General features: G+C 37.2%; 2 protein-coding genes and 1 pseudogene across 3 annotated transcripts; 1 reads left to right on the top strand and 2 right to left on the bottom strand.

Moving 5' to 3' along the window:
- Positions 1–783: 783 nt before the first annotated feature.
- Positions 784–79,497, bottom strand: SMC6 (structural maintenance of chromosomes 6). The gene is made up of 27 exons (XM_053891136.1): positions 79,300–79,497; positions 71,268–71,410; positions 68,991–69,108; positions 66,712–66,817; positions 60,557–60,693; positions 59,867–59,928; positions 56,398–56,478; positions 55,069–55,170; positions 52,101–52,220; positions 51,900–51,998; positions 48,968–49,114; positions 48,608–48,696; positions 48,263–48,427; positions 47,752–47,930; positions 46,202–46,406; positions 42,776–42,890; positions 40,731–40,891; positions 34,829–34,964; positions 33,278–33,358; positions 31,240–31,410; positions 17,254–17,391; positions 16,114–16,259; positions 12,415–12,540; positions 8,805–8,910; positions 5,937–6,089; positions 2,140–2,237; positions 784–1,292 (listed from the first exon to the last, which is right to left on the bottom strand). The coding sequence occupies exons 2-27, from the start codon at positions 71,403–71,405 to the stop codon at positions 1,178–1,180; spliced, it is 3,294 nt and encodes a 1,097-aa protein (XP_053747111.1). The 5' UTR covers positions 71,406–71,410; positions 79,300–79,497; the 3' UTR covers positions 784–1,177.
- LOC109268222 (RAD51-associated protein 1-like) lies at positions 19,125–21,592 on the bottom strand (annotated as a pseudogene).
- Positions 79,498–79,575: 78 nt separating the features above from the next.
- Positions 79,576–111,323, top strand: GEN1 (GEN1 Holliday junction 5' flap endonuclease). Of its 2 annotated transcripts, XM_019451349.2 has the most exons (14): positions 79,576–80,059; positions 87,419–87,621; positions 88,302–88,488; positions 92,329–92,505; positions 93,890–94,000; positions 96,773–96,846; positions 99,069–99,160; positions 101,075–101,225; positions 101,528–101,564; positions 101,656–101,736; positions 103,121–103,251; positions 104,603–104,664; positions 106,031–106,171; positions 106,933–111,323. In XM_019451349.2, the coding sequence occupies exons 2-14, from the start codon at positions 87,461–87,463 to the stop codon at positions 108,246–108,248; spliced, it is 2,721 nt and encodes a 906-aa protein (XP_019306894.2). In that variant the 5' UTR covers positions 79,576–80,059; positions 87,419–87,460; the 3' UTR covers positions 108,249–111,323. The 2 variants fall into 2 exon arrangements, with proteins under 2 accessions (XP_019306894.2, XP_019306903.2); XM_019451358.2 differs by lacking the exon at positions 79,576–80,059 and having other exon boundaries at positions 87,165–87,621.
- Positions 111,324–121,968: the final 10,645 nt, after the last annotated feature.

Below are 121,968 nucleotides of genomic sequence, written 5' to 3'. Positions count from 1 at the left end.
GGCAATACAGGAAGTGCTTCTTGAATACCCATGTCTGTCTTAAAACTTTAGCACTTACCCTAGTATCAAACACAGAGAATCCAGGCAGAAGTCCTATTCATGCCTTCTTAAAAAAGATTAAAAAAAAAAAAAAAAAAAAGCTGATAAATACCATTTCCTACAATATGCTAGATTTTATCATTCCAAGGCCAGCTCTAAAATCAGGAGAGGTCTTTGATAGCACTGATGTCAGTTCCCATTAACAGGCTGGCCTTTGGCTCCGGGCTGCTTTCCTGCTCCACAGGGGCCCCCAGTTCTCCCAGACCTTCTTCCCAGCCTGGGTCCTCTCAGCTGAGCCAGAGCCCAGGAGCCCCAGACAGCGGACTGAGGGGTCGTAAACCAGGCAAACAGGCTGCAGGTCAGGGTGCAGTGCTGTGTCACAATCCCGTTGTGACATGGGTTAGACGCTTAGCTGGGTGGACGACAGGGGACTCTGAAAGGCACTGTGTCAGAGCTTGTGGTGTTCCAGGGCTCCTTCAAAGTGCCATACAGACAGAGGGCATCCTCAGTTTGAACGAGATATAGTAATTAAAAGTACAGCTCAAATCTATAGCTGTATCTCTAATGATACAAAGTGACCTGTACAGGGATTCTGACCAAAGCTTTATACTCCTGTGCAGGCCCCTCATCATTAATAAGCACAGACAGACAATAAATCCACTGTAAACTGGTCCCCGTCCCCAGACCACCTGCGCACCACCTGCGATGAGAATGTGATATTCGGGAAAACAAAACTAAATATAATCAGGTGCTCAAACTTTTATTTTAATTCTTACAAAATACCATAGAAATGAACCCAAACTAAACAGATATGTACATGTACATATGTACAAAATTTTACTTCTGAAAAACAATCTATAAAAGTAGATGGTTAAAAAAAAAACTTAAAAAAAAAAAGATTTAAAACCAGTACTATGAAATTAATTTTCTCAAAGTAAAGTAACAGTAATTTTAAATTGCTGGTTGTAGTAGGCTTTCTAGATTTATTTACATACTTTATTCGGGCCGGATGTATAAAGGAGCTTCTCTTATTTCGGAATATCTTCAGTTTCATTTTATTTCATCACAGACTCCTGAACTGTTTCCCTTTACAAATCTTCCACGTGACGATGCAGCCCGTGGCACCAGCAGCTACAGATCAGCTCCGGTCTTCTTCCTCCTCATGCGTCACAGGTCGGAAAGGCAACGTAGTCTGTCCTCTTTCAGGGTCAGACATCCGAAGAATTCTAATCAGTTTACTAGATGGAAGTGAACTAGAGGAAGTAAAATTAATTATTCAAAACGTCTAGGAAATTTTTTTCACATTAAAACAAATTCTACTCCTACCTCATGAAAACACAAATCTACCCTATCTGCTAATGTGGGATATGTTGAATATCAGGAGTTCTAGGAGAAATATAATTTGCAATCAAGAAATAATTTGTTTTCATTTTTAAAAATTAACTTCCTGCTAAATGCCAGGGGCTTTCAGTTTAGAAGAAAAAGAAAATGAGATTTATATACCAGCTCTTTCTAACTCTTGTTCTTCTTGTCTTGCCAGGAAATTCTGTCTACCTGAAAATTCCCAGTCACAAACTTAAATCTTGTCTACCTGAAAATTCCCAATCACAAACTTAAATCTCCCTAGGACCAAGTGACCGCTTTAGAGGCAGAGTATCAACTCTAAGCGACACCATGCCGACTGCCAGCAGGGGAGAGCTCCTTATTTAGAAAGACTGGTAGCCGTAAGTCACCGGGAAAAGAGCCAAGACTAGGGAAATCCTGAATCGTGTCTTTAGTCTAAACAGAATTAGTAAAATTAAATTACTTTATTAGTTGGTCATGATAATCACAAAGGAACAGAGTCAAAATGGAAATAATAACAAGTCAGTACTCATATTTCAATCAACTTGGTTTTGTTATGGAAGGGAGATAATAAAAACACAATTTTAAGTACCTAAAAAGGAAAAATTATCTTAGATCTCCTGACATAGGAACTGATTTATTTCTTAATATTGGTGATTTGTGTGTTTGCACTTTAAAAATTTAGATTATAAGAGATTTATTTTCCCCTTTTATATCTTGCTGTATATATTCACAGAAGAATTTTTGAGAAGTTACCTCATGCTTTGAGGGGTAAGCAAGATGAACTGTCTGAAACGCTGGGAGTCCGCCATCTTGAGTATCATATCCATTGCAATTCTCCGGTTAACCATGTCCTAGGGAAGAAAGTTAGGGTCCCTGCTGCATTAATCACGTTCCTGCAAAAGCAGCATTCTGCTGGCTGATACCAACTCCTGCATTTTTATCCAGGGATCATCTACTACCTTATTGATGATGCCAAACTATTCTTACAGGGAAAGATAATATCCAAAACTATGAGTGGAAAATAACAATACCTGTCTCTTCCAGGCAATTTCTATAGTCAGATTGTTTTAGTAAATATAGCTCCCTCCCTCAAATATATTTAGCAATTAAAATAATCAACAAATATCCCAAAGACACAACTAAATGTTACAAAATGAATCTAATTTGTACAGTAATAATAATTAATACCTCAGGAGAACAACATAAAAAATGACCAGCTATGAAGTTACTAATTCTGTCAAAATGTCCCTCAATGATTAAGGTGTTTTAAAACCTCTGACCCTGCCCCACCACCTTCTACAATGTGTACAATTTGAACCAATGTAAATTTACAAACCAATTCCTCCATTCAATCTTTAAGTTAAATAGCATACCAGTGTATAGAAAAATAATGCTTCATTATAACAGGGCTTTTTTAATTAATTAATTTTTTTTCATTATAACAGGTTTTGAAACTAAATTAAACTGTGTGCTTACATTTTCTGAGTTCAATTATCAGAGAAAGAAAAAAATCAAAGTACTGCTCCCTACCTTGAAAATTCCTGAAAAGTTGAAAACATAAACAAATGTTATTATAGGCATATATTTTTAACGGTCTATTTGAAAATTTATGTGGCAGTACAGCATGGTGGTTAAGAACACACTGTTTGGGGAGCGCCTGGGGGGGCGGTTAAGTGTTTGACTTTGGCTCGGGTCACGATCTTGCGGTTTGTGGGTTCGAGCCCCGCGTCAGCCTCAGTGCTGATAGCTCAGAGCCTGGAGCCTGCTTTGGATTCTTTGTCTCCCTCTCTCTCTGCCCGTCCCCTGCTTGTGTTCTGTGTCTCTCACTCTTTTCAAAAATAAATAAACATTAAAAAATAATTTAAAAAAAAGAACACACTGTTTTGGAGGCAGACAGGTTACTAACATCCTGGTTGCATAGCTCAATGGCTTGTATTATATAAATTCTTCCCTCAGGCATATCTGTAAAGCAACCTAACTTAAAGTTAACAAAAATAACGAGAGCTTGTTCAAGTAGAATGCTTTCCTTTCAAAACACTGCCCTGCGGAGGCCTATCATTTGATAACAAAGCCGCCAAACCACCAAAATGTATGCATTTGCTTCTAATTGGTTTTCAGGACTTAGGTACATTTTTCTGAATAGGTCCAATGGGGCAAAATGCCATTTTGATTAAGAACCTCTAAGTTTCCAGGGGCGCCTGGGTGGCTCAGTTAGTTAAGCGTCTGGCTTTGGCTCAGGTCATGATCTCACAGTTCATGGGTTCAAGCCCCACGTAGGGCTCTGTGCTGACAACTCAGAGCCTGGAGCCTGGAGCCTGCTTTGGATTCTGTGCCTCCATCTCTCTCTCTGCCCCTCCCCTGTTTGTGCTCTGTCTCTTTCTCTCTCTCAAGAATAAATAAACACTAAAAATTTTTTTAAAAAAGAACCACTAAGTTTCTAAAAGAGAAAGAACAGAATTAAATTTGACAAATAAGATAAGACATAAGGCTGCAAAATGGCATTTTGGACAAAATCACTGCATGGAAAGAACACTCATCTTCTGCGATTTGTGACTTAGCTCTGAAGCCAATTCTCAGAAGAATTTCTAAGCAATCGCAGCAATGTTATCACGGGGGAAAAAATGACACTGAAGGATTAAACAGGATTAAAATGCTCCATGAATGAGCATTTCTAAATACTTATGGGCCAGGCATCAGACAGGTAGAAATATGATCAAGCCATAGTTGGTAACTTCCAAAAAAGGTATAATTTGGTAGAAGATTCAGACATGAGAATAGGAGATGGCAACAGAATGAAAATGTATAAAAATCTATGTAATAGTAAATGTATATAGTACAAATTACATAATAATATATTCTATAATATAAAAAATAAAAATAACAGTGTGAATTGGTGTAGGGTGGTGGCAAAGGAGTTCTGAGAGGTTCCTAATTCTGCCTGGTGTTCACAAAGGTGACATAAAGGTGACATCCAAACCAAGCCTTGAAAGGTGAGTAGACAAAGGGGGGCACAACACGCAGAGGCGCAGTGTTTAAAAATCGTAAGTAGTTAGGAAAGCCACAAAGTGGGTAGATACTCCATCAGGAAGGGTCTCACAGATACCCAAAGAACTAAACCTTTATCCCAGATAATTCACCACCAGAGTTCCAAACAAGTGAGTGACCATGATCGGATTCATTTTAGAAATATAAACCTGGCAAAACAGTGAGGGAGGAACCAAGGAAGAAGCAAGATTAAAGTCTGGGCGTCTGTACAGGAGGCAGTTATGACAGGCAGGGGGTGAGGAGACAGGGACAAGTAACAGGAAGGAGCAGAGACTCGAAAGGTCAGATGTGACTGTGACGGGCAAATGAAAAGGAAGGGAGGATCACAGATACATCAAAGGTATCCTAGCAAGGTGACTGGGCGGGTAATGGCTATTGGCCACCAATCAAGGTAGGGGATTCAGGAAAAGGAAGAGGCTCTGAGTGGAAGACTTGCTGAGTGTGAGGCGTGGTCATGCCAGATGACATCGAAACTGTTGGGCATATGGGTCTGGAGTGCGAGAGAGGGGCCAGGATGAGACACTCAGATTTGCTGGTATCCAAATGTAAGTGGTAGTGTTGGTGGCAGTTAGAGTGTGTTTGTGTGTGTGTGGGGGGGGGGGGGGATTGGGGGGGGATGTAGCGTGAAGACGTACGCAGGGTATGGTATCCAGGAAAATCAACAACAGTATCAAAAACAGACAAAGAGGACCTCACACATTTCAGGAGAACAGCAGCTTGGAACACACCAGAACCAGGAAAGAGGAGAGCAGAAGCTGGCCAGAATGCACATTATAAGAGATGCAGGATAGGTCTGTGGTGTCAACTCCTTCAAAGAATTAAAATAATACTAAAAGTTCATTTGTGATCTTTGCTAAACAAGTTTTGCTAGAGTACTGTAGTCTAAACCCAGATTATAGTGGGTTTAGAGAGAATGAGCCAGGAACCATACAGAGGCCGGTTAACAGCCGGTTTGGGAGGGCCTACTCCGTGCCTCCACCTTTGTAAGTGCATTTGCACGGAAGACCTCACTGGAGTCTCACCATAACCCTCTGAGGTAGGAAAGATGAGTAATATCATTTTATACATGAAGAAATTGAGACCCCCCAAAAGGATAAATAGTTTGCCTCAAGTCCTTCGGGTAAGTTAAGTCTTAATCCTAGGTTTTTAATTTCGAAGTCAAATGTTCCTGCCCCTTGTGTTATATCTATTGCTCTTCCAAAAAGTGTAGCTGTGAAGAAAGGGAGAAAATCAGCAGTGGCTGCCGTTCGTCCAAACAAGGAATTGCTTGTAACTCTGTGTTAAAACGGAAGATGGAAATAAACTAGGGAAGACGCTGACGGCCTGGATGGGGTCTCTAGGGCAGCAGGGAGAACACTAAAACTCTTTGTTCCTTCCTACCACCTATCACGGACTGAAGTGTCAGGCAGGATCCCTTCTGTGGGTAAAACTAAACAAAACATTGCTTCCTTTCACAATACACATTTCCAACAACAAAGATTACAGAATTCAAAATTTCACACTACCATATAGACATCAAATTCATCCAAGCATCTGAAAGGAGACTCAGCAATGGACCACAGAGAAAGAATGAAGCAAACTGTGGAAAAAGAACGTTCTCCTCCAGATAAGGCTCTCATGTCATTGAAAGCAGCCCTGTTTCCCTCTCCAGGCTGAACCTGCCAAGAATTAACAAAGAAACAAAGTACAGCAAAAGTCAACTAAAGTCTTTACAAAAAACATTGGCTAGAATTAGAAAGAATGAATTTATAGTAAAAAAAAAGAAAAAGAAAAAAAGAATAAAATCATTTAGTGATGTGACATCTACTTAACAATATTAATTCTGATCCATGACTGTGGGATACCTTCCCACTTATTAGTGTCTTCTTCAATTTCCTTCATCAATGTCTTGTAGTTTTCAGTGTATAGATCTTTCACTTCCTTAAATTTATTCCTAAATATTTTATTGTTATCGGTCTTGTGAATGAGATTGTTTTCTTTATTTCTTTTTTCCAACATTTCTAAGTGCCAAGATAATCTTACATTACTTGAATTACAGTGACATCTAGTGGTTAAGCCTCTTTAAAAGTAATTACTGAATGTCAGAAAGGCAACAGGACCAACTTAGAGGCTCACACTGGCCAAAGAAGAAAAGCAGCAATGATTGAAACATAAAATCTCTTCCAAAAGAGATTCAAATGGGGACAATAAAAAAAGCAATTAATAAAATTAAAAACAAACTCTTTTACACAGTACGCTGGGAAGACAGTATAAAATAACATTAGAGGGGTGCCTGGGTGGCTCAGTTGGTTAAGCAGCCGACTTCACCTCAGGTCATGATCTCACTGTTTGTGGGTTCGAGCCCTGCGTCGGGCTCTCTGCTGCAGCTCAGAGCCTGGAGCCTGCTTCAGATTCTATGTCTCCCTCTCTCTCTGACCCTCCCTGGCTTGCACTGTCTCAATCTCTCTCAAAAATAAACATTAAAAAAAAAGTTAGAAGGAATTCTATTTTCATTTGGATAGAATTCCAGACATACATATATACCATACCCACAAGGTAAAAAAGCAGAGCACCATCAGGTTTTCTATCATAAAGTTTTATCATGTGCTTTAGCAGACCTGTAGCTTCACATACTTTCTCTTCCACTGTTTGAAAAATCACCTCTCAAGTAGCATTCCTATCAAAGGGTTATAAAAACATTCTGAAGTTACACACACTGACATTTCACATTTATTATCCATAAGTCTGAATCTGTAAAAATCCAAATGAAAAAGCAACTAAGTAGTAAAAAACCAAACCCACCCAACCAAACAAAATACCCCACATAAAAGCAAGAAGTAAGTAACTAGATACTGTCTTTTGCTCCCAAACTGCATTTTACATCAATCTAATAAACGAAGCCCTAGACTAATTGTGGAGATCTAAATTTTACCCCTGATCCATTACTAATTAGGTTTTAGTTTCCTTATTTATAAAATGAAGACTAGAGAATTTAAGGATTCTTAAAACAGTAATATTCTTTTGAATAACAGGGATGATGATGCAGAAGGAATAGCTTCAGTTGTCCTGCACAATTAGCTCTGGGGATAAATTATCCAAACACTCCTAATATTTTCTCTTTTTCATTTTTATTAGAGTCTAATTCATATACAGTAAGGAACATAAAGCTTAAGTTTTCTGCTCAATTACCTGCGTCATTACTCAGATCAAGACCTAGAGCATTTCTACCTTCTCAGCAGATCCCCGGTGCTCTCTCCCAGGCACTATGAAATCCAAAAGGTAACAACTATTCTGACTTTAATCATCACCATTCAATCAGACGAAGTTTATCAGTTTTAGAAGAGTTCTGACGAGTGGAATTGCTTTCACAGACACTGTGAGACAGGTTTCCAAATTAGTTCTATCAAATTATACTCCCACTAGCCAGGCATGAGGGTTCCAAGCCCACAGTCTCACCAACACAATATATGATCGGCGTTGAGTTTTAGTCGCACTGCTAGCAGCAGGACAGTCATTGTTTATGATATCAATTTGTATTTTTCTGATGAAAAACTATATTGGACACTTTTTCATGTACTTATTCACCATTTGGATACTCTATGAAGCTTCTATTTAAGCCTTTTGACCATTTTTAAATGCACAGTCATTCTTTCTCTTAATTATTATTATTCTTTAAAAATTTAGATGAGTCTTATATACATGTACTGTAAATTATTATTTATCCTAAGTATAAAATGAAGTATAATTTTTTTTAAAAATGAAGTACAAATTTATGGCAACTAAGAGCAGTAAGCAATTACTTAAAAATTTTGCCCCAATTATTTGGTTGCTCTTGACTTGGCCACACAATTTTTAATGCAATATCCCATACTTCCTCTTTCAATGCGTGCAACTATGAAGGATCCACAAACACAGACCCCACAAAGTTGAATACGGTGGCTTTGCTTATCCAACTGAGGCTAGATCTACGGACGCATTCAGAAATAAGTAAGTGCAGACAATTACATGGGGTAGAACATTCTTCTGAGAAATCCTTTCTTGGATTCCTTATAGTGGCTTCCAGAGAATATGGACTTTCTATAATATCCCACATAATTTAAAATGCTGTATGAGTTTTAAAAAGAAACCTGTGGAGTGGAAAGAGGGTAAACCTTTGTCACTGAAAATAAATTTCCTAATTATCTTCATAGTGGTTTTCAGGGGGGATGTACCTAACGCTACAATGGCAGCATTAGCTAGTGATCAGTTTAATTTTCAACACTCTGGCAAACACCAGCCTTAAAAGTAAGTTCTTTTGTTTTCCAAAGATAATAGATTAAAACTATTAATGTATTATCAAAAGAAATGCAGCAGCTAATTCTAACGATTAGCATACAAAGAGTTAAGATACTTACTGATATGCTAAGAGTTTCATTCTTATGGTCAAAATTCATTTTCCCGCAATAGGCCCGCTGAGATAGTAAGTTGTCAAAGTATAATTTGCATCGTAAAGTCAAACATCTTGGAATAAAGAAATGGGGCACATTAAAAAGAATATAAAGATATAAAAACTGTATATTCAGCATGATCTTTAAACTAGCATGTAAGACCAGAGAGGGATATGCCGAAATGTTAACACTGGATGCCCATTTAATAGGTAGGATTCTAAGATTTTTCCCCCCCATCTTTATGTTTTATTTGTGTCTCCACATTTTTACCACTTCATTTCCTTTTACAATAAACAAACATCATAAAATGAATAAAGATGTTATCCCACATTTAATATAGGTCAGCGAGTCCATATGAATATATCAATCATTCAAGCAATTTACATGAGATATCACCCTAATACAGAAGACATGAATCTTGCCCTCGAGAGATTAAACTCTAGTAGTGTTAAGATAATAAATAAATGGCCTATCCATGTGCTTATCTCCTCTTAACTTTATGGTGACAAAAAAAGGGCTCAATCATTCTGTACCTATAATACTTTACCCACAGCCTGGCACAATGCAGACTCCATTAATCACATGACATTCCACTGTAAGGAAAACTTTTCCCTTCTTTCTCAATTATTTATTTACTTATTCACTTTTCCATTCATCGGGATGGAGTCACAGATTCTTATTTTATTCTCTGGATTACCATATTCTTGCCCTCAAACAGGCAGGCCCAGGTTTCGCCAGTGGGAGCCTCTTCAGGCTGCTTCCTACATTCTTTTATCATGACTCTATGTTTCTTCCAAGCACCTCCTTACTTTCTGGCGTAGCAAGAGGCTCACGTTTACCTTCCCTGCCCAGCTCTGGAATCAGCCATTTCTCCAAGGAGGGAATGGTATTTAGAAAATAAGATCTAGATGAAAGGAAACTTGGTATTTTTCTTAACAACTCTGCTCCTTAATGAGTCTAAGGCTTGCTTCTTCAGAGTAACTATCAGTTTATTATTATCTCTCCTAATTCCCTTCCTAAACTACATTAAATCTCCATCCCAGAAAATACCGATAGCTTGAGTTTTCTTTTGTGACACAGCAATGACTGCTAGCTGGTTTTCAGAATGTTGTGTTGACATTTCTTTCTTTCACTACTGATATTCATCATGGGATGTCTAAGAGAGATTGTCCTCATAAAATGGCAAGGTTCTTGCCATTTGGTGCCATTTTGGTGGTGAGGAAACATATCAAGGTAATAGACTGTAAGACGAATACTTTTACAGAAAATATTTTATTTTATTTTTTAAATGTTTATTTATTTTTGAGAGGAGAGACAGAACGTGAGTGGGGGAGGGGCAGAGAGAGCGGGAGACACAGAAGCCGAAGCAGGCTCCAGGCTCTGAGCTACTGGCACAGAGCCTGACACGGGGCTTGAACTCACGAACTGCGAGATCACGACCTGAGCCAAGGTCGGACACTCAATCGATTGAGCCACCCAGGCGCCCCCCAGAAAATATTTTAAATACAACACAAAAACAAATCCTACTGCTACCGGAAAAGAGGCAGAAGTAGGCACTGGATTTACTTAGCCTGAAACAACCAAAACATTGTACAAAATAAATGAAATAAGTCTTCAGACTGGACATCAGATAGTGCAGGCAATTCCAGTCAAAATGATGTCTAAAATATGGGAAGCAAATGAATTGGGCCTTCTAGATGTCCCAAGTCACTACTTACAGAAAGAGTGAAGGGGGGCGGAAACCTAGGCGGAGCCCAGAGCTTTCCCTGTTTGAGAAGATGGAGCTGGGAGTCTGGGGAGGCCAAGGCACTCGGGTTCTTAAAGCCTAGAGAGTGCAGCACAGGGAGAACTGCAGAGGCTAGACACAGGGTGGACAGAGGGCGCACTAGTGTCAAGCTGACAACTCTCCCTACGTATGTGAGGTTGGAGCAAGCAACACCCCAAAGCAGCAGAAGTGATCCCCGCAGACTGCCCAGAGCCAGAACAGTTCACGCTCCCACAGGCAGAAGCTTCCTTCCTCACAAGGTACGCTGCAGTGGAGGACTCCGAAGGGCGCTGCCTCACGGGTAGGAAAGAGCTGGCCCTCGACTAAAGGCTGCTCTGGTCCCACTCAATGGAACTTACAAGCAGCCTCACAAAGATAAAGATAAATCCTACAGAATTGAAGTCCTAATAACATGCTTACAAAACTGAAGCACACATCTCAGGGGCGCCTGGGTGGCTCAGTCGGTTAAGCGTCTGACTTCGGCTCAGGTCACGATCTCTCGGTTGGTGAGTTCAAGCCCCGCGTCGGGCTCTGTGCTGACAGCTCAGAGTCCGCAGCCTGCTTTGGATTCTGTGTCTCCCTCTCTCTCTGCCCCTCCTCCACTCACGCTCTGACTCTCTCTCTCTCTTTCTCTCTCTCAAAAATAAACATTAAAAAAAATATAAAAAAAAAAACCTGAAGCACACATTTCAAAAACTAACCTACAGTTTAGTTAAGGAACACGGGCCAAACGTGCAAAGCCTATTTCTCTTTATGGAATTATCTGAGTTTCCTCATATGCACTAGAACTAGATGTATTTCTTTAATTCTATAGTCTCATGGGGCTGGCTGGGTGGCTCTGCCAGTTGAGCATCTGACTCTTGATTTCGGCCCCGGTCATGGTCTTGTGGCTCATGAAATCGAGCCCTGCGTCGGGCTCTGTGATGACAGTGCAGACCCTGCTTGGGATTCTCTCTCTCCCTCTCTCTGCTGCTCTTTCTCTCTTTCTCCCAAAATAAAGAAATAAACTTAAAAAACAAAAAAAGCACTCTGTTAATTCTATAGTCTCAGGATTATGGAGTTTGGGTATAAAGACTGGTAAAAAGCAGGTCACTGAGGGAATACCATTGGGGAAAACAGAGGTTAAGTGGAAAAAGACTAGGACTGCCTTGGATACCAGTAGGTCAAGAGCCATCCCTTCCTACAACCTATCCTCTGATTTATTTCTGTTGTTTTTGAATTTTTTTTTGGGGGGGGGGGCAATCTATCCCTGAGAGTATGAATATTTCTAGGTAGTACATACATTTCTCTGATCCTGTGTTCATTCTTTGAACCAATATGTTATCAACTTCCTATTATATTTCAGGCACAGTAGTAGGTCCTGGAGACACAGCAGTAAACAAAACAGATTCTACATCCATGGAGCCACATCATTCAATCAGATCGTAAACTGAGATACTGCCTCAACAGGTCCCATCAAAACTTGTATCCCTTAAGAACATACAGTGTCCAAAAGTAAAAGAGGCTGTTTCAAAGCCAGTGAGCTCCTATTCAAAGGACCTACGTAAGCAGTGACTGAACAAGCCATCTCGAGTTATCTAGTAAAGGGATCTAATAGTGGAAAAAGTGGATAAGCCCACCACGCAAATCCCTTCTAAGCCAGAATTCTGATTAAATCATAAGACCCTATGTATCAATCAATACAGGAAGCACTGCAGTTTCTTCTTTAACTGGATTGTATAAAGTTCTTTCAACTGAATTTTATTTATAAAGGACAATGTGAAAATGAAAGTACAAAATTATATACGTGGTAATATTTTTAAATGCACCTACCGTCTAAATTGTTGATATGTTTTGTATCTATGAGTCATTATTTCTTCCAGCAATTTAATAAATCTTTTTAAAGTCCTTACTTTATTATCCAGATCAAGATAGGTTTCTCTTGCTTCTTGGTACAGCCTATTTTATGAACAAAATATTAAGTCAATAAATGCCATTCAAAGAATCACAAAGAAAAGTAAAAATCTCAGATATATTTAATGGGAGGAAGGGAGAGTGCAGGGATGCCCAGGGGATCAGCGATTGCAGGTATCCCGTCTCCAGGCACAATACACCCCCAGAATGAGCATGTGCTGCCCTAAAGTGGAAGAGCTGTTAGCAGGGCTGGGCAGGAGAAAAGTCCAGGCCTTGCAGAAAGCAGAGGAAGTAAGTGAGGGAAGTGCCCAGCTGGGGCCCAGAGTGGCAGATCTTAGAAAATGCCAGCAAATATACACCTTCTAAAAGTGAAGTGATCACACTGGAAGGCAAGAAATGTTTCCCTTAGTGACAGATGGCAGTGCAGGAACAGAGAACACAGGGTGAGTGTTAGCATCTGCCAAGCCCAGTCTGAATAAGACAAGGTCAAAGAGGCAGAGAAGGCATGGCCACTCAGCAGTGCTATCACAGAGCGTGCCCGCTCACTGCTACAGCAGGGGAGGGACGGGTCCTGACCAAGTCTGAAAGGCCTGGCCAAGGCTCCACAGCTACCCACCCCACGTTCGTTCAGATGCTCAGTCCAGGAAAATCCAAGTAAAAAATGACTAACAAAAAAGGCACAAGCACAGAATCCACATGCAGATATTTATAGAAAAAAGGCTTGGGAAAGAGCAGAGGACACTCCCAACAAAGAAAGCACATTAGTACAACGTGGTTACAAAGCAGACAAAAGCTATAATCGAAAATCATGAATTAAAACAAAACAGAATATGAGGTAAGTGCTACCAGGAAGGGATGCCCCAAAGCAGAAATAAAAGAACTGCAATAGACAAATCACTCAGAGAACAGACAGGTAAACAAAAGAAGGTGATAAGCGGGTTAAGAGGAGGCGGTAAGCAGGAACCTGCAGAAGCCACGATGGGGCAGGGGACATGAAGACAAAGTGAGAAGATGCCACACGGAGACAAGAGACAAGAGACAAATGCAGAAAACACTGACAGACACAGAGATCGGGAAAGAGAAAAGCAAAAAACTGGGGAAAAAAGATAACATGGTCAGACAAAATAACTAGAGAAGACAAAGGACATGCAACACCTGTGCAACAAAGGCCTAAACAAAGACAAGTAAACAAGAGAACAGAAACTATTTAAAAGTAAAATACAAACTAAGAAATTTTAAGAAATAAGATAAACCTACAGATTAAAAAAACCACAGCGTACACCAAGAAAAGGATCACGGACTCTGACTCATCAGAAACAGATACTCAGGAGAAAAAGAATTTTCTATCAGGCTGAACTATCCTTCAAATTCAAAAGCTACAGACAAACAGTTCTGAACATGCAAAAACCAAACATTACTCCACATGGCCATTCTTAAGGAAGCAATTATAAGAGAAACAGAATTTCAAACGGCTACACAGCCCTTCAGAAAGAGGTAAAATACAATCTTCACACCAAAAAAAAATCACAGAAAAATGAAAATACATAAAAAGTTCACAGAAAAAGATATAAATAAATGGTCCTTAAGACATAAATAGATGTTCAGACTCAATATAAGTGAAATGGAAATTAAAATTACATTGAGCTATATTCTTTTCTTAAGGAAATCTACCTGTCAGCAAAAAGAACCAAAGGTTGTCACACACTGTTTACGCTGAGGGGAAACCAGCCTCAGATACACCGCCAATGCCAATGGCCGATGGAAGTGCAAACACGCACAGTCCAGGGGGCGGGTGTGGGGGGGTGGAATCTTCCAACATGGAGTTAATCCTGTTAAAACATCCTGACTACACAATAAGACACATGTGTGCCACCATTTATAACAGCAGATTAGACTTCAACTACCCATCAGGAGATGATTAAATACCATGTAATTATAAAAAGCAATAAGAAAATGCCTATGTACTGATAAAAAAAAAGTCTCCAAAACATACATTAAAGAAAGCAATTTGTAAAACAGTTTGTTTATTTAGTGTGCTACCTCTTCTATCTGGCAAGAATGAAAATAACATACACCACTTTGCACTTCCGTAAACAACGAAAGCATATTTAATACATTAATTTATCAAGATAAAAAGAGAGAAAAGTGCTGCAGATGATGAGACCAGAGAGGAAGTCAACACCTATCATGGCCTCTCCTTTACACTGTACTTAAAACATGCGAGGTAACACTCTCTCAAGTCCAAGGCTTCCAAGATGAGCAAGAGGAGAAGGACTTAATCATGGTCATGTCACACAGGGCCGCGGCTGCCTGCTACCTATCTGCTGCACCCTGGGACAAGGCCAGGAAGAAGGTGGTTACTCAGAACAAAGCAGGGGCCACTGCCATCGGGGACATTTCCGAAGCCAGTGTCTTGGACGCCTGCATGCTTCGTGAGCGGTGTGTGAAACCGCGTCCTGCGGGAGCTGGGCCATTCACAGCAAGGGAGCCTGGCGCCGTTCTCCTGAGGCCCCTCAGGGCTGAGCACCCCCACCCCGATTTGGGCCCGCGGGTACTGCCCCACGACCTCCCGCACGGCCCACATGAGGAGCCAAGTACTTAAGGACTGAAGAGAAACTGTTTTCTGGAAAAAACTAAACTGGAGATTATACTTTAAAAACCAAACATGTGAGGTACTATTTTAAAGAAAAACTTCCATTTTTGTGTTTCTTCCCATTGTTTCCCACTGTTTTTGAAAACAGGATTGAGATCACTCCTGTTCCTGAACTACTGTATTAGGAAAAGCTCTTCATAAAGTGTAATAGCTGTAATTTTCTCCATAATTCAATCAGCATCCTATAGTTGTACACAACTCCTAATTTTTCAGCTTTATAAATGACGCTACAATAAACATACCTCAGCACAAAATGCTTTTCTGATTTTGGATTATAACAAAATTACTTGGCCAAATTGAAATTTTTGAAGGTATCTGACAAACTGCCTTAACACTTTTCAGAAAAACTTTAATCATAATCACATCTAACATTTTAGGAACCCTACATATTGTTTTATCATGGACTAACTCATTTAATCTTTATAGCAACCCTATAACTGTAAGTACACATACGTTACACATTACAGATGAGAAAATGAAGATTCAGAGAGATTAGGTAATTTACAAAAGTAACATACGTAGGTAGTAGAATTACAGTTCAGACCAAGGTACTCTTGCTTGAGAAACTGTGCTTTAACTATAGTAGAGCCTCCATTCTTACCAGTAATATGAAAATATCTATTTCACTGAAATCTCCCTGACATGAGACTATTTTTATCATCCTGACATATATGAAAATGGCTTCTAATAGTTTTGATTTGCATTTCTTTTAATTGCTTGTGAAACTGAACATTTTTGTCTATATGAATCTTAAAGGTATAAAACGGCATTTATGTTAAAATATCACTCCATAATGAGTTTTGTTTCGACCCAGAAGAAAAAAAGTTTATTATTAATGACACATATGAAAAACTAGTTTGACCTGTAGCTATATCCCATAGCAATACTATGTTTATAAACATAGATTTTTTTATGTCTTAATAATATGTATGAGTAATAAAGTAGAAAAGCTACCAACCACGTACCTCATTATTTCCTCTCGATCTCCATGACTAGCATGTTCAGCTTGTATCTTTTGTCTTAATCTATTAATTTCTTTGTCCAGAATTGATGCAGATTTTTTTACTTCAATCCGTTCTGGGCAGATTTGTCTCGCTTGTGACATTTTCTCCTAAGGTAACAGATGTTTAGTATCTTTAAAACTTGTCTTTGACATAATTCATTGTACTACTTGTGTCCACAAACACAAAGTAAAGTTCTGAACTTAGAATCAGAATTTTAGATGTGTTTTAGTTACATTTAGTATCAATGTTATTTCTTTACACCTTATATTGAGACTAGTCTAGACTCATTATAAATCTTTAACAGAAAATTGCATTACTATACATGACTTTAATAATTTATAAGAGCTCCATATGTTCCTAGGGAAACAAATTTCAAGTAACAGTAATGTAAAGTTTGGCATTTTTATGAGTGAGGTCAGACAGCTTTCTGTATGTTTTAGGATGGCCTCTGAACACCAAATAGTAGTGAAAACACAAAGAAAAAGATCTTTGTATTCATAAATAAAAAACCCAAAGCACTTTTACACATAGTAGTTTATATTCATAACATTCCATATAATAAGTCATAAACAAATAAGATAATAGATCAGAATTTAAGCGTTCTCCTAAGAAAAGTTAGAATTTATCTCTTCTAGTTAGAGCAACAGTGCCCTCAGCTTCTCTAAAAGCAGAACAGGGCTGCTGCTGACAGCTGTTAACAAGGGTATGTAGTAAGTAGGGGCTGAATTCCAGCCCAGCCCACACCCAAAGGAAGAGGTGCCTTTTTCTGACATAAAGCTGCTAACCACTTGCCAAGCTGGGCATTTAAGGAGCTATGTTAGCTGAGTGCGAGTCATTTTCCAAATCACTCAAGAGGCAGGAGATCAGCCTTGCAGACCAAGCCAAAGTCCTCTTTGTGGTAGGTGGTCTGTTTCAGTGTCCACACCCTGAGAGTTTCCAAGACTATTCCTTTCCTTGATTCACTGAAGCACCTGTTATGCTACATGAAGTGGACAGTCATCGGACTGCTGGTCTATGTTTGGAAATCTGACATTAAGGAAAACACCTGAACAGCTGTGACTAAGGTTATAAACAAAACATAAAAGAAAAATGATGGATAACCTCCAGTTCTTTTTCTTTCATATCCAGTTCTCGTTTCTTTTTATTTAAAGTATCCAAGTGCTCCTTCTGCTTTTCTTCATAATGCCGCTTCCCTCGTTTTTGATTATCCACTTCAGAATCAGCAAGGTTTAATTCATCCTGTTTGAATAAAGCCAAAATAATCTATAAAGAAAAGACTGTTTTGAAAAAACTGCCAGCATAGGTATAAAACTAACTGACAACTCAACAAAGTGGACAGGGTTATATTGCTTGCAGAGCCAAGTGTCAGAGCTCATATCCAAGTGTATGAATAGAAGTGAGGGGTTTCCCTAAATTAAGAAGTCACATTATTATATTCAAATCCTAACATGAAGCCTCCATATGTTACGGTGCTTTCGACCTTTTTTTAGTAAACAAGGTAGTTTTGTGGAAAGCCACATTAAGCCTGAACCTAAAACAAAGAAGTGTTGGATATTTACAGAGGTAGACTGGGTTTTAAAAAGGTGAGTCAGGGTGGAAGAGAAAAGGATGCAAAGAGATTTACCACTAAATTATTTAGTCATCATTCTGGAAATATAACCTCACAATTTTGGCACAAAATTTAACTGTAAAGAAACTATCTCAAGATCACCTTAAAAATAAAGAGTAGTGGACTATGAAAAGGTAAAAGATGCATATTATAATGCACAGTAACCACTGGAAAAGAAAAGAGTTATGGCTAAAAAACTACTAGAAGAGATTTAAAAAAAGGAACACTAAAAATCACTTGGCTAATTCCAAAAGAAAAAAAAAGAGAGGAAATAGGAACCAGGACAATTAAAACATAAATAGCAGCTAACCATTACTTTCAAGATTAAATGCTTTCTTTTTAAGATCAAGTACAAGACAAGGATGTCTAGTTCCATTGCTTCTATTCAACACTATATTGTAGGCTCTGGCTAATTCGATTAAAAGTTAAAAGAGAAATAAAAAGCAGTGAAGATCAGAAAGGAAGGGTAAAACCACAGTTAAAAAGAGACATTATTTATGAAGAAATTTCAAAGGAAAAGTTTTTAAATTAATAAGTTTAGAAAACTCACTCGATACAAAGCCAAAATAAAAATCAGTAATATTTCTACGTTTGGAACACTTTAAACATTAAAATCTATAACATTCACTACAGCACCAAAAACATCAAATATATCCCTGGAATACATACAAAACTCTTAAAACTCAGTAAGAAAGGCGTACAATGCAAGTGAACAAAGGGCAAAGATTTGATCAGACATTTCTCCAAAGAAGATATATAAATGAGCAATAAAAACATGAGAATTTGCTCAACAGTATTAGACATAAGGAAAATGCAAATCAAAACCACAACAAGAACATTTCACATTTAACAGCATGGTTAAAATAGAAACAGCATACAATAGCAAGCAGTGGTTGGCAAGGATGTTGAGAAGCTGGGACACTCAAATGTTGATGGTGGGAACATAAAGTGGTGCACTTTTGAGAATAGTTTCAGAGTTTCTCAAAACATAGGATAAGTGTGTAGCCTAGCAATTCTACTCCTAGGTATCTATCCAAAAGAAAATCATGTACATGAATGGTCATAGCAGCAGTGCCCAAATGGCTGTCAACTGATGAATAAGTAAATTAAATGTGATATATGATTGTGTTTCATTAGACAATACAAAGGCACAAACTACTGATAACATGTTAGAACAGGAATGAACGCTGAAAACATTATACTAAGTGAAAGAGGCCAGTCACAAAAGACCACATATTGTATGATTTTATTGACATAAAATGTCTAGAATAGGCAAATCTATAGAAGCAGAAATAGTGGTTGCCAAGTTGTTGTATAGGACACAAGTCAAATCATCTCTTTTGAGGAACTGTGAATGGCGTTGTTTTAATTTCAGCCTCCATGTATTCATTGCTAGTGTATAAAAATGCAATTGATTTTTGCATGTTTATCTTGTATTCTGATACCTTGCTGACCTTATTTATTAGTTCCAAGAGTTTTCTTATAGTCTCCTTGAGGTTTTCTAAGTAGAGAATCATGGCATGTCAAATGGAGACAGTTTTATTTCTGTTTAATCTTATTTATAATCTGTTTAATCTTATTTCCTTTTCTTGCCATATTGCATTGGCTAGAACTTCCAATATTAACTACATTCAGTAAGTGTGGTGAGACAATCATTTTTACTTTCTTCATGTTAACTAGGTTTGTTGATGGTCTTTAATCTGTTGAAGAAATTCTTTATTTCTATCTTTTTGAGACTTTTAAAAAATCATGAATGGGTGAATATTATCAAATACTTTTCCTGCACTGATTGATATATGATTTTCCTTCTTTAGCCTATTAATATGATGGAAAGAGTCTTGCATCTCCAAAATAAGCCCCATGTGGACACTGTGAATAATACATAAAAAGGATATGTATATTATAATTTGTTTTGTTTGGTTTTGCAATGAATTCATTTAATCATGAAATGTAGACAATCAGAGACACATGGATGTAATGGTATCAAGGAAAAAAGCCTATCAAAATCTTTTCACTTTTATTAAAGGCTCTGACAACAACAGCTTCATAAAATGTTATGAAACTCTATTTGCTATACAATGAACATCTATTTCTGAGGAGACATATGTCATATAAGCAATGATTTAATGTGTAAAATAATCCTGAATTCTTACTATAAAAATATTTGGCTAAAACATGAAATATCTTTGCAATAAAAATGACAATGTAGCTTAAGTGAGACTTCAGAAATGTCTCCTGGAAAAAGTGGGAATGTTTCCTTTTGCCAGGCAAACTCTGAACAGTTAAGGTTAAGGTGCCATAAATTAGACAAAGCTAGAAAGGAACACCATGTTTCTAGAAAAGAACAGCATGCAACGTGAACTTCTTCCAGGTCAAACTGGCAACCACTTAACAACTTATCATACATAGGAAAAATACAATACGCTCATCAGAAGGAAATGGTATTACAAGATATAAACAAAACTCTTACTGAAGTCTTGAATAGCTTCAGAGAACATCATCACAGACTAGGTAGAGGCAATTTTTATGACATTAAAGGATTCCTTTATATTATGATAACTTCCTTAAATATAAATACAAGTCAAACAGACCTGTAACTCTGTGATCCTCTTAATCAAATATTTGTTTACAACCACACTCAGCTACTAGAGACTTTTGGATGTAAAGGTTTAACTCATACTAATCTGGACAAGCCAAGGCAGAGATTCTGATTTGGAGCCAGTGGGCTCCTGCTACTGTTGCTGCTGCTGCTTCCAGGTATCACTGGTGGGATCCACGTAGGTTTTCAGCTTTCAGTTGATGGATTACGTATTTGGAATGGTTTCCCAGTGGCCTCTAAAGACAAAGAAACCTTTTTGGATGAAGGCTGAGATTCTGATTTCACAGACCTGGAGCTGAGTCTCCTGAAGTCACTTACAAAGAATTATATTTGGATTTACGTTTCTTCTTCAACTGAGGATTTAACCTTTACTTCTTTTTTTCTTAATTTCTTTCACTTTATTTTCCCCCTGGTGAAGACTTCATCATTATCTTCCCTCTCACTAAAATCAGACTCTTCACCATTTGCAAAAGTCTGGTTCAGAGTCATTAGCACTATCGCCATTACAGCCTTCCAACCCAACCATCTTCCTCTATTGTATCACTGCCTTTGATGTTGCTTTTCTTTTCCCTTGAACACCATGAAAATCATCTTCCCCAGTAACTTAATCCAAATCTAAATAATCACTGGCTACACTGCAACTGGAGATACACAGGGACTTACTCGTTGCTTCAGTTTTGCCACTGCCACATTTTTCAATGCTTTTATCGCCTTGTCCGCATCAACGGTGACTGTTGGAAGTTCCTTCACTGACTTCTAAGTCTCACTGGTAGAGCTTGTCATCTAAAGTCATCCTTTTTTTAAGAGATTTTCTTTTGTAGTGGAATATCTTCTTTCTGGAGATTCTTCAGGTTTGGTTTCCTTGTTTCTAGTTTTAACTCCTTTGGTGTTGTTCTGGGTTTCTTATTTAAAGGTGTGGTTGCAAAGCCCTCAAACTGAGTAATTGACCGGTTATTTATGTATCACAGGCAGCGCCATAGCCCCCTCCAAAGCTGAAAACGTGCAGCTTTGAATTTCTTGTTCGCAGCAGTCTGTATATTGTTTTTCTAATGAATTGTTTAGTGTCATAAATTTCCTTCTCAGCAATGCTGTATTTATCCATAAATTTTGATAAATCATCTTCATTTCATTTGGTTCAAAATATTTTAAAATTTCTCTCAACACTTTCTCTTTGGACCATGGGTTATGTAAAAGGATGTTAGTTTCTTTTTTTTTTAATTTTTTTTTTTAACATTTATCATTGAGAGACAGAGCGTGAGCAGGGGAGGGGCAGAGAGAGAGGGAGATGCAGAATCTGAAGCAGGCTCCAGACTCCGAGCTGTCAGCACAGAGACTGACGCGGGGCTCGAACTCACGGACCGCGAGATCATGACCTGAGCCAAAGTCAGACGCTTAACCAACTGAACCACCCAGGTACCCCAAAAGGATGTTAGTTTCACATGTTTGGAGATTATCTTTCTATTAAAAGATCTTTAATTGAGGATCTATTAAAGATTTCTAGTATGACTGCATTATGATTAGGAAACACACTATATAATTTCAATTCTTTTAAATTGTTGGGATTTTTGGTTTGTTTTGTTTTGTTTTTAATGGTCCAGGAGATGATCTATCTTGGTATACATGAAACAGGCACTTGAAAATAAGGTGTATTCTACTGTTGTTGGTAGTCTTCTCTAAGCATTGATTAGGTCCTGTGGTTTGATGGTGCTGTTCAGTTTTCTAAATCCTTATTGATTTTCTGCCCTATCAATTGTTGAGGGAATTCTGTCACATGTTGCAGCTCATCTGGTTGGTGCAGCTCTGCTGTTTGGTGCATACATTTAGGATTGCTATGTATTCTTGGTGGATTAACCCTTTTGTCATTATATGATGTCCTTCTCTACCTCTAGTAATTTTATTTTGAAGTGTACCTTATCAGATTTTAATATAGGTGTTCCTACTTTCATTTGATTATCATTTGCAAGATATATAAACTTCCATTTATTTATTTTCAACCTGTCTATAGGTTACATTTGAATGGACTGATAGTCTGGTCATGTTTTTGACCTAATCTGCCCATATGTGTATTTCAACGATTTATTTAGGCCATTTACATTTAGTGTAATTATTCATACATCAGGGTTTAAATCTGTGATTTCATTTTTTTTAACTTCTTTTTCCTGCCTCATGTGGGTTACTTAAACATTTTTTAGAATCCTGCTTTGATTTGTCTTTAGTACGTTTGAGTGTATCTCTGTGTACAGCTTTTTTAGTGGTTGTTCCAGGTATTATATATTTATATTATATATATTCCACAACATAGTCTACAAGTCATAATTTTACCAGTTTGATAAATCTTCCTTTCCAGCTTTTCAGGCTTCCTTATTTTAATATAATTGTCTTAAATATTTCCTCTACATATTTTATTTTATTTATTTTTATTTTTATTATTATTTTTTAACGTTTATTTACCTTTGAGATAGAGAGAGACAGAGCATGAACGGGGGAGGGTCAGAGAGAGGGAGACACAGAATCTGAAACAGGCTCCAGGCTCTGAGCTGTCGGCACAGAGCCCGACGCGGGGCTTGAACTCACAGACCATGAGATCACAACCTAAGCCGAAGTCGGACGCTTAACCAACTGAGCCACCCAGGCGCCCCTTTCCTCTACATATTTTAAAATCATCTCAGATATTATAATTTCATTTGCTTTCTGAACATTTTAAAAATTCAAGAAAAGAAGAAGAAGGCTACTGAATTTGGCTGTATGTTTAACTTGTTTTTCTTCTTTCTTGGTGTTCCAAAATTCCTTCTTTTATTGTTTTCTCTCTATTTAGAGAACTTTGAGCCATTCTGTTAAAACAAGTCTGCTGGCAACAAATTCTCTAAGTTACCCTTCATCTGAAAATGTTTCAATTTTTCTTTAACTGCTGGAAGATATTTATGCTGGACTTAGATTTTGGGTTGGCTGGTGTCTTCATTCAATACTTGAAAATGTGCTACTTCCATATGGTCTCTATGGTTTCTGTTGAGAAATCGGCTATCATTCAAATAGTGTTTTTTCCCATATAGGTGATGTTTCTCTCTTGCTGCTTTTAAGACTTTTTTTTTTGTCTTTAGTTTTCAGAAGTTTGACTATTATGTGTTTTATGGTGGATTATTTTGGGTTTATCTTGTTTGGAGTTCACTCACTTTCTTAATCTGTAAATTCAGACTTTTTGCCAAATTTGAGAGGAGTGTGGTTATTCTTTCTTGGAGTACTTTTTCAGCCCTGTCCTCTTTGCCCTCTCATTCTGGGACTCCAATGATACAAATGTCAGATATCTTTTTTATATAATTTCACAGGTCTTTAAAGCATTATTTATTTTTCAATCTTTTTTTTTTTTTTTTTGGTTTAGTCTATTTTCTCTCTGTTGTTCAGATTTATAAAGGACAAAAAGGAAAAATTATGAACTACATGTTCAATACATGTGATAAATGTCAATGAAACAATATAGTCCCTAAGTAGAAAACTTAAATAGCTCAGTATCAACTAAGGAAATTGAATTCATAAAGAAACTACTGTCCACAAAGAAAATTACAGGCCAAGATAGCTTTGCTGGTAAATTCTATTAGACATGTGAAAAAGAAGTAATTCCAAATCTACAAAAACTTTCAGAAGAGGGAAGGGGAACACTTCTAAACTCACTCAATAAGGCCACTTATAGGGGAACCAGGGTCACTCAGTTGGGCATCCAACTTTGGCTCAGGTCATGATTTCAGTTTGTGAGTTAAAGCCCTGTATCAGGCTTTGTGTTGACAGTGCAGAATCTGCTTTGGACTCTGTCTCCCTCTCTCTCTGCCCCTCCCCCACTCATGCTCGCTTGCTTGCTCTCTCTCTCAAAAATAAACATTAAAAAAATTAATAAGGCCAATATAGCCATAATAAAAAAAGTCAAACATATCACAGAGAATCAAAGACTAATGAATAAACATGGGTCAAAACTCTTCAAGAGGCTGTGAGATATTTTTACGTATATGTATATACATACATATATGCATATACAGTGGACTAATGGACTATTATTAATCATAAAAAAGGAATGAAATCCTGCTATTTGCAATGACAAGGATGGAGCTAGACAGTATTATTATGATAAGTGAAATAAGTCAGAGAAATACAAATACCATATGATTTCACTCATATGTGGAATTTAAGAAACAAAACAAATGAGCAAAGGTGGGGTGGGGGGAGAGGGAAATCAAGAAACAGCCTCTTAATTACAGAGAACAACTTATGGTTACCAGAAGGGTGGGAGGTGGGTGGGGGATGGATTATAGGTGTTAAAGGAGTGCACTTGTCATGATGAGCACCAGGTGTTGTATGGAAGTGTTGAATCACTATACTATATACCTCAAACTAATATTACACTCTATGTTAACTGGGATTTAAGTAAAAACTTTAAAAAAAATCTTCACTAAATTTTTGGCAAATAGAATTGAATCATTTATAAAAAGGAAAATAATGATGATCATGTAGGGTTTGCCAAGCTTTGTTTAATAGCTGGCAAAATAAAATCAATATTATTCTCCGTATTAATGAAAAAAGAAAAAGAAAAACTAGATGATTATGGCTTTTAACAGCAATCCCACACCTAGGTATTTAACCAAGAGAAATGAAAACTTCATTTCACATAAAAACCTACACTTGAAGGTTTATAGCAGCTTTCTTCATAACCATCAAAACTGGAACCATCCAAATGTCCTTTAAGAGGTGAATGGATAAGCAAGCTGTGGTACATCCATATACATTTCAAATACACTACATTACATGAAAGAAGCCAGGCTCAAAAGATCACAGACCATATGATTCCATTTATATGATGTTATGTAAAAGGTAAATCAATAACGATGGAGAACATGACTGCCAGAGGTTAAGGGTGGGGGAGGTTTAACTAGAAAGGGGCAAAAGAAGGGAATTTTGAGGAGGACGACAGAACTGTTCTATATCTTGAGGTGTTAGGTACACAATTCTGGATTGTCAAAATATGTTAAGTGTACGCCCAAAGAGTGAGTTTTACTGTTTGTAAGTTAAAAGACTCATTTTCAAAAGTATTATTTGTAAAATAATACAGATGAAAGAGGAGATCAGGAGCTCTAGAAAATGTGTTACTCAACTACTGTAATTACTCAAAATATAGCTCTGTCATGATAAAGATGTCAAGGTTGAGGACACATGTGAAAAGTTACATAAAAGTAGTTCATGAAATGTGAACACAAACCAAGCAGTATTTCTAGTATTTCTAAACATTAAATATAACACTTACGTGATTCTGAATTCACGTATAGCTAAAAGTTAATAAACTGATTGTCATTAAGTTTGCATTTACTTACTCCCCCTCATAATTCATGTGAATGGTGGCCAAAACACATTCTCCCTGGTTATTGTGAAAATGGAAACGTGCCTTATATTAGGGGATGCCTTATATGCCTTATACATATAACATGCAATTTCTTCAGAGAATGTGTAGATTGGTGAAAGATTTTAGAAGATGATATATGCACATAGCCATTAATTATGGCAGCTCTCTTAACAGATTACATTCTAGTCAATTTGGACATTTTAAAAAATACACAGATTTCCAGAACTCACCTCTGGAGATTTTATTTTAGTTGGCCTGGAATCCATGAATCTCAATTTTTAAAATGGCTCTTGATTTAAGAACCACCAAAAGAAAGTTCAGACTGGCAGACAGTGTTTTCATTTAGTTTGATATACAAAGACTTCTACACTATTCCTCATTGTAATAGCTCCCAAACTGGACACCCATATGGTCCATCAATAAGTAAATGAATAAAAAATGATATATCAAATACAATGGAATACTACTCAGCAATACAAAGGAGTGAATTACTGATTCAAGTAAAATACGAATATCATAGTCAAAAAGAATAATTTTTATTTTATTCACTTTCAAACCATAGTATAGACATTATGTGCTAGACAGTGTGTTATGTTCTGAAAAAGGTCAAACCCCCCAAAAATTAAGAATACATAATGTGTGATTCCCTTATATATAATTCTACAAAATGTGTAGAATTACACAGAAATTATACAGAAATAGTAAGCAGATTGGTAATTGGGACAAGGGGGACGGGTAAGGAGAGAGAGATGACAAATGGACATGGGGAAACTTGTGAGTGTGAAGGACACGTTCCTTTCTCTAATTGTGTGGCTTCACAGATTATACACGTCAAAACTTATCAAACTGTACACTTACATGTGTATTTACTATACATCAATTATATCTCAATAAAATGTTGTTGTTTTTTTTTTAATATCCTGATTTTAAGAACCACCAAATTAAACTCCACTCAGTTGTTGGTTTGATTTTTGGGCCCAGCATTGGTCATACACACTGTGATTATCATGGTCAGCCTCAAGAGTGACAGTTATAAACAGAGAAAAAACACAAACTAAGACAGCAATAACAGCATCATGAAAGACAGAATATGTGGAAGTATCCCAAAAAGGAAAAGAACTTGTGAAATATCTTAAAAATTGAAAACATTTGCCCCATATAATGCAGGATTTAGGCTACCCTCCATCATAAGAGCACAATTTACTGCATCTTGTTCACACTGCTGAATAACTATCACCCATGGTAGATGTCTGATTATAAGAGTTCTAGTAAAACTTCCACGGAGGATGGAGATAAGCTGTTCATTTACTTCAAGCAGTTTATTTGAATTTTTATGTTTTATGTAGTAGGAGACATTACAATTAGAAAATAGAGTAACTTATGAAAGAGGATGGTTGAATGCTAAGTTTTCTAATCATTTGTGGTAGGAACTTTGAAACAGTCCCCATATTTGCTTCAGGGAGCCAGAGGGGTAAAATGACCATGAGATCAAAGTGACCTGAGCTAAAGTCGGACGCTTAACCAACTGAGCCACCCAGGCGCCCGTAATTTTTTTTTTAATGTTTTATTTATTTTTGAGAGAAAGAGCACAAGTCGGGGAGGGACAGAGAGAGAGGGGGACAGAAGATCTGAAGCAGGCTCTGCACTAAAAGCAACAAGCCTGATGTGGGGTTCAAACTCACCAACTGCAAGATCATGACTTGAGCCAAAGTCAGACACTCAACCAACTGAGCCACCCAGGAGCCCCTTATCTTGGAATTTTTAAAAGCAGAATCACCCTTGATCCAAACAAACTCTCTATATCAGGCCACGTTTGTGCTGGTTAATCTTCCCTCCTGGCAACTGTGGAAAGTTACACACTTAACTCATAAAACAGGATGAAAAGAAACTCATACGATGTTACTCTCCCTTTCTCCACACTTATCATAACAGACTTCTCTTATGTACTTAATAAATTTATGTCCTAGGTACCATCACATTTAAAACTAAAAGGGAAGCAAGAGAGTATTTTATTTCATTTCATCTTATTGATGACATGAAGATCAAGAGATTTGAACAGTCAGTTAACATTCACCCTGGGTTAGATGAGAACTAGGAGGGATTAGGTCTAAAATTAAAGGCTGATGTAGCCCTAAACCTATAGCATTTCTAAGCTTTAAGAAGTTACAGCCTTTTAAAAATAGGCTGGGGTGATAGAAGGAACATAATCCTCAAAAAATGTCATTCTCTTGGATGTCTAAGTAACCAGTTTTATTCGGCAACATTGGACAAACTGCTACAGCATTATTACTGCCACTTGCTTCATATAAATCTATATTAATTATGAGGTTTTAAAAACCTATGAAATATTATCTTATAATTTTTAAATTTTATTTGTTTTTTTTTAAATATGTATTTTTCAGAGAGAGAGAGAGAGAGAGAAAGAGCATGAGTAGGGGAGCAGCAGAGAAAGAGGGAGACACAGAACCCTAAGCAGCTTCCAGGTTCTAAGTCAGCACAGAGCCCGACACGGGTTTCCAAACTCACAAACTGTGAGATCAAAGTGACCTGAGCTGAAGTGGGATGCTTAACCGACTAGCCCACCCAGGTGGAATTTTTTGGTAATGTTTTATTTATTTTTGAGAGAAAGAGTACGAGTGGGGGAGGGACAGAGAGAGAGGGGGACAGAAGATCTGAAGCAGGCTCTGTGCTGAGAGCAACAAGCCTGATGTGGGGCTCCAAGACACGAACTGCGAGATCATGACCTGAGCCGCAGTCAGACACTCAACCAACTGAGCTATCCGGGTGCCTCTTACTTTGGAATATTTAAAAGTACAGTCACCCTTGATCCAAATAAACTCCCTATATCGGAAACCGAGAGCCTCCTACTCCAATAATGCAGACCATCTACCTTTGTAGGCTCGATGTGGGCCACACTCCTTGTCTGACAAATTTAACTTGCAACTAAAACTGAAGCATCAAATTCGCAGTGTAAATCAAAACAGACTGTTTAAAGTGAGAAAAATATTCCTTATACCAAAATTTCATGACTATATATCTAAACAGTGTACTTTACCCCCACCACCCTTGACACAAAATGAACAACTGTCCTACAAGCAAGCAGATGACATCTCGAAGCTGCTAATATATCACGATGGCAGTGTCTCAGGAATTAAATTATTTTGTTAGCCATATCCTGTTGGTCCTGCCGTTATGGATGGCTAATGTGACATGATACTGAGGAGGAAAAGCCTCCTGGCTACCAGCTGACTGCATGCAAGTTCACCGAAGGACTCGCCTCCTGGCTTTGTTATTTGCAGCCAGGGCAAAGAGCTAAGATCAAGAATCTTTACTGCGTTCTGCCCATATTTTCTGCTCTTAGACTTATTCAAACTCCCAATCCCAGGAGTTGCATTAGCCTAGAGATAGATACCTACAAGAACAGAATACAGCTTACTCTTCTTAATTTCTTGCTTTGAATTTTAAGTTGTCTGGGATGAATAATTTAGGTGCAATTTTACTTTTTCTAGATTAACATATTTCATCATTTTGATTTTAAGTCACCTTGTTCAATCCCTTACCCATTTAAAATATTTTTTTAATCTTACTTTTGTTGTAACTTCATTGTTCTAATTCCTGAATTCTGAATTCTACCTAGTCTATTCTTGATGATTTTAATATTTATCTTACTCCTTCTTATCATTTTCTTTTAAAAACTAATTTTGTCTTTTTTTATCCTTTTGCCTTTTTCTTATTTCCTGTATGTAGCAAATGCTTTCTTAATTATTTTTCTCAATATTATCTTTAATACATTTCTCTTCCTCACAATTTTAATATTTAAACTTTATATTCTTCTTCATCAGTTAACTTATCAGTCTGTTTTCCGATTTTTCATTCGTATCGCAAACAGAAAAGAGTTAAGCCACCCTGGGTTACAGAGGCAGGCAGGACCCCAGCTCCTGGGCAGCATCTCCAGAGAGACCACCGCAAACAGGGTGTTTGCAGGCAGCACATGCTGCACCTTCCTTTAATATTCTCCCAACTCTAAGTGAGGTCTTCCAAAATTTTCAACGGAGACAAGTAGAGTAAACCTTACATGCACAATTCTTTTAAACTATTAAAATACCTAAATCCATTTTGATTCAGCATACCCCCTTCAGATTCTTTTTTTTTAAGCTTATTTATTTTGAAAAGGAGAGAGAGAGCCTGAGCAGGAAAGGGGCAGAGAGAGAGGGAGAAAAATCCCAAGCACGTTCTGTGCTCTCAGCTCACAGTTCGTGAGATCATGACCTGAGCAGAAACCAAGAGTTGGACACTTAATCAACTGGCCCACCCAGGCACCCAAGATGCCTCGGCCTCTTAAAATATGCTATTCCTTCTTCTCAGACTCTTATAAATAACATTTAAAGTTCTGAGAACAATTGAGCTATTTGTAAAAATGATAATGACAATAATCTATTGATAACTAAGCTAAACAGGGAAAGGTATACTATTTAATTGTTAAATAATTTTATTTCCCTAAATTTGGTTTCAAAGAGCATGTGTTTAAAAAAAAAAAAAAAAGTTTTTTTTAAAAAAGACCAGTTTAATTCAGCCTGGAACATAATAGAAACATGTCAATAAACAAGAATTTAGTAGCATGCCATTTCAAGTTGGCTTTTAAATCTAATCTACAACTTTAAAAAAAAAAATTTTTTTTAGCATTTATTTATTATTGAGACATGAGAGAGACAGAGCATGAGCATGGGAGGGACAGAGAGAGGGGGAGACACAGAATCTGCAGCAGGCTCCAGGCTCTGAGCTGTCAGCACAGAGCCCAACACGGGGCTCGAATTAACTCATGAACTGTGAGATCATGACCTGAGCTGAAGTCTGACACTTAACCAACTGAGCCACCCAGGTACCACTTTAAAAAAATAATAATGTTTATTTTTGAGAGAGAGAGAGATAGCGTGAGTGGGGAGGGGCAGAGAGAGAAGGAGACACAGAATCTGAAGCAGGCTCCAGGCTCTGAGCTGTCAGGCCAGAGCCCAATGCGGGGCTCGAACTCACAACCTGTGAGATCATGACCTGAGCCGAAGTCAGACACTCAACCGACTGAGCCACCCAGGCGCCCCCAATCTGTAACTATTTTTATACAACTAATCCTTGAATTACTGAAGGAAAGCCAAGAGAGACAACAGAGTAGGTGAGCACAGAAGCAGGGTGGATGGACAAGATATATCCCTGCTTCTGGTTCTAAACAAGGAAGAAAAAAAAAAATCATCACAAAATAAAGAGGAAACAAAAGCTGTAATCTAGGAGAAACAGAAATTTTTAGCAACTTATTTTCCTAAAGACATGAACAGAAGTGTTTAATTCTAATTGGCCTACTGATGAAAATTTGGTTTGTATCCCATTTTATTTGGTTGCATTTACATTTAACCATAAATTCTGTTAGGGCGGTATCTAGCAAGTACAGTGTGGATACACTGCTGAAACATAAAATACACATATAACAACAGAGTAACAGTAACATACCTTAAGTGGTTCTGCTAGGTCTGATAGCTGGTTAATTTTCTGTTTAATCGCATCATACTTGTTTTCTGCTTCTATTTTCAGATTTTTAAGATGTTCCATATTTTCTTTTTGTTGTTCCATATTTTTCTCAACCATTTTCATTTTGATTTTATTTTCTTGAGCTTCATCTTCCTGGTCACATTTATAGAACATAAGGAGTTAATTAAAATACTTAAGTATGAAACAGAAAAACAGTGCAAATGATTCTGAGAGAAGAGAAACTACAGGCTCCAGGCGATCCAGTGAAAGACAAATACAAAGAGCACTAGCAAATTTTCATACCCTTGGTGGTAAATCAGAAAGTAGAAAATGATTCAACAGTAAGAAAGACTACATATGGGAGACAAGTGAAACTATACTGTGCTTGAGGTCATAATCATAAGTAAGATTTATTTTATCTAGTTACTTTTTCTTTCAAAACGCAGTGTGCATACATATTTATCATGTGCTATTTATCATGTGCTAGACAGTATGTTAGATACTGAGTAAACAAAAATAAGACATAGCCCATACCTTTAAGAAACCTAAGGAATTAAAGCAGAAAAATAAAAAATGGAGAATAAGATCACTAATAAAAAACGAAGACAAATAACTCATTAGCTTAAAGCTCCATCAGTGCCAGGACTTTATCTGTCTGGTTCACTGCTATATCCCCCAGCACTTAATATGGTGCCTGGTGCAGAGTGGACATTCAATAAACATTTATTCATTTTTTTTTAATTTTTTTTAATTTTTTTTACTTTTTTATTTAAAAAAAATTTTTTTTTTCAACGTTTATTTATTTTTGGGACAGAGAGAGACAGAGCATGAACGGGGGAGGGACAGAGAGAGAGGGAGACACAGAATCGGAAACAGGCTCCAGGCTCTGAGCCATCGGCCCAGAGCCTGACGCGGGGCTCGAACTCACAGACCGCGAGATCGTGACCTGGCTGAAGTCGGACGCTTAACCGACTGCGCCACCCAGGCGCCCCTTATTTTTATTTTTTTAACGTTTATTTATTTTTGACACAGAGAGAGACAGAGCATGAACGGGGGAGGGTCAGAGAGAGGGAGACACAGAATTGAAACAGGCTCCAGGCTCTGAGCTGTCAGCACAGAGCCCGACGCGGGGCTCGAACTCACAGACCGCGAGATCATGACCTGAGCCGAAGTCGGCCGCTTAACCGACTGAGCCACCCAGGCGCCCCAAACATTTATTCATTTTAACAAGACGGTAATCTATCTACTGCACTGCTTACTGTAACTTAGAGAAGCTAAGCTGAATGTAATAAACAGTTGTCTGAAAAATAAAAGACTAACAAATGTGTGATAAAATGAGAACCAATTTCTTAGGGGAAAAAACCTCAACAATGAAGATACCAACTGCAACTGACTAAAAGATATCCATTAATATTAATACTGATTAACTCTGAACAAAACTATGCTAGGCAGTCTGGTTTGAAAGGCCACTGTTTAGAAGCATGCTGTTCAAGTTTTGATAGCTTTATTACATGTAGTAGAAGACAAAATCAATTATCATGCATGCAAGTTGCACATACAAAACATTAAGGAACCTGAATGCTACAAGCCAGGTAGTGTTGACCTTATTTGGAAATAAAGATAGCAATTATAAAAGGTAGCATAATATAAAGGATTTTAAAAAAAGCTTAGAGTAGATGTTATTAACCTAAATGACAGCTTTGTATTTCATTTTATTTTTAATTTTTTTAACATTTTTTATTTATTTTTGAGAGACAGACAGAGAGAGAGAGAGAGAGAGAGAGAGAGAGAGAGAGAGACAGTGTGAGCGGGGGAGGGGCAGAGACAGAGGGAGACATGGAATATGAAGCAGGCTCCAGGCTCTGAGCTCTCAGCACGGAGCCCAATGTGGGGCTCGAACCCACGAACCACGAGATCATGACCTGAGCCGAAGTCGGACGCTTAACCAACGGAGCCACCCAGGCGCCCCTGACAGTTTTGTATTTTAACATTACATGTAAATCAAGGAAAAGAATCTTACCAACGTTGCGATATCTACAGACTGGTGTTCTTCTATATTCTCAAGCTCCCGAATTTCAGAAATACTTTCTGTTATTTTTACCTGAAAGAAAAGTATTTCGATTTTAGTAATATAAAATAAATGAAACAGGCATCTGGCTGGCTCAGTTGGTAGAGCACACGACTCCAGATCACAGGGCTGTGAGTTCGAGCCCCCACATTGGGTGTAGACAAAGGAAGGAAGGAAGGAAGGAAGGAAGGGCCCCCCAGAAAGGATGTATTAATCCACAAAGTCCTTACTCTGCTTTTGTTACAGAGGATTTTGTGGCAAATGACAGAGACACATTAGTATTGAATGAACAAAAGGAAGTTGCGTATAAAGTCTGTCACGATCATCCTTATTGCTAATCCAGTCCCATGAAAAAAGGATATAAACACTCCTCCTTAGCGTTAAAATGATGACAGTGTTGACCCTATTGAGAAAACCCTTTTCTGAAAGGTGGAGGTTATGGCAAGATTACTTCAATACGCTGCTTCACAAAGTACAATCCAAGCATGCCCCGGTGCTTCTGAGATTCTTTCAAGGGGTCATGAGGTCAAAACTATTTTCACAAAAACACTACATTATTCACCCTTACTATCACTTTCTCACGAGTGTGCAAAAGGTTTACAACTATATGATGGGTAATTATGCAAGAGACTGACTGCAGAAACTGATGTGATGATTCAGTTGAGTTTTATCAAGCCAGATATTAGAGGTTTACAAAAATATAAAAATGTCAAGTTTCTCACTATTTTTGGTTTTGGAAAAATATAGCTATTCTCCATCAAAACATTATTTTTGTGAACACATAGTTGTTTTTTTTTTTTTAAAGTTTATTTATTTATTTATTTTGGAAGAGAGTGAGAATGCACAGGAGGAGCAGAAAGGGTGGGGGGGTGGGGGGGTGGACAGAGAATCCCTAGCAGTGCTGACAGCTGTCAGCACAGAGCCCAACGCAGGCTCAAACTCACGAACCATGAGATCACAACCTAAGCCAAAATCAAGAGTTGGACGCTTGACCAACTGAGCCACTGAGGCACCCCATAATGAGTTTTGGGTTTTTTTTGTGTGTGTCTGAACCGAAAAATATTCTTAAAGTTTGTTTTAATTTTTAATAATTAGGTAAAACCCATATAAATGAAAGCTTTTTTAGGGCTGTAAAGGGGCTTGAGGCCAAAAAGTTTGTGAACTGCTCCTCTAACTAAATAAATGGTAGGCTCTTAAAAATAACTTGGAAGTCATTTAAAAAAAAGGGGGGGGGGGTGTCTGGGTGGCTCAGTCCGTTGAGCGTCTGACTTTGGCTCAGGTCATGATCTCATGGCTCATGAGTTCAAGCCCCGCATCAGGCTCTGTGCTGACAGCTCAGAGCCTGGAGCTGCTCTGGATTCTGTGTCTCTCTCTCTCTCTGTCCCACCCTTGCTCATGCTCTGTCTCTCTCTCTCTCTCTCTCAAGAATAAGTAAAACATTAAAAAAAAACCCCAAAACTTGGAAGTAAGTTGAGCAAAACAAAAGGACATTTTTTTCCTTACCTTTAACTCTCTATAATGTATTTGGCGCCTTCTAAGAAATTCTTCATTGCGTTTAATGTCCTTTTCAAGGGTAGACAAATGTTGCTGAAGATTTAGTATCTGAGCCTTCTTATTTTCAACTTCATTCTCCAAGTCACTAGACACAAACAAGAGGATAAAAAAACACCTCACATCTGTTTCTGAATATTACAAATACTTTAGATCTTTACAAAGGAGAGCTTATTTGTGATAGTTTATTTGCAAAACTCTATCCAGTTAAACCAGTTCTATATTCCTACCAAGTTATTAATAACATGAAAATACAGAGATTTCAAAAGACATCTAAACTAGTCATATTTCTCTTACTTCATTAAGAAATATTTTTGACATGATTTGTGTGGCACACATCATGCACAGTGACAGGCAGAAGTGGAAACAGAATTTTGATGTGAAGGAATCAAACTAAAAGGAAAGAAAAATCAGGAAATAAGCTGTAACGTTAAAATGTGAACAGGACACTTTACATCCACAGAACTATGGAAACAGAGGAGTGAGTCTGGGAGACAACTGAACTGTGTTCTCTAAAGCTTTCCTCAGTTGGACCAACTAGGAGAGAAGACAGAAGGACAGACACAGAAGCACAGAGCAGTGAAACATAAACCCAACAGCTCAACCTTTACTGCTGGTAGATGAATGCTCTGAATGTGTGAGAGTGAGAGGGATGGAGAGAAGACAATGAAAAGGGATGGAGGGAAAAGCAAGTAGAGGCCAAAGCTATAAAGCGTCTTAAAGCGTCTCCGTGACAGCGGTCACTGTCTTCAGAAGTCACCTCTTCCTGCCTCACTGACCCAAGCACCTATCTCCCAAAATCGTGTGCCTGGTGGGAGAGAACCACCTTTGCAGTTAAAAACTGGTCTCGAATTGATAAGATGCATATGTTTCCCACATTTTAGCATCTCCGAAATCACCTTCCATTCCATGGTTGACATAACAGCACTTTTTCTTTTTTAATAACAGAGCAGCTTAAATTTGATGAAATATTCTGGGGTGCCTGGGTGGCTCAGTTGGTTAAGCGTCCGACTTCGGCTCAGGTCACGATCTCGCAGTCCGTGGGTTCGAGCCCCACGTCGGGCTCTGTGCTGACAGCTCAGAGCCTGGAGCCCGTTTCAGATTCTGTGTCTCCCTCTCTCTGACCCTCCCCTGTTCATGCTCTGTCTCTCCCTGTCTCAAAAATAAATAAACGTTAAAAAAAAAAAATTTGATGAAATATTCTAACTGCACTACCTTGCCAGAATCCTCAAAATTAGAAAACAACTCAATAAATGTTAGCCGAATGAATGATGAAAATGAAGAAAGAAGGAAAATAATGATGGTATTCCTGGTAAAAATGGGGCCAGATACAAAAACTTAAGATGGTTCCTCAAGATTAGTAAGAAATATTTGTTTTATCATATATAAATCTAGACCTTTATTAACAGTAACTTTGCTAAAAAACCAAAATATTTACCAAGTAAACAAACTCTGAAACCTAGAGTCTAAAACAAAAATAAAAACCGATGAAATAAGCACCGATGAAATAACAATAATATTGTTATTAAACAATTTCCTGCATATTTAGAATAAACTTAAGCAATCAACATAATTTATATGAACAAATCGGCTAAATTATACAACTTTTTTTTGCAGGGGAGGGCGAATTCTGTTACATACTTTCATACAGTGTTCCTCCTTAGTTTTTAATTAATTTTTCCACGGAGCGGAAAACCTGTGCTACTAAATGAAATGTGCGAGCACGTGCACGTGGTTTGTGTGGGATACACACACACCCCGGAACCGCCAAAGTAGTACACTCCTCGGTCTGCAGCCCTCACTCTGCTGTGTTTGTCTCCATAGCACTTGGCCTAGTTACAGTCTTCATCTAGTCTATCTCCCCCTTCCTAATATTAAGCTCCAGGATGGGGAATTTCTTGTTCTTTATTTTGTGCCATGTCTTGTGCCTCGATCAGGGCCTGGCACAGTAAGTATACATGAGATATCTGTTTTAAAGAACAAAGGAAAGAATAAATTTGAAAAATAAACTTTGGAAAATTATATTTAAGCTGTTAAAATACTTTGAAAATTCAAAAACCTACAGGTACATTTTTTTTTTAATGATCTTGTATGTAAGCAGTTACTGCAATGGAATTATTCTGAGAGTTAATTTACAATTTCTTTTGCTCCTTGCTTTGTACTTTCATCATGGGAAACCACACGGGGGTAATCAAACCAAGTCAGTACCTGTACTTAAAACTTAAAACCCTTTCCCTTCTTAACAGAAGCCACTCTGTTCATTATGAAACTGTGAAATAAATTATAATCTCTTCACTTAAATTCCAGAGCCATTTTTCATCAACAGGAATCTGTCAGTGATGAGCTGACGAGGGTATAGAGAAGCACCCTTCATATATTCCTAATATGATGGGAAACTGGAGAATCTTTCTGGAGTCATCTAGCAATCACTATTAAATGGTCAACTTACATAAAAATAAAATGAAAGTGTTGAATTATCTATTTTAATAACTATTAGAGCTCACTTAATATTGTACATATTAAAAATATTAGTATTGCTTAATATTATTAAATATTTAAAATCAAAGCATTACTTGTATAGTAATACATCCATTACAGTCATTTGGCAACAGCTATTAACTAACTTAAAAATTCACATATCTTTTTACTTAGCTATTAAGAATTTAAGCTATACACTTTCAAAACTATGCCAAGATCCATGTATGTGTGTTCTCACTGCAGCACTGTTAGAAGAGAAAATGGCAAATAACTCTCATGTCCATCAACGGGGAACTGGTTAACTACTGGGGAACTACCAAGAGGTAGTTCTAAATGTGCTGACATGGAAAGACTGCCCAGATTTAACACTGAGTAGAAAAAAAGCAAGATACAGAAACCATATGCATACTTACACACAGCTCACACTTAAGTGGAAGAAGCCAGACACAAGAAGTTGCACAGTGTATGTTTCCATTTATATGAAACATCCAGAACAGACTAATTCATAAAGACAAACCCAAAAGTGGATTAGTGGTTGCCAGGGGGTTTGGGATTGGGGGAATAACGGCTCATGGGTATGGGTTTTCCTTCTGGTGTAAAGAAAATGTTCAGGAATTAGCTTACACTGATGGTTGCACAACCTTATGAATATAATAAAAATCTCTAAACTGTATGCTTTAAAATACAGTGAATTTTATAGTATGTGAATTATGTCTAATTTAAGTCACCGTACAAGGATTCAAACTATTTTGGGAACACATATAAGAAAACACGTGTAAGAAACTGCTAAACTGTTACCCTACTTTTGAAAGAGAGATGAGAATGGTCTCACTTTGTATACTTTTCTGCACTGTTTGGACTACCTCACCATATGCACAGATTCCTTCCTTTTTCTTTCTTTCTTTCTTTCTTTTTCTTTCTTTCTTTCTTTCTTTCTTTCTTGGACTATCTCACCATATGCACAGATTTCTTCCTTCCTTCCTTCCTATCTATCTATCTATCTATCTATCTATCTATCTATCTATCTATTTTTGAGAGAGAGAGAGAGCGAGCAAGCGAGCATACATGTGAGCAGAGGGCAGGGGTGGGCAGGGGAGGGAAAGAGAGAGAAAGAGAATCCTAAGCAGACTCCATGCTGAGCGTGGGGTTCAATCCCAGGACCCTGGGATCATGACCTGAGTCGAAATCAAGAGTCAGACGCTCAAATGACTGCGCCACCCAGGTGACCCTCTTCTAATTATTTTTTAAAATATCAATAAGGACTATGGAGAAACAGGATCATGAGCTACTTTTGTTTCCCAATTTATACTTTTCTATATTTAAAAAACACTAATGAATTTTTTTAAACTTGCAAATATACTGGTTTGGGTCAAAACAGATGACACAAAAGTCATCTAAATATCATTAGAACTTGGTATATTCTCCTTCTGTCTTTTTTTTTTTTTTAAGCTTGGCTTTTTTAAGCTATTAGCTGTTCTTTCTCTTTTTGTAAATTGAGGTGTAGTTTACATGCAATATTACATTAGTTTCAGGTGTACCACAAAGTGATTTAATATTTATATACATTATAAAGTGACCTCCACAAAATCTAGCAGCCATCTGTTACCAAAGTTAACATATTAATATTAATATACTATACATCTCTATGACTTACTTTCCCACTAGAAGTCTGTACCTTTTAATCCCTTTCCTCTATTTCACCCAACCCCTCATCCCTCTGCAGAGACACTGTTCAACCACCAGATTGTTCTCCATATCTATGCATCAGTTTGTTTTCTTTTGTTTGCTTGTTTGTTTTGTTTTTAAGATTCCACATGTAAGTGAAATCATACAGTATTTGTCTTTCTCTGTATGATTTATTTAAATGAACATCATACGCAGAACTTCGCATATTTACAATGAATAGTTTATTGATTCCCATATTATTTAATAGGGGAAACGATTTTTGAAAACCCAGTTCACCTGACTTTTAAAACAAATGATGTGTCCACTACACATTAGTACAAATACCATTAGCTAAAAATTGAAGCCAAATATCAACTCGAAACCTTTATTACTAAAATATCGGAATACACAAAAGCAAAAAAAATAAAATAAAATAAATAAACTGCTGGAATCAGAGATCCCAATTTGCTGCTGAGGCATACTTACAATCTTTTCCAAAAATGTCATCCTTTTTTTTTTTTTTCTTTAACACTTGGGACATAAATACATGAGGCAATTTTTATTGAAAGAAAAGTGTGAGCCATACAGAGTAACATCACTATGGTATTTTTATATATTTTACACTCGTGTCTGTTGAATACCATATAATTTAGTCTTACCCAGTTAAGAATCAGGAAAGCTTGATTTAAATGTCATGGCACAATGGACAAAAACTTACCACTTTACAGGTCACGTTTATACTGGCACATTCCCACATCTATCCCGTCAGAAAGACTTGGTGTCAATACAAAATGTGCGTTCAGTGCCATGACACCAAGTTGCTGGTCATTCAACTTTTCTCTGTTGCTAAGAAAGAAGTTTTACCAAATGTTCTGGTATCTATTATAGCTATTTTTCTTTATGCTGCTCTCATGACATAAAAATGACTAATATTATTTGAAAACAAGACCTATTTTGACGAAACTCTCATTTCCCCTACATATATAAATTACTTAGAATACTTTCACTTTTACTCAATTTTCTTAGATATTTATTTTACTTAAGTTTTTAGTTCTTCTACTGAAGGTTTTCCAGGTCACTAATTCAGTTCCAAAACCCATCAATTCATCAACTGAATTAGTTTGGAAAATCATGGCTTTTTGGTACCAAAAATCCTTTCTGCATGCTTGTGCATCTCATTGAATACACTTACTAGCTTGTCATTCAACTTCTCACTTAGTCTCTTCTGGAAGCTCTGTTTTCCTAGATGTATGTTCTAATTCTGCCGACTGATCCTTTTAGAACAGTGCAACTCAAAATACAGTAAGAGATGTTAACAGGGAACTTGAGCCAGAATGTAAACCAGCACACCTATACGCTCACTGAGCAGAGTCAGAGCTGAACGCCAGAACAGTGGTGTAGCTGACGGACACTCTGGGTTCAGCTCTCATCTCCATGCAGACAGGCAGTAAACGATGTGCAGACCAGCTGGTCAAGGGAACACACTTGTGTTCTCCGTCCAAAATACTGTTGTCGAAGTGATGATGGGACACAACCATCAACCCAGAATTCTACATCCAGCTAAATGATCTTCGAAGCCCGAAAATATTCACAATCCTTCCCTGAAATAACTGTTGCTAGAGTAATATGAAAGGAAGCACACTGCAGGGCGCAGACAGAATACCACAGGGAGCAGTCAGAATACCACAGTAAAGCTTGCACTGACACTAACCTTATCTCAGAATCCACATCTTTGCTTAGGAATTTAGGTCTTGTATTTTCAGATGAATAGTAACGTCCTGCAAAGACCTGATCGCCATCAGCAGTAAACGCTTCTCTACAATTCTTGGGTGGCTTTTGAGACTGCATTACTGCACGAGCTACAGAATTACTCTAAAAAAATAGAGGGATAAATACATTTTTCAAATTATGCCATAGCCTTTCTGATGCACAATTTCAAAATGCTACCTATCATTATAAGATTCAAGTATTTTTATTTAAAAATAAATAAAATCATTCCAGAAAGTTAAAAAAAAGAATTTCAAAAACAACTCAAGATTCAAAGAATTAAAACTACTGAGAGTCTTTAGAACACCATAGTAGGGGTGCCTGGGTGACTCAGTCAGTTGGGAGACCAACTTCAGTTTAGGTCATGATCTCACAGTTTGTGAGTTTGAACCCCACATCAGGCTTTGTGCTGCTGACAGGGTGGAACCTGCTTCAGATTCCGTCTCCCTCTCTCTCTGCCCTCCCCTGCTCAAACATGCCTGCTCTATCTCTCAAAAATAAACAAACTTTAAAAAAAAAAAAGAGGGGCGCCTGGGTGGCTCAGTCGGTTCAGCGTCCGACTTCGGCTCAGGTCATGATCTCGCGGTTCATGACTTCAAGCCCCGCATCAGGCTCTGTGCTGATGGCTCAGAGCCTGGAGCCTGTTTCAGATTCTGTGTCTCCCTCTCTCTCTGACCCTCCCCTGTTCATGCTCTGTCTGTCTCAAAAATAAATAAATGTTAAAAAAAAATTAAAAAAAAAAAAGAACACCATAGTGCATTGTAAACAATGCTTTATGACAAACTAAGTTCTAATCCGTTTAAAATTAAAAATTATTTTATGTACATTTTCATGTGGGAATATTCATTTTAGATCAGTTCATACAAATCTTTTTCTTTTCTAAATGACTTTTACAGCCTGGAAAGATGTGAGTGAACAGCAAATTACAGTAAAAGATTGGTATACTGAATTACGTGGGGAAGCTTAGAAATATTTAAGCCCTAGAGAGAAGTAAAAAAGGGATTAGACTTAATGGAGGCCTAGCCAACCTCTAGTGACAGACAAGAGGACTTCATTATTTTCTTTCAAGTATCCTTTTCTTTTTTTTTTTTTAAGTTTATTTATTTATTTTAAGAGAGACAGAAACAGCATGAGTGGGGGAGGGGCAGAGAAAGAGGGAGAGAGAGAGAATCCTAAGCAGGCTCCTCACTGCCAGCCCGAGCCCCACGTGGGGCTTAAAATCACGAAACTACGAGATCATGGCTTGAGTGGAAACCAAGAGAGGGATGCTTACCTGACTGAGCCACCCAGGCGCCCCTCAAGTATCCTTCTAAAATATGAGGGAGCCAAGCCCACAAATAATTACAATATTACTTTGCAACATATATACTATATATACATTTAAATTACTGACACCATTACTTCTCAATTTCCAATAATGAGAAAAACAAACTCTACTATGCTTATTTTGGTTAGATCTCTGTTTTGAATTTCCTTGTTCCTTCTCAGCAAATTTATGTCAATAGATGAAACACAGTTTGGTGATTTAATCCAACAAGTACATAAAAATACATACATAAATGAAAAATATTGACTTATTTTACGATACTTTCAAAATTTTAAGAAAAAGAACTCATGAAATATCAAATAGACTATTTGTTTAAAAAACAGAATAATAACATACTTATCTGTAAAGGTAAATAAAAAACGGATCTGGCAACCAAATCGAGAAAGAAAGAAACAAAAACAAAATTATAGCATCATTCACCAAAATAATATGTATTTGTGAAATGATTTACTGAAGAATAGCCAAAAGTTAAAAAAGTTCTCAGGCAGAAAACGCACAAACCACCCAGTTCTATGTTATTCTATAGTGTTCTATGAGGTAAAAGCACATGGTAAAACATATTAATAACTCCAGAATACAGAAGGGGAACAGGAATTTATATAACCAATTTCAATTCTGGAAACTGAAAAATAATACAAAATACAGCAACCATCTTATCTTACTTTGATCAGAAGCACCGTCTCTATGCTTCTCATGTCAATCAGGCTGTTTGCAACAACTGCATTATCTATTTCTAAAGCAGTCAAGACTGTTGGAAAGTCTGGATGATAAGCAGCTCTAGAACACAAAAGTATAGAAATATCAACTTATCAAACTTTACTTTTATACATATATATATATTTTTGAGAGATGAGAGAGAGTGAGCGCATGAGTGTACGCGTGGGGGAAGGGCAGAGGGAGAGGCAGAGAGAGAATCCTAAGCAGGCTCCATGCCCAGCACACAGCCCGATGATGCAGGGCTCCATCCTGGGACGCTGGGATCATGACTTGAGATGTAATCAAGAATTGGACTCTGAATGGACTGAGCTACCCAGGCGCCCCTTATGTATATGCCTTTTTAATGTGTGACTCTAGATAACAATGGAAAATATCTGATAACATTTGAGAACATTTGTAATAGGTTTATTTTATTTAAACAGCAAACGTTTATATTATGTGCTAGGCATTCTAAGAATATTATAAATATTAGCTCACTTAAATCCTCAGAGTAACTATATGAGATTGATAATATTACTCTCTCCCTTTAAAGGAATTTTTTTTCTTTAAGTTTATTTATTTATTTTGAAGGAGTGTACGAGCAGGGGGGAGGGGTGGAGAGAGAGCCACTACTGTCAGTGCAGAGCCCTACATGGGGCTTGACTCTGTGAACTGTAAGTTCATGACCTGAACCAAGATCAAGAGTCAGGTACTCAACCGACTGAGTCACCCTGGTGCCCCAGTGAGTTTGCTCTTAAGATGGAGGAGGAAAACCACTGACCTAAGATGTTTAAAGGGGAGAGAAGTCAGTGGAGTAGGAACATTTAAAGTTCAGGAGAGAGTTGAAGTAATGAAAAGAAATGGTTCACAAATCAGGGAAGAAAGCATGTAATTCAGAGCCTACGGGGATTAATAAACAGCTTTAGAGAGAAAGAGCATCTCCTCCTGTTGAGTGGGAGAAGACGTACAGACGCAGACCAGGTTGTGGGTGGTTAGCATGCTAAGCAGTTCCATATCCTCTATTTCCTCTGAAAAGAGGGAACAAGGCCATCTGCAAAGGAAAGGAAACTACTCCGAGTATCTCCTGGGAAGCTATGCACTTTCCCGGGGAATCTCTGTTGAGGTTCCTCAATATGAGCCTAATATTCCTTATTCATTCTAATATTCCAATAGTGTTTCACTGTTCTTTTCTGCATTAAAATAACACGGACAATTTTAAAATTTAGCATTTGAACCACAATATATACTGATAAAGTTCTTCACAAGAAAATCATCCCTCCAAAACATCTGTAAGGCAGCTAAAGTTGAGAGAATATTACATGTACCCAACTTGTCAATACTCTGTCAACACCTAAAAGTAACATCCAACTTCCTCTAGTACCCCACCAACTTGAACTTCAACATAATACCCAACTACTCCGAAAGGCAAACACGGACTCTGTCATACTCTGGAGCCACTCTATTACTCTAACTTCCCACTGTTACCACGAGCTACAGCCTTCCTGGCTGACCATGCCTGTCAAATCTGCTAACTTCCTGCGGCCCACCTACAGGTTTTCTCCCAGGCCTCACTTGCTTCCTTCTCCAGCCAAAGCCGCATGGCCAGTCATGAACTACTTTCCCAGCAGCACTCTCAACTGCTTCTCTCTTCTCCTGCAACACCTACCCACTCTAAAAAATTCTAATGCAGTATTAATCCAACAGTACACATTCTCTCTACTCAAACCTATTAAAAAATAAAAAATCCTGCAGCTACCACAGGTGTCTGAATCCTGAGTAGACTTTGGTTCAGCTTCCTCTCTCACTCTCCCAAACCTACCCAACTGGTGAGGTCCTCATTCTCAGCACATGGATTCACCTACTTCTGAGAAGTGACCTCCGGCTCCACAAACGTAGCTCTCACTCTGCACCACCTCCCAGGATGTGCTATGCTGCTAGGAGCCTGGAGCCACAATCCCCGGGGAATCTCTGGGGACACAGCATGCCAGTAGGGCAGCACCAGGCTTTCCTACTCATGGCAGTCCTCACAGCAGCTCATGGAGCCATCCCGACAGTTCAGGACCCAAGGTCCTGGTCCCCAAATGACAGTGCCAGTGAAAGAGGATATTCCTCACAGAAGTCAATCTCTCATAGCCATCCCCCAGGGGCAGTTTCCAAGGTCCCCGTAGGGAAATGCCCAATTACGAGTCACCACGCTGGAAGACCAGGTGTTCAGAGTTCTCCCGCTTCAGATGCAACTAACCTGTCAGGGGTCATTTTTTACCATAAGCAATGCTGTCTGGTAGCACATTGGAAATTTCACTTTTATCAGGTCTTAGAAATCAGGAATCAAAGCTAGAAACTAATGTAGGGTCAAATTTTTCTGCAGATTGAGAAAACACTTCACCTCCAACTCCCAAATCCTTATACCTAGCCTAAAAGCTCCAAATGGACAGTTCCAAAACAGGACTTATCCTCTTTTGACAAATCCACTTTTTCCTTGTACTTCTCCTGAAGCACACACCTGCTAGGCACTCACTCCAGCCAGAGACCTGGAAGGCATCCTCAATTCTTTTGTTTTCTTACATTCAAGTGACAGGGTTTATTGATTTTGTCCTAAATAACACTTTTAATCTGTCCCTTACTATCCATAATGCACACGCTATTTTTTTGCAGAATAATTTATGATGCCGTGCCACCATACGTTTTGCACATAGAATTCTATTTGCCCACAAAGCAATTAACCCTTGTCTGTCACTAGACAAACTCATCAGTTCAGGAGACTAATCCTGTGTCCTCTTTTCTCGAATTTCTTCCCTAATCTAGCTACTAACATCTAACGTGTAATTACTTTCTCATCTGAACTACATCTGCATTTTGTGATCTAATTTTATCAAAGCTGAAGATTAAATTAGAAAATATGTTATTATATTTAAAAGTAAAGTGAGTAGCTAGTCAGCAGTTAGCAAAGAGGCCAGTTTGGGTACTGGGCCCTTGAGGTTTATTACGGTCATCAAAGAAAACAACCACGGTTCTTTAAGGGATCTGCAAAGCACCTTGAGAGTTGAACCGTGAGTAATGAGTGTCAAAGCTCTTTGTTAGTACACCCCCCACATACCCCTTAATTTGCCTAGGTCTGTATCACTTCCCTCAGCATTGGTTCTATGCCACACTGCATCTCTCTCCCTGTTCTGGCTCCCACAACACACCTCGTGTAAGGAGCTCAAGGCCAGGGAGCAGGTCTTATTTACCTATGCATCTCCAGTGCCTACGCTGAAATTAAAGAAGCGGCTTGATGAAATTTCATTAAGTCAGTACTACATATTTGGTCAACATAAAATTTTTTTAATTCTTTCTGATCTTGGACATGATTAAGCAATTCCAGAAATGGCACTTAACTAGTGATACCTTACCTGTGTCTTACATCGTACATCTCATTCCGAAACTCAGAAACTATTATCTGTGGCCGTGAGGTCCCTCGTGAATAAAACTTTTCCATCAGTGCCTGAAGGACTCTTTCATCAGCATGGTTATGGCAACAATAGGCTTGCAGAAGTCCCTTTAAGCAAGATTCGATAGCCAAAGCAAGCTCAGGGTCCCGAAGATGAATGCAAGCTCCTAAAAGTGAGAAAATTATTAAAAGGCCCATAAATCCTTACTTTGAAATATTAATGTAACTATCTTTTTATAACAGTTTATAATTGACTTCAAAATATTTTCATATAAAGTATAGATGACATTACAGATCTTCTGTTAACTAAATGGGAAATCCCCACTTATCCGTTGGATACACTGGAAAGACAACTCATCAAATCCTATGAAAAGAACTGTCCCACTCATTCCAATGTAAATCAGCAGAGGCCTTTCTATGTAATCGGATACTATTCCAGCCTCTGAATGGCATTTTGAATATCAAACCAAAAGGTTTACATACAGATCCTTTATTATTTTCTGTAAAACTGATTAACATTGGGATTTAAAAACACAGAAGAGGGGCGCCTGGGTGGCTCAGTCGGTTAAGCCTCCGACTTCGGCTCAGGTCATGATCTCACAGTTCGTGAGTTCGAGCCCCACGTCGGGCTCTGTGCTGACAGCTCAGAGCCTGGAGCCTGTTTCAGATTCTGTGTCTCCCTCTCTCTCTCTGACCCTCCCCTGTTCATGCTCTGTCTCTCTCTGTCTCAAAAGTAAATAAACGTTAAAAAAAATTTAAAAAAAAAATAAAAAATAAAAAATAAAAAAATAAATAAAAACAGAGAAGAAATGCCTCATCCATTGAAACAGATCCTGGTACAGAGGTACATATCATTTACATGAAGAGACATCACCATAATATAGTATGTAATGCCACATTTCCACAGTAAATATATTTAGTAATAAAATATATATATTTATCTTTACAGCATCATTTTCCCCTAATGATATTACAGAATTAGAGATAATTTCTCAGGAGAACTCAAAAGACATGTATATATTTTTAATCTTCTGTATATATGGGGATAATGAAATAAACCCAGGTTTTCCAGTTGAAAAAGGACTTAGAAACAATCCTAAATAGAAACTAAGAAAAGATAAGTCATTTTATAAAAGTTACACAAAACTCAGGTGGTGAGAATTCTTCTATCTTGATGTCACTGGATTTTCCAACTAATCAATTATATTCAAATTAGTTAACTCATTTATTCATTCATTCAGGAAAAAATCTGAATCAGATTATTCAACTCTATAGTTACTTATCCTAAGTTATCTTGCTTTTGGCTATTTTATGCTTTAAAGATACAAAAGGAAAATTATAAAGTTTAAAGTGATTTTTGTTATTATTTCTTAAAATATATACAATTAAAATCTACATATAATTACACAGCCCTTTGATAACACTTTTAAAACTAGATTCAAGAGAACCTTTCCTGAAAATAAAACCTTATTTCTAATGTTCCTTGTGTCCTGACCAAATGGTGACAAATACCTAAAGGGCCTATGGGTTTACAGGTAAAACGCCCACGCCTATAGGCGTCATCTATTGCTTCAAGAAGAGCTGGTACATGAGGCCCAAATCTTTTCAGTCGATCGGTTTTACTATCTTTCAGTTCTTTCAGTTGCCTCTGATTATAGCTCAGTGTATGCTTCACATCTAGTTCTTCCCGCCTACAAAATAAAAGCAAAAAACCAGAAGAAATATGTGCTACAATTATACAGGAATATCCAGCCTTTCCCCCCTAACACCTGCCTACCAGTGAATGACCCAGCTACCCAAAAGACTAAAGGCAGATTTATTTGAAAATGATTGCGTTACTGGAGAAAAATCATCACAAGTCGTCAAAACTTCACACACACACACACACACACACACACACACACACACACACCTTATTCAGTACATGAACCAACAATGAAACATGTTTTCTGTCTTCATAAACACCAAACTACATGATTTTCAAGTGATTAAAAATAATCATCCTAAGGATATTGAAACTTACTTAATTCTCACCCGTTCTTCTTTGTCCTTTTCTATGGCTTGCTGAAACTGTTCAATCTCTTGATTGATTGAACTTTCCTGATCCTGCAAGGCCTTTACTCTCTCTTTTAACCAAGATATTTTTTTTTGCCTTTCCAATCGTTCAGGTTCCAAAGATTGATCGGTACTAACAGTAAATAATCCGAAATAGAAAATGTTATATGAAAACTTGAATGTTTAGAAAACCACAAAGCAATGTAATAAAATTCCTTTAGAAATAGTATGGAAAAATCTGATACTCCATTTCACTGAGGGCACTGTTGTATAAAATGAGGTAATCATGCGCAATGCAAAGTAACCATCTTACCTTTTCTTTAGTTCTTCAATTCTTTTGCAAAGCTGTTCATCATCTTTCATTAATGCTCTATACTCATTTAGAGAACGGTTATATAAAACCTAAAAAAAATAAGACATAGTTTGATAAAATAAATATATATATCCTATTCAAATTCACTTTTGCCAAATCTTCAAATCAGAGGCTAAATATATGCAGAAATATATTTTTAAAACAAAGTACATAAATGGCCACATGAAACTTACATTTTTTAAAATCTGTAAGCAACACAGATCTTACTTAATTATAAAACCCCTCCTTTTAGAAGTAAGTGGACAGTATTTGTATTTGATACATAGTATTCAATATTTCAGGCTGGAAAATTTCTCTCACCTCAGCTTCATTATAGGTCCTTTTCTTAGCCGTAACATCTGTTTTCAGTGCCATACATTCTGGTGCCCGTGCATTAGTCTCTTGACTAATCTTTTCTAGTTTATCTTGAATATCTTTGTATTTTTTTTCTGCCTCATTAAGTCTAACCTTTAAGAAAATAACATTTTGGAGTGTATTTTAATTTTCTTCACTAAACAGAAACAAATTTTAAGTTATATATAGTTCACATCCAATAATAAACTTGGTTTCACTCTGACTAAATAATCTCAAGACATCAGGTAAGCAAACATAATTATATAAAATACTAGAATATAATTTTTTTATTTGAGAGAGAGAGAGAGAGCGTGTGAGAGGAGGAGAGGGTCAGAGGAAGACAGAGAGATCTAATGCTCAGCATGGAACTTGACACGGGGCTTGATCCCACAATCAGAGTCAAAAGCAAGAGTTGGATCCTCAACCAACTGAGCCACCCAGGTGCCCTCTAAAATATAATTTTAATTCCACATTTCTTTATCCAACAAAAGTACTATCTTCTGGGGATACAAAGATACAGTAACAATGGTCTTCAGGTAACACAATAAGTGGGAGAGAGGCACAATTTATCAGAGAACAGATATGGAAATTGATCATACAATTTGGACGCAATAAAGCTTAAGTAGGCTATATCTATTTAGAACTGTGGAAGCACAGAGAAAGAACCTAGAGGTCTGCCAAAAAAGTCAAGAATGCCTTCAAAGCAGAAGTAGCATTTGAGCTGAGACTTGAAAGATTAATCAAAATGTCCCTGGAGAAAAGTTGGGGAAAGGTGTTAGAGGCAGATGGAAAAGCATGTAGAAAGGCACTAGTCCTACTTTGGGAAATGAAAATATTTAAACTAAGAACGTAGTGGTGAGAGCTGAGCCTCAACAGTCAAAGAGTGTGAATTCCTAACGATCAGCTTACAACTTAACCCTCCAGACAACAGGGACAGAGGACATTAACCAAATCTGTATGTTAGATCACTTTGAAAGCACATGCAGGGTGAAGGGAAAATTACAGGAAACAACATCAGTAAGGAGTTAATATTCCAATGCAAAAAGGAATGAGAAACCAAAGCAGGGCACTGACAAAAGGAATGGATTAGAAGGGACAAATAAGAGAACTATTAGATCAGGGATCAGCAAACTTTTTCCAGCAAGAGCCAGATAGTATAGTAGACACTATTTCTTTGCAATCCTTCCATTCAATAGTTATTCTATAATCTATGACCATGCATACACTACACGAGAGGTTTTGTGTAAGACATGATGGGAAGGATACAATCATAAAATAAGATTGTTCTTACCCTCCAGAAAGTGCCCAAATGCTTAAGTGGGGCAAACGCCTATAGAACTGAAATATAATGAAGCCTCAAGATCCTCCTTTTCCCATTTGAAAAAAGGTGAACATCTATTACTCAGACTAGATTCCATTTTTATTTTATTATTTTTACTTTTATTTCTTTAAAGATTTTATTTTGAAGTAATCTCTACACCCAATGTGGGGCTCAAACTTGCAACCCCGAGATTAAGAGCTGCATGCTCTACCTACCGAACCAGCCAGGCACCCTTGGATTCCATTTTCAGATTGGAGATTATCTAAAGAGAAAAGTAACCTAAAGTCCTCCACTATGATAAGCTAAGAAGTGAGGCTGAGGAAAATCTGGTAAAATAAACAATTCTAGAATATTCTTGCAGAAATGAAAATCCAAGGTAAGAAAAGTAGGTGGGTTGAACTTCCATTTACTACCTGAAGAGGGAGTACGAAATTCAGCTTATTTCTGTTATTTTTACATATCTATCTCTGTTTTGATGGATTAATGTCATAATTCTTAAAACGAAAAAACATATCTGCATACCTGGAGGAGAGACAGGAAAAAGCAAGGTGGAGGATATTACGTCCTATACTACAAACTAAGCTTGGGGGCCAAAAATTTGTAAGTAGAACAAAATACTATGAGGTTAGGCCAGCCACACTGAGCAGATGGGGCATCTATAAAAAAGAAAAGGCTAGGACTTCTACTTCTGGCATGACAATGTGAGGAATTCTGCACTGCTGGCTACATACCCTTGGGAACATACTAAGAAACCACTCAAGCGTAAATTTTTAATGTGTGAATTGTATGGTATATAAATTATATCTTAATAAAGCTGTTAAAAAAAAAAAGAACGAAAATACAAGTATAAAGAGTGGATCTGCTATATGGTAAAAAGGTCTACATGCACACCCCCAACAGAGAATTACTGCTTTTATTTACCATTCAACCAACTTCTACCTCTAGGCCCAAGTGGAAGACTTGTGGTTTTTCTTGAATCTTACATAAATAGCATAGTTTCCACTTGGGCTCTTAGATCTCGGCTTGAAATTAACTTTATAGACCTAACAACCTGTCCCACATGTGTTCTACCTACATGGAATCTTCTGATGGTTCTGGGCCCTAAACTTCAGTTCCCTGTAAGTTATGGTAGCAGTCTCTGGGTATTGTGTTCAGTTTTGAATTGTTACACTTCATGATACTTAACTTTAATGCTATTCTAATTCACTATTATCCTAGCACCTCAAGACTTCTTACGTTGCCACTGCTAATGAACCCAGAGTAAAAGCTTCAGGCTGTAGCATCTCTAGTTGGTAACAAAGTACCATTGTCTGCAAGCACGAGTTCAGAGTGCGACATCACTGGGCTCAACTGGCTGATCATGTTCAAATACAACACTCTTTTAAAAAAGAGAGTTGCCACAATAGTCCTTGAACAAAAGTTTAGGTCAGATTCACCTAATAAATTAGGTAATAAATTCACACACAGACAGATATATAGGTTGACACTTCTACTTTTGTTAAGTCTTTTAAAATAGTCTAATATGAGTAATCTCGTATGATTAAACTACCAAATCTGTAGTAGAAAAACTACAATTACCTGCTGTTCTTCCATCTTCCTGTCAAGTCTAGCAGCACGATCTTCTCCGATTTTGATATTATCTCTGATAGCATTCAATTGCTTTTCAATTTCATTGACCTACAAAGAAATTACACAGTAAATCATGTAGAAGACTAACTGTAACCAAATATATTCTGCATATTAAAAGTATAAGTGAATAAGTAATTAAGTAAAAATTACCACTGCCCAAGCCATTTCATGTTTCAAATATTCTAAATTAGTCTTCATTGTACTTAAGCCAGCAATACTCTGAAAACGTTCTTCTTTTTCCAAACACTGGCGTTTTAGTTCAATAAGTCGCTTAAAAAAAGAAAAAAAGGAAATATTTCTTACTGACATTAGAAAGACACGACATTTTACAAATGTATTTCTTTTAAGTGTACTGCCTTAATGGTATTAAAAAAGATATGCAAAGAAATGTCTTCTTTTAAGATGAAAATAAAAATACTTTTGGTTCTTTGATATGCTTTGACTAGGTACAACTATTTTCTTAATTTCTGCAGTATAAAAATGGCCAAATACTATTCTAATGATGATCAAAGGAACAAAGGATTTAAGACCTCACAAGTGCAGACAAATCACAAAACTCAGTTTCCCGCTTCTCTTGACACCATATCTGAGAGACAGAATGGTCTGTTCTTCTGGGCAAAGTATACCCAGCACCCTTTCCAAAGATAATGGAAGATGTAGAAGACATTTATTCCTAAAAGCTAAGTAAGCTACAATTTTTAAAACCTAAGTTCTCGCTTAACAGTAAATAAAATCATTAAATATCAGACAGAGTGACATTAGAACAGCTTCTGAAGTAGCTCCTAGACTTCATATTCTGTACACCAGGGTAGATAGATGGCCTCTCCCGTTCACTGGTGCTGACCATCTTCAACCAGGGCCTCACACTGTAGATCTACAAGGGTGTCCCTACAAGTCACTTTCCCAATTTCCAGGATTATTTCAATCCATTATCACTCTCTTCACACCTCACACACATGCCCCTGTGCTAATCCTCACTGATTCTCCCTGCCTCCTACCTCAGGGAATTTAGTGGCCATCAGATGGAAACTCCAACTTCCAATAGCCTTATCTACAAACCTAACGCAGTCACAGCTTCCTTACACTGAAGAGGAGGGGCCTTCATTACACTGAGTCCAGTCCCCATCTACCTATACCTTTTGCAGTCAAATGCTCTACCCCTGAGCTACACCCCCTATCTATACCTTTTGGATGCGACCACTTGCTTCTGCCTTCTTGGGAGGTCTAAATTACTTCATTTCTCATCCCATCTTTTCATCTTTGTTTCCACTTTATCCTCTTCACTGACTCCCTTCCACTATCATTTTTATTTCTTGGAGAATGCTTCCCTCCTCTCACCATCCCTCTCCTGGCACTGTTCATCCTTCATTTCTCATCTTAGACATAAGCCTTAACAAATCCACCCTTTCCGAGTCCCTACACCCCAGCACTAATACCCTATTAAGTGCTTTTGCACAAACCCAGTCACAAATAAGTCCTTTAGTAGTGACCACCATACTCAGTTATTTACCATCTGGTTCCTGCTGAGTAGTTAGGTCTATGACCCCACGAGCCCTCAAGCCCTGGTATATATTGGCTGTTTATGGCCACGGACAAAGCACAATGCCAGGAGGCACACAGTGGAACTTATTATTTGTTGGCCGAATGCTTTCTAGTTTCTAACCTTCACATACTGTTTCCTATGGATTTAGTTATTCAAATTCGGAGTTTATTTTGAGAATATAAAGTTCTTCCTATAGATTTAGCTATTTAAATCCAGAGTTTAAGAATACAGGATATTTAATTAATATTTAATTAATTAATTAGAAAAAAGTTCTTATTAAGTGCACATTATACATACGGAACTCTGCTACATGATATAGGGAAGTGCTTCTTTAACTTCATAATTAAAATATCTTTACTAGTTGATAACAAAGTATACCATGGAGAGAGTGGGTGTTTAACCCCCCCCCACTGTCTAAAGCAAACAAATTTCTTCAAAGTCCTGACTTATTATTTTAAAAATAATAAATGTAACATATACTTTTACTTTTTTCTGAATATGCAAATATTTCCTTTCCCCAATAACACTGATACTCCAAGAAAGTGTGCTGTATTAATTCTGTGGTTTACAGTGCCTCCTTGTACACTACCACATACCTGCGGTTTAAAGGGACAATGTGGGGAATAAAAATAAATATACCCATCCTTGCTTTTTAAGTTTTCATACAGCCACAGACCTAATTTTACATATGCAATCCTGAAAACTTGAAGTAAAAGGGCCAGTGTGACACCTAACTAAAGGTGACCTGGAGCAATCATTAGTACAATTCTGTGTCAAAAGCACAAGCTAAGAAACAGCTGAAAGCTGAACTGGTTGTATGAAACTGACTAACAAAAGAATAAGATACAGAATCACACAAAAATTGGTGGACTTAATGTACTGGACGAAAGGCTCAAACGTAAGCCTTATGACTTTGAGGTCTCTGATTATCAGACAGAAGGTTGGATCTTCAGGAATCTGAAGAAGAAAGTATAAAAACAAAATACAGCAGATGTAAAAACAAATTTAAGTAAGTCATGCTGGCTTGAGTAATTTCAAATTCACACAGATATGCACAGCTGCTAACCTGGCAAGTACAGATGTGACAGTTGCCACCAAGCTATCAGTGCTTAATGAATGTTAACAATTTACCATTGTGATGAAATACTTATCTACCATATATAATTACATGTGCATTTAATACGTTTAATATCAGCTTGAGGCTTGTGCTTCTTTTGCCATCATAAGAAATACTACCGTTTTCAAACGACTTATAGTGAGAATTAGTGATACCTTATTGTAGAACCAGTAAGTCATATATCCAGGCATAAGTATGTAAAATATTGCCCTGTCCTCTAGTTTATAACTTAACAGAGGAAAATGTGTACATGCCCATTATTACATAACAAAGTAAAGGCTAATAAAATACCCTGAATATAAAAACCACCCTTCGTATATTTCATAGAGTACCATGAAAGTTATTAGTTTTCTATAGCTACGTATTTATATATAAGTATGTAATTTTACAGTACCATTTATCTTATAGGTACTATAGCAATTTGACCTCAAAAATATTTGCATCAAGTGTTTACAAACCTCTTCTCCTTGATTTATCTGCTCCTTTGTTCTTTCTTTTGTTTCCATAATGTACGAATAATCTTCCTTCATCTGCTCAAGTTGGGTTGCTTTCATAAAGAACTGTATCAATAAGGAAAACACAATTAGGAGTCTGTAAACTTCCATGAACTGCAAAAAAAAAATTGTGGACTAATTATGTAAAAAGACACTAAAAACAATCTTGAGCAAGTACACATATACACAAAAGAACATGTTTTCAGACCCCAAATTTATTTCACTTACTCTGTTCACATCTACACATTTACTTGAAAGAACTCTTAAAAGCCTATGTAAGAAAACACTTTTGGTGTGATAATAATACCATCTTAAAAACTCACGTTCACTATTCTTTCATTCTTTAAGCAAGTATGAAAAAAAGAGAAAACATCCATATCCTTGATCTTTACACATCTTAAATTTTTAGAAAAGGAAATAGTGAAATCCATTCAAAAGTTACAGCATAAGTTTTAGTAGAAGTCAAATACTTGGCTAGCTTTATAATTTAAGGTTTAAAGGTTGTTATGCATGACCAATCATTCCTCTTAATTTTCTTAAAGATTAATTTTAGAATAATCCGTTCTCTCTCAGAATTCAGAGCCAAAGAGTGAAAGCAAGAATTTACCATGAAAATTACATTTCTATCATACCTACTTAGAACTTTCCTAAATTAGCCCTACACTATTACTATAAATCAATGGCTTTAAAAAAAAAAAAAAAACAAAACCTCAAGGGACCCTTAGGTGGCTCAGTCGGTTAAGCTTCTGACTCTGGATTTCCTCTCAGGCCATGATCTCATGGCTCTTGGGTTCGAGCTCTGCACCAGGCTCTGCACTGACAGTGCTAGGCCTGCTTGGAATATTCTCTCTTTCTCTCTCTCTCTCTCTCTCTCTCTCTCTCCCCCCCCCCCCCCCACCCCTGATCATTCTCTTTCTCTCTCAGAATAAATAAACATTTTTTGGGGCGCCTGGGTGGCTCAGTCGGTTAAGCGTCCGACTTCAGCTCAGGTCACGATCTCGCGGTCTGTGAGTTCGAGCCCCACGTCGGGCTCTGGGCTGATGGCTCAGAGCCTGGAGCCTGTTTCAGATTCTGTGTCTCCCTCTCTCTCCGACCCTCCCCCGTTCATGCTCTGTCTCTGTCTGTCTCAAAAATAAATAAACGTTAAAAAAAATTAAAAAAAAAAAAAAAAGAATAAACATTTTTTAAAAACTCAGTATTTATAACATGAGCAAAAGTTATATTCAGTATATATGCTTAATCTAGAAATATATTCTTTTTTGATAAATTCATATTTATTTTGGTGTTCCTTACTTTGTATTTGTCTCCCTCATTTTTAGACTGCAAGAACTGCTTGCTCATCTCTTGTGTTAAAACAGAAACTGGATTATCCACCTGAAATAAATAAGAAAGATTATTTCTGATTATTTCATTTTGACGACTTAAGATAAACCGACTGAAATACAGAATACAATTCACCCATGGCGTCATCAAGAAGGCTAAGGTTAGGGTATTAGGGTAAATACACAAAGAAAAAATGTTAGTTATTAATGTAGGGAAAATATTTCAATATTTCATGATACTAAAATAAATAGCATAGTCAAAATTTTTCTGCCACTATATGAGGGCACAAGAAATCTCTGAAGAAGTATTTTTATTAGAAAGTTGTTACTTCTTTCACCTGTTTTATAGAATATCACTCCTATGCTACTGGTTAAAATCAGACAACAGTGAATAAAGCTCTCAGCTGACTTGGGTTCTTGTCTCTCACCCCCTGTGTTGCCCTGGGCAAGTTAGTTTCTCCAACTAAATACAAAAGGTCCAACTTTGTTATTTCTTAATGTTTATTTTGAGAGAGAGAGAGAGCAAGAACACAGTGGGAGAGGCAGGGAGAGAGGAGAGAGAGAGAATCCCAAGTAGCAAGAGAATCTCAAGTATAATACAGAACCTGACACAGGGCTCAATCTCACAAACGGTGAGATCATGACCTGAGCCAAGAGCTGGCTGCTTAACCGACTGAGCCACCCAGGCAGCTCCCAACTTGGTTATTTCTAATAGGAATTATGATGACAAGTAGTGATTATTTTTCTTTCAGATTTGTTATTTCTTCATGAAGATATTATAAAATAAATCGAAATGCTGGAGTTACTTCTACCTTTTGGAGGAGGAGTCATTTAAAATAAGCTATTGCTTGAATTAAACTATCTGTAACTAGCAAGTTAAAGTACAGTTAAAGTAACAGTAAAGTACAGTAACTCATCAAAGTACCGGTGAAAAAGTTTAAAAAACATATAACTTGCTTCAGAAAAATTCAAGGTCATTACTCATTTATGTCTTTGGCATTAATAAGAAAATAATTTACATACTAGAAAATAATACGGTTTGAAAGTTATGGAATATGCAGGACCAGTATAAATGAAAAAAAATTTAAACTCCTTCATTTTACCATCTGTAAAATGTGGGGTCTTCTAAGATAACAAAACCATTTATGCAGTTATAAAGAAACCTCTACAAGGGTGCCTGGGTGGCTCAGTTGGTTAAGTGTCTGACTCTTGATTTCAGCCAAAGTCATGATCTCAGGGTGGTGAGATTGAGCCCCGCATTGGGCTCCACACAGGGCATGAAGCCTGCTTAAGATTCTCTCTCTTCTTCTGCCCTTTCTCCACTTTTTCTCTCAAATTAAAAAAACAAAAACCAAACTTCTACATGCCACTTTTTATTATTTTTATCACTACTATTATATAGGTAGGCCACACAGACTGCCACATATTTTTCACAAAGTTTGCCCTATATCTTCATTTCACATTCCATTTGACTTCTTAAAAACAAGACCTAATGTTCTAGTCTTTAATGACGACATTTTAACCAACTTTGAATCAGTTAACTTCACCAAAACTTACATTCTTTTGTCTACAACTTTTTGATTGTTTTTGAAATAGGATTCCTAGTTCCTACCCTACTCTAGGGATTATGTAAGAACCTTGTAGCTTTACCTGTCGAGACTCTAGAACAAGCAAAAGGCAAGCACAAACGGGTAAACTTCAGAGAAAGGATAAGAAGAATAGGCACAGGGGACAAAATAATCAGGTACTTAAAGACATTAAATATTCTCCTCCCACTTGGTTATTCTAGGCCACCAATGTCTAATAGATACATAATGCAAATCACACAGATAATTTTAAATTTGCTAGTGGCGATATTAATAAACAGGGAAAATCAATTTTAATATATTTCTAGTCTAAAATATCAATTAACATATAACCTATATAAAAATTGAATTATTCCTTTGCAGTAACTCTTCAAAATCTCATATGTCTCTCACACTATAGTACATCACAATTTGGACTACCTACATTTCAAGTGCTTAATACCCACACGTAGCTATGGTTATTATACAGGTAAGTGCAGCTCTAGACCTTCTATATTTTGATAAATGAACCTTTAGCAACTGCATCATACTAGAAGAGGACTAGAAGAGTTGTAACAATCTTTACATATTTCAAAAGAAATAAACATGTTTTTACATTCCCCAAGGAAGCGGGAACTTAGAGAACAGGCTTAATTCAACTTTCCCATAATTTTTCTTTCTGATAAATAGAGTTGTTCACAGAAGGAATCAGAAGCCTCAGGCAGAAGTGATTCCTCCATCACAATCCACTTAGAAGTAGTTGCTGAAGAGTGAAGGATTCCACACAGGGTAAGTACGGAGTGTGAGAAATCTACTGGATGCCCTCCAAGATCCTCCCAAACATCTATGATTCCATATACGTTTGGTTTTCCTGATTTTGCTTTAAAATTGTCCTGCATTCTAGCCTCAAATTTATTTGATGTGTCTGCTTTTCTTCAGATTTTAATAAGTATTTTTCTAAATTTCTGTTGCCTGACATGGAAGCCACTACCCACATGGAGCTTTTTACACTTAAGTAAATTAAATAAAATCAAACACTCAATTTCTCAGTCGCACATTTCAGGTGCTCAAGAGCAAGATGCGAGTGGCTACCCCACTGAATAGCATACTACAGAATATTTCTACCATCACAGAAAGTTTTTCTGGATAGCTTTGTTCTGAACCAAACTGGCAAAGATACCTAGACTTGTAATTGTTCTTTTCCCTTGGTGACTAGTCTTGGTGTTCTTCGTCCCGGAATAAGGCAGGGTAGTACATCAGAATGTAACAGGGATGCCTGGATCCCAATCCGGGCTCTACCAGCAAGCATGCCTAGACGACTGTAGGTGTACATTTACTTTTTCTAGCTCCTTCCTCACCTACAAAATATAGGTGAATCAGATGACCACCCAGGACAATTCCAGTGCTCACATCATAAGACTACATGCTCTATTTCTAATTACTCAAAGTTATCTTAGCAGAAAGGACTTGACACACCTCCTGCAGTTATGATCAAGAACTCCAAAATACATAAAGAAATGCTTTATTTTTTTGGAATAAATTTCCTTTCTATAATGACTTAGCAACTGAGCTTAGGGAGCCTAGGGCAACAGAAAGCAAAGAAACTGTATAGCTTTTATGAACATCAGTTCTATCCCATACTGGTGCAGACTACATGTTCTTGACTGCTCTGTCAAAATACGAGTGTGATATTAGGCACTGAAAACTCCTGCTGAATTAGCAAATTTTAAGCAATGTCACTAACAGTAGTTGTACATGTTCCTCCTGTGGTCAATTTACTCATATGAGCCCATCTGAATTCTTTCGACGTTGCAAATGACAGCTTATGAAAAAGTGACCAGTTGCATCAATCAGGAATGCAGATTTAGCAATTACCTGTATGTTAAAATGATCAAGAATTGCAATCAGCTCTTCTTTTCTAGTAGAAACCACGGTGCCTGGTTAAGAGAAACACATACAAATGACCAGACTGTTTTTAGGGCAAAAATACAGAGAAAAATGAAGCAATTATTTACCAATATAAGCATTACTATTTTTGTGATGTCATCAAGAATACGCACGCATCTGAGAGAGCTGGCCACTACGGTAATCATGACCCAAGCACGCAGAGGAAGAAGCGTGGACACCATGATGGTGCTTCTCTTCTTCCCATTAGCTAAACGCTTGCTCTTCCTTCTCACCTACCTCTTTGCCTCCTCTTCCTTTTGCGAACCTTTTCCCCACCTTTTGCGAACCACATCTTTCCACATGTGCTAGCAACTACAGGGGTGAAAGGAGGTCTGCGGGTGAGGACGAAATGGCACAGCCTGTTTCAAGTGGACCCAAACTCTGATAATCATGGTTCTGCTGTCCAATGTCCTGGGATGAAACAACTCTGTGTATATATGTACGTACATAAACATGTGCATGTACACATACATGCAACCAACCCATGATCTGACATGAGAAAGGTTTCAAGAGATTAGGAAGAAATGCCCTTTTGATGAATACCTGAGCAATCACTTCACTGTTTAACTGAACATTTACTAATATTTTATATGAAATGAAAAGACATTCATAACAAACCTGTTTCACTTTTTAGTTTATAAGATCGACTTCCATCCATGCTGATGTGTTGTTGCACAACTATAGAGTTACCGTACACGTTTGCTCTATAGGCATCATCTCCTCTGTTCCTTAATGTTATTGAGATATCTGCTGAGCTAAAGCAAGAAGGTTAAGGTAAGTCACATGAAGGTACAGTGCAATTTCAATACTAGGTTACTAGAATTTTCAAAACCTCCAAAATAATTTGCCTAATTCATTTGAAAACTAGCTTTATACCAGTAACTGATGGCTGATAGGCTACTACAGAATAATGCTGAATATACCACGCCTAATAAAAAAAAAAGAGAGAATAAGAGTTGTGGAAATACTGACTATTCTATCCATAACAGAAATACCACGGTCACATAAAACCCGTTAAAATTTTGGTTGTTTCAAATCATGCAGATAAATTATACACCTTTTATAGGCAACATGGAATACTACACTGTCTGACTATAAAATAAAGCATCATGCTGACAGCAATCCCTTAAGAATGATGAAGTAACAATTATGGGGAAATAATAACATCTTCCAAGAACATTAGAATCAAATGAAGCAACTTTCATCTTTCAAATGTATGGCAATAAAAAAATGAAAGTATTTGATACCAAGAAATGTAAACAGAAGCTCAGAATTTCTTGAAATTCTATTGATATTATAAAGGAATTATTTTTAAAGTTTTAAACAAGTTTAGAGCATTTATAGCCATGCACATTTTTATACAGGAAAAAAAAATCAATCTTTATTTTTCTACTTTTTTTTTAAAAAATAAGACTTGGTAGAAAAACAAAAAGTGTTAAGGAAGTATATTACTATATACACACTCATAATTTCCTTAAACGTAAAAGCAATCAATATTTTTTTCTGATTCAGGTGAACATCTCCCAAAATGCTAAAGCCCTTTAACGCAAAACTGCTTTAACTAGTAATTAAATGAAATCTTTAATAGAACTTGTTTTCATGAATTTATAATCAGATTCCCAAACTGTTCCCATCTGCAGGAAATGCAGAAAAAAATACTCAAGATAAACTTCACTGTAAACTGATATTACAGTAGACATACTGAAGGGTTTTGTTACCTCCTGCTCCAGTCACCCTCTTCTTCACCAGAGCCTGAGCAGAAAGACAGGGCTTAGTAGCCTGATCAGTCCTCACCCTGCCCTCCAGGGATGGAGCTAAATATAGAAATCTGATTCGAACTCAGAAAGAGTAACCTTAGTTACTTGAGATGTCAACATTAAGGGAAATTAGATGAAGGGTATAAAGGAAAGTGTACTATCTTTACAACACTTCCATAAATCTAAATTATTTCACAATGAAGTTTTAAAAACAAACTCAAATGAAGGCACAACCACGTTAAGAGCTGGTGATTCCCCGAAGCCTCTGAGGACTAGAGAAACCAATTTGGGGCTTTATACTCGGATGAGCAAGCAGAACATGTGCAGAGGCTACAGAGAGAAGCAAGAGCACACAACAGATAACCTCTTAGAAAACCACCTAGACCAAGTGAAAGAGACACACCCACAGATATTGGCAGTAAATCAGACACAGAGAATGTACACAGCCCCAAAGACTAAGACAGTTAGACGTGGATGACTGGATGACTGCACAAACAAAGACACAGAGTAATGAAGACTTGGCTAAGTTGTAAGGTAGAGAACACACACTCCTCACAAACCCACACACCTGTCATAAGGAGACAGAGGGAAGGGAGCACAATACGGTACAGCCCATTATACAAGGGGGTGAGGGAGGTGGAACAGAAGGGTTGCCGCATGGACCCAAAGGAAGGGAGAGGCAGACAGAGGCCTAGAGACAAAAATACAGAGAAAAAGCCATAGACATAGAAAAGAAAGGCCCAGAGACAAAAGATCCTTGGTTCTGAGGTCTCTGAGTACCAGTTACTCATGAGACCTAACTATACTTCTTCGCTCCTGCATCTTCTAATATACAAATCCCTGAATTTTTACAATAAATCTCCCTTTTTTTTTAAAAAAATGTTTATTTATTTATTTTCAGAGAGAGCTAGAGAGCAGAGAATAGGGGCAGAGAGAGAGGAAGAGAAATCCTAAACAGGCTCTGTGCTGTCAGTGCAGAGCCTTATGCAGGACTTGAACTCAAACCGTGAAATCTTGACCAGAGCCGAAATCAAGAGTCGAACGCTTAGCTGACTAAGCCACCCAGGCACCCCTAAATCTCATTTTCTAAAGCTACCCTAAGTGGGCTGGGGTGTGTGTATTTTGTTGTTTTTTTTTTTAAAGAGAGAGAGAAGGCGTGCGTGCACAAGCGCACATGAGCGGGAGAGGGGCAGAGACAGAGAGAGAGAGAGAGAGAGAGAGAGAGAGAGAGAATCTTAAGCAGACTCTACATCCAGCACCCACGCGGGGCTGGATCTCATGACCATGAGATCATGACCTGAGTCGAAATCAAGAGTTGGATGCTTAACCAACTGAGCCGCCCAGGCACCCCTGTGTGCTGTGTGTGTGTGTGTGTGTGTGTGTGTGTGTGTGTGTGTGTGTGTTTAAATCAGAAATACCCAATTAGGACAGATATACTCCAGACAAGTTGTAATTAATGGGAGGTTTTTTTTTAATTTAACATTTATTATTGAGAGACAGAGACAGAGCATGAGCAGGGGAGAGGTAGAGACGGGGAGACAGAGAATCTGAAGCAGGCTCCAGGCTCTGAGCTGTCAGCACAGAGCCCGACATGGAGCTCGAACTTGTAAACCATGAGATCATGACCTGAGCCAAAGTCAGACATTTAACCTACTGAGCTACCTAGGTGCCCCAATTAATGGAATTTTAAAAGCTCTCCAGTTGATTCTAATGAACAGTCAAAGTTGAAAACCGTTAACTAAAGTGTAATAGGGGAAGGGCAGCTGCCCACAATACGGAATAAAATATTTTTTTTCATTAACTCGTATGTTTACCTATATTAAGTGAATGTACTTCATGAAAACATTTTAAAAATAAAGTGATTATATATGTTTCCTCTCTGAATCATCAAACATCTCTCTTGATTAGCAAACGTATATTTTATTATTTTCATTCCTAGCTACTCTGTGTATTTAATAGCTACCTGTAGTATTGTGAGAACTTCGGAGGCACTGGTATTCTGTTGCGATGTGAACTGAATAAAGAAAAGCAAGTTTTTCAAAAAATTAAGGTTTAAGAGAAAAGCCTCCTAGTAACTGTACCAGGAGACAGGGACACCTTTGCTCGGCACTAACTGCTGTCTCCTCGGCTACTAATGTGGCTAATTCTCAATTTGGGTCAAGAGCCAGGGAGCCCAATGTCTGTAAATACAGGAAATCCTTAAGTGAAGAGTTCTTTTAGAATGACATCACAAACAAGCAGTGCCACAGAAAGAATTTGGCTTCTTTCTCAACCCTGGAAAAGTCTATCTGCACAGAGGTATCTGGCAGTAGCACGAACATAGGCACGAACAAGGCACGAACCATACAAAAATATGATGCATCTGCTCTGTCTCTGAATAGCCAGCTCATCTGCAGTTAAGTTCTGTAGCCTTGACTAAATACATCAGCAATGTACAGCAGGAGTAAGAGTTTTTGTCCCTCCATAACTCACTCCCAATGCTGCAGCTGTCAGATGCCAAGGCAACCAGGGCTAGTATTAGAAAGCCAAGGGAGAGAACAGTGAACTAAATATGTTCAAAAAGAACCTGAATAGTGAGGGCCATGAGACCTTGGGGCACTGACAGAGGTTTCCATGGGAGAAGTTGTATTAGGTGAATTAATTCACCACCACTGTAAAGAGCTGGTAGCCGACAGAGAGGTGACCCCCAGGCAGAGTGTCTCAGGGCAGGGTTCTCTGGCTTCTCCAAATCTCACTAGGCGAGACTGCTACAGAGAGCTAAAACCCCAAACAAGACAGGACTGAGCCCAGGTGCTACCAACGGGGAGTGTAATGTTTGACATGGAGGGAAGGAGAGTCCCGAGGACTCTCCCAAACCTGTGCCAGACAGACTTCCTTCAGGGAAAATGGAGCAGACACGCAAATCTTAGATGTAGAACTGACTTAAGACTAGAACTGCAAAGCTCCATGAGGTGAATCTGTAAAAAATGATGACAGAATCAGAGATTATAAAATATGAAGAGATTCACAGATATCAAATATTTTAAACAGAAGGGGATGACTAGGGAAATAGTAGTGGGTTTGGAAAAGCTGTTTTTAAGCTACTTTTTCAGTCAAGGTCTGTAAAAAGGAGACTGAGCTCAGGTTAAGGCTTTTAACTGTTATTAACTATTTAAAATACATTAATTTCCTCTAGGCAGCTGTGTCCTTAAAAGTTGGTGATCTGTGTAAGCTGGCCTTTTCCTTTCTTTTTAAAAATGGTATTCTGAAGACAAGTCTCAGAAAGAAGTTTCTGCTTTGGTCCAGATACTTCTCAAATGGAAAAAAACAAAACAAAACAAAAAAAACAAAAAATTATTTATTGAGATATAAAACAATTAGGGCTACAGAAAAAAATTATTTCTTTTCCTGAAGCTTCTATCTGAAAGATCAATGTGTTATCTGACTAGGTAGACTAGGTGACTGTTTAGACAACTAAGAAATGTATAGTTAAGTGTAATGAATTGAAACAGAGCTGGAGCCATTAAAAAGGTTGGAATAGCTAATTTTTGATTTCAAAAATCGGTTGCGGACTATGGAAGGGGGAGAAGACCTTGCTGAGCTGCAGCCCAAATAAGATAAGGAGAGACAGAAAATATGCTGGAGAATTGTTACCGAATAGTTATTTTCCACGGCCATACAGCATGGGGAATGTTTTCCGTGTATCTTTACCTCCCTTCTCCTGAGTCCACTTGGAACCCCGGCTTGGGTTAATATTCTTACAGCTTTCTGAGAAATACATGAGAAAACTGCAATCCTGGTTCACATCCCGTCCCTATTCTGTTTTTTAGTAATAAAATTGAAGTTAAACAGAAAGAACATTGAGCAGAAGGAAAGTCTGTTATATGAGAAAAAAGATCTCACTGCTAATTATCAAAGTTCCAGAAGTTCTGGGCATGGGGTGTGCAAAGGAGCACTGAGCAATGGGAGCAGCCTCACTCTGCGAGCCAGCAGAACAGTTTGGGACTTCTAGTTTTTAGGAGACGCAAGGACCCCTTCGGAGTTATTCGAGGCAGTAATAAGAATAAGGAGACCGGCCTGAAGAGTGCTCCTAATGGGCAAAAGGCCCTAAGTCTATAATGATCCAAATTGGGCAATTTATATGAAGTTACATGAAGGCAAGTTATATCAAGAAGAAATACAGGTGTAGAGTGAATGAAGGCAGTTTTATGACCATTTTCCAAGAGTCAAGATGGACCACAAACAGACGTGTGGGTGTAGTCCTCAAATCAAATCCACTTGCAAACCACCTGAGTAAAGGACAGAAAATCAAAGACACCAGAATACTTTTTTGGAATTCTTAGTGAACTGGAGGCAGAAATTTTGTGCGGGGACCCCTGGCTGGTTGCTGACTCTGCTTTTGCCTGTAACACACCAACATGAACTTATTCAGGCTGGGTTTGGATCAAGAGCAAGGAAAGTCCAATGTTTATAAATATCTCTTTAAGTAGAAGTACATAGTGGGGCGCCTGGGTGGCTCAGCTGGTTAAGTGTCCAACTCTCGATTTCAGCTCAGGTCATGATCTCATGGTTGAGACTGAGCCCCATGTCAGGCTCTGCATTGACAGCATGGAGCCTGCTTGGGATTCTCTCTCCCCCCTCTCTGCCCCTCCCCAGCTTGTGCGTGCAACTGTGTGCACTTCCTCTCTCCCTCAAAATAAAAGAGTAAACATTAAAAAAATAAAATAAAATAAAATAAACAGAAGTACATAGATTCATCATTGCTTGTTCTTTCCTCCAAAAAGGTAATAGAAACAAGAGTGTAAGAGGGCAGGCACATGGCAGTACTTTACGCGAGCTTTCCTTCTGGAGAGCTGAACAGGCAACAGTGGGCCATACTGGCAACAGGGAGAAAAGAAAGGAATGGAAAGATGGGACTCTTCCGTTTCAGTTCTGGGAAGCCAATTCACTTCCTATCATGTTTACATGAACTGGGAATCTAAAGCAGCCGCTTCTTACTGAGGAACTGGAAAATACATGTAGAAAGCAAACACTTACTTCTGTCCGTCTTTCACAAAACCTTTTAAAGAAGAGCCTCTATTGGTAGCGACTGCTTTTCCGCCAAGACCAACTATGAGAGCTGTGAGCACTGCACTCTTCCCACCTACGGAAACAGGTGTTGATGAAATCACATTCATTAAGGAGAGAGAAAAGAAGAGGCTGACTCCCACAATTTGACGTAAAAAGATTTCTGAATGAAAATGTAAATTAGTTCTAACCCTGAAATGAAGTGTTACACTTCGATTACCATTTTCTTTCAGCAATCTTAAAAAAAGAATTGTAGATATCATGAAATATTTAGCTGTTGCAATTAGAAAAAAAATTAGTATAATTCAGGACTCAAATTTTTGCCACTAATAAGAAAATTAAAAAAAAAAAAAAGGTTGATATCTTTCCAACCTAAAATGCTCATTGTTTCATCTTGGTCCATCAGCCTATTAAATGAGGTTATCTTTTTAATTACACATAGATACTGAATTTATCTAATCTTTATCATAATTTATAATTTATAATAAATTTAATAATAAATTAAATTAAATTAATTTTATAATAAAATTATCATTTTATTCTAATTTAGGTATGATTTACTTTTCCACAAATTCACAGAAGCCAGAAACTATTTTTAACAACCGCTGAATGCAAGCAAGCTCCACAGGGACAGGACGTTGTCTGTTTTATTCAACGTGATACAGCCAATAGTGGCCCATAATACGCACTCTGGTATTTATTGAATGAATAAATGAACTTCAATATGAAAAAAAATCATCAGTCATACAGATAAATGTTTCTATGTAATATTTTGACAACTCTTATTCCTAATTTGATTATTCATTTGCTAACTTTCTGAAAAGTATACTTCTTTTGACTCTAACATATAAAATAACACAAGCTGAAATTTCAATATCTAAACAATTACCCAGAATATGCAATCATTTTCTGAACTCCACAATCAACCAATTCAATCAACTCTTACCAGCCCATCATTTCCCACAACATACCCTAAATTAACCAAAATTCACCACTGGCTAACCTGATTTAGTTACTCGAATGCCTTTCAAATCTCTGTTCTAAATCTCTCCTTCGTTTCCAAATTCACTGCCTCCACTATTTGCATTATTTCTTCTTCTCTAAGTTTTAGTAATAAAATAACTATTTCAAAAGTTAAAAAAGAAGAAAAGACCTAATTGCAGAACCCACAAGTTTTTCCTTACTTCTTGTCCTGTGGGACCTCCCAGTAGCACTAATCCCTCTGTCCATTCTCTCCTTCTGAAAACACTTTCCTCTGGACTGAATACACAGCAGGGGAAACAAAGAACAACTAAGCAGAATGTGGAGCTGCATTCACCTACTATCCTGTTCTAGCACCGTCACCAGCCATAGACTCTGGCAAGCTTCCTCTCCATGTACTGGTCAGTCAAGCTGTCGACAGCTCATGCCTGGCTGGTCCATCACAAAAGCTGCATAACTGGTCTTTCTAACCTCCATGCCTCTCCCCTTCTAATCCATTCTCCACAATGTGGCCACTTTGTTTCACAAATCTTGACCATGTCATCCCTTACTGACAAACTGTAATTGGTTCTCCACTGACTTCTGAATAAAACACCAAAATCTTTATCGTGGCATTCAAGATCCTCACCAGTATCACCTACGACAGGCCCCTCCAGCATCAGCTTCTGCCCCTCCCTACCACGTAGGATATGATAAAGCCATATGAGGCTGTTCACCATCATCCATGCACATCTATTTCTGCCCCTCCAAACCTCTGCTAATAAGCAATCTTCGCCTGGAACATCTCAGCCTCCTCTTCCCCAATGAGGCCTAAAGAATCTATAATTTTCATTCAAGTGCCACCATAAATACCACCTCCTCCTTAAGCTTTCATTGGCCACAGTGAGAAATAGTTTCTTTCTTGTCTGGATTCCCATGGCACTATATTTGTGCTCTATTATAACACTTAATAGATGTAAGACACAGGGCTGCCTTAATCACAATGAGGCTAGCTTGTCCACTCTTCTATGGTATGAACACCAAGGTAGAAGGAGTCAAAACAATAAGTAGGAAATGTTTATTCCTACTACATAAATAATGAACCTAGAGTTAACTTATTATTTTCTTAAAGTACAGAATAGCAGCAAATACTGAAAATATTCATGACCACAGTTTATAGATCCCAAACTTAGATTTATCAGCATGCACAATCACCTACTTTAAAAAGTTAGTGCATTCTAACTTCAAAATACTACTCAAAGTAAAGTAAGGAGGGCAAAAGCACTTACTTCCATTGTTGCCAACAACAAAGTTGACGTTAGAACCAAACTTAAAGGGTCCGAGCATTGAATGACACATGAAGTTTCTTAGCTGAATACTCTCAATTATTCCAACTTCTGCTGCAGTCTATTAACCAAAAAAAAAAAAAGAGAGAGAGAGAGAGAGCAAGAGACAGAGGGAGAAAACAATTAATTATTAATCTGTCTAATAAACTCATTATACTCATCCAAGCATTTGGAGAAAGATCAGCAGTGTTACTAAAGAAAACAGTTATATAATAAGTGAATAATCTTAACTTCAATGAGTAAGATGAAATTAAATGGGAACCTTCAATGAATAACTACTCATTCTCAAGTCCTTGAAGAATCTAATAATTGTATTACATAGTTTCTTAATATGGACGATACTAACCTTTTGAGTCAGGTAATTTTTTGTTGGAGGGGGGCTGCTTTGCGATTTTGAGAATTTTAACAACATCCCTAGCCTCTGCCTAGTAGATGCTAGAAGCACACATCTACCTAAGTTGTGCCAATCAAAAATATATCCAGACACTGTCCCCCAGGGGACATTTAAAAACTCTTAAAAAAAATAAAGTCTTGGGGCGCCTGGGTGGCTCAGTCGGTTCAGAGTCCAACTTCAGTCCAGGTCATGATCTCACGGTCCGTGGGTTCGAGCCCCGCGTCGGGCTCTGTGCTGACAGCTCGGTGCCCGGAGCCTGTTTCAGATTCTGTGTCTCCCTCTCTCTCTGACCTTCCCCTGTTCATGCTCTGTCTCTCTCTGTCTCAAAAATAAATAAACATAAAAAATTTTAAAAAAATAAATAAATAAAAAATAAAGTCTTTAAAAACTCCCTGGCTGTCTTCTTTTGGATGCCATCTTATTAAAAACCAGAAACATTTATATCCTTTTATAAGTAGAATATCAGAAATTATGGTTGAAGGTTTTTTAAAATAAACTTTTATTTTGATCTAATTGTAGATACAGTTGTAAGAAATAATACAGAGAGATCCTATGAATTCTTTATTCAGTTTCTGCCCATGGTAGTATCTTAAAAACTGTGGTACAAAATCACAACCAGGATACTGACACTGATACAGTCAAGATACAGAACATTTCCATCACCACAAGGATCCCTTAGGTCACCTTTTATAGCTGATCCACATCCCACCCAATCCACTCCCACCTGAACCCCCAGTCTACTAATCTGTTCTCCATTTCTAGAACACTGTCATTTCACAAATGTTATAGAAATGTCTATGGGGTACCTCGGTGGTTCAGTCGGTTAAGCGTCTGACTTTGGCTCAGGTCATATCTCACAGTTCATGGATTCAAGCCCCGCATCAGGCTCTGTGCAGACAGCTCAGAGCCTGGAGCCTGCTTCGGATTCTGTGTCTCCCTCTTTCTCTATCCCTCCCCTGCTCCTGCTCTGTCTCTCTCTCCCACACACTCTCTGTCTCTCAAAAATAAATAAACATTAAAAAAATAAAAATTGAAAAAAAAAAAGAAATGTCTATTGTCACCTACATCAGGAGGTCACTGCTAACTAGTATTTCATGGTATGGATGTACCACAGTATTTAACCATTCACTCACTGAGTGACATCTGGGTTGTTTCAGTTTGGGCTATTACAAATAAAGCTGCTATAAACATTCATGTATAGAATTCTGTGTGAAAGTATATCTTCATTTCTCTGGGACAAATGCTGGGTTATGTGGTAGACAGGTGTGTGTTAAATTAAAAAAAAAAAAAAAAAAAAAAAAAGCCAAGCTATTTTTCAGTGTGGCAGTATCATTTTACATTCCCACCAGCAATATATGAATGATCCGGTTTCTCTGTATCCTTGCCAGCATTTGAAGTTGTCGTTGTTTTTAATTTCAGTCAGTCTGATGGGTGTGTTGTAACATTTCATTGTGGTCTTCTTAATTTGCATTTCCCCAATAATAAATGATGTTGAACATCTGCCATGTCATTGTCATTTTGAAGCCTGCAGGGTCAGTGGTCATACCTACTGCTTCATTCCTGTTATTGGTAATGCCTTCTTTTTTTTTCCCTTTGTCAGTCTTACTAGAGGTCTGCCAAATTTATTGATCTTTCCAAAGAACAAGCTCTTTGTTTTAAGGGTTTTCCTAAATGTTTCTAATAATTCACATAAACTTCAGAATTAGTTACATTACTTTACCTTAGTTTTTTAAAAACTATACTGCTTTTCCTGACATTGAATTATCAAGAATATGACATATAAGCCAAACATGAGAATCAGGCCAATCCAAAAATTTTGCACTTACCAAAGTAGAGGTACCATTTGTGAAAGAAACCGTACATTCATCTTCATCACCATCTTTGTCAAAGTCATCCAACTCTTCTTGTCTTGGTCTTTTGGCATTTTCAGGAGAGAAGAAATTTTCTTCCTTTCTTTTGGCCATCAGGTCTGAACATATATTAGAGTAACAATGAAGTAAAATAAGACAAAGCTTAAGTTTTAAGTACTACGTCCATTCGTTTTTAGTTAAAAAAAATAAACATATCATCTGTGCAGAGGAAGAGGGCCATGAGACAAAAAAACGCAAGCGGCCAGCCACTTGAGGCTGGAAAGGCAACCAAACAGATTCACCCCTTGAGTTTCAAGAAAGGAACAGCCCTACCGCCACCTTGATTTTAGCGCTCGGCGCTGCAGCAGACTTCTAACCTGCAGAAGTGTAAGACAAAAAGTTTATGTTGTGGCTTTTTAAAATCATGTGCACATGCCACACTAGTTGATTTTACTTCAGAGTTATTCACGGCCAAGATTTTATGGATATGGGCCTCCCTAAATGTTTTAACTACTGAAACTCACAAAAGGTAAAAACTCTTATTTGTGAGACTCTGTTTTCTAGTTTCCTAGATCTATTAATAGAGATGCCATAATGTCTTCTGAAAGTTTTCCAAAGCAATCATCCAATTTTTCAGATAAAAGCATTAATTTTAAATTAATTTCCCAAAGAAGTATATCTTGAAGCCATGTTGCCTAGTATCAGTAGTTTCCCTTAATTGTTCCCTAAAGAAACAAGCCATGCTATTTTTTCCAATGTACTATAAAATTTATGCCTAGAAAATTAATGTATTTAAAATTAGACTAAACTTTTTGAACATATAAATACTGCACCTCAAGTCAAAGCTGACGGTCTGTGATTAAAATTAAATGTTATGAGTCATTTGATTGTTACTTTCATTGTTCTCTCTAAAATACACTTCAGACTTATAATGATATGCACCTAATAACTATTTGCTAAATAAATGGAGAGAAAATCCATAACATAGGTAATCAAAAATGTCTAAGATACAAGGAAAGAATATGTAGAATGGTTCTAGTCTCTACCTAAGTCCACCAAGGACTGTATACCATAGCAACCAGGTTTGCACCAGGTACCTGGGCAGCAAGAGAGTAAATGAGGTTTTCTCTCTCTTGATTTCGGACTGAAGGATTCCAGTCAGTCCTCACTACAGATGATAGCCATATGTGATGATATATGCAGACAGGGTAACAAAGCAGTCTGTGTGTGTGTGTGTGTGTGTGTGTGTGTGTGTGTGTGTGTGTGTCAGAAGGGTGGGGGGCTAGTGGAGTGGTGTTCCAAAGAGAGTATGAAGTAGATGTGTAGGAACCAGAATGGGGCCTCTAGAGAAAGTATGTGAGCGACAAAAGGAGGGTAAGGGAGAAAGAGATATCCATATATGTGTTTAATTTTTTAATCCACTGCTTTCCAAAATTATACTGACAGAACTGATCTGGCAGAAATATGAAATATCTATACATATTATGGAGGAACTGGTTTGGGGAACTATCTTTGTTAGGCTGTGTTATTTTGATAATGTATACCTCATTAAATGAACTAAGTGGTTTTCCCATCCTTTTAATGCTCTGAAATCACTTCAACTGCATGACACATTAAATGTTTTTTTGAAAGTAAGAAAGAACTAGGCTAGGGGCACCTGGATGGCTCAGTTGGTTAAGTGTCCAACTTCAGCTCAGGTCATGATCTTGCAGTTCATGAAATTGAGCCCCACCCCCACCTCGCATCAGGGCTCTGCTGACAGCTCAGAGCCTGGAGCCTGCTTCAGATTCTGTGTCTCCCTCTCTCTCTGCCCCTCCCCCGTTTGCACTCTGTCTCTCTCTCTCAAAAATAAACATTAAAAATTTTTTCTTAAGAAAGAAGTAGGCTGAAAGCTATTAGAAAGTAGAGCTATTAGTAAGTAGAAAGTTTGAAAGTTAACTTTATGAAATCATTTACATTTCTTTCTTGTATACTGGTTTTAACAGGTTTACAATAACCTCTTGAATCAATTTTTCTGTAATTTTATTTTCAAAACATTGATATAATGTGAACCCTCACACTTACGAGACAAGATTACCTTGTTTTGTAAAATCCTCATCAGTAGTCATGACTCCTTTCATGCAAATTATATTTAATTAAATTTTGAAATATTTTCTCTAAAAATTAGGTCTTTATCAAATCAAGGTTTTCTTTAATGGGAATATTTTAATGTTTATTCATATTTCTTATACAACCAAATTTTAGGGATATTCAGTGTGAGTCTAGAGTTCAATCTCTCATTCTTTCTCCCAAAATGCAAGTTAAAAAAGAAATCAGAGACTTCCACTTCCAGGAAAATGGAATAGATACACTTTTCCCTGTTTCTCCTGCTTAGTAAAACTAAAAACTTTGGAAATCATATATAAAACAAACATAAGACAACTCTGAATGAGAAGGAAGTAGATTGGCTAGGAACCTCAGGACCCAAGGAATGACATCAAGGTAAGTTCCCAGAGTTTTTGTTTTGCTTTAAATATCCCAGACTTGGAGAAGACAGCAACTGGGGAAATACCAACAGGTGCATGGGAAAAAAAGACCTAATAAAAGCTTCCTCTCTCTAGCCAAAGGACCAGGCAGCCTGACAGCACAGAAAGCTTATAGACAATAATTGCTCTATTCCAGCCAAAAACCACGAAAAAAAAACTGTGGCGCCTCCTTCTACTCCCCCAATGACACACACTTTAGCAAAGGTCAAGTGGGTAGCCTGGACCTTATAATGCCATAAGAAGGCATCTCCATATCCCATTTGGGCCAGTGTCAGAGAACGTTATGTAGGCCAAATAGGGAGTCATGATAATGGGTGTCCATGGAGCCCGCCTAGAGAGCCTAGGTGTCCACCTTGATCAGGCAGTAATAGGTTGCTACTTACTCCCACTCCCGGTTGGATGGTGTCTCATGAGACCTTTTACTACCACCCAGAGAGGTAAAGAGACCACCCCCCAAAAGCGTACGAAAACCATGTGGAGAGCCAAAATTCCCACTCATACCAGCAGTCACTGTGGCTAAGAAAAGAGCTCTGGTACAGTTCTACACCTCTGAGTCTTAGTGTCTACAGCTTAATACCATAGGGTAGAAGTTCTCAAAGGATGTGGTCAATCTCTTCAAAAGTACTAAGGATCTCAAAGAGCTTTTTGCTTACGCCTATCAATATCTATCATACTGTAAATTAAAACCGAGAAACTGTTAAGCCAAAGAACACACATGTACACATTCTGTCAGTCCTCAAAGCAATGACATCACCACGTCTCATAGCCTCTGGAAAACTCCATTCACTCATAAGTGAATGAGAGTGAAAAAGGCAAATAATATCTGACTATTATTATGAAAATTGTTTGACTTTGTTGACCCTTTGAAAGAGTCTCAAGGGTCCCTGGGCCACAGTCTGCAAACTGCTTAGTGCAGACGATACTGTAAGTAATCCATGACACAATGCCATAAATTATAAGGCGTAGCTAAGCAAGCAATTAAGTTAGAGCAGCAGAGAAGAAGCCAACCATCAAATAACTTACAGACTTGATATTCAATGTGTGGTCCAAGGACCAGCAAGTAGCATTTACATCTCCTGGCAATGTATTAGATATCCAGAATCTCAGCCCCCTTCCTAAATCAAATGAATCAGAATCTTCATTTCTAACAAAATCTTAGGAGATTCTAAAGAAGAACCGTTATAAATAACATTTAAAAACTTGGCCTTTATCTTATCCTGAAGGCAATGAAGAATTAAATCATGGTAAAACAAATACCATCTAAAAGGTGTATTAGATAATCCGAAGGACATTTAACCTAAACAAATCCCTGAGATGATATTAGCATTAGTCACAATCACATAAGAGTCAACATCTCTTTTATAAATAATTGAATGTTAATGTTGAATCTCTTACACAAGTCAAAACTTGAAAATCCAACATATTTCTCAAACTATTTAACAAGAGTCAATGTCTGTTAGTTTCAGCTTGTTGCTAACTTACATTTCCTGGAATATCACCATGCCATTATTTTCCCCAAAATATCTCTTTTCTCCCACCCGTCCTCTATCTCCTTAATTACTGAGCAATAATTTATTTATTGTAGAAGAGCAAAAATGAAGCATTACTGTTTGGTTTTCCCCACATTAAATGTCCCTTTACATACTGTTTTTATTAATGCCCAATAATGATCCTGCAGTAAGCAGGCGCTCAGACATCAGCTGACTGATTTTTAGTATTTTACCATTAAAAAAATGGCAGTTTTTTAAGTAAAACTGGGGGAGGGAGATGACGTAGGTAAATGTGATAAGCTTCTTACAATGAATGTGAGATTCTGTACTACACAGAAGATGGTGTGCAACATGATGACGATGTGTTTTATTTGCTGCACTTGGCCTAGGATTTGCAGTTTGCTATTAGGTTGCCATGGTAACATGCATCAGACACCAAAGGATTCTACCTTTTAAAATAGGAATCACTTTGTAATTTAATGATAATGAATTTTTAAAAACACATATGAATGTCCTGAGCATTAGATACAAGTTAATACAATAAAACTGTTTCCAAAAGGCTAAAGAGACATAAAAACAGATGCAAAGAAAAATACTTCTAATATTCTGATATACACACAAAATGGAAAACATCTCCTCTGGGACTTTTAATACATCCATAAAAGCTCATTATGTGTTTATTTACAATCAAAAAAAGTCAGAATTAAGGAACATCTCTCTCCCTCACAGGAAGCAAATCAGAGTAGAATAGTAACAAATATGCAACTATCAATAAAAAATAAGTTCAAGAAGAAAAATCAATAAGCAAGAGTTCATTATAGCAAATAAGTGAACTGGAAATCTAATGGATCAAATACACTTCAACAGGATTTTAAATTCCTAAATTTTAGATTTTATTGTGATCCATATAATAATTCATACTTCTCATTAATATCCAAGTAGGGACTAACAGCAGTGAGAACAGACATAACAGAACTGAAATTATCAATAGGAAATAGAGGTTAAAAATAACGGCAGAGGTGCCAGGGTGGCTCAGTCTGTTAAGCATCAGCTCTTGATTTCCGCTCAGGTCAGTGCTCTCAAGATTTGTGAGATTGAGCCACACGCCCAGCTCTGCATTGACAGCACAGTGCCTGCTTGGAATCTCTCTCACCTGCTCTCTCTCTCTGCCCCTGTCCCACTCACTTGCACACACTCTCTCACAAAAATAAAGTTAAAAAATAATAATAAAAAAAAAATAAAGGCAAATTGCTGCTGTATCTGAATCTGCAGTGGACTGTGTTTACCTCATCCCCAATTCTGCCCCTCTCACCGCCACCAACATCCTCAATTCTGCATTAAACAATCTCATTTTAAATGTAATGAACTCATTAAACACACTGCTTGAGATATATCATAAAATCATAAGACATGATAAATATTTAAGTGAAAAAATTCATAAGTCCACTTATCAAATAACTCAGATCAGCAAAACTGGGAAATACTAAGCACAGCATTTCAGATAATAAAATGTGAACACTCAGATATATGTTTTAGAAACATCCCTGTGGCCTCAGTATAAAAGGAAGACGAAAGAGAGAGGGAGAATAGAGGCGAAAGAGACAGCCTCGAAAGGATTAGGGGCACTGAACAAAAGTAGTGGCAATATCAGTAATGAAGGAACAGAAGAAATCAAGAGATTTAAAAGTATGAGTAAAGTGGGGAAGTAGAAGTAACATTTGTTGAATATCTCCTTTAATCCCCAACATTTTTTAAGTACTGTCCTTATTTTACAAAAGGGGATATTGAGGCTCCATAAGACATTTTGCCCAAGTCTGTGTAGCTATAAATTATCAGAGCTCAGATCTAAACCCAAGTTTGTCAAAACCCAAAGTCAAACCTCTTCAATGCCCAGGTTCCTCCAGGCATGAACAACTGAGTTTGTTTATAGGTAGTGAAATTGGATATTAATCTACCCATCTTCTTATCTATTTTTTGTTAATGTATAAAAACTACAAAAAGGATTCTATTGTGATGTTTCCTTCTAATGTTGCTATTTGAGCCAATTAAAAATTGGGCTTTATAAAATTCCATCTCGTGTTTCATTTTTGGAAACAATCTTCACACAAGGCTAAATGCCATTATAAGTAGAGCAGATCTGGAAAGAAAAGAAGTAAACAATACATTTATTTTGTTTGGAAACACTGAGTTTGAAGCCATCCTAGGATACTGAGATGGTGAAGCCAATAGACAGTAAAATATACTCTGCAGTAGGGGTGGAATTGGAAGTGTTGCTAAGAAAGCTACAGAAATTATTTTGAATTTGGTCACTAGGGAAAGTATGTTGAATGAGAAAAGATGTATCTCATGTACTAGTGAATCAAAATGCTAACATTAATATAAGTGACTATACTTGACCCTCAGTTACCTGGACTTACGAGTGTATGTGTATACAGAAGTGTAACAGGTAATTATGCCTTAAATATAATGCATACTACTATGGTAAAATTTTGAGTTACTTGTTTATTGATTCCTGAGAGTAAGTCAAGTATAGCTTTGGTTAATTTTCCTAACTTAGGTCTAAAAATGGTAAGTCGAGATTTAGGCAGGTTTTATATAAAATTCTACATCTAGACACTCAGTAAAATAAATCTTTGGGGAATAAAAACAGATTCTTACTTTAACAACTTTAATGTACCATTTGTAGTTACTTTTCTGCCAGGTTCAATACTAAATGCTTTATATTCATTACATATTTAACACACATATTGAAGAATCTGGCCCATTGGGTACTACAGCTATTTTCCTCCAATTACAGAATAAGAAATAAAACTTAAAGAGGTGATACCAGTAAACTCTGGGTCACTCAACACTGGTTCTCTCATATAAAAACATGTTTTTTAAAGCAATATTCTAGTGATCTCCAAACTTTCTGTACGCCCACCCATTCAGGAAAAGAAATTTGGAATACACATTTTGACATAAAATTATCACTCTGTGTATTTCACACAGTACTAGAACGAGATAAAGTAAATCTAAGTAGAAGTTCTAATATGTTCCCTCCCACCCACACGCCCGTGGAACTACCTGCAGTCCACTGTACAGGATACTGAATTTTTTTTATTTTTATTTTGCTATTGACTACTTTAAACGACTATATAGCAGCCATCTAAAAGTTAGGGAGTTTGGGCGCTTTTTCCCCCCCTTAGAATATACATTCCGGAATACCTTGCCTTTAAAACACTCGCTGTTAATGAAATATACACAAAACATACACCAAGTAATAAGCGCTCACATAAATTCTGCCTTCAGGGTTTAAAAACAAAATAGTTGATTTTTCCAAGAATTATCAGTTTTATCTCAAGTCGTATTGGTCCTACAGCCCTTTCTCTATCCTTGACTCTAGTATTCCGCAATTCCCAGTCGCGATTCTTCTCCAGTTTATTTCCACAAGGGGGAAAAGAAATGCCATCATAAAACCTCCAAACGTTACATTTTACTTTTTCTAGATAATACAGCCTGCGTTGTCATGAAGCTGGGATTTAACAACAAATCCAATTTAAGTGCTATTTGCATACATCTCGTAAACAGACGAAGTAGCTGCCGGTGAGGGTATCAGATTCGCTCTAAGAGCCGGAAGTCCGAGCCCACCCTCCCTCCTGACCCCATCCCCTCGAGCAAGTCTTCTAAGCCTGAATGCAGCTTGGGGCCGGGCGCCGGGTCCAACAGCCAGGGCCAGGATTTCTCAGCCCCGTCGGCGGAGCCGCCCGAGGAGGGGCTCAGCTGCAACGGGCAAGTTTCCCGCGGTTCAGGGGACCTGTGTCGCCCGCAGAGACAGCCCGAAAATCCGCGCCAGCCGGCTGGTCCGCTCGGGCCCGCGGGGATACCCTGGACACCGCAGCAGCTCCGCTGACCGAGCCGCCGCTAGGTGGGCTGTGGGGCGCCGGCTAAGGGGGTAACGACAGGGGATGGATCCGGAGCAAGGGAGAGCGACAGCGCGCGCCCTCACCTTACCTCGAACAAGTCGAAGTCTCCCCCAAGGAACACGATCAGCGCGGCTGTCGCGGTGCAGCGGGACGCTAAGGACACCCTGGGTCGTCTCGGCCTCGGCTGGCCACCGTTGGCCCGCCGGGAACCGCGCGCCCGCGGTGGGAGAAGGCAGGAGCCTAGCTGCCCGGGCGCCCACCGCGGGACACTACGCGCCTGCGCCCCGCCCCCCCCCCTCCCGCCAGGGCTCTGCCCGCGCGTGCGCGTTTCAGGGTTTTCGCGCCACTAGCGTCTAAGAGGAGGGGCCGGAAGTGCTCCTCGGCGGGCGGGGAAGCTGGTAGGCACGCAGGGCTCGGCTGCGGCGAGACTTGAGGGGCCGGGTGATTTGCCTAAGTGAAAGGGAAGAGAACTCGGAGTACCCCGGCAACAGTTCCAAGCATGCGTAGAGCCGACCGGCTAAAAGCCAGAAAAGCCTAGAGAGAGACTGGTCGCGGAAAGGGGACGGTTACTTCCCGGAAGAGGCGGGGCCACTGAGAGAGGGCGCCGAATTAGAAGTGATTGTGGCGGCTTCCCGGGTTGGGGTGCTGAGTCCCAGACGTTAGTCTTTGCTTAGCGAAAAAGGTAGAGAACTTTTCCTTTTCTTTTTTTTTCCACTTAAGTTTTTAAATTTTTTTTTATTTTAGAAGAGAAAGTTTGGAAACTTGGAGGCCACAGTAGTTAGGATTCAGGCCAAACTAGTAAATGACGGAGGGGCGTCTTCCAAAACCAAGGAGAAAAGGTTGTCCGGGTAAGTCCCGCGGACCGTGGAGAGGCGGCCCTGCCCGCCTTCCTCTGGCTCCTTTGAAAAGCCGGGTTAGGGGCGCTCCTGCGAACCCTGGTCAGAGGCTCGGCTGGGAGTACGGTGGGAGAGCCGCCTGACCGCGCTCTGGCCTTGCGTGCCTGGCCGCTGGCGGCTCCGCAGAGGCGGATGGCCCCTGGATGTCCTTCCTTCCCGCACAATGGAGCAAACGCCCACGCCCGGTTCTAGGCCGAAGCGGGCAAAGTCGTACTGGAGTGTTCCTTTTTCCTTGTTAACGTTGTGCTCTGAAAATACATAATAGCAATTACCTGAAAGCATTGTGGTTGTTTACAGCCTTCCCCCCCCCCCCCGCCCCTCCGCACTGGCCTATTATTGTAAACCCACCCAATAAATATCGGAACTAATTAAGTTTTAAGTTCCTTGACGTAACTTTCAGGGATGTTCTCAGCCCGTCATTAAACCTACCTCTTCTCTTCTGCCTTTACACAGCTCTTCAAGAGTTGGGTTGATCTAGTTAAATAATCTACTTTATTTACTCCACAGCCTCCCGTTGTAGATAGGAAAAAGTGGCATTTACCGCTACCCCCACTTCACCCCCAAATAGATGATAAATTTCTCATCCCCAGTAATGAAATTCCTTCCATCGAAGTCACCTTTTGCCTCTAAAGATAATCAAATGTATATCATATTCCCAGTGTGGCCCTTGCATGAAAAGTAGGACCTGGTCAGACTACGCTAAAACCCTAGCTCACTCATAATACCTCTGCCTGTACTTGACACATTGTTGTAATTCTCTTTTCATCTCTACTCTCAGTTGCCCTCCTGGGGTCTTTAGATGCAGGGCTTTATCTTTCATTATTGTATCTCTAGCATCTAGAGTTCCTGGTACATAGTGGACATTTAATAAAGGTTTATTGATAACTATAAGTTAAGCCGGGTATATTATCCTTCAAAGTTTAAGCTAAATTCATATGAAAATAAAACTGAAGAAAATTAAACTAGCATCAGTTAGTGAAATTATGTAGTAAACCCATACAATTCAGTCTTGTACTTAAATAAACTATTTGCCTATCTTTATATGAAAACAGTCTTGAAATAGAATTGGGAAACTTAAAGTATTTTTTGCTTTATTGCTACAAAGTTTTTTCCCTAATGTTTTTGCTTAAAACTTAAATAAAATTGGAAAACTGTTGGCCTAACAAAATGTGTATTTTGCATAAATCTAACCACTGACCTCTGTTTATGTTCTTTAAAATTTGATTCATTAGTGAAATTAGCAAGGCTCTGTGCTTTTCTCACCTCATTCAGTTTTATAATTAACCAATAAAAGCTTATTAGCTCTTAAGGAAGTTTTAGGAGCATAAATTGATTTATGGGCACCATATGGTTACATCAAAGGATTTGTTTTGTTTTAACCTGAAGTGGATTCTTGAGCCCTTTCTTTAAATTAGAAATTCATGTTCTTTCTGTCAAGCAATACTAACGAATATCGAGTGATTTTATTTTAGTACCAACTGACCCAAAATTGGTCATGAGATTCAAAGGATATTAGAGTTTTATAGTTCATCTGGTTTCCTACCTCTCATTTTGTAGATGGGTTGGTTAAATGTCTTCCAAGGTCATACAGCTTCAGTATCCAAGACCAAAATCCTAGGTTTCCAATCCCAATACTAATGCTCTTTCAGTAAATTAAATAAATTGAAGCCACTAATACATTATATAAAGTTATTTGCTAGCGTTATTCTGATGTTTTTGATTCATGTAAGTATTCTTGTGTCACTTTAATTCTTAGCAATTGTTAATATGTTAAAGAGACTTTATATGTAATTTATATTGACTGCATGATCAGATTGATGTCAGTAAGATTATCACATTATAAAATATGGGAGTAGACACCAAATCCCACACCACAAATTTTTTTAATTGTACCCTATTAAAAAATAAGGGAAAATTATATGTAGTTTTGGGTGAGTTTGATAATATGTGGTATTTAAATTTTACTTAATGCTGAGCTATTTTAGAGTAACCTCATCAGGTTGATCATGACCTCATTCAGAAACCATCTGTTCTATCTTTGAGTGTAGTTGCACTTGAATATCTTAAAAACTGTTGCGTTCTGTCCGTTTTGAAACTTTACATACGTTTACAATCTTCCCATTGCAACTTAGTGTTCAGAGGAAGCATTGGTGCAAAGAAGTGGAAAACAATAGATGATTAGAATAGAAATTTTGTATTAACTACATTCTTAAAACGTGGTGGTGGTGTTTTTCATAAAATACACATTTCACATAATTTTGCCCTTTCAGAACTATTGGGATATTCTTTTTATATATTCTGCTTTTATGAGTGATTTTCAAAAAACATGCATTTTAAACTTAACCAATTTAGATCATAGGTCTAATGAAAATAATCCTAAAAATAGTATTTTAAAATAATGTACTGCATGTAGAACACTTAATGTAATTCTACATTAATATTTTTTGCATTGTATAACTGGCTATAAGATGTCAGCATAAGTAAATTAACATGTACAAACAGGAAGATGATTTTAAAGCATATGCTTTAGATTTTCAAACAGGATCACTCTGGCTTCTATGAAAACAGTCGTTTTCATACAAGTGGAAGGTTGTAAAAAGTAGAAGCAGGGAGGCCAGTTGGGTGACTGTTACAGTTGTATACAGGAAAACGCAGGGCAGGGGGGGACTATCATTAGAAATAGGGATTTAGGATATATTTTGGAGGTAGAGGACTTGCTGATGGAATGGGTGTTGGGGACCCAAGTAAAGAGAATCAAAAAGGACGGCTAGGTTTTTGGCCTAAGCAACTGGATATTGTGGAGAGATAAGTAAAACAGTTCTGGGGAGAGATGAAATCAAGAGTTGGATGCATGTTATGCATCCATGTGAGGGCAAAGTAGGCAGTTAGATGTTCTAGTTAAGAGCTCAGTGGAGATGTCCGATGAAGTGGGAAAAATATTATTAGGGAGAGTTCATTATATATTATTAGAAGAGTTCATTATAGACTCTTCAAAGGACACTCAGCAGTAATGTCCTTTCTGGTGTAGTCTGCCTCTAACTGATTCTAAAAATATTCTTCCTATAATTCCTTTTGCTCACTTTCCATATCCCATGCCCACTCCCAATCCTTTTAACATGTTGCTTGGCATAGTTCTAATTCATTAGTAGTAGTAGTAGTAGTAGTAGTAGTAGTAGTAGTAGTTAAAAGTAGTCAAGGCTGTGTAGAGCCTTGCAGTAATTCAAGAAGGTCTAATAGAAGTTCATTAATGTAAAGTTACTCAGAGAAAAAAGATTTGTTGGGGCATGTCTAGCTCCTATAAAAATGTCCCCTTGATTCCTGTCATTCAGAGAAAGTGGTCAAAAAGGCATATTTCACAATAGCAGCAATTCTTCCATGCTTATGAAAGAAACTGAGAGCATTACTACTTTATAGGAGTATGCTTGGGGAGCACAAGAGAGATTCACCTTTTTCAAATCCATTTCAGTAGATACACAGGGACTGTAGGTTAAGGGATCAAAGTGGTTTTAAAAGCTTTGAGATGGATTTTAAAATACGGTGACCAAAAAGATTGGCAACGAAAGAGACATTTTTCTGGAACATACCACATAACTCAGGAAAATTGGAGAAGAGAACACTTTAGCTCAAAGATAGTCAGATTTTGCTTTTCTGGAACCAACAGATAATTCTGCTACTCTTTTTCTTTTTGCCTACATTGTTCTTAACAGTTGTGTTTAAATAGCTGTAGTTATATTTTGTAGTCTTCACTCCCATTTTAATAAAGGAATAACTAAAACATGTTCTAGGTAGACGGTACAGGTATCTGTTCAACTACCAGTGCTGGTTGTTTTGTGACATAACTGTGATGGTCATCCTTTAAACCAGGTTTATTCTGACAGAAGAAAATAAAATAGCATGAAGAATTCAGTTTTAAGCATAATAATTATACTAAAAATACTATTTATGGGCTTAGTTAAAAGCCCTCTCTATGTTGCTTAAGGGATCCAATCTGTTGAATTTTAATGTTTTAGTAGAATTAATTCCAAGCTTACTTTTTTCTAGGCATGGCTGCCCTAGTGAGTAATATTCCATTAAAGTCTTTGCAAAACGTTCCTAATGTGCTTGAAATATTTAGAGGACAACAGTGTGTAATCAAGAGGCTGCCTCATCAATGTCTCTTTTCTTTCTACAGCCTTTGGAAGGAATACAATATGCATGGCAGTCCTTTACATAAATGTATGCTTATGTGTGCCACCGTAAACAACACTGCACAAGATGGCAATCTTTGTTCATTACATATATACTAGTAACATTATGTAGTGAATAATATTATGTAATATTAGTAAAATCATGTAATGAAGCTTTAGAGGTAAGACAAAAAGGAAGGAACTTGCAAACTGGAAAGGCCAGAGGAAAGGATGCACCTTGCCTAAGTTTTCATGACTAGCTCCTAGATGGTATGATAGAAACCGGAAAATGTGAGTCTCTCATCCCTAAAAAAGCCATACTGAAGTCAGATTTGATATCAGGTATTATATATTTGCAGAACTTTGCTTTTTGACTTGACCCATGAACTCTAGCCATATTTGGTCTCATAATTTTTAGGCAAGATGCAAACCATCTAAAGATTTCTTGTTTTATTTCCCCAACCTTTTACAGATAGGACCACATTAAAAAATATATATATATATGTTTATTTTTTGAGAGAGAGAGAGCAAGCTGGGGAGGGTCAGAGAGAGAGGGGGAGAAAACTCCCAAGCAGGCTGCACACTGTCAACACAGAGTCTGACATGGAGCTCAAACTCACAAACTATGGGATCATGACCTGAGCCAAAACCAAGAGTCAGATGCTTAACTTGGCTGAGCCACCCAGGTGCTCCAGATAGGACTACATTTTTTAAAACTTTTTTTAATTTGAGAAGTAATACATACATATGATTATTTTAAAAACTAGCACAAAGGAGAGTATACTTTGAAGAGTAATTCTTGTCCCCATTCCTGAACTATAGTCATCCCTGAAATATAATCTATGTTGTACCTGTTTTCACTTTAAAACTTGGAGATTGTACATGTAGATCTATCCCATTTTTTTGCTGCATCATCTGTTCTATTTCAACCTACCATAATTTATTAAAGATACTCCTCTATTGATGGACATTTGGTTCTGCTCATTGTTTCACTGTTACAAACAGTGCTACGGTCGATATCTTTTTATATAAATCTGCACACAGCTAAGAGATATCCTAAATTCCTGGGAGAGCTTTTGCTAATCAGAAGACGACCTGCATTTAAAATTTTGAAGGCTAGAACCAGGAGTACATTTAAATGAAATATGATCAGTTATAATGTTGCGCCCGAGAGAAAAATCTCATAATTTCCTTCAGTTAGCAATTCATTCCAGTGTACAACTTGAATCACGAAAGAAAAGCAACTGTCAACAAGAACTTCCCTCTCAAACTTGCTACTTCTGAATTTTATGCATTCTGATGTTTAAGACTTAGAAGCCTTGTTTCCTTTCATAATAATGAATTAGAAAATATATATGTCCCCACTCTTTCCAGAATTAGCTACAACTTTTCACATTAACAAAGAGATAAAACTATCTCTGAATTGATGCCACAATGCCACATTCAACCAGTGAGACTTCTTACGTGAAGTAGAAAATATTAACACTGAGGTACCATTCACTACCTAATGCTTTATCCTTTGCATTTAAATCTGTATATTCTTTGTAAGGTGACATATCAGCAAATATTGGTGCAGTTCTTCATAATAAATGCACAAAATAATACCTGTGGCACTGGCCACATTATAAAATTAAGATTCAGAGAAGTGCAGAGAAAGTAACAATACTTCCAGCCTTTATTTATTTATTTTTGCAGCCATGTACAATTTGAGAAAATTTGCTTTTTTTTTTTTTTAAATTTAGAATGGCTTTGCATTGGTTTTGCATTTTGCATGGTGATAGCCTTTTGTAATATTTTTTATATCCTACTTTGTGTTTCTGGAATGAATTAAGGTCATTTTCAGAGGATGGTAATCTGGATTATGTTTGTAGAGTCAGACTGAATTTTCATTGCAAATACTACATAATACTCTTATCAAATAATAGCAAATTAAGAGAAAAAGAGATACAGGTGTTTAGTAAAGAAAAACAACTGTAGAAAATACTTAAGCTAGAATACCAGAATTCAAGCCACTTTTGTCTTTAAAATGTCTTGTACACAGAAGAGTTTAACATTAGTTTACTTTGAATAGTGGCACTATAGGTGATTTAAAATTCTTTGTTCTTTTAAAAGACTTTATTTTATTTTTCTACAATGAATATGTGTGGCGTTGCAATTTGAAAAGCCAAAGCTCTTTTTAAAAAGATATCGCATATCCTTCCAACTCTCCATTTTCTGTCCCCTCCCCCCCCCCCCCCCCCCCCCCCGCCCCAATCTTCCATTGACTTTTCCTGCAATGACCCCTTGGGATTTTTTTTTTTTTTTTCTTTAGTTTACTTTAACATGCCTGCTTTCTTGCTTTTGTTTTCTTATTTTTCCTGATTATGGTAGGGGACTAGTCCTATTCTTGCTTTGGATATGTAAATCAAGGAGTGAATTCTCAAGTAGACAAATATGATTTACAGCATCCCCAGTGCCCATGGCTGCTTGTGTTATCCCTTGTTAACAGCTGGAACAAAGCCAAAGTTACATCAGTATTTTTGTAGCTAGTAGGTCAGTTACCACCATTGTTAATGTTTCAAATGTTCTTGATTCATTTGGAAAAGCTGACTTGGGGTTGGGATGGGGGGCAGTTAGAGAAGGAGGGAGCCAAACCATAAGAGACTTAAAAACTGAGAGGGGCGCCTGGGTGGCTCAGTCGGTTAAGCGTCCGACTTCAGCTCAGGTCACGATCTCGCGGTCCATGAGTTCGAGCCCCGCGTCGGGCTCTGTGCTGACAGCTCAGAGCCTGGAGCCTGCTTCCGATTCTGTGTCTCCCTCTCTCTCTGCCCCTCCCCTGTTCATGCTCTGTCTCTCTCTGTCCCAAAAATAAATAAACGTTAAAAAAAAAAAATTAAAAAAAAAACAAAACTGAGAATAAACTGAGGGTTGATGCGGGGTGGGAAGGAGGTGAAGTAGGTGATGGGCATTGAGGAGGGCACCTGTTGGGATGAGCACTGGGTGTTGTATGGAAACCAATTTGACAATACATTTCGTAATAAAAGAAAAAACAAAGGAAAGGCTGACGTCTGAAATAAATAAATAAATGAATTCTCTATTTATGAATTATCCTAAACAAACATATATTATTTGAATTTCTATTCTGAGCTTCTGTGTCTTTTAACAGTCTTTTGAAGTGTGTTTCAAATAACAGCAGATAATCACCAGAATGGGAGTGAATGACTTGTGGCAAATTTTGGAGCCTGTTAAACAACACATCCACTTGCATAATCTTCGTGGGAAAACCATTGCGGTTGATCTGAGTCTCTGGGTATGTGAAGCACAGACAGTCAAAAAAATGATTGGAACGGTCCTGAAGCCCCACCTCAGGTAGAGTAAAAGTTCTTAGGATATAAATGTATGATTGTATCAGCAGATGACATCTTGGTTTTGTTTCCACTTTGTTTATTGTTGCTTTACGTTTTGAGATTTTAAAATATATTAACATGTCTGCCTCTGCCATCTCTAAATTGATGACTCACAAATTTGTACTTCTTACTCTTTGAGCTCCAGATTCAAAGACCTAGCTGCCTGCTTAACATAGCCACTAGGATGCTTTGGCGACTAGAAGCCAGAAAATTGGGAGCCATTCTCTCTGTTTGACCCCTCTTCACATCCAATCTATCAGAAAGTCTTGCCAGCTCTACTTCCAGAATATACCATGTGTTCATAAACTTTGGTCAATGTCCAGAGGCACCACCTCACTGCCACCATCCTCTCATCTGTTCTGAAATGACCTCCTCATGAGTTTTCCTCCCTCAGTTCCTGGCCTCCTCCTTCTCCAAACTGTTTTCCATGTAGCACTTAGAACAATCATAAATCTCTCTTGCTTAAAAACATTTAGTGTTTTCTCAGTTCACTTAAAGCAAAATATTAATAAATAAAATGTTATTGCATGTATGTAACCTTTTTGATACTAGTCTGATGTTCTTGCCATTATGTCATACTGCTGTGTAGACTTTCACTATCAATGTATGAAGATTAATATATTATTAATTTTTATATTTAAGGAACTTATTTTTTCGTATCTCATATTTAACGCTAATGGATGTAAAACTGGTGTTCGTTATGGAAGGGGAACCCCCAAAGCTGAAAGCTGATGTCATAAGCAGGAGGAATCAGACTCGGTATGGGCCTTCTGGAAAAACATGGTCTCAGAAAACAGGGAGATCACATTTTAAATCAGTCTTAAAAGAGGTGAGCATTTAGATATGATTCAATAATTGTGATATGAAGTGGTGAGTACATTTTACTCTGATAAAGGTTGTTATATAATTATCTTTAATACTCACTAAACTTACTGTAAATAGAAGGCCAGTGTGTATAGAGACAAGTTGATATTCTGTAGTGAAACTGACCAAGTTCAAGCCCTGGCTCTGGCATATAGAAATTCTGAGATGTTGAGCAAGATTTTTAAATTATATCTGCCTCATTTCCTATCCTGTGCAATGAGGAAAGTAGCACTTTGCAGGGATAGGGTGAAAATTAGAAAAATTAAAAATATCTGATATTTAAAGCAACCACTGCATAGTAAGGAGTTAATACATGTTACCTGTTGTGACATCTTCAGCACTTAAAGAATTCCCAGAATAGAGATCTAATTAATTCATACTTCACTCATTCAGAATTAATGATAGTTCATATATAGAATATATATTTAGGACTTTCTAATTTTTAAAAGTACTTATTGTTATATTTTAATATACTTATATATTACAAAATATGTATTTTTATAGAAGTTAAGGAATGGAGAGATCATCTATAATGAAATATATAATGAAAAAAATAAAAACCAACTATTATTTTGCCTCTCTTCAAATGTATATACTTTTTAAACTTGCCTTTAATAGTGCACAAGTGATTTTTATCTTGGACTTTTTCTTTTATGTTTATTTTTGAGAGAGACAGAGCATTAGCGGGGGAGGGGCAGAGAGAGAGAGAGGGAGACACAGAATCCGAAGCAGGCTCCAGGCTCTGAGCCATCGGCACAGAACCCGACACAGGGCTCAATCCCACCAACTATGAGGTCATGACCTGAGCCAAAGTCAGCTGCTTAACCGACTGAGCCACCCAGGTGCCTCTATCTTGGACTTTTAACTTATCATACCCTTGTATGCCTGTTGCCACATTCTTTCCAAATCCATCACTTGTAATGGTTGTGCAACATGTATGAAATACTATAAAAAGCTCTGAAATCATCCCTCATCATTTCATATATGGTTTGCTTTTCAGTTCTCTATTACATGTGAACTTATGAAGATTTTTTTGTGTACAGCTTTTTCTTGTGATTTGAGATTTTAACATAATTACCCAAAGTGGGATGGATAGATAGATAGATAGATAGATAGATAGATAGACAGACAGACAGACAGACAGACCAAAGTTTAGGAATGATTTTATAGCTCTCGCCAGTCACTTTCCATCAGCACAGATATGAGATAAGCAGTTTCAGTACACCCAAAGAACATCAGATGGTAGGAGGTTTATCTTTGTATTATTTAGTATATAAAAACAAAGATATTTCTTTGTTTATGTAATATGTAGGAGTACATATATATATTTAATATATATTGGTCTCTTTTTTTTAAGATTTTTTTTTTTTTTTTAATTTTAAATGCTCATTTATTTTTGAGAGAGTGCAAGATGGGGAGGGGCAGAAAGAGGGAGACAGAGAATCCCAAGTGGGATTGGGACAGCAGTGAGCTGTGAGCCCGAGCCCAAGCCCAAGCCCAAGCCCAAGCCCAAGCCCAAGCCCAAGCCCAAGCCCAACATAGGGCTCGAAATCGTGAACCATGAGATCATGACCTGAGCCAAAATTGGTTGCTCAACCGACTGAGCCATCTAGGTGCCCCAGATTTTATTTTTAAGTAATCTATATACCCAATGCAGGGCTCAAACTCACAACCCCAAGATCAAGAAATTTTTTTCTTTTGTTTTCTTTATGTTAAGGATATAAACTTTTTATTATATTTGCTTTTAATTCATATCCCTGTTTTCTTTTTAATTATGGTTAAAAAGTTCATTTCTTTTAAACAATATTGTATAAATTAATCATTTTTTCTTGAAATTTTATTTTCTATTCACATAAGATTTTAAAAAATAGTTTTCAGTTGGTGACTTTTTCCACCTTAATGACTGTCAGTAGTTGAAGAAAATATCTGTACTGGATTCTAATTATTTCTTGTATAGTCTGTTCCTAGAAATATCCATGGTCTGTATACTCAGGGCATTAATACCCAGTATAAAACAAAAAGATGTCCATCTCTTCTTGAGAAAATTGTTCCATTTCTGTTTCTTTATTGTAGTAATTGTGATGTCCTCAAGCATTTTGTGTGAGTGTTCAGTATTGCCTGAATGAATAAAACTTTCATTTTTATATTTCTGTACCCTCAGTTTCTAGGCCCTACTTCCTGCTAACCCACTGCAGTCTCTTAGGTATAAGCATGAAAACACAAATTAGTCTTCCTCCAATACCACCCCACGTGACAGACACTTAGGGTAGCAAAATCTACAACCAGCCTTCCAAATTCTGTGCTGGTTTTTGAAGAATTGGAATGACAATGCAGGAATCTAAAATAACTTCCAAATTCTTTTGTTTATTATGAAAAGATAATTCTTATTTAAAGGAAGGCAGAAGCAACCCCTGTAATGAAACTATCTCCCTAAAGTCACCCAGCCAGAGTCCTGGAAAGTACTCTTTTTTTCTAACACAGTACTTTGTCTTTTTGAACCTTGTCCATCTTGGACAACATCTAGCAGAGGTTTGTATTATGTAATGTAGCATGCAAGCAATCAGTTAAAGCAATGGATGATATTTACTTTATCAGTCTCTAAAACTACCGGTAAAAAGGCCATTTTCCTCACCATACCCAGTATTTCTCAATGTGGAATGTGAAAATGACAAGAAACAATGCAGTAGGCTATAAGGCTAAATTACAAGCTGTTCATCCAGATTCAACTCATAATGCAAGGAAAACTCATAGAGGATTGTTCATGAGTCAGCAAATTGATAGAAAGAAATCGCTCGCACAGACAATTGACGTCTAGGAGCAAATCAACAACTGGCTCCTACTTGGTTTCCCACAACATGAGAGTTTCATTGTACAGACATGATAGAGGAAGAAAAAAGAACCTTAAGGTCTCAAGTAAAATTGGATAATAGTATCTTCTTTGGAAGAGCTCATGGGAAGAGCTCCCATCATGGGAGAAGAATTTTTGTTATTTTGCAGATATTGAATCTTACTGTGATTAACTATTAATCATTTAGAAGATATTTCTCTTTAATCTTGAGATAACATTGACCAAAATGCAAATTGAATATTTTTAAATTAATTTTTAATTGAATGTGGAGTGCTTTTTTAAAGTTTATTTATTTCGAGAGAGAGAGACAGCACAAATGGGGGAGAGGCAGGGAGAGAGGAAAAGAGAAAATCCCAAGCAGGCTCTGCACTGTCAGCACAGAGCCCAATGTGGGGCTCGAACTCACGAACTGTGAGTACCATGAGATCAAGACCTGAGCCAAAATCAGGAGTCAGACACTTAACTGACTGAGCCACCCAGGCATCCTGAATATGGATTACTTTTTAATGGAAGTTAAAATTTTTTAAGTTTTCATTATGGAAAATTTTAAATCAACACAAAAGTAATTAAACAATTATCATCAATCTTAAACAATTATCAACTCTTGTTTCACCTATGTCCCCACTCAGTCCCTTCTCCCATGTCGTTCTGGAGCAAATCCCAGACACAATATTGCTTCAGTCTCAATATTTCATTATCTTTGTCTAAAAGATAAAGACTCTTAAAAATAAACAAAAACATAACCACAGTACATTTCTTATTGTCACACCTAAAGTTAAGCAATCATTCTGTAATGCCATAACGTATTCAGTATTCAAATTTCCAGTTATTTCTTAAATATCAGAATTTGTAAAACACTTAAATAGTTAATATTTGTCATATAGAAATCAGTTAAACACTGAAAGAAAGAGCAATAAAAATGGGCTTAGATATCTTGCTCCTACGTTTTCTTTCCAGTGCCTTGATATGCTGGAATGCTTAGGAATTCCCTGGGTCCAAGCTGCTGGGGAAGCTGAAGCCATGTGTGCTTATCTTAATGCCAGTGGTTATGTGGACGGCTGCCTCACCAATGATGGGGATGCTTTCCTATATGGAGCCCAGACTGTTTATAGGAATTTCTCTATGAATACCAAGGTACCTTTGTTTCTCTCTGTCAGCATTTGTTTCACAAAGTACCTTTTTAAAAGGGATTATTAAATGATGGAATGAAACAATATGTGTAAAATGATTACCACAATACCTGGCACACAGCAATTGCTAAATGAAATAAATGTTTACTGTTGTTACAAATATCATTGACGCATAGTTCATTTTCTTTGAAATGTGCATTTCTCTCTTAAGGGCTTGATTTGTTTCACATGGTTTAATTCTAAATGTTTTGATAATATATTATAAAAATGCATATGAAATGTTTTGCTTTGACCCCAGATTTCCATTTTTAGTAATTTATCTTCAACAACACCTCCAAATATGCAAGAAGAGATGTATGAGGATGTTAATTGCAACATTATTAGTAATTACAAAAATGTGGCAGACAACCCAAATGCCCATTTCTAGGGAATGGTTGAATACAGCCATGGTTCTCAGAGAGGTCAGGGGAAATTTTGGTTGTAACTTTTCAAAGTTGGCCAAGACAACAGACATTTGGTAGATTGGAGCCCGGAAAGCTAAAAACCTCTTGCCAGACAATTCTGTTACCTCTCTGAAAATGTTCATTGTGTGCTCACTGAGAAACATTGCCTCAGAGTCCATTATAATGTAATAACAAGCAGTCATTAAAAAGATACGTATTACTGATATTAAAGATATATTAGCAAGCAAAAACATGTTACAAAGTAGCACTTCCATATAATTCTATTTTTGCTTAAAAATATAGCTAATAATAAATATTTGTATTTACGTGTCAAAGTGTTTTTTGAAAGAATATGCGCTACACTATTAATAATAGTTAATTTTTTAAGTGTTTATTTATTTTTGAGACAGAGAGAGACAAAGTGTGAGCAGGAAGGGCAGAGAGAGAGAGAGACACAGAACTTGAAGTGGGCTCCGGGCTTCAGGTTCCTCACTGTCAGCACAGAGCCAGACATGGGGCTTGAACTCACGAACTGTGAGATCATGCCCTGAGCCAAAGTCAGATGCTTAACTGACTGAACCCAGGGGCCCCAATAATAGTTAATTTTAGATGATGCACTTACTAGGAATGTTTACTTTTTATAATATACACTTTACAGTGTGTAATTTTGCAAATTGAAAATATTTTGTAAAACATCAAAAATAATGAAGAGGAACATTTTGACTATAATAGTTTATTTTTTAAGCCATTTTTGAAACTATGACTTTATTTCCGGATATTGAAGTGTTGGAGTCTGAAGATCCTGGTGATCAGCACAATTTTTCCCACTTAACTTTAAGGAATAATTAAGCATTTAGAGAGAACTCTGACCAATTAGTTTTTGTAATGCTTAATGTATAAATGTTTACTTTTTGAAGATGAAACTAAATCCGTACTTTCTTCCAGGATCCACATGTTGATTGTTACACAATGCCATCTATCAAGAGTAAACTAGGTTTGGATAGAGAGGCTCTGGTCGGACTGGCGATACTACTTGGCTGTGATTATCTCCCCAAGGTACACTTAGATTGTCGTATTTACTTACTGGTCACAGTGTATCTTTTTTGATGTCTTACATGCTGCATAAATATGAAAATAATATGGCTATATGATTAATAACCTTAGAGTATAATTTTAGGCATAATAAACAACTCAGTAACTAAAAGAACCAGCATTTCAAGTGGCATTAAAAAGCTGGTTCCTTGTGACACTGAATGTTGCAAATGAGAATGGAATAGTAACTAGTCCCACAGCTTGAAGGTCAAGACTTTAAGACTTACTCTAGACTAAGAGATTCACATTCAAGTTTTACCACCCTTTTAAAAATGTGTAGGGATCACTCTTTTCTCATACCATACCAATATTAGTTTCTATCACTGTTTTGTCTATTTTGTGGTTTTCAGTCTTCCTTCCAGCTTTCCAACTGCACATGCTCAATGTTATTACTGTTGCTAGGCAATATAATTATTGGGGTAAGCCATTCATCCCTCCTTGCTTCTTAGCATTGCACTGAGTTTTATTCATGAAAACATTTTATTTAAGATGCACAATAAACAAATAGGTATACTAATAGGTGAGTGATAAATTAAGCATTACAAGGATAACCCCATTCTTAAGTATATTTAAAAATATTGAATGATTTGTCTTGTAGTTCTTAGTATGTAGTCCTGTCATCATGTCCTTACTGATCATTTCTGTATTCTTACTGAATCCCTTGTTAGACTACATATTCCATCCCCAAGAGAAGTCTATAATTTTATTTATTTTTTAATGTTTGTTTATTTTTGAGAGAGAGGCAGAGTGCAAGCAGGGGAGGGGCAGAGAAAGAGAGGGAGACACAGAATCCAAAGCAGGCTCCAGGCTCTGAGCTGTCAGCACGGAGCCCGATGCAGGGCATGAACTCACGAGCCGCGAGGTCGTGACCTGAGCTGAAGTCAGATGCTTAACCAGCTGAGCCACCCAGGCACCCCAATCCCCAAGAGAAGTCTAAAGAAGAATGACATATATATATATGTATATGTATATATATATATATATATATATATATATATATACATATACATATATATATATACATATATATGTATATACATGTGTATATATATATATACATGTATATATATATACATTTTTTTTTTATCAGAGCTTAGGAGAGAGGGAAAAAATAGGATACTAAAATTATTAACCCTCATTTCTAACTTATGTCCTCAGTGATCAGAGAAATCACTATTTTTAAATTTATTTTTAATATAATGTATTGTCAAATTGGCTTACATACAACACACAGTGCTCATCCCAACAAGTGCCCTCCTCAGTGCCCATCACCCACTTTCCCCTCTCCCCCACCCCCCATCAACCCTCAGTTTGTTCTGTATTTAAGAGTCTCTTATGGTTTACCTCCCTCCCTCTGTGTTTGTAAGTATTTTTTGCCCCTTCCCTTCCCCGATGGTCTTCTGTTAAGTTTCTCAAGATCCGCATATGAGTGAAAACATATCATATCTGTCTCTGACTGACTTAGAGAAATCACTCTTTTAAGTAGTAACTAAAGGAAGCAGGAGGAGGGAAACTTTTAAATAACACAAAAATAATTATTTCATTATAGTTCTCATTCTGAAATAGAAGATTTTTATTTCCCGTATGTCACTATATAATAATTAAAGTCTAGAAACAGCTGAATGTTGAAAGTAAGAAAAAATTCGCAAAGTTAAACTCACAGAAACCAATTTTAGCTATAGTGGTGTTACATTATGCATTAACCTTAGCTATTTTGACGTTTTTTATCCTTTGTAACGAAACCACTATCCATTTATATTGTTCTACTTAAAGATTTGTAAGACTTATGGACTAACATGATTTACCTTCAGAAAACTTAAGATGTAGCTAAATGCTAATATAAGAAGGGTGGTATACAAAATCTGTAGCAACCTGTATGCAAAGATATAGGCTGTGGCCATGAAACAGACTTCTGGGAACCACTCTTATGCCAGGTGTGACCCTTTTAGTAGCTGATCCTGACTCTAAGTGGGTTGGGAAGGAGATTCAGATTGGAGGGGAGACCCCTTTGCCAGCAGGCACTTAGGATGCTTGTGCCATGAATATTTATTAACCGATTAGGAAGTGTTTTTAACACTGGTGTGTCTGTCCCAGTGCACATTGCTAAATGGCAGCCCTGCTTATAAGGATACATGCATAAACTTCTCTAGGAACTGGACGACTCAAACAAGAAATTGTCCTGCAGATATACATTTATTGACATTTTATTGTGTGTTGGACACTTAACACTTGTTTTAATTTTTCTTAAGTTTTCATTTCAAGAGTTAACTTGGAAGAACATTGTTCTCTTTTGATATCCGAGTTTTTAAATATTAAATGTTCATCAAAGTAAATGAACATGCTTTTTCTGATTACAAATATAACTTGAAATAGATCAAATTAAAAGATTATCAAAGTAAAGTAATTAACATAAAAAGTAAAAGCCTTCTAAAATTCTTTTCCTCCCTCCCTTAAAATAAATGCTGTCAGCAGTTAAGTATATAACCCTGTGACTTTGTTGTTTGCATAGATTAATGGATGATGTAGTAGTTATTTTACTTACAAATCTAGGTCACAGGGTGAGCTATTCTGCAATCTTTGTTTTACACATGGCAGTGTACCTTGCACGTCTTTTCCTATCGTGACCTAGTTACCTTATTCTGTCAGCTGCACCATCTCAGACTGCAGGATATGCCATACTTTATTTCTCCATTCCCCTGTGATTAACATTGGCCTTTCTTTTCCACTTTCTGAAAGGGAGTCCCTGGAGTTGGAAAAGAGCAAGCATTAAAACTTATACAGATTTTGAAAGGGCAAAGTTTACTTCAAAGGTAACTAAAACTTTCTTGTGACATTAGACATTTAATCTTTTTGAACTGAATAGTAAATATTTCAAAAAGTATTATGCTTTCTGAGACAGAGTTTTGTATTTTTAAGCACCTCTATATTTTCATTTAAAATCACGGATTTAAAAAATAATAATAATAAATAAACAAAATCACTGATTTTTATTTATTGTGAGGTTTTTTTTAAAGAAAGGATGAAAGTATGTGTCCTAAGCCATATTGTATTTTTTTCATTATTAGGTCACTACAAACACAAGTAGTAAGATGCCAAATGTGTTTATTTATAACCTCGGGCTTTTACCACAGGCTATTTTAGACTATTTTGCCACCAAGTAAAGGTAAACATAACTGTAAAATAATTTTTATTTAAAAGTATTTTCTATATAAAATATTTTGATATCATATACTCTATAAGTGAAATGCCTGACATATTGCAAATATTTAATAAGTAACACTTGATCAAAATTTTTCCTTGAGTGCCCTTTCTTCTATAGCCACATATTTAGTAAAATATAAATTCTAATTGATTTAGTCTATACAATTTGAGGATTCAAGACAATTAAGGTACAGAATATATGGAAGTTTACCAACTGTGCTATTTAGTTTTGAAACCATGTGAATTATGTTTACTTAATGAAAGCAACAGTCTATGTTAATATTAATTATTTAATATATATTTTTAAATTAATATTAGTGATAAAGTGTCAAATGAATAAGAAGGAACTCGGATACTAGGAGACTTAAAGCAGTCTTGGCCTCCAATAGGTTTGAGATGGTGAGTGCATGAAAAGAAACATTAAGTTGTAGAAATCAAGAAGGAATGGCCATGAAAAAAAACTTGAAATTGTTGTGCTCCTTCGAAAGCTATAAAGCTACTGATAAATCTAAGACTTCAATATATCCATTACTGGTATCAGTGAATATGATGCCAAAGCAGGAAAAAAAAGATATACTTTGGCCTGGAATCATTTGGGAATGTGAAGAATAATATAAAGAATAAAAAACAAGAAGGTATGGCACTTGACTAACTACAGATCATTCTTATTGTAATAGTTTCAGCAAGTATGTATTTTTGGCAACATTTTATGAAATGTTTGAACACTTGAAGAGAATAAAATTACATTTTATTACATTACATAAAATTACATTATCATTATGTGCCATTCTAACTGATTAATTTAGACTGACTTTCCCCCTAGGTTTTTTTTTTCTTCCACATTTGAAGTTTCTGTGTATTTCTCCAGCATCTATTAATGCTAATTTTTAGCAAGCTTATACTTGGTCTTTGTAATAAATGAATCAGAAATTCCAAAAGCCAAATAATAACTCCTAGTGTCAGATCCTGCACAAGGTACTAAAGAGATAATTCAGCTTTTTATTCGAACTTTAACTTCTATAAGCAGAGGAATATAATTCAGAGCACTTATGTTGTATGATGAATACTTAACTATCCCCTTGGTGGTTTTATGTTACCTAGAATTTTGGCCAAAAATAAAATTAACTTTTTCTTCAGTGGACATTTTAGCAGAAAGCATTTTCTTTAAAATCACTCATTTAACAGGTAATGTTTTTGTTGCTTGCATAAGAGATTAAGAAAATGATAATTTCAAATGGTCTAGATTTTTTAACCAATTTTTACCCAGAAGTTTGATGTTCTATTTAGTTATTTAGTTTTATCCTTTACCCTGCTCCCAATTCCTGATACAGGGTAATGTTCATGTACATGATTCTATTTGCTTTATACTCTGGCACACAGAAGAGAGATCAAACAGGTATATACATCTCATTCTCTCTACGTATTGCTGCCTAACTTAGGATTCTTTAAAAAAAAAAAAAAATGAATACAAGAGTATACACGTGAACACATATACACATACTCTTTTTCTCTCTTCCCTCACCCTTCCTCTCTCTCCTGCCTCCTCCCTCTCCTCCCCCTCCTGTGTCCTCCTTCTCTTTTCCTCTGTGACTATCTGATTCTCTCTTCCCCCTGTTGCAATTCTGTTGTCTTTGGAACCACATTTTTAAATTGAGGTACATAGACTGAGAGTTTTCACACGCTGGGCCAGCAACTTCATCTCCTGCAAAGGGAAAATGAGACAGGTGGTAAGGGAACAGAATAGCCTGACCTTTGAGAGCATGGCATTTTGGTGACCTTGTTTTTGTTTTGTTTTGTTTTGTTTTCCTTTTAAAATCATTTTCCTTTACAGATTTACTCAGTGGAATGAAAAACCTTCTTTCTCTGATCCACAGCCAGTAGTTATTAAAAAACTGGCCCATTGTTCTGTGTGTTCCCATCCAGGTAAGCAGACATAGGGGGTGATATCTCTAGAATATAAGTGTCTGATACCCACATCCTGTTCTGGTTTTCTTGTTTTTAATTTTTACTTCATTTTGAGAGAGCGTTCCCACACACACACACACACACACATGCACACACTCACATGTGCCGTTTGGGGAGGGGCAGAGAGAGACGGGGAGAGAGGATCCAGTGGGGGCTCTCTGCTACAGCAAAGAGTCCATTGTGGGGCTCAAGCTCACGAACCTTGAGATCAGGACCTGAGTCGAAGTCAGAGGCTTAACCAACTGAACCACCCAGGCACCTCATCCTGATCTTATAATACTTCTTACATGCCCACATACATACCTGTCTTCTTCAGTAGATTGAAAATTCTTGGCATCAGGAGGTGTGTCACATATAATAGTAGGCACTCAATAATTGTTAATTGAAATAATGTGATGTAAGTGATAAATACAGGATAAGTAAAGTTTTAAACTATGATACCAAATTACTTAGATGTTAAAATTACGTTTTGAATATAGAAATCCATTTAAACAAAAAAATGTATCCTGCTAAGTCTTAGGGGAATATCGAACTGAAAGCATTTGTTTTTATTGCATGAAGATAGTGACTTAACACTAATTTCTAATACATGTTCATTGTTATTGAAAATAGCTTTGTTCCTCTTCATTAGTCTTGGTTAAAATAAAAAAAAAAAAAAAGATGTCATTACTGTATGCTGGATCAGAAACACCTTTCACTCCCAGGAGAGACTAGATCTTATTAGCTCATCTTTTAAAAGAAATTCTTTATCTATTTGTCTTAATATATGTTCAGAAACATTGTTAAATTAGAGACAAAATCATAGAAGAAATAAAAGTTTTATAAAATGTTTTATAAAATTCCATTCCGTAGTTTTTTGATACTTTATAAAATGACAATTTTAGTTTCTATCAATTATATGTGCTCTTCTATATTCTCAAACCAGTGTTAAAGGTGGTCATGCTTTCGTTCTAAGGGAGCTAGGGCCCCACACCTGTGCCACATTCATAGTATATTCATGTTCCAAGCAGTTTAAAAATAGCTGTAGAGGGGGGCATCTGGCTGGCTTAGTCAGTGGAGCATGTGAGTCTTGATTTCAGGATTGTGAGTTTGATCCCCACAGTGGGTATAGAGATTGCTTAAAAATAAACTCTGAATAACTAGATGGCTCAGTCGGTCAAGTGTCCAACTTCAGCTCAAGTCATGATCTCGAGATTCATGGGTTTGAGCCCCCACCTCAGGCTCTGCTCTGACATCTGGGAGCCAGGAGCCTGCCTCAGATTCTGTGTCTGTGTCTCCCTCTGTAGCTCCTTGCCCCTCCCCCACTCTCACTCTGTCTCTCTCAAAAATAAACATTAAAAAAAATTTTTTTAATTAAAAGATAAAATCTTTAAAAATAAATGAATAAATAAATAAAAATAGCTGTGAGGTAACTGAATTAACTAGCAGAGGTAATTAACTGTTATACTCTTTTAATATTCTCATTAAACCATTTCATGAATTATTCTATTAAGTAATCTTTTTTAATGCTAATAATTATATCCCATTTTTCTTGCATATAGCTACCAAATAAGCCACAAAGTTTTAATTGTTGATTATTGTAAATGTGTAACTTCTGGTTACAAGTTAACGCTTTCAGATAGAAGAGTAACTTATAGAAACAAAAATAGTGTCATGTAAGTGTAATAGCTCAGGATCTATTTTGTCTTAAGAATTACTGTAGTGTTCATTATTCTGTTCAACCTAAATGTATTGGAACCTTTCTATATGCTAGGCACTTTGCTAGGCAGTATTCGTTTTTAAAAATTTGGATAAGGGCAAAAAAAAAAAAAAAAAGTGTGTAGAAAGTAAATCTAAAAAACAGTGAAAATCATACTTTGTGTTTCCATAAAGGTTCACCTAAGGATCATGTACATAATGGCTGCAAACTATGTAAAACTGATCGATACTGTGAACCACATGATTATGAATATTGCTGTCCTTGTGAGTGGCACCGTGCAGAGCATGATAGACAACTAAGTGCAGTAGAGAACAGCATTAAGAAGTAAGGTTTTTTTTAACTTATTTTTTCTGTCCTTACCTATTCATACACCTCTACTCAAATTACTTCCACATAATCTTCCCCCATGTCTAGATTAGTAACATTTCACAAAATCCTTTTTTTGATTTGGTTCAAATATTGGGCTATCTCAGAAGATAGTGATTTAATAGTTACTCAAAGAGAAGCTTGAAGACTAGGATATTATCCAAGAACATTTTTCACTAAATGAGCAGAAATTGGATGAGATGAATTTAGAGGCTGAGTTGCCTGATTATATTAACAACATGTATATAATTTATTTTCAGAAAAGCTTGCGGTTGTGAGGGATTCCCTTTCTATGAGGTAATAACTAATAGCTCAAATGTGTGTTTTATTTCAGAAGTTCTTTTAAAAAGTTTGAAATCTGAATTCCTATTTTATTTTCTCTTGCTAGGTTATTCAAGAATTCCTTCTGAACAAGGATAAGTTGGTGAAGGTTATCAGGTACCAAAGACCTGATTTATTATTGTTTCAGGTATCAGAAAATACTTACCTTATAGTATGTAGTGGGATACTAGGAAGATAAGGGATACTCACTTTGGTCTAAGAGATTTAAAACAGCTATTGACTGCCCATGTATTTTTCAGCATTTATTTCTAGTTTTCATTCCTTTGCCACATAGGAACCATACTTTGCAGACCATACCCAGAAAATTTGAGGATTGAATATGTTGTTATAAAAGGTGGTATAGTTTACAAGGTCAATGGAATTTTTTTTTTTTTTTTCAGTATAGTTGATATACAAGGTTACATTAATTTCAGGTGTACAACTTAGGAATGTGACAAGTTTATACATTATGCTGTGTTCACCAAAGGACATTGGGATTTTTAATCAGTAACATAACTTTAAATTTGGACAGTGTATCACTTACTCTGTGACCCTGGATATGTGTTATCCTCAAAATAGAAATAATATTACTTATTTCATGAAGTCACTGTGAAGATTAAATGAGATTGGGGCACCTGGATGGCTCAGTCAGTTAAGTGTCCAGCTCTTGATTTTGGCTCAGGTCATGATCTCATGGTCGTGATATTGAGCCCCACATCAGGCTCCACGATGAGCATGGAGCCTGCTTAAGATTCTCTCTCTCTCGGGGTGCCTGGTTAAGTGTCAGACTTCAGCTCAGGTCATGATCTCATGGTCCTGTCCATGGGTTCAAGCCCTGCATCAGGCTCTGTGCTGACAGCTCAGAGCCTAGAGCAAGCTTCAGATTCTGTGTCTCCCTTTCTCTCTCTGCTACTCCCCTGCTCATACTCTGTCTCTCTCTCTCTCAAAAATAAATGAACATTGAAAATTTTTTCTTAAAAATTCTCTCTTTCTCTTGCTCTGCTCTTCTCCCCCACTCATGCTCTCTCTCAAAATTAATAACTAAACATTAAAAAAAAAGATTAAATGATATTATTTATAATAGCCCCTAATACAGTGACCAGAGAAACAGAGTGGTTCAGTAAATTGTAACTACTTGTTGCTTATCCCTACCAACCACAGTAGTAATAATGGCAGCCAACATTTATTGAACATTAAAATTTGCTGTGATATTTAACCCATTACATGTAACTTCACTTAATCTTTGTGATCTCTGAGCTGGGTTATATTTTATGATGGAAATCCTGAGGCTAAAAGAGGTTAAGTAATTTACCCCACATCTCAGAAATATCATACTAGGGTTCAAATTGACAACCCTCACACTTGATCATTGTGCAATGTTGCCTCCTTAGGAAACTCCTTATTCTTTCCATGAATATTCTCATTGATCCTGCTTTAACTAATGTTAATTCAATAGGAAAAAAATAATACCACTTAAAAGTGCTGTTTGTCTCCAAGAGATAACAAAATCTTGTTTTGTTTTATATTTACAGAGATTTACTCTTGAAAAAATGGAGTGGCCCAGTCACTATGCATGTGAGAAATTGTTAGTGCTTTTGACCCACTATGACATGATAGAAAGAAAGCTTGGTAGAAGGAATTCTAATCAACTACAGCCAATTCGGTAATATAAAGAATTGAATGAAGAAGTCTGTGTGTTTCCATTTGAGTATCTTATGATCTAAAATAATCTTCTTAATATCTTTAATAGTGGGGTGTGTAACTCTCCATTATATAAAGTTGGAGTAAAGGTCTAGTAGAAAATATTAAGAGCTTATTCAGGGCTTATAGTCAACCTAACATAGTAAGTTTGTGCCTTCACACACTTTTCTACTCAAACAAGTAGTGATACCAGATTATTAAAAGAAATAAACATAAAGTGATATAGCCAAGCTTAACCATAGAACTATTTCAGTGGACCAGAAAGGGAACAAAAATGTAAAGTGAATGAGGAACAAAAACTAAGAATTGGTGAAACTCAGTGAAGGGTATGTGAGTGTTCATTGTGTTATTCTTGCAACTTTTCTAAAGGTTTGAAATTTTTCAAGCTGAAAGTTTGGCGGGGGGAGTATCAAAGAAAAAAGATAAACTACAAAGGAATGTCAGTCTGATAACACAAATCTTTCATGACACTAATAGATGCCAGAAGGTGATAGAGTAACATTTCAAAGCTTTGAGTAAAAATAATTGGCAACCTAGACATCATTAATGCATGATTTACTGGTTGGTGAGTAAATCACAGATCCTCATTAAAACCACTGTTAAAGGATGTATCTAAGCAAGAAGAAAAATGAACCTAGAGGGATGATGTGGATAACAAAAAACAGTGGTCAATCAATAAAGAGAAATCAATAAAATGTATTAGCTAATTTAATAAATTGGAAAAATATGTATATAAATAGCTGCATAATGCTTGATGATTAATATATGATGATGATAATAAACTAAAACTTCCAAAGTATACATGTAAACACTGAAGGGTAACCACTAAAACACCAGAAATACGATCTCTGTCTTCAAAATTAATACATAAAATGGGAAAGTAAAATTGTCAAACCAAAAGAATACAGGAAGGAGGAGAGGGGAAGTACCACAGAAAAAGCTTGGTAACAGAAACACAAAATAAGATGTACAAATGAGTCCAGCTAAATCAGTAGTCACAATAAATGTAACTGGATTAAACTTCCCTATTAACAAAAAATAGGCTTTAAAAGAAAGATCATTATTATGGAAAAGAGGAACACTGAATAATAATGAAATCTGATAGGGTAAAACAATTACAAACTCTGTACACTTAACAATAAAATTATCTTTTGAATAACTAGTCGGAGGAATAACTATGTCATAATTCTTTATAGTATTTTTAGAATATTATAAAAATAGAATAAAAATCAATGGAAATTGAATAATCTACAAATTGGAAATTTCCAAATACCTACTGCAGTTGGACCTCATTAGAAGAATTTGTTTTTCAGAATTGTTAAAACCCGAATCAGAAATGGAATTCATTGCTTGGAAATAGAATGGGAAAAGCCTGGTATGTATTCACTTTAGGCAAACTTTGTAACATTTAATCATATATGTTTAGCAAATATTGTATACATATATAAAACATGTATGTATGTAAAAAATAAAGACATATCACATTCATTGAGGATTGATTTCATAGTTTACCTGTGCTATTTAAATAAGTTTTGGTGAATAGTAAATATTAAAAATGTCAAGTAATTTTAATACCTTAAGTTGACATTTATTTTGTAATGTTTAAGAATATAATATGGAAGCAGTTTTGATTTCTATTAAGAAAATGCTGCTGTCTTCTCCTTCTTTACTCTGTTTTGTTTTTATGGGGATGTATAGTTGTCAAATTACTCTTATTTTGCTGCAGACAAAAACGCAGTGAACTCTGAGCTACCTCCAAAACTGAAGGCAGGGAAAGCACAGATCATTTAAAATGGAAAGTGATTCCAAATTCATTTCTGTCTGGCTTTGAAGTTAGATTGTGTGACTATATGTGAATAAATGAGGCAGTAGATTTGTCAATGAAAGTTTAAGTTGTAGATGATTTTGAAGAATGAAATTATAAAGAACTAGATAAACTACTCTAAGCAATAACAGGAAAATAGCTGAAGAATTTTGAAGACTGTTTAGGAACAGTTCCACCAACTGTCGTATATTTTCAGGAAAGAAAATAGCATTGACCCAGTTCGGCAGTACATCTCCTCTGTCCAGAATCGAGCATCGTTCTTGTAGGTTCTATTGCTTAAGGGGGAAGATGTAAGCAAGCTGTTTAACTAGGAAATAGTTTAAGTTACCTGTTTCCTCTCTTTGTACTTTAAACTCATCAACTAATATTTTCACTATAGTGTGGCTTCTCATGCAGCTTTGAACTCATGTAGGATAAACATAAGTACCTAACCTACTATTTATATACCTTATTGTAAATTCAACATGCAAGCATTCTCATTTTCATGTATCAGCCACTTGTGAGTCCAGTGAGCCTGAATATATCCTCAATTCTGTTCTTTTCAGAAGCCACCACTAAAGAAAGTTAATGTTGTGGTTTTAGGAAACTGTCTGTTCCCACTCTTTTTCTGGAAATTTTAACACTCCTACTGAATTCAAACCAACTAACCTTATCTAAACAAAGTTTTCTATTCTGTAAGTACCATCTTTAAAGCAAGAGAATTTAAAGTTCTAATTTTGAAAGGAATCATTTTCCAGGTCTTGCAAGGCAGAAGAAAATCAATTCTGCACTAGTATCAATAAATTATTAGAATAGAGATATTGTAAAGCAAGATTTGTAATGAATTGTCGATTTGCTCATGATTTAGTTACCTAGAAAAATTGAATTTTACAAACCTTCAGTTAAGGCTGTTTTTACTGCATTTTTAATCTTTTAGAACATTATGCTATGGAAGATAAACATGGAGAATTGGTTCTAAAAACAATAGAGGAATTATCGTTGTTTGAAGCAGCTTATCCCGAGATCGTTGCTGTTTACCAAAAACAAAACTTAGAAATGAAAGGGAAGAAACAAAAAAGTAAGTATCACATTTGATAGCTGTTTATACCACACACAAATGTTTAATGTTCTATTTGAATCTATCTTGTCTATATTTTGCTGAAAGTTCTATGAAATCAAGAGCTAGGATTATACTCTTGCTTCTTTGTCTTGAAATACTTCTTTTAAAAAAATTTTAAAAAATGTTTTTAATGTTTATTTATTTTTGAGAGATAAAGCGTGAGCAGAAGAGGGGAGAGAGAGAGAGACACACACACACACACAGAATCTGAAGCAGGTTCCAGGCTCTTAGCTGTCAGCACAGAGCCCAATGCAGGGCTCAAACTCACAGACCATGAGATTATGACCTGAGCCAAAGTTGGATGCTTAACTGACTGAGCCACCCAGGCACCCCGTGACATATTTCGTTTAAAGCCATGAGTAAACCATTCTACTCTGTGACTGCTAAATAAACCAAGTGTTAATAGTAATTGTACTAACCACTTAGCGAGCAGCTAGTATGTATAACATCTTTTGGATTATAAATACATTTTCTTTATTTCCAAGAACTTGATGAGAAAAAAATTCAATTATAACATTGTTTCCAAAAGAAAATATTTTATAATATTTTGTTAATAATTATTTTGTTATGATTATAATATAGTTTCTAGGAATACACTGAGACAAAAAAAGGCAAAAATTGCTCATACAGAAAACTTCTGATCTGCGCTCTTTATTTATTTACTCAAGGTAGGGAAAATGAAATGGATTTTAATAATGCTGTATTTTTTTTCTTTTCAGGCTTGAAAATTAAGCATAAAGAAAACAATTGGCCAGAATCAGATAATAAGAATTTCCAGTCACAGATGACTTTAAACCCCACATGTGACATCGTTTCTAAGCAGAATTCCAAGTTAAATTTGGAAATTACCCCTCATTGTCCATTATCCCAGAAATCTATTTCTGCATCATTGAATAGCTTGCTTTTACCTGAAGATAACCCTTGTTTGAATACACAAGAACATTTAATGTTTTCTCCAGGATCTTTGCCTATGCAGCAAATTACAGCTGTCAGTAAGTCTCTAATTCCAGAATCTACTCAACCTAGTACCTCATCCTATAATGTATCGGTGATCGCTGATCTACACTTAAGCACCATTGACTGGGAAGGTACTTCTTTTAGTAATTCTCCAGCTATTCCAAGAAACACTTCCTCTCATGGTTTAAAATCAGAACTTGAAACAGCCATCGCTGAAAATTTTAAAAATATCCCAGAACAATCGTCCTTTGCATCAGAATGGTGCACCACAGCCATTAATGAAGTATTGGATAGGGATCTTCAAAAGATTGATGATACTGAAGAACATCTACTTTCTGGCATTACTGATTTACATCTTCAAGATTTGCCTTTAAAGGAACGAATACGTATAAAATCATCGTATCCTCCGGATAACGCACAACCAAATGTCGACCTGAAGACTTTGTCCCTAGTTACCATAAAAGAATCTTGCATTGCTAACGATCGTTCTGATTGTCAATCACATCTTTCAGAGGATCTTCTAGGAAATCATTTGCAAAATGAATCTAGAAAATCTAAAGTTCTAAAAGGAGACTATCTATTTCAAGAAAACTATAAAATGAATACTTCTGTACCTTATTCTGTCAATAACCCAGTAATAGTAAAGACCTCCAGAGTTGGACCATCAAATACTGCTTTAGATTATAATAGAAAAGTTGATGTGCAAACCACTCAGAAAAGTGTAATGAAGAAGAGTGTTTGCCTTGACAGACATTCCTCTGATGAAGAAAGTGTCCCAGTGTTTGGGAAAGCTAAATACACAACTCAAAAAATGAAGCCTCGTTCTCAGAAGCATTATCCAGCCCCGTTCAAGAAAGATGATGCCAACAAGTTGAATAATCCTAAAATACGTATTAAAGAAACTGAACAGTGTGCCCAGGCTTATGACACAGCTGGAAAGGAAGACTGTTTCCCAGATGCAGCTAAAGGTTCTCTGGGTTTTCTACAGCGTCCTAAGGACAAAGGTGACTGGGGTACTTCTTTGGGTAGTCCTCTTCCTTTATGTCAAAGATTAAAACTAAGGTTCCAAAACTCTTGAAATGAAATTAAAAATATTTAAATATAACGTAGTATTTTAGTACCATAAACACATAATCTGCATTTGGCATAAAAATGTAATGTGCTTCTGTATGTCATGAGACACTCTTTTCCATTTTTAATTAAAATTGTAATAAAAGACGTTACCTAAAACTTTGGTTTTAAAAGGTGATCCTTGTGAGAAAAACTTCAGATAATGTACATTTCTAAAACATACTTTTCCATTTTTATATCGTTCTTGATTTTTCTTTAGGTAAAGCTTTAAAATGTTAATACAGTACTAGGAAAATGCTTCATCTATTTGCTCACTTTTATTCATTTTGTTCACAAACCTCTAAAGTTTTGTTTTTTTTATTTCAGCTTGTTCCCAAGAGGATAACTCTTTGTAATTGCCTACTCTTTCTCAATGTCTTCTGTTGTGCTTTTCCTGAGAGTTGTATTTTCTCTCAATATGAAGATACATTTAGGGTGCTCTTCCAGTTGTGCTAATCTTATTCTTTTCATGAGGGGCAAAAATGGAAAAGGAGGAAGATGCTCAAAATAATTAGGAAAAATCATGGTTATAATGGCTGACTAAACTGAGAAAAGCTACTTCTTACATAACCCCGGGAGTTCGCAGTATGCCAAATGGAAAAAGATCTGCAAGATAGAACGTATAATGAGAAGAGACTTAGAAATTTGCTCAGGATCACACAGCTAATTAATAATGGTGTGGGAACCAGGTTTCTTTCCTCCAATTTATTGGCTTTTCTGTTTTCTTTTTTTTCTTTCTGTAGCACTTTATTTCCTTTCTTTTTAAAAAATAAAAGTGAATTTGTACAATATTAACTTCAATAACTCTAAATATTAAGTTTTACATAAATTTATTTAGCATTCAAAAACTCTAGAGGTAACCAGTTTGGAAAGCAAAAAGTAAAACTGTTGTTATTTTCAGATGACAAGATCTTGTATCTACAAAATTCTAATGAACCCACTAAAAACTATTAGAACTAATAAAAGATCAATATGCAAACATCAATTATATTTCTATATACCCACAGTGAATAATACTAATGAAATTAAGTAAATTCTGTTCACAATAGCATCAAAAGGGATAAAATACTTTGGAATTAATTTAACAAAAGTGTAAAATTTTTACTCAAAACTACAAAATACTGTTCAAAAAAAAGAACACCTAATAAATGGAAAGACATCTCATGTTCTTGGATCAGACCACTTGATATTAAGATGGCAATATTGCCCAAACTAGTTTCCAGATTCGATGCAATCTCCCATCAATTCCAGCTGATTTATTTGCACCAGAGTACAACCTGATTCTAAAATCCATATGGAAATTTAAGGGACACAGAATAGATGAAACAATTTTTAAAAAAAAGAAATGAGAGAACTTGCCCTTCCTGATTCTGATTTCAAACTTACTATAAGGTTTCAGTAATGAAGAATGTGCTATAATGGCATAAAGGTAGACCTATAGATCAATGGGATGGAATTGAGGGTCCAGACATACACCCTAACATTTATGTTCAATTGATTTTCAACCAGAGTACCAACACAGTTCAATGGGGAAACAGTTTTCTTTGAGAAATTCTACTGGTACTACTGGATATCCATATGCAAAAGGATGAGTTTTGAGCACTACCTCATACCATATTAACTCAAAAATGGATCAAAGACCTGGTTGCAAACTACAAAACTCTTAGAAGAAAACATAGACATACGTCTTTGTGACTTTGGATTAGGTAAAGATTTCTTAGATCTGGCACCAAAAGCTCAGACAACAAAAGTAAATACATCGTACTTCATTAAAACCAACAATTTTTGTGTTTCAGAGGATACCATCAAAATGAAGAAACAACCCATAAAAAAGTAGAAAATATTTTCAAATGATAAATGTGATAGAGGACTTGTAACTGGAAACGTGTCTCAATAGCTCTTACGACTCAAAAAAACAAATGAATAAATATATCTGAATAAACACTTCTCTGAAGATGTACAAATGGCCAGTAAGCACATGGAAAAACTCAAAGTCATTAGTTATCAGAAAAATATAAATCAAAACCACAATGAGATACTACATTACACCTAATAGGATGGCCGGAATCATGAAGATGGATAACAACAAGTGTTTGTTACGATGTGGAGAAATCGGAACCCTCCTATCCTACTGGTAGGAATGTAAAATGGGGCAGCCATTTTGGAAAAAGTTAGGTGGTTCCTCAAATGGTTAAACATAATTACCATATGATCCAGCAGAACCACTTCCAAAAATATACCCAAGAGAAATGAAGACCTGTGTCCACACAAAAACCTTTACACATATGTCCGTAGCAGCATAATTCATAATAGCCCCAAAGTGGAAACAACCCAAATGTCCATCAACTGATGAATGGGTAAACAAAATGTGGTATATCAATACAGTGGAATATTGGCAATAAGAAGAAAATGAAGTACTGCTACCTGTTACAATATGACAAACCTTGAAAGCATGCTAAATGAGAGGCCAGTTGGAAAAGATGGCATGTATGATTCAATCTATGTACAAAATTCCAAATAGGTAAACAGGTAAATCTATAATCTGTAGAAACAGAAAGTAGACTCATGGTTACCAAAGGCTATGGGGGATGTGGGAGAGGAGGGGAGGTTGAGGATGGAGAAGGGAAAATGAATGCTAACGGGATGGTTTTTTGGGGAAGTGGGTGGATAAGGAAAATGTTCTCAAGTTGATTGCAGTGATGGTTGCAAAATTCTGAATTTACTGAAACCATTGAATGGTGTGATTTAAATAGATATATTCTGTGGTATGTGAATTATATCACATTAATTATATCACAATAAAAAACACATTAAAAACAAAAATGAATTGTACAGCATTATACCTGTCCAAACTCTTTAATATCTAAAATGTTTATACTCTAACCTCCCCATTTATACACTGGCATTATTATATTATAGATTAGAAAACAAGTCCAGAGTAACAAAGAGGTTTTCCTAAGACTGGAGATGAAATTGTGGCTTATTTATCTAGTATTTATTACATTATGCTATGTTTTAAAATTAAATTTGGAATACTTGTGAATTTTTGTGCTTTTTCTGAGGTTGTGATTTTATTTTTTTTGAACATTTCCTTAAATATATATATATAAAATGCTTTGAATCAAGTTTACCTGTTTTAGAAAAGTGTCATGTTTGTAGAGCACTCACTATATATAAAATCCTAGGCAAGTGAATCCTAAATAAAGGCAATCAGTCCTCTGCTCTCAAGGATCCCACCTAAGCCTAATTCAACAGATTGTGTGTGTGTGTGTGTGTGTGTGTGTGTGTGTGTGTGTGTGTGTGTGTGTGTAAGTTTAAGTTATTTTTTAAGGTAGGAATTTCAATGGTTAATTAAAAAGGTGAAACAGTCCAAAAGTATAGAGTGAAAAAGTCAGTCGGCTTTCTACCCTAATGACCAGACTCCAGTTCTTATATCTAGAGGCAAGCACAGTGTCTAATTTCTTGTAGATCCTTCCGGAGGTGTTCTGTACCAATATATTAATGTATCTTAGAAATTATTCCATATCAATAAATATGATGTGTTTTACTCTTTAATGACTCATGTCACTCCATGTGTATTTTTGCCCAGATGCCTAGAGATATGTCAGATGTGAATGTCATGTTTGATTTTAACTATTGGTAAATGTACATTAGTTGAAGCATTTTTGAGTCTCTAAGGCCATCTAAACTATGGAATGTCAAATATGTGAACTAAATCAGCTGAGTGCCTCTTAAACACATTGATTTTGTTGTAAGTTTCCTTTTAAGAATCCTCCAAATATCCTTTAATAGTTTAAAAAATTATAAATGATATGCATTTACTGTACACATGAAAATAGTAAATTTGCTTCGAAGACCAGACACTAGAAAAACTTGACAGTGTATTTACCAAGAATGGCATTTTTCTGGTAAAATAACCACAGTTTAAAGTTTGAGCTAGCACTCACATATTTTAGTAACCTAAATTTTAAATGCCCATACGATGTACATATTTAATTTTTTTTCAAGGAAACTATACTTTTGATTTTAATTGGACCTTATTGCACAGATGTGTGTACAGCTGTCTCTATGTTCTGAGGTTACAGTTGCACAACCCGGGACTACTATTGAGCTGTCAGCGCAGAGCCCAATGCACGGCTCGAGCTCACGGTCTGCGAGATCATGAACTGAGCCGAAGTTGGATGCTTAGTGGAGTGAGCCACCCAGGCGCCCCCTCCAGGACTAGTATTGAAGGAGATGACGGTGAAATTTTTTTTAATTAATTTATTTGTTGTTTAATTTACATTCAAGTTAGCATATAGTGCAACAATGATTTCAGGAGTAGATTCCTTAATGCCCCTTACCCATTTAGCCCATCCCCTCTCCCACAACCCCTCCAGCAACCCTCCGTTTGTTCTCTATATTTAAGTCGTATATTTTGTCCCCCTCCCTGTTTTTATATTATTTGCTTCCCTTCCCTTATGTTCATCTGTTTAGTGTCTTAAATTCTTCATATGAGTGAAGTCATATTTGTCTTTCTCGACTAATTTTGCGTAGTATAATACTTCCCAGTTCCATCCACCTAGTTGCAAATGGCAAGAGTTCATTCTTTTTGATTGTTGAGTAACACTATATATATTTTTTCTGTATATATGTATATAGATAGATATAGATAGATATAGATATAGATATAGATAGATATAGATAAAGAAGATGTGGTATATAGGTATATACCATATATGTGGTATATAGGTATAACCACATCTTTATCCATTCATCAATGACGGTGAAATTTTACTTTAGAGTAATTGATTTTGTTTGGAACTGCTCACCTGATCCTACACCCCATGCTAATGATCTTGATTATGTTCTCAGAGATCTAGCTAAGGACTCAATTCCTTTTTCACTTAACTGACTTTTTCCTTTTCTGAAGTATAGTTTATGTACACTAAAATCCACTCATTTTCAGTGCAAAGTCTGATGAGTTTTGGTTAAGTGTATACAGTTGTATAATTTCCACCATAATCAAGCTGTAGAAAAGTCTCATCGTCCTCATGTTTCCTTCTTTATGCTCCTTTGTAGTTAACCCTCTCAGATTACCTTGATCCCAGACAACCACTGATACTTTCTTTCACAATGCTTTGCCTTTCTAGAATTTCTATAAATGGGATCATTCAGTATGTAGTCTTTGTGTTTGACTTTTACTTAGCACATGTTTTTAAGACTTATCTATGTTGTGTATATTAATACTCTCTTCCTTTTCTTGCAGAATAGTATGTCATAGTGTTAATATGCTGCCATTTTTTCCTCCATCAGTTGATGAGAAGTAAAGTTGGTTTTTCTACTTTGGTTATTATGAATAATATAACCATGAATATTCAGATACAGGTCTTCAGATGGACATTTAATTTCTCTTTGATAAACATCTAGGGATGTCTGGGGATGTAGGGATCTTTGGTCAGCATTTGTTGAAATTGTTAACCTACTGCCACACTCTTTTCCAAAGGTGCAGAACCATTTTGTGTTCCCACCAGCAGTACGTGGGAGTCCTAGTCACACCATATCATCACCAAAACTTACTACGGTCAATCTTTTTCATTTTAGCCATTCTAGTAAGTGTGTAGTGATATCTCCTTTGGCTTTATTTTCACTTTCCTGAAAACTGGTGACGTGAAGATCTTATGTCCATATTACCCATTCATATATCTCTTATGAAATTGCAATTTTTTCTGGCCAATTTTTAATTGGGTTATTTGTCTTCTTGTTATTAAATCATAAGGGCTCTATTTTTTCTAGATATAAGCCCTTTGTTAGATATGTGCTTTACAAATATTTTGTCTCAGGGGCGCCTGGGTGGCTCGGTCGGTTAAGTGTCCGACTCCGGCTCAGGTCATGATCTCACGGTCCGTGAGTTCAAGCCCCGCGTCGGGCTCTGTGCTGACAGCTCAGAGCCTGGAGCCTGTTTCGGATTCTGTGTCTCCCTCTCTCTCTGCCCCTCCCCTGTTCATGCTCTGTCTCTCTCTGTCTCAAAAATAAATAAACGTTAAAAAAATTAAAAAAAAAAAACAAATATTTTGTCTGAGTCTGGCTTATCTTTTCATTTTAACTGTGTGTCTCAAAGACTGAAATGTTTTAAACTTTGATGTTTATTTTATTAATTTTTGTTTTCAGTAGCCTATTTAAGATGTCTTTGTCTAACTCAGTGTCCCAACTAATTTTCCTGTTTTTTCTTCTACAAGTTTAATGGTTTTTATCTCTTATATTTTGGTCTATGATTCATCTTAAGTTAATTTTTGCATGTGAAAGGAGGTAATGATTGAGGAACATTTTTTCTCCATACAGATACCCAGTTATGCCACCACAGTTTGTTACAAAAACATACCTTTTACCTCATTGAATTACCTTGGCTCCTTTGTTGAAAATCATTCAACCATGAGTGTAGGTCTATTGCTGACCTCTCTTCTTTCCGCTGATCTATCATTCCAGTACCACACTGGCTCAATTACTGTAGCTTTATAGCAAGTCTTGAAATTGGGTAGTTTATCTTTGTTCGTTATTTACATTTTCCTGTCAAAGTCACCAATTTGGCTTCCATGTTACTAAAGTCAAATAGTCTCAAATTTACTTTTCTCCAGAGTTTGGGACTATTGAACTTTTTGAAAGTTTCTCTTCTCTTATTTTTCATTTAACCTTTGATGTAGTTCCAAGTCTTGCTGTAACTGGTACCTGGTTCCAAGTGAAGTCACTTGGATACTGCACATTGATTGACCCCAGCAATAGTTATTCAAATGCCAGGGACTGCCAGGAAATACAGGGTGGCGTAATACCCAATTTTTACTTGCAAGGAATTGACAGTCTAGAGCAAGATAGGGAAATGTGGCATATTTATATACAAGAATAAGTTATATTGGCTAGCACAGAATTAACTGTTGAATGAATGGAATAGGCAATCTATACTATACCAGTCTTCCAGAGGAGGGAGGATTCTTTTAGCAAACATGAGAATTGACTGGGTTTTGAAGTATAGGCAGAAATTTGATTGGCAGGAGCAGGATTACGAGCAGAAGATGTTTCAGGGGATGAGGGAATAGGTTGAAGTAACCTGGGCTTGGAATAAAGGGTAAGAGTCGGCATGCTTATGGTGAACAATACATTTCAACTGTGGAGTCTTACTTGGAATTCCAGTGTCCATGGAACAAATCACTACACAGGCAAAGAAATGGCCAAGGATGGAGAAGTGATGAGGAATCTGGAGCAGAAAGCCAGCTAAGATATCTTAGGGCAAAGGGAAAAATGAACAGGACAAAACGTAGCAAAGAACCTGACCAGGATGCTAAAGGATTCTGACTGTATAAGTCACACATGGATAGTTTATATGCGAGTTCAGCAATTCACACAAAGTACCGAAGGTGCCTCTCTGACCCAGCCTGGTCATAGAGGAGGAGGAAGACAGTGAATTTAAAATTGCTGGGCAAGAGGGAAAAGGAACATTTCTTGAGCACCTACTATGTGCAAACTAGGTTTTTCACAAGCTTTTTATTCTCTTAACAACTCTGTAAAGACTATATTTGCAATATTTTGAATATTCAGAAGCAAAAGTAATCCTTATTAAAACATTCCTCCAGGGACCTGCTTATCTTGATCTGTTCACTCCCAGCATCCAGAGCTGTTCTTAACTTGCGATTTTATAAGCTGGAAACGAAATTAGTTCAGAGTCACTGATCTGGGTTGCTTTTGCTCAATATCTAATATAGGCATGAATGTATGAATTTGGACGTCAGTTTTCAGTTTCTCCTCCTGAAGGATTTCTCCTCTTTCATTATTCGGATTCTATCAATCCTTTTTAAAGCCTTCTATGTTGTTCCTGTTCCTTGCTGATTTGGTCTATGATGTCACTTGTAATATAGACTTTTATGGCTTGTGTACGTGTTCCTCACTTCATAGACTGTCGTGTTAGGGAGGCCTTGCTTTACTCCAAAATCCAGTTTCAAAGAGCTGCCTCTAAGCTACCGGAATCCCAGAACTGGTTTCACACTAAGGTCCTATTCTGGCGTAACTACTCTGGGCTTTGTATGATCAGTCTTTAAGTTTGGGGGTTTTCTTCCACATCTCGTAATGAGGAGGACCCTGCTTTTTGAGGGGTCACATGGATCATGTTTTTGGACATGCCTATTTTCTTCTCTGCTCCAGATTTTCTATGTGAATTTGGGGGCATTTCCTAACTTTTTTGAAACTCATTTATTCAAATATCTATGCAACAACTTATGTGACAAGCATTATTCTGGGTCCTACAGACACAGTGGTAAATGGTATACTATAAGATTGTTTCAACATATTGTAGATATTGCAAAATGGCTGCCACCATTGACACCTTATGGGCTGTCAGCTATGCACTTACTATCATTTGGAAGGAGAGCAAACTTTCAGATTTGGATTTAAGCTGAGTGTAAGCAAACATTGCCCTTCAGGTAAAAAATGTGGACACCATAATACTCTGCTAGGAAGCAGTGCGAGTGTGGGAGAAATGGTTTCAGAAAACGGAAATTCTGTCTGTATGTTAGCATTGTCAGAAAAGGGATCCTAAAAGATAATGGCATTTAAGCTAAGGTTACAATCCTGGAAAAAAATAATGTGCTTGTTCAAATAGAATTGGCAATTCGTGTATCATTTATCAGCCACTTAACATAAGCCACTTAACTGAGAACCTACTTTGTACAGGATTTTCTGTGTATAACAGCTAGCTGGAAGCCTATGTAGTTTAAAAATAATTTTCCCAAACCACCCAGATGGAAAAAGTTTAAGCTGGGACTAGAACTCAGGTCTCCTAATTCCTTACAAAACGAAATGGCCTATGTTTCCTTACTTCATTGAGTTCTTTACTCAAATGTCCGCTCAAGGAGCCTTTCCCGACCTCATCTAAAATTTCTTCTTTTTACACTTAGCACTACCTGACATTATAAACATTTCTAGGGCCTTTTTCATTGCTTCTTTTCCAAACCAGAATACACACTTGATGAGGGCAGGGGCTGAGTCCTTTTTGTTCACAGAGCACTGGAACGGCACTCAGCATAGTAACTTCTAGCTGTGTGAATGGTCCTCCCACCGGGAGCCTGTGCCAGCAGTGGCTTCACAGTCCTTGCAAAATACGGTCTCAGAACCCCAGCCTGGCTCACCAGGTTGGGGCAGTCTGGCCCCCACCCATCTCTCCAGCTTCAGCTTCAGGCATTCTCAGCCATGAACCTTGGCTTTAGCTGCCTAAGTCCACTTGTTATTCCCCAAACATATATTTATGTCTTTACTCATGAATGTCTCACTGCCTGAAATCCTTGCTCCTTCCTTATTAGCTGGATGACTTCCCTTCATCTATCAATGACCAACTCAAATGTCGTAATAACTTCTGATTCCAACCCAAACTAGTTGCTCTATTTGTGCCCCCCAAAAAACTATGCATACCTCCATGAGGGTATCACATTTCATTGATTCATTCAACAAATATTAGTTGGGTGCCTTCCACGTAGGAGGCACAGTATTCTTTAAAAATTTGTCCATCTTTTTCTAAGACAAGACTGAGAACTCTTTCAGAGGTCAAGTCTTATTTATTTTTGTAGCTCTCAGAACTCTGCACAAAGTTTGATTCTCTGCTTCACCAACTCTCATTTACCCATCAAGATTCACTGTGAATATGGTCTTCTCTAGAAAAGTTTATATAGCTTGTTAGGGATCCCTACAATTTCTGATAAACTTCTAAATTATTACCTGCAAATAGGTGTGTGTTGATTCATTTGCATTTTTGTCTGTGGCACCAGCTGCGAGCACCTGTTACTTCTGAATCTGTAGCACCTAACAGAGGAGCTGGCACAGGAAGCTTCAATGAATGGGTGTGGACTTCCTGGTGGTGAATTCAGGGTCTTAGTGCCTCCACTCTCCGTGGAGAAAGATCAAATCTGGTTGGATGGCTCCCTTCATCAGCTTGATCCCTAGTCCCCCTTAGTCATTGTAAGATGCCATGGTGATATGCCTCACTTTCTGAAGTTGGAGAGGCTAAACCAACTGCTGAGTGTTTCTGCTGTGCTGGTAGCACTTCGGGTAAAACAGTATAAATAATATCACTGAAGGCAGCCTCCTTTCATCTGCAGATTAACTGGGCAATGTTTATCACCTTCTTAGACAGGAAAAGCTTTTATCAGGCTCAGCTAACAGCTTGCATTAGCCTCTTACAAGGACTTCCCACATTGCCTTTAAACTGACGTGCTGCAGAGTCAGCCCCGGTAAGAGTCCAAAAAAAGTGGAGTCTTTTCTGATGACTGTCAGAATGGATGGTGTATCTATCTCCAGGCTGGAGAAATTCAATAAATTGTCTGTTTGGCAGTGGAGGGGAGGGTCATCAGTAAAGTAGGCTGACCCTTATGTGGGCAGAATGACTGAATATTTTGCTAATGTTCAGAAGAGTTCTCTTTGTAAGCACCATGGCAAAACTTCTTTAACAGAGGTTAAGTGTCTGAGTTTCGTCAGCATTATTCTATGCCAAGACCTGAAAAGGTAAATGTTGACCTCCCCAAATGGCAAAAATTGCCTGCATATTTAGACTTCTTTGATCAGAGACCCAATGAAAGTATTTCTATAGTGTTCACCTCATCATAACTTAAATCTCTTCATTGGCCACTCACTGGCCATGAGTGAAGTTGGAAAGGGCTGTCTGCCCTTTGAATCTGAAAATGAAAATGAGTGACTTATTCAGTGCCCATGGGAAGGTAGACTATCCATCCTTTCCCTTTTTGTTTTGCTTTGTTTTCAAGTAATACTGGTTGCAGTAACTGCTCCAGTGTAATCGTTATTGCTGAAATCATTTGCATTTCTATGACATGGAGAATGGTGACTCCGTGGATGCCAGATCCCAGAAGGCTTATTTTACAGGGTTGTCCAAACACAGACATCTCCCGTCCAGGCCCTGTGAAACCCCCACGACTTCACAGCTGGGATAGTTCTATGTGAGGTGTCAAAGGACTCAGTACAACCAGGTCTACATCCTGTGAAACAGACCAAAGGACACCCTTTAACCTCAGAGGCAGTGGTCTGAGTAATTGTCCTAGTTCTGAAGAGATTAGCTACCTTCCCAGCCTCTGGCTTGCTTCTCCTTCTCATAGTGAGAACAAAGATACTTCCTCCTCTCTTCACACTCATTTATATATTGGCGATGAATGGCCTCTTGAAAGACATATATTAATGTACAAAGTTAGCATTACTGATTTTGGTATATCAAATCCATTGATGGACCACAAATGATGTCTTTAAAATGCTTTCCATTATGTCCCACAAAGACTCAGAAAGGCAGGCACTTTTATCCTCTATTTATATATGAGGCTAAGAGAAGCCGAGGAACTTATTCAAGGTCAATATCCAGTAAACAGCAGAACCAGGATTTGAGCCCAGAGCTAGTCCATCTCCAAAGATTTTTTGGTAAAAATTAGGCTTCTATATACTCTGCATTTATCCAAGGCTGTGGCACTGTTCAAGAAACCACCCATCAGTGAGATGCAATGATCTATAATGATTGGATTTATAGAAAACTAGCCACTAAATCAGAGTCATTCAGAGTCCCTGAAAAGCAGTATTGTGGATACTCAAGAAACGATCACGAAAGTTGCTTTAATTTTCAGAATTAAAAAATAACTATCAAAGTCAACACTTGGGGAGACTGGGGGATTTGGGTGTGTGAGGAAGGAGTAGGATGTGAGGGACAAGTGGGACACAATCTCCCAGAGCGTTCGCCCCCTTCCTTCAAAGCTTTAACCACCAGGGCCAAATGTCCGCAAGACTGGTCATCCGCAAGTTCACAGCAGAGCATGAGTTAGGAGCGTCTCCTTTTTAGCATTCATTTCTGACTTTAATCACTTGTGCCCCATGCCTACAGTGGGCCAGGTCTTGTTATAATCAGATAAATACATGTTTTAGTGATCTTGAAAACAACAGAGGAAAGTAAAGCAACATGCCTGCAGCCACACAGTACCCCCCGATTGTGTTGCTATCTCCAAAGGCAGGTCCCAGCAGCTCTTGCGTGAACTACTAAAAGCGTTTTCAAATTGCTCTCCTTGCTTGAAAGCACTTGTGCCCTTCACAGCGCACACATCAGCTAAATCTATTGAAATTGCAAATCACAACCTAACACTCACCCCAACCCACACCCATGTAAAAACTTACCAAGACACTGCATAAATTCCAAAATCCCTGACAGATCCTATGAGGTCCACCACGGCTGGCCCCTGCCTGTCTCCCTAGCCTTGTCTCCAACCTCTTCCCCCTTGCTCACCTTGCTCCAGTGGTGCTGGCTTTCTTTAATTTCCTTAAAATACCAAACTCTATCCAAATTCCGGCTCTTGAAATTGCTCTTCCCTATGCCTGGAATTCTCACAGATCTCTGGATAGTAAGCTCCTTATCACCATTTAGCTAGTATTTTGTGACCATGCTAGCTAAGTAGCCACTCCACCCACCCTTGGACATGCACTCCTTCATACTTACCTCTTACTCTGCATTATTTTCTTCACAAATCACTATATTTTTGGTTTGTTTGGTTCTTATCGCTGGAATAACAACACAAGAGAAGAAACTTCATCTTGTTCTTTGTTATATTCCCAAAGCTTTCAACAGTGCCTAACATGTAGCACACATTTAATGCATCCTTGATGAATGAATGAAATGGATGAAGTGAACCTCTAAACCCAAATCTGCCTGAAGCGAAAGGCCACGCTTTGACCACCAATATGCTGCAATTTTTAATTAAATTCTTAAGATAGATTCAGTAATGGGCTAGGCAGGAATAATATCTGGTCCCTCCCTTTAAAATGTTTACAATTTAGTTGTAATATGACACTTATGCGTTCTTGGGATAGCAAATAATACCACTGAGTTCTTGGTAAAGGGAATGGCATCCGAGGGCATCAGAATGCAGAATAGAATGGTCAGTGAGGACCCAGGCAGTCCTTAAAGGCTTTCTAGAGGTGAGTGATTGGTAGGAGCTCCGAATGGTGGAGGCAACTTAGAGAAGGAGAGAAGACTATTGGGTTCTTGGTTAAGACCTAGCATCGGTGAGTTTATCCAGGACAGAGTCTAATCAATGACATGTATTTTAGGATATCAGACTAGGGACATTTGTTAGAGCCTTTTTTCCAGGAAAAACAACAACAACAAAAACAACAACACTCACCCTTCATATACAAGTACAATTTCACAAGAAAACAAGGCAAACAAGGGAAGAGGAAAGGAGGAAAGGAAATGAGGCTCTGTGTTTCTGATTGTGGTGGTGGTAGGGGAGAGACGGAGCTAGCACACAGTGAGTATCAGATAGTTGTTGGCTCTCTTACCCTTGAAGTTCTTTTTTTGTGGAATTCATCTGGAATTTTATGCTTTCTCCAAAAATAAGTCACCAATAGTAGGGGCTCATAAGAGGAGGCCACCACTTTGGGGCAAATGGTAGGGCAAGGCCTCTCTGTAGCATCATATATACCCAGGTATGGGGCTGCATAGAGCCCTGGCCATTGGCAGAGACCATCCTAGAGTTTGTCAGAGGGCTGTAGCTGCCCCTCAGAGGAGATTCCCTCACCTCCAATCATGGCTCCCAGTGAAGTGTAGAGCAAGGAGATCCTTGAGAACTAGGTCACCAACCAGTAAAGATGACTTACTATGTTCAGAATAAACATCCATCCATCCATCC

This window comes from Panthera pardus, unplaced genomic scaffold, assembly GCF_024362965.1.
Source record: "Panthera pardus isolate Hobbes unplaced genomic scaffold, ASM2436296v1 HiC_scaffold_26, whole genome shotgun sequence".
NCBI classification, from domain to species: domain Eukaryota; kingdom Metazoa; phylum Chordata; class Mammalia; order Carnivora; family Felidae; genus Panthera; species Panthera pardus.
This window is presented reverse-complemented; position numbering and strand designations above follow the sequence as displayed.

Excerpts from the sequence above, each read along its gene's own strand:
- SMC6 (XM_053891136.1), bottom strand. The coding sequence starts at position 71,405 with ATGGCCAAAAGAAAGGAAGAAAATTTCTTCTCTCCTGAAAATGCCAAA. Across the intron at positions 47,931-48,262 it reads GAAGAACGGGTGAGAATTAA|GCGGGAAGAACTAGATGTGA; the intron begins GTAAGTTTCAAT and ends TTTATTTTGTAG. Across the intron at positions 16,260-17,253 it reads TGAAAGAAAAAGAACTGGAG|GAGAAAATGTCACAAGCGAG; the intron begins GTTATCCATCAT and ends CTGTTACCTTAG.
- GEN1 (XM_019451349.2), top strand. The coding sequence starts at position 87,461 with ATGGGAGTGAATGACTTGTGGCAAATTTTGGAGCCTGTTAAACAACAC. Across the intron at positions 96,847-99,068 it reads GGGCAAAGTTTACTTCAAAG|ATTTACTCAGTGGAATGAAA; the intron begins GTAACTAAAACT and ends TTTCCTTTACAG. Across the intron at positions 101,226-101,527 it reads GTAGAGAACAGCATTAAGAA|AAAAGCTTGCGGTTGTGAGG; the intron begins GTAAGGTTTTTT and ends ATTTATTTTCAG.